General features: G+C 51.5%; 6 protein-coding genes, 1 long non-coding RNA gene and 1 other non-coding gene across 13 annotated transcripts in view; 6 read left to right on the top strand and 2 right to left on the bottom strand.

Moving 5' to 3' along the window:
* The first annotated feature begins 18,387 nt into the window (after nucleotides 1-18,387).
* Nucleotides 18,388-21,238, top strand: SLAMF9 (SLAM family member 9). The gene is made up of 4 exons (XM_012749182.3): nucleotides 18,388-18,545; nucleotides 18,983-19,324; nucleotides 20,096-20,368; nucleotides 20,874-21,238. Exons 1-4 carry the CDS (start codon nucleotides 18,500-18,502, stop codon nucleotides 21,077-21,079), a joined length of 867 nt encoding a protein of 288 aa, XP_012604636.2. The 5' UTR covers nucleotides 18,388-18,499; the 3' UTR covers nucleotides 21,080-21,238.
* Nucleotides 21,239-26,068: 4,830 nt separating this feature from the next.
* LOC105862692 (uncharacterized) lies at nucleotides 26,069-31,987 on the bottom strand. The gene is made up of 3 exons (XR_002222959.2): nucleotides 31,904-31,987; nucleotides 31,410-31,510; nucleotides 26,069-26,990 (listed from the first exon to the last, which is right to left on the bottom strand). It is a non-coding gene; the product is annotated as an uncharacterized LOC105862692 (long non-coding RNA).
* IGSF9 (immunoglobulin superfamily member 9) lies at nucleotides 29,764-46,670 on the top strand. The gene is made up of 20 exons (XM_012749185.3): nucleotides 29,764-30,058; nucleotides 30,279-30,467; nucleotides 35,760-35,912; nucleotides 36,685-36,839; nucleotides 37,097-37,214; nucleotides 38,794-38,935; nucleotides 39,047-39,192; nucleotides 39,285-39,427; nucleotides 41,132-41,272; nucleotides 41,800-41,916; nucleotides 42,109-42,259; nucleotides 42,445-42,568; nucleotides 42,837-43,012; nucleotides 43,276-43,526; nucleotides 43,718-43,802; nucleotides 43,887-44,063; nucleotides 44,342-44,384; nucleotides 44,707-45,567; nucleotides 45,845-45,972; nucleotides 46,209-46,670. Exons 1-20 carry the CDS (start codon nucleotides 30,001-30,003, stop codon nucleotides 46,388-46,390), a joined length of 3,540 nt encoding a protein of 1,179 aa, XP_012604639.2. The 5' UTR covers nucleotides 29,764-30,000; the 3' UTR covers nucleotides 46,391-46,670.
* A 2,055-nt stretch (nucleotides 46,671-48,725) lies between these two features.
* On the top strand, nucleotides 48,726-56,721 carry TAGLN2 (transgelin 2). The gene is made up of 5 exons (XM_012749186.3): nucleotides 48,726-48,841; nucleotides 54,352-54,559; nucleotides 55,059-55,233; nucleotides 55,517-55,619; nucleotides 55,946-56,721. The coding sequence occupies exons 2-5, from the start codon at nucleotides 54,380-54,382 to the stop codon at nucleotides 56,085-56,087; spliced, it is 600 nt and encodes a 199-aa protein (XP_012604640.1). The 5' UTR covers nucleotides 48,726-48,841; nucleotides 54,352-54,379; the 3' UTR covers nucleotides 56,088-56,721.
* Nucleotides 56,722-70,412: 13,691 nt separating this feature from the next.
* On the top strand, nucleotides 70,413-97,511 carry CFAP45 (cilia and flagella associated protein 45). Of its 6 annotated transcripts, none has more exons than XM_076000275.1 (12): nucleotides 70,413-70,522; nucleotides 76,457-76,532; nucleotides 78,924-79,066; nucleotides 81,177-81,321; nucleotides 81,684-81,854; nucleotides 83,653-83,831; nucleotides 85,636-85,765; nucleotides 89,509-89,655; nucleotides 92,383-92,496; nucleotides 93,093-93,286; nucleotides 96,772-96,996; nucleotides 97,308-97,511. In XM_076000275.1, exons 1-12 carry the CDS (start codon nucleotides 70,431-70,433, stop codon nucleotides 97,384-97,386), a joined length of 1,695 nt encoding a protein of 564 aa, XP_075856390.1. In that variant the 5' UTR covers nucleotides 70,413-70,430; the 3' UTR covers nucleotides 97,387-97,511. The 6 variants fall into 6 exon arrangements, with proteins under 6 accessions (XP_075856390.1, XP_012604641.1, XP_075856393.1 ...); XM_012749187.3 differs by having other exon boundaries at nucleotides 70,437-70,522; nucleotides 76,407-76,532; XM_076000277.1 differs by lacking the exon at nucleotides 70,413-70,522 and adding an exon at nucleotides 70,635-70,906.
* A 10,973-nt stretch (nucleotides 97,512-108,484) lies between these two features.
* VSIG8 (V-set and immunoglobulin domain containing 8) lies at nucleotides 108,485-116,027 on the top strand. Its single transcript, XM_012749189.2, has 7 exons — nucleotides 108,485-108,689; nucleotides 111,844-112,019; nucleotides 112,463-112,664; nucleotides 112,789-113,010; nucleotides 113,768-113,887; nucleotides 114,201-114,402; nucleotides 115,310-116,027. Exons 1-7 carry the CDS (start codon nucleotides 108,641-108,643, stop codon nucleotides 115,584-115,586), a joined length of 1,248 nt encoding a protein of 415 aa, XP_012604643.2. The 5' UTR covers nucleotides 108,485-108,640; the 3' UTR covers nucleotides 115,587-116,027.
* A 2,814-nt stretch (nucleotides 116,028-118,841) lies between these two features.
* LOC142869873 (small nucleolar RNA SNORD64) lies at nucleotides 118,842-118,908 on the top strand. The gene has a single exon (XR_012918422.1). It is a non-coding gene; the product is annotated as a small nucleolar RNA SNORD64 (small nucleolar RNA).
* A 15,605-nt stretch (nucleotides 118,909-134,513) lies between these two features.
* Nucleotides 134,514-137,936, bottom strand: part of SLAMF8 (SLAM family member 8) — a 9,513-nt gene continuing 6,090 nt past the window's right edge. The window contains exon 5 of the mRNA XM_012749190.2: nucleotides 134,514-136,295. Coding sequence (XP_012604644.1) covers nucleotides 136,234-136,295 — 62 coding nt within the window. The 3' untranslated portion in view covers nucleotides 134,514-136,233. The remainder of the gene's footprint in view (nucleotides 136,296-137,936) is intronic.

Genomic DNA, 137,936 nt, shown 5'->3' with positions numbered 1-137,936 from the left:
AATTTTGTATATATATATATATGCAAGCACACACATGTGTGTGAATATATGTGTATTTCTTTTTCTATGCAAATGGAGGTGCACTATACACATGGTTTCACATGTTACTTTTAATTTTTTTCACTAATACTTTATTTTGGGTCTCATTCCATATAGCTATAGATGGATATAAGTCTTTCTCATGGCTACATCATATTTCTTTTCTTTTTTTTCTTTTTTTTTTTGAGACAGAGTCTTGCTTTGTTGCCCAGGCTAGAGTGAGTGCCGTGGCATCAGCCTAGCTCACAGCAACCCAAACTCATGGGCTCCAGCAATCCTGCTGCCTCAGCTTCCCGAGTAGCTGGGACTACAGGTATTTGCCACCATGCCCGGCTCATTTTTTCTCTATATATTAGTTGGCCAATTAATTTTCTTTCTATTTATAGTAGAGACGGGGTCTCGCTCTTGCTCAGGCTGGTTTCGAACTCCTGACCTCGAGCAATCTGCCCACCTCGGCCTCCCAGAGTGCTAGGATTACAGGCGTGAGCCACTGCGCCTGGCCTACATCATATTTCATTATATGGCTGGACCATAATTTATTTAACTAATCCTTTATTTGTAAACATTTTAGTTGTTTTTATACTTTTCTATTATAAACCATATATATTATATAAATATAGGGCTTCCCCCCCCCCCCACCAAGAGACAGGGTCTTGCTCTGCTGCCAGGCCGGAGTGCAGTGGCACAATCATAGCTCACTGTAACCTCCAACTCCCAGGCTCAAGAGATCCTCCTGCCTCAGCCTGCAAGGTAGCTGGGACTACAGGCATGCACCACCATGCCCAGCTAATTTTAAAATATTTTGTAGAGACTGTGTTATCCAGGCTGGTCTTGAACTCCTGGCCTCAAGTGATTCTCCTGCCTTGGCCTCCCAAAGTGCTGGAATTACAGGCATGAGCCACTGCGCCTGCCCAAATACTGTTTATCTAAAAAAAGCAAAAGAGTAAAAACAACTTATACATACACACACAGGGACACAACTACACTCCACACTCCCTCTTTGAGTGCCTAAGTGCTCCATCCACACTCACGGCTGGCTTCAAATACCACCAGATGTTAATGACTCCCAAGTCTCTATCTTCAGCCCAGAACAGACCCTTAAGTTACATTTAGACTCTAAGTTGATGGATATCTTCACCTGGCCATGCCGACAACACCTCATCTTAAGATGGGCACATTTGAACTTACATTTCCCCACAGATCAGCTTCTCCTCCTCCATTTCCTACAGCCTCAGTCCTCCTTCACCTCACTCCCAGCCCCATCAGCCCCATGAAACCTTCAGGTCTTTGTCGCCAAGTCTCATAGATTCTGCCTCCTTGGCGTCACTTACATCCACTCCCTCCTTTCCACCTTGCTGCCACTGACTTAGCTGACACCTCCTCTCGTGTCCAGGCAGTTGCAGTGGTCTCCCTGTTTTTTTTTTGTTTGCTTGTTTGTTTTTTTCTTATCCTCTTCTGACAATTCCTTACACTGCAGCCCCAGGATCTTGTGTGCAAGTGTGATTGTATTCCTCCCCATCTCAAACCCCTCCTGCCCTTCTCTGTTGCCCTAGCGTGGTTTGCATTCCTCTGATGACTGCCTCCGCAGACCGTCTTCTTAGCACCACCCTGCCCAGCCTTCCTCTCCAGCCACTCCACGTTCTCCCAGCGTCCAGACTTCTCCTGGCTGTGCCCTTCTGCATGTGGCTACGTCTTGAACTGGCCTCTCCCTATATCTCCCTTATACCCAATACTTACTTATCTTGCAAGATGAGGTCAAGACAACCTCATCTATTTGGACCTTCTCCCCAAGTAGAACTGACCACTTTCTCTTGTGTCCCTTCTGTGACACTTGTAATACTTGATCTCTTTTCTTGTGTTCTAGACTGTGAACTACCTGAGTGCCTGGCAGGTGGAAGGTGCTCAATAAATGTTGGATGAATGAATCAATGACTGGATAGTGAATAAATGCTGTTTCTCCACCTTGTGTTGAATCAGAACCTTTGTTTTTTTTTTTTTTTTTTTTTTTTTTGAGACAGAGTCTCGCTTTGTTGCCCAGGCTAGAGTGAGTGCCGTGGCATCAGCAACCTCAAACTCCTGGGCTCGAGCGATCCTTCTGCCTCAGCCTCCTGAGTAGCTGGGACTACAGGCATGCGCCACCATGCCTGGCTAATTTTTTTTTTTTCTATATATGTTAGTTGGCCAATTAATTTCTTTCTATTTATAGTAGAGATGGGGTCTCGCTCTTGCTCAGGCTGGTTTCGAACTCCTGACCTTGAGCGATCCGCCCGCCTCGGCCTCCCAGAGTGCTAGGATTACAGGCGTGAGCCACCACGCCTGGCCCAGAACCTTTGTTAAAGAGGTGAAACTGTGACATCCAGACTCCCAGGGAGTCATCTGTGTTACTGCTAGGGGAGGGAGTGCTGTGTGGTTAGTGCTGGCAGAGGGACCAGGTGTGAGAACCTGGGCCTGTGCCCAGTGACCCTCTGGGCCTCATAAGTTCCAGGGGTGATGGAAGAAGGTGCCCTGTGGTCCAGAGAGAGGCTGATTACATCTGTGTTCTTCTTGTTCATAATAGGGATGGGACGGGAACTCTATGAATCTCATTTCTACCATTCCTTGTCGTGATCCTCAGGCCTGACTCCTAGTCACAGGTTTTGGCTCTTGAGGCTACCTGAGACCTGTGAGGTTTGATTTGTAGGAGATTCAAAGCCAGGGGAGAGATACTTGTCCTGCCTGCCCCACCAGGGCATAGGATTCAGGTTCAAAATGAGAACAGACAGGACCAGGCCTCTGCATGGCTGGGGCAGAAACCAAAGCCCCTGCTGAGCTGGGTGCTGGCGTGAGGCCCTGGCGGAGTCCAGGCCTGGAAGAGCCGCTGGGGAGGAAGGTAGGAGGGAGCCAGGGCAGGCTCCCTCTGTCCCTGGATTCCAGCAGCATCTGGACCTGGAGCTGTCACTGGAGGTGGGGCCATTGGGTCAGCCTCAAATGGGGCAGATGTGAAATGAGTAAAAAGGGAATCTTGTCAGGAGGAATAAGATAGCTACGTGCCTGGGATGATTCCAGCTGGAACCCAGCATGCCAAGGAGGAAAACCTTCCTTCTCCTTACTCGGTTCTAAAGATGGATTTCACATGTTGCCTAGTGAAGAATCGACCTTCTCCAAAGGGGTCTGGCCTTTGCCCTCAGCTACTGGGTGGTGATCTCCAGGCTCTGAAATGCCATGTCTGGTAGGAGTGTCTTTGTCTAGGGGCCTTGAACTCAGACAGTCCAACAGAGTGATTTACAATGGGGGCTTTGGGCTAAATTCCCACCTGCACAGGGACTGATGTCTCAAGGTACGAGTCCAGCCTTTGGAAGCGCTGGTGACTGGAGGCCAGCACATGGGCAGTGTGTTTAGCTCCAGCAAAAACTCTGAGGCCTGGGTGAACTTTCTAGGTTGGAAATACTCTGTGTGTATTGTCATAAACCGATGCCAGGAGGGCGCACTGTCCCGACTCCGTGGCAGAGAACATACAGGGTACTTTTCTGAAACTCCTACGTGCTTCTTCCCTGGCTGATTTTAATCTGTGTCCTTTCCTGATAATAAGCGATAACCATGAGTAAAATAGCTTTCAGTGTGTTCTGTGAGTCCGTCCAGCACATTATGGAGCTAAGGGCAGTTTTTGGAACCCCCTGAACTTGCAACTGGTATCAGAGGTGAGGCAGCCCTGTGGGGACTGTGTTCTCTGTAACTGTACACTGGGCTAAACTCTTATAAAATGTAGACAACGTCGCAAGATGAAATATCAATCAGTTAGGAAAATGAAGTTAGAAGAAAGTAGTGTAGGAAAATAAGTTGCAGCAAGGAACAAGCTCAGTATCTAGGTGGCAGGCTTTAGTGTTCTATCTGTGGGTTTGGGGAGGCTCCAAATGGGGCTCTGTGCTTTCTAGCAACTTCAAGAGGGCAGTGAAGTCAGCTGTAAAATCACAGGGCTGCTCAGGGACTTGGCCCTGCTGTTCCTGCCACTGGGGAGCATCTTTTCTCCAGCGGACACTGTGTGATGGTAACGAACAGCATGTGCAGCCTCATCTTTTCCAGGGCCCCTTGAATATTCCTGCTTTATAACACCCTTCCACACAGGCCATGGGCATTGCAGCAAAGCATTTCAGCGGGGCAGGTCTGCATGGTCCCTGTGTGATGTGCCTTAGGTGTCATCTCTCTGATCATCCCGCTAAACCCAGGTTAGTGATTCCTCATGGGGATCCCTACCCCAACTTTGAGGACCTCTGCCAGAGTGAGACATGATTATGTATAAGAGAATGTGGCATTCTTTTGTGGTTCTTGGGCTATAAAAAGGGTGATAAACACTATTTTAGGCTGGGCGAGGTGGCTTACGCCTGTAATCTTAGCACTCTGAGAGGCTGAGGCGGGTGGATTGCTCAAGGTCAGGAGTTCGAAACCAGCCTGAGCAAGAGCGAGACCCTGTCTCTACTATAAATAGAAAGAAATTAATTGGCCAACTAATATATATAGAAAAAATTAGCTGGGCATGGTGGCACATGCCTGTAGTCCCAGCTACTTGGGAGGCTGAGGCAGCAGGATTGCTTGAGCCCAGAGTTTGAGGTTGCTGTGAGCTAGGCTGATGCCATGGCGCTCAGTCTAGCCTGGGCAACAAAGTGAGACTGTGTCTCAAAACAAACAAACAAACAAAACACACGATTTTAAAGGATTTTTGAGTAGAGTGGGAGAGGGGTTTTTTAGGGGAAGTTTTTTTCCCCCACAGGAAACCTTTTCATAAGCCCACTGTGAAATTCTAGCCATTCTACATGGAAGGGAGGTAGAAGCTCAGGAATTCCACAAGCCAGTGCTGCCCCATTTCTTTGCCCATCTGCAACCTCTGGGCACAGGGGCTCCCTAGAGCCCTTAGGGCCCTAAGCAGTTGCCTTGGGGTTCAAGCAAAGGTGTGGAGATGGGCTATACCCTCTAACTTCTACCAAAACAGCCCGATTTTTATTGCATTGGATTTTGGGGTAATATTTTCATTGAGGAAAGGTTGCACAGATATTTTTAAAGTTCAGCAACCACTGTTCTGAAAGAAGGTCTGGGCTGCATAGCTTTTAGGTAACACCTCATTAGGTGACCTTTGGAAAAGCAGAGAGTTAGGTACCATACCTGTGTCCCCTTCTCGCTCCCTCAGTGCCGCTATCCACAGTCAACCAAGCTGGCCATTCCTACTGCCAGGAGTTGCCAATCCTAGGAAAATTCTTCACTCTACCTCTTCTTCCTCCACCACAGAGGAGTTATAGTGGCTGCCCCTAAATCTTTCACTTCTGCTTCTGTCCCTCCATTTCCTCTTCTAGTAGTTTCAGGGGGAATCCCCAAGGGCTTCCTCACTTCCTTCTCTTTTTTTGAGACAGGGTCTCGCTTTGTTGTCCAGGCTAGAGTGAGTGCCATGACATCAGCCTAGCTCACAGCAACCTCAATCTCCTGGGCTCAAGCAATCCTACTGCCTCAGCCTCCCGAGTAGCTGGGACTACAGGCATGTGCCACCACACCCAGCTAATTTTTGGTGTATATATTTTTAGTTGGTCAATTAATTTCTTTCTATTTTTGGTAGCGATGGGGTCTCGATGAGGCTGATTTCGAACTCCTGACCTTGAGCAATCTGCCCACCTCGGCCTCCCAGAGTGCTAGGATTACAGGCGTGAGCCACCATGCCTGGCCATTCCCCACTTCTTAACCACCTGGGAAGAGGCTCCTCTCAGACCCAGGAAATCCAGTCTCACAATCCAATGGCCCAAACTCCAAGCCACCTTCAGTGATCCAAGGTCAGAATTCTGGCAATGCCCTGGCGCATAGAAAGCCCTTGCTACATGTTATTGTTACTGTCAGTGTCATTAGCAATTTGTATTTGTATTCATTTGTTATTATGAATTTATATTTGAGACTGATGCATACAAAGAAAGCACAAAGGAACCCCAGGGGCGTGGCCTGAGGAAAGCCAGCTGGCCACCCAGGTAGGTGTGCATGTGGTGGCGTTTTTTCGTGGTTAATTCAGCACTGTCCAGGCTCTGGCTCTCCACAGCACAGGCTCAACCCTCCCCTGGGTAGAAGCATTTGATGCAGAGAGCAGAGTGCCATGGGTGACATGCAACTTGTATTACTAAGTGACAAACTCTTTGGGGAACTTGACAGGGAAGAGAAAGCATTTTGTATGTAATAATGGAAGAGCTGCAGCCTTTATCACGAAAAATATTTAGGGCTGGGCATGGTGACTCACGCCTGTAATCCTAGCACTCGGGGAGGCTGAGGTGGGAGGATTGCTCGAGGTCAGGAGTTCGAAACCAGCCTGAGCAAGAGCAAGACCCCGTCTCTACTATAAATAGAAAGAAATTAATTGGCCAACTAATATGTATAGAAAAAAATTAGCCGGGCATGGTGGCACATGCCTGTAGTCCCAGCTACTTGGGAGGCTGAGGCAGGAGGATTGCTTGAGTCCAGGAGTTTGAGGTTGCTGTGAGCTAGGCTGATGCCACAGCACTCACTCTAGCCTGGGCAACAAAGCGAGACTCTGTCTCAAAAAAAAAAAAAAAAATATATATATATATAGAAAACATTAGCCGGGCATGGTGGCGCATGCCTGTAGTCCCAGCTACTCGGGAGACTGAGGCAGGAGGATCACTTGAGCCCAGGAGTTTGAGGTTGCTGTGAGCTAGGCTGACGCCACGGCACCCTAGCCTGGGCAACACAGTGAGACTCTGTCTCCAAAAAAAAATAAAAAATAAACACCCACCACCAACAACTAAAAAAGAATATTTAGTAGTCTTTCAGTGCTAAAAAAAAAAAAATTAGTGGAGGGGAGGATAGTAAGTAGCCCTCGAAAATAAGAAAAGGAGATTGCCAGATTGCCTTCTGAGTCCCCAAGTATTGAGTCAATACTTAGTAGATCAGAGGTAAGATATGCAAATTGTCCCTGAAGCAACAAAGGAGCAAACGAAGGCTTGTACCTTATTAGAAAAATGAGATGGCATGGCATGGACCTGTTGCAAAAGGAGAGTCACAGAAATATACCCCGACAGGGCCCACCCAAGTCCTGGGATGACTCTGTCACAGAAGGAGTCACACTGCAGGTAGACACAAAGCTGCTGACTTGTAGCTCATCTCCGTTCCTGCAGCACCGCGCTCCGGGGTAGCTTTGCGTGCACAGCGCCAGGTACAGCCTGTGTGCAGGGAGGAAGCGTCAGGGCGGTGTAGCTGCAACTGGCCTGTTTGATCTGAACACCCTACCGGAAGACTTCTTGCCCCCTCCTTCTGTATTCCTTTATCCCGCTTTGTTTTTCCTCACAGTATTTATTACTCGATGTTATGATTTGTCTGTTTGTTGCATGTTGCTTATCTCCCCCAGCCTCTACCCCAGCGATAATGTAAGCTCCATGTTTCGTCGCTGCGTTGGAGCTGAGCCTGTGCTGTGGAGAGCCAGAGCCTGGACACTGCTGAATTAACCACGAAAACACCACCGCGTGCACACCTACCTGGGTGGCCAGCTGGCTTTCCTCGGGCCACACCCTGGGGTTCCTTTGTGCTTTCTTTGTGTGCATCAGTCTCAAATACAAATTCATAATAACAAATGCATAACAAAAATGAATAACAAATTCATAATAGCAAATACAAATTGCTAATGACACCAACCATAAGAATAACATGTACCAAGGGTTTTCTGTGTGCCAGGACATTGCCAGATATAGTTCTGTTACATCTCAAATTTGTTTGGTCAAGTAAAATCCTACCAGCAAGACACCAGGAGACCTGCGTTGTGGCCCAAGCTTTGTTATTAAACTGCGGGACCTTGAAGAAGTCCCTCCACCACCTGGATCTCTGGATTTTGGGTTTTGTTTATTTTTTTTTGTTTGTTTATTTAATTATATTTTTTTGAGACAGAGTCTCACTCTGTTGCCTGGACTAGAGTGCCGTGGCATCAGCCTAGCTCACAGCAACCTCCAACTCCTGGGCTCAAGCAATCCTTCTGCCTCAGCCTCCCAAGTAGCTGGGACTACAGGCATGCGCCACCATGCCCGCCTAATTTTTTCTGTATATTTTTAGTTGGCCAATTAATTTCTTTCTATTTTTTTTTTTAGTAGAGACAGTGTCTCACTCTTGCTCAGGCTCGTTTCAAACTCCTGACCTTGAGCAATCCGCCTGCCTCGGCCTCCCAGAGTGCTAGGATTACAGGCGTGAGCCACCGTGCCCGGCCTGTTTTATTTGTTTTTTAGTTTATAATTTATAAAATAAGGAATTGGACAAGATAAGTAGATTATAAACTTTTTTTTTTCTTTTAGATCTGCACCCTGTTTTCAAACAAGTTCTGTGAAAGCAGCCCCGTGTGTGAAAAGGTGCAAGCAGAGTGTCCCAGCGTGCAGCTCGCTGGCCTTGCCCCTGCTTCCCTGTGGCAGTCGGCGAGGTGGCTCTTCAGAAAGCTGAGGGGAACAGCTTGAAAGCTCCAGGAGCCTCTCTCATGTTCTCCCACGCCCAGACGGAGAATGGAGCGGAGAGTGTCATGTCATGGCTTTACTCGGAGGGAAAGAAACCTTTTGTGATTGGAGACAAAGATATCACTGGCTGGGGAACTTCCTCTCTGCTCCAACAGAACAGAAGAGCAGGTGAAGCCCAGTGATTCCCAGACTTCAGCGTCCTGGGGAGTCACCTGTGGACCTTGATAAGCAGGTGAACTCACAGGCTACGCCCCCACCCCCATCCTGACTCAGTGGGCCAACGAAATCAGCGTTTTAACCAGCCCTCCATGGGATCACGATGCATGAGGTACAAAACTTGCATTTGGAGAGCAGTGAGCATTGGGGAATCAGAGGTCGTGCATCTGAGAGGAACACAGGGCCAGTCCATTATGGGAAAGAATCGCAGACAGATTGTACTTAAGAGGTGAGCTGAGGGAAGGGTGAGTGTGTGTGTGTGAACCACTTGGGCGTCAGGGAGGCCTGAGACCCAAGGAGGGAGTTGTTCAGGCAGTGTAATTAAACGGGATCAGCCCAGCGTGTTGCATCTCCGCATGTGTAATGGGCTGATCTGGTGAACAGGCTGTTGGCACGAGAAACGCCAAGCTGGGCTGTGCGTCCCCGTTCTCTCCTCAGATCAGGGGCTCATTGGTGCTGCCAGACAGTGTTCTTGAATAAACCTATTCACGTGCCTTATGTTAGAGACTTCCTGTGCTTTTGCTTCAATAACCACAGGCCCTGGCCTATGACCAAGAGGCCCCAGGTCTTCATAATGCCGGGGCCCACCATCTTTATGCTCAGCCAACCTTCAGTAATAGCCACCGCTGCTTCACTGAGCCCTCACCGTGTGCCAAGCTCCGTGCCGAGTGCTTTCTAGGCGGTCTCTGATTTTCACATCCGCCCTACATGCAACGTGGGTATTGTGAGTATACCATTCTGCAGATGAAGAAACCCAAGCAGTTTGGCCCCTGGTGCATGCTCTTAGCCACTGCCCGCCCCGCTGCCTCCTTCCAGATCCCCAGGGCAACTTGTTGACCAGAAAAGGTAATGGCAGCCTTGAACTCTCAAAGTTTAGCTATCTCACTGTGATTCTTTTTTTTTTTTTTCTTTTTTTTTTGTTTACTTTTTTTTTTCTTTCACTGTGATTCTTTTAATAAGACTTCACCCCTGTTCTAGGGTAAATGCATAATTTATCCTCCAAACAAGCTCTCCTTCCTCCTTCCCTCCCTCCCTTACTTCCTTCTTTCCTCCCTCCCCCCTCCCTTTCTTCCTTCTTCTTCTTTCTCTCTTTCTCTCTCTCTTTCTCCTCTCTTTGCCTCTCTTCTCCTTTCTTCCTCTCTTTCTCTCCCTTCCTTTCCTTTCCTCCCTCCCTCTCTCCCTCCCTCTCTCTCTCTCTCTTTCTTTCTTTTTTTTTTCCATCTAAAACCAGGACACTTTTCTGAAAATGAAAGGGGGCACTATCGACAATTAGACTAGGACAACAGGCTTAAACTGCCACTGTCCCAAGAAACCTTGACACACAGTCGCCTCACATCTGTTTCAAACTGTGTCCATTCTCCTGAAATTAAATGCCTTTCCCTCCAACCTTCAGTTTCTGTATATGACTTTGCCTCCACTTGACAGAGAAAACTGAAACCATTAGGTGGGACTCCCCTTAACTTCTTGCCACATACAAACGTGTCTGCATCTCTGCCCATGTTTTCTTTCCTGTTTTTAACAGGCACCAAGAGCTTTATTATTAACAGTAACTACAATGAGAACACTGTAAATAATTAAGAATAAATAGCTTTCTTTACCAGATTTTTATATACATTTTTTAATGTCAAAAACAAGCTTTCTAGAACTTATCGAATTAGGCAAAGAAAAAAAAAAGAAAAAAACCCCAAGCTGTTCCACATTTTAATTTAAACATACAAATTAATATAATTAAACAATATAGAATTTTAAAACAATTCTAGATATAAGCTTTATTTAGGAATCACTTCAGGCTGGATGCAGTGGCTCACGCCTGTAATCCTAGCACTCTGGGAGGCCAGGGTGGGCGGATCCTTTGAGCTCAGGAGTTCGAAACCAGCCTGAGCAAGAGTGAGATCCCATCTCTACTAAAAATAGAAAGAAATTAATTGGTCAACTAAAAATATATAGAAAAAAATTAGCTGGGCATGGTGGAGCATGCCTGTAATCCTAGCTACTCGGGAGGTTGAGGCAGAAGGATTGCTTGAGCCCAGGAGTTTGAGGTTGCTGTGAGTGAGGCTGACCACAGCATTCTAGCCAGGGCAACAGAGTGAGACTCTGTCTCAAAAAAAAAAAAAAAAAAAAAAAAAAAAAGGAATCACTTCAACATTCAATTAATCTATTTATTTATTTTTATTTTTTTGAAACAGAGTCTCACTCTGTTGCCCAGGCTAGAGTGCCGTGGCATCAGCCTAGCTCACAGCAACCTCCAACTCCTGGGCTCAAGCAATCCTACTGCCTCAGCCTCCCAAGTAGCTGGGACTACAGGCATGAGCCACCATGCCTGGCTAATTTTTTTCTATATATTTTTAGTTGGCCAATTAATTTCGTTCTACTTTTAGTAGAGATGGGGTCTTGCTCAGGCTGGTTTCAAACTCTTGACCTTGAGTGATCCTCCCGCCTCGGCCTCCCAGAGTGCTAGGATTATAGGCGTGATCTCTCCACTCTTAAAAAAAATCAGCAATAAAACTTTCCCTCTACCCTATGTTTTCCCTTTGCCTCCCATCCTATACTTCCCCTCCCTGTCAAAGGTAACCTTGAGTGCGTATAACTTATAAACTCTTCGGCAGGTCTATAAGCCCTGGTGAGCTGCCTCCAGTCCATCTTTCTAGACTCTTCTCCACCTTGCTCTCTCCACTCCATCTGCTGGAGATCCTGTCTGTGCCCCCACACACTGCTCTCTTCCACCTCAAGGATCTTGTACAGGTCGGTCCTTCTGTAAGGAACACTCTTTCCTCCTGCATTTATTTCATAATGACTCCTTTGGGTGCACTTCAACAATTTGCAAACTCTTTCAGTTCTCTCCAGCCACCTTCATGGTTCAATTGAATAATCAACCCTTTATCATAACACTTAGAAAAAGAAAAGGAAAGAAAAACGGAAACCATATATCAAGTGCATAGGCTGGCCCCAGAATAGAAGTTACATGTAGGTCTCTACATGCTTTGCTTTGGGAGGGAGGTGATTTATTTGGAACTTACTTGTTAATGGCTCCTTCAGGGCCAAGGCTCTGCTATGTGGGTCCCCATTTTCCCCATCAGAAGTGACGCTGAGGAGTTTGAGCAAAGGTTTGACTCTTCATTGCCCTCATTTCATCATCACCAGGAGAGAAAGGCCAGCTTTTCTCTGTTCCCTCTTTCCCAAGACTGTTGGATCAGAATAGGGGTAGGGGGTCTTATTTCTTATTGGCTTATATGCTCCTAAGGACCTAGGCAGAAGAGAGAGAAGAACTAAATTTTACTGGTGCAATTACTTTCTCATATATAATAATGTCTTAGTTTGGTCTCTCTCCAAAGCACACCCTCCGATAAGAACGTGGGTGGAGGAAGTCTTTCTGGGATATGATTCAACAAGAAAGAATGAGGAAAATGAAACAGGAAAAGGGAGAAAAGCCAAAGAAAAGGGTGTGTTAGTAGCTGATTACAGGTGTGTACAACTGGGGCCCAATCCCTCTAGGAACCACAGAGAACATGCCTCAGAATTGTGCCATGGAACAGGGCAGGGGGCTGGGATATTTATCTATCTACCACCTCGGCACTCCATTGGCTGGTGCATGCACACCCCTGCCCATACTTCCCAGCTGCACCTGCGCTCGGGTAGAGTGGGCTTGCACTATTGCAGAGACAGCCTGGAAGCAGAAAAGCAGAGACTGCCCAGGGTGCAAATTTCAGGGGGGACCCTGTCGTGAAACTGCCCATGACAGCAGTGTAGAAGTCAGGTGGGTGAACAGGCTGTGCTACCGGGAGCCCTAAGTGTCTGCGGCAGCAAGATGTCAGAATGGATCTCCTCCTGCCTCAGTTACACTGAGCTGACGGTGTGACGGGTTTCAGGAGATCGAGGGCAGTGTGAGGGCGAGCTCCCCTTGTGGAATTTACAGTGGGAATTAAGGAGCGCCTGTGCTGCTGCTGCTCTTGGACCCCCCCCCCCATCCATGGATGGAGGGTTGAGAAAGGGAGATCGGGAAAGAGACTTCTCTGGAAATACCTGTTACTTTACTGTGAGTCCCCACCTCTTTCCCAAAGGATAGGTGATGTTACTTCTGACCACAAGCCAGGTGAGGGAGACCTCACGGAGAGGACTTGGGGAGCTTTGGAATGTGTGTCCTGCAGATAGATGAGAGTCAGAGGGGACAGGAGCCTACGACAGATCTGGGAAAGTGAAAATGCATTATAGGCTCCCGTTAGGAGGACAGGAGCATACTGCCGTGTTGCAGATCCTGGAATCTGCCGGGGCAAGGAATGTCCACGGTGGGCAGTGAGGGCTACTCACAAGACAGCCTGCTTGGTGGTCTCGGGTGCTGTACAACAACAGGGGCATTCGGGAGGGTGAGGGGGGGCATTGAGATGTGTGAGTGTGGCCAGATGTCCAGTGGTGGATGAAGGAGTTGCAAAGGACCACCCAGAATAGAGATGCATCCACCCCAGGTCAAGGGTAGGAAGGAGGGAATGAGAGAAAACTTCTTTTTTTTTTTTTTTTTGAGACAGAGTCTCACTTTGTTGTCCAGACTAGAGTGAGTGCCGTGGCGTCAGCCTAGCTCACAGCAACCTCAAACTCCTGGGCTCAAGCAATCCTGCCGCCTCAGCCTCTCGAGTAGCTGGGACTACAGGCACGCGCCACCATGCCCGGCTAATTTTTTCTATATATATTAGTTGGCCAATTAATTTCTTTCTATTTATAGTAGAGACAGGGTCTCGCTCTTGCTCAGGCTGGTTTCGAACTCCTGACCTTGAGAAATCCACCTGCCTCGACCTCCCAGAATGCTAGGATTACAGGCGTGAGCCACCCCGCTCAGCCAAGAGAAAACTCTTAGACAGCAAAACTGCCACTTAACAGAAAATAGTTCAGCTTAACTGCCTGCCAGGCACACAGAGTGCAAAGCCACTCAGCCAGGTAAGAACAGTTTTGTCACCTCCCCACCCTTCCCATCCTTCTGGAGAGGGGAAACAGGAGTGGGGGAAGCGCGCTGAGGGGAGCACTGCTGAGCGGAGCAGGGAGTGAGAGGTAAACTGAGTATGTGCAGAGAGCAGAGAGCCCTTCCCTCCCCCGCTGCGGGCTTCCTGCCTGGAACAGAGCCAGAAGGGGAGATTATTTGATCAAAAAGTAGTACTGGGCCAGGCGTGGTGGCTCACGCCTGTAATCCTAGCACTCTGGGAGGCTGAGGCGGGCAGATTGCTGTAGGTCAGGAGTTCGAAACCAGCCTGAGCAAGAGCCAGACCCATCTCTACTATAAATAGAAAGAAATTAATTGGCCAACTAATATATATAGAAAAAATTAGCCGGGCATGGTGGCACATGCCTGTAGTCCCAGCTACTCGGGAGGCTGAGGCAGGAGGATTGCTTAAGCTCGGGAGTCTGAGGTTGCTGTGAGCTAGGCTGATGCCACTCACTCTAGCCTGGGCAACAAAGTGAAACTCTGTCTCAAAAAAAAAAAAAAAAAAAAAAAAAAAAAAAAAGGGCCGGGCGCTGTGGCTCACGCCTGTAATCCTAGCTCTTGGGAGGCCGAGGCGGGCGGATTGCTCAAGGTCAGGAGTTCAAAACCAGCCTGAGCAAGAGCGAGACCCCGTCTCTACTATAAATAGAAAGAAATTAATTGGCCAACTGATATATATAGAAAAAATTAGCCGGGCATGGTGGCGCATGCCTGTAGTCCCAGCTACTCGGGAGGCTGAGGCAGAAGGATCACTCAAGCCCAGGAGTTTGAGGTTGCTGTGAGCTAGGCTGACACCACGGCACTCACTCTAGCCTGGACAACAAAGTGAGACTCTGTCTCAAAAAAAAAAAAAAAGTAGTAATGGAATATTGTATATTACATAGGATGGGAAGTACTCATTTGTGAACTGAAACAAGACACCAGGGCCAGAGTTCTCATCTGGGGCAGGGAAGATTACGCCATTGAGTAAGCTTAGAGGGGTAGTGAGAGCCGGGAATGAAGTTGCATTTGAATCACAGTCCATGAGCAAGGATGAAAATTAGACTTGAAGATCATGCTCTGAGAACCTACTTTCTCCACACTGGACTGAGAGAGCTTAGTGAGGGCTGGGGGTGGAAATTATTGCCCTCTCTTCAATTGGCATAAGTGGGCTGTTTATGCCTATTTATGGAGGCAGGTTTAATACATCCGAATGCAGTTACCTTCTGGCCATCAGCAAACTCACTGTAGCATTCATGAAGGTGCCCCTCGGTTCTCCCTTCAAGAGAACACTCATCTTTGCCTGCGAGGAGTGCAGTCACCTGACAGCTCCAGCCGCAGCACCTTCTGAATCCACACTCTTCCTGGGCAGCCCCAGCCCAGGCTGTGCAGAGTCTGGGTACTGGCATCTGGAAATTCTAGCACAGACAGGGTCCTGGTGCCTGGACATGCCTGTCCAACACGGGCCTCTTTGAATGGGCACCAGACGTCCCTGCTGAGTCAGTGGAGAGTGTGATATTTACATTGCCAACTGAGGTTCTTCTGTCTCAATTGTGCCTCCTTCTTTTGTCTTTCACAGGCATTACCCCTCTATTAAACCTCTTTTACCCCTAACTCCAGCATCTGCTGCTCAGGGGACCTAATTGATATACTTACCCTTTAAATTCTGAACGTTATGCAGGTGACCTTGTTTTATTTTTTTCCCTTGTTTTTATTCTATCATTTATTATTATTATTATTTGAGACAGGGTCCTGGGCTAGAGTCTCTGTCTCCCAGGCTAGAGTGTAGTGACATCATCATAGCTCACTGCAACCTCAAACTCCTGGGCTTGAGCGATCCTCCTGCCTCAGCCACCCAAGTTGCTGGGACTACAGGTATACAACACCACACCTGGCTAATTTTTCTATTTTTTGTAGACATGGGGTCTCGCTCTTGCTCAAGCTGGTCTCAAACTCCTGGCTTCAAGCGATCCTCCTGCCTTAGCCTCCCAAAGTGCTGGAATCATCACAGGTGTGAGCTGCCATGCCTATTTTTATTTTTGAATTCACAAAAAGTGTATATATTAATGATGTACAGTATGATGTTTTTAAAAATGTATAGATTGTAAAATGGCTAAATTGAACTATTTAACACATGTATTACCTCATATACTTATCATTTTTTGTGGCGAGACCCCTTAAAACCTACTCATAGCAATTTTCAAGAATATAATACATAGTTATTAACTATAATCACTATGTTGTATAATAGATCTCTTGAAATTGTTCCTCCTATCTAACTGAAAAAAATTTTTTTTTTTTTGAGACAGAGTCTCACTCTGTTACCCGGGCTAGAGTGCCGTGGCGTCAGCCTAGCTCACAGCAACCTCCAACTCCTGGGCTCAAGCAATCCTCCTGCCTCAGTCTCCCAAGTACCTGGGACTACAGGCATGCACCACCATGCCCAGCTAATTTTTTCTATATATTTTTAGTTGTCTGGCTAATTTCTATTTTTAATAGAGACAGGGTCTCACTCTTGCTTAGGCTGGTCTCAAACACCTGAGCTCAAATGATCCACCTGTCTCGGCATCTCAGAGTGCTAGGATTACAGGCGTTGAGCCACTGCACCCGGCCTGAAATTTTTAATTTTTTGACCCAAATCTCCCCAGTCCAGCCCCTGGTAACCACCATTCTACTCTGTCCTTCTGAGTTTTATTTTTTAAATTGCATGTATATAATAAGTGAGATCATGCAGGATTTGTCTTTCTGTGCCTGGCTTATTTAACTTCATATGTCCTCCTGGCTCATCCATGTCATCACAAATGGCAGGACTTCCTTCTTTTTTGCTGCTGAATAGTATTCCATCGTGTGTATATGTGCCACATTTTCTCTATCCATTCATCCGTTGATGGATGTGTAGGTCGATTCCCTGTCTTATACAGAGCAAATGAGGCTGTGGTGACCATAGCAATGCAGATACCTCTTAACTTACTGATTTCATTTCCTTTGGATGGATAACCAGTAGTGGGGTTGCTGGATCTAATTTTATTTGTTTAAATAAATTTTTCAAATAAAAATGTTTTCTACTACTCAGACTGAAACCTGATCTACCTTTAAAAAAAAAAACCCAATCCCTGTGTCTTTATAGTCATAAATTGAACTTTAAGAACGATTCATTTCACCTTAAATACCATCTCTCCCTGATGGCTTTTCCCCAACCCCCCTAACTCCAACTTTGTCAGATCTCCTTGTTATATAGGTGCCCTCAATTTTTCCTTTGGTAAGACTCATTAAACTTGTAGTTACTTGTCCAATGTCCATTCTTAGCCTCTGAGCTCCATGAAGTCACTATCTAAAATTCCTGGTCATTGCTAGTTTCGTAGCACTAGGGACAGCTTGTGAGCTATAGAAGCTTCTCCATAGACATTTAATCAAGTGCTAAATTCACTAACAAAAGATCTGAAATGTTGGCATGAGAATGAAGCGGAATGTCCACCTCCACTGTGCCCTGGTCTTGAGACACCACTCTTACTTCCTCATCATGGCACAGACTCATAGAAATGATTATTAGAAGAAACTTAAAGATTTTCCAGTCTGAAAATCTATATGATGCCAGAGATTTTCCAAGCTAAAGACTGGACTATCCAAGCAAGTGATTGTCCAGTCTTAGCTTGAATCCCAAGGTACAGACAGAAACTACCTCCCAAGGCAACCCATAACATCCTGGACAGCTCTGACTATCAGAAAGTTTTTCTAACCCTCATCCTATCCTCTGCAGTCTCATCCTGAATCTGACTTCCTATTGCTTTGATCAACATCATATTCTTATGGAATGATTTAAGGTCTTTTCATAATATCAACAACCTAGATCAACTTTCCTGTCCGAACTGCTTTTTTTTTTTTTTTTTTTTTTTTTGAGACAGAGTCTCACTTTGGTGCCCGGGCTAGAGTGAGTGCCGTGGCATCAGCCTAGCTCACAGCAAGCTCAAACTCCTGGACTCAAGCAATCCTTCTGCCTCAGCCTCCCAAGTAACTGGGACTACAGGCATGCACCACCATGCCCGGCTAATTTTTTCTATATATATTAGTTAGCCACTTAATTTCTTTCTATTTATAGTAGAGACGGGGTCTTGCTCTTGCTCAGGCTGGTTTCGAACTCCTGACTTCGAGCAATCCTCCCACCTCAGCCTCCCAGAGTGCTAGGATTACAGGCTTGAGCCACCGAGCCCAGCCAGAACTGCTTTTTTTAACGAGGATAAAAAATTTCCCCCTTCTGAATATTTTCTCAAATGGGAACATAGCTAGCCTTAAACAGAAAGACTTCATTCATTCACCCATTCTGAAGACGTCAACTGAGTGCTGACGTCAACTGAGTGTTTAGCATGGGGGCGGCAACGGCGGGACATGCAGAGGAAATGGAAGGTGGCGTCTATCTGGGGATGATAAGATGTTTGTAAGATCAAGTGATCACAGCAACATAGGAACTGCCGAGAGGGAGCTGGGGCAGACTATGCTGGGAGCCAAATGACAGGATAGGGAGTGTTCTAAGAGTACGGGGCATGTGGTATGGACGGGGGTCTGGGAATCCAGAAGGTGGGGGTGGGGGCTGGGAAAGCTTCATTTAGGAAGTGGGATTTTTGCTGAGTTTGGTGGGGCAACATGAGTCAGTGGCTGAGAGAGAACTCTATCATGGACAGGGAGGGGCTTGGTGAGGATGGAGGAAGTTAGAGGGCCGCTGGTTAGGGGAAGAATCATTTCCCTCTCCTTAGCCCTGCCGGACAGGAACTGTCTCTAGGAGTCTCCAAACACGGTCTTCTTCACAGCCCTGGTGGCCGAGCGAGTCACCTCTCCCGGGGCCAGGGCTGTTGACATGGGGGCTCTTCCTTGCCTGTTCCTTTTCCTGCTGCTCGGGGAGGGTGAGTGAGACCGCCAGCCCCCGGGCAGGACTGCCATCTTCCTCTTCGGTTCTCCTGCTCCGCTGCGCAGGGCTAGCGAGACCCTTCCTTTGGTACTGGACGTGTCAGCTCTCCTGGAGTAACAAGGACTGGGATGTGGCTTTAGGGCAGGACCAAGAGACGAGGACACCTGGGATAAGGAAGGGAAGCAGCCGTAGGATGACAAAGGAGAAGATAAAATTTGGAGGGTGAAGGGACAGACGGGAGCCAACTCCTCGTAGGTGCTCATCTCGGGTGCAGCAGAATTCCAGAGCCCGAAGAGGCAGCTGGAGGACAGGATTTAGTGCGTGGGCCACACCAGCTGCTCGGGCAAGATTGAGCTACAGCCTCCCTGCCGGGCTTAGCAGCCCAGAGACACCAGCTGGGCTGTTCCATCTCTTTTCTTCCTATATCTGCAGCCAAAGGGGACTCTGGAGATGATGTGGATCCTGAGGAAGTGGTCGCCGTCCTTCATGAATCCATCTACCTCCCCCTGGAAATACCATCCGATGAAGAGGTCGAGGACATCATCTGGTACTCCCACAAGAGGCTTGCAATTGTGGTGCCAGAGAAAGAGGGGCGTCCTGCTAACATCACAGTGACCGACCCACATTACCGGGGTCGAGTGAGCTTCCTGGAGCCCAGCTACTCTCTGCACATCAGCAATCTGAGCTGGGAGGACGCAGGGCTTTACCAAGCTCGAGTCAACTTGGGGACATCCCAGATCTTTGCCACAAGGGACTACGATCTACGTGTCTACCGTGAGTTTGGGCTGGGAACCACAAAGCTGCTTTTCCGTGCTCTCCTGAGCCTCCCACATTATGGAGTAGGGGTCTCAGGACTTGGGCTCATGGTTTGAGGGGCTGGGACTAGAAGGCAGACTGTCTCCAGGGCACCCAGCCCCAGCTTCTGAGCTGCAGCAGCAGGTGGAGGCACCTGGAGCAAGGAGGCACTGGGCACTGGGCTGTTCCCAGGGCTGGCTTTGTGTAAAGACCCTCTAGGGGACCCTTTTCTCCAAGTGAGACTATGCATTCTGGGATGGACACCAGCTCCATTCTTGAGCTTCCTTTCCTATCCTGCATGATTTGAGGGCTACTAACCAGTATCTTCTCTCTACTTGAACCCCAATTTCTTCTTAGTGCCTCTCACATTGACTGTACCTTGAATCTTGAAGAGACACTGATTAAAATACAAATGCCCCTGGGAGGGTTGATAATATTTTGGGGGATAATATTATTTGGGACAAGGAGGCAGAATAGAGTTTGGAGAAAGGTAGGGTACAAAAGAGAGAGGGAAGAAAGCATAAAGGGTAGGCAGAAAACGGCAAAGGCAGCTCTGCCTACCTTGGCAATTGCCCTGGGGACCCCACAACCACAGGTTTTATGACGGCTGGTTTTGTGTGTTTTTGTGTGTTTGTCATTTAGGTGAAGGGGTTGTCAGAGGGCGACACCAGCACCCCAGGGTTGAGGGGCTTAGGAAAGCAGATCCAATTCCTGATGGTTTAGCATGTTTTTGTGTTTCCTCTCCTCTAGAAAGGCTGTCAGAACTCCAAATCACTGTGAACTTCGAGATCTCTGGGGAACGCACCTGTAATATGTCCCTGACATGCTCCGTGGAGAAGGCAGGCATGGACGTGACCTACAGCTGGCTCTCTTGGGGGGACAACACTGATACAGTCCACGAAGGCCCTGTCCTCAGTGCATCCTGGAGGCCTGGGGACAGCGCCCCCTCCTACACCTGCAGGGCCAGCAACCCTGTCAGCAATGCCAGTTCTCATCCTATCCCTGCTGGCTCCTTCTGTGCAGGTACCAGAACCCTGGAGAAAGCCCCTGATATCACGTGAGATCCGTGCCTCAAGGGTCTCGTGACTTGTGACCCCCTACATGGGAGAATTTTCTTTCTTTCTTTTTTTTTTTTGAGACAGAGTCTCACTTTGTTGCCCAGGCTAGAGTGAGTGTCGTGGCGTCAGCCTAGCTCACAGCAACCTCAAACTCCTGGGCTCAAGCAATCCTTCTGCCTCAGCCTCCCGAGTAGCTGGGACTACAGGCATGTGCCACCATGCCCGGCTCATTTTTTTCTATATATATTAGTTGACCAATTAATTTCTTTCTATTTATAGTAGAGACGGTCTTGCTCTTGCTCAGGCTGGTTTCGAACTCCTGACCTCGAGCAATCCTCCTGCCTCGGCCTCCCAGAGTGCTAGGATTTCAAGCGTGAGCCACCGCACCTGCCTACATGGGAGAATTTCAAGCACTTAGATGTCATGCCTTCCTCTGCTGAGTCTCCCTTTCCTCCCTTCTTTTGTCCCAGATCCCGGATATCCTTCTGAGAAACCCTCAACAGCCTTCTGCCTCCTGGCCAAGGGGTTGCTCTTCCTATTCCTCTTGGTAATCCTGGCTGTGGGGCTCTGGGTCATCCGAGTCTGGAAAAGAGACAAAATGCCAAGGATGAAGAAACTCAGGAGAAACAGAATGAAACTGAAGAAGAGGAGGACGCCTGGCCCCAGCCCTGTCTGACTGCTCCGTGGGGACCCCAGTCCTGAGCTTTGATTCTTCCAGGCCCCAGTGACTCCATCCTCAGCTCCAGGGTGGGGGGAGCAGGGCTCAGGGGTGGGTATCCAAAGGGCATCCTGAGGAAAGAGTATCTGGAAATAAAGTCAGGTTAAGTGACCACTACACTGGAGGAGATGTGTTTGGTCCTTCTGTCCTCACTGAGTGGCTCTGGCAAACTCACTTCCCTGTCTTTTCCTTCCATTCTGGGTGCCTCTCCCAAGCCCACATGCTTTTTCAAGCCCACCTTTGGGGAGTAAAGTAGGTCTAAAAGACCTTCACCATGAAGTGTTGGTATGCTGTCACTTGCTCTGTCCCGTTCCCCATCAATACACTTGCTATTTACGCTTTAAATGAGAAAAGTGATAGATTCCTTTTAACCCAGCTGAACTTGTGACTCCTAAATGGGAGAATCTCAAGCACTTAATAGTCTGTATGAAAGTGGTCTTATTTCTGTTGCGATTCCTCCACTCTGTCACCATCACTCTCATCCTGGCCCATACATTTACTTCACCAACCCGCCCACCAGGCTGTCTTGGACCCAGCTCTGTTCTACTCTGGGTCTGAGTCGAGCCCAGGGACTTCTCAGTCATCTCCCTGATGACAGTTGCTCTGGGCCTCCAGTGCCTACCCCATAGGGACGACAGCTCAGCCAGATCAATAGCTGATACCTAGAATTCTTCATTTCTGCTTGTGGTTGGCATTACTGTCCTGTCTGTCCCTTCCCTATAGATTTCCATGTCTTAGGCCTTCTGTCTGGCATCTTGTCTTGGGTTAATGCTCACACCCCCTTGCAAAGGCCCTCAAGTTGATGTTCTTGCTCTTTCCTAGCCCAGGGATCAGCTTGACTTCCCCCCTAGGCCAGATGTGCCACTGCCCAAGTCTCCATAATTCTCCCTAAATCAAATCTTGTAGATGTTACTTACACAGATGCCATGGTGGGGAAGGGGGACTGGAGAGGGAATTAGAAGCCACCCAAGTGACAGGACAGGTGTAGGCGGGAATGAATTGGAGGAAATGATATAGGCTTATGGTGGGAAGAGGCCTGGGTCACATCACCAGAGACCACTTGCCTCTGGCCTGGGACTGTGTGTTCAGCAAACTTCCACTGAGCCACAGTCCCTTTTCCCAAGGAGCGTACACGGGGAAGGAGAGGCAGGCAGATGGGCAGCTGCTTGGAGCTCTTATGGAAACACAGCTAAGCAAGCTCCCAGAGGCAGGATGGGCTCAGGACCATGGGGGGTTTCAGAAGAGGGTCCAGTGGGTCAGCAGGGGGCCACATAGCAGGAGGCATGCCTGACATTACTCTGTATCTCCCCTTCCCCTCTGTCTTTGTGGGGAAGGATGGTGATCTCCAAAGTGTCCTTCAAAAAAAAAAGGAACATGAGACTGTGAAGGGGGCAGTAGAATGCATTGGTGCACCAGGAAGACCAAGGGCACCTTGCTTTTAGCAAAGTAGGGCATGTGAGCTGGCACAGGCCACCCAGGAAGAAGGCCCTGAGAGCAGCATGGGGCAGGGCCAGAAGCCAGGAGTCAGGGTTTCCCTAGGTTTTTTTTTTGCAGGAGATGGGGCCCCTTGGAGCTTGGAAAAATGGTAGTAAGGTTGGGAAACCAGTCCTCAGGAGCTCCTGGGACTGGCAAACTGATCCCTTCTACTCTCTGAGGGCCTGGGCCCTTGTCCCTCTGGAAGGCAGTCCCTGGCCTGAGGTTGGTTCTCTGTGCTTCTCTTAGTCCTGGAGCAGTCCTGCCTCCAAAAATCCTGCAGCCCCAAATTCCTCCACCTCCTTTCATACCTTTCCTAGAAGGCACCATTGCAGGGCGGGGGACTGGAAAAGACCGCCTGGAGTCTGTCTTGCATATCCAGAGGCAGCTCATTTCTCATGTATTTCAGAGATTGGTACACAGAAAGTGAATAAAGGAATGAATGTATGGCTGGCCCAGGAATCTGCCTGAGAGTTGGTAAAGTCCCTTCTTCTCACACCCAATTTTTGAACAGAAAAGGGCTGAGGCCTCAGAACAGCTCAGATTACCTGGAAGAGGAAGGGTAAGACCCTAAAGAAAGTTGAGTATAAGCTCAGAGAGGCCCAGGCCTCTTCCTGCACAAGAAGCCAGGAAAATAATCACTTGATAGCACTTTATAGTTTGCAAAGTTTCCTTCCACTTAAAATAGGTGAGAATGAATTTGGGGAAGAGGGGAATATTTAAGCACATACTAAGTGTGAGGAATTCGGCCAGCACTAAAGAGGCAGAAAAGACATCTCTGCCCTCAAGGAACTCTTTGTGGAGTGCGTAAAGATACAATTACAGGCCTGGCACAGTGGCTCACGCCTGTTATCCTAGCACTCTGGGAGGCTGAGGTGGGTGGATTGCTTGAGGTAAGGAGTTCGAAACCAGCCTAAGCAAGAGCGAGACCCCGTCTCTACTATAAATAGAAAGAAATTAATTGGCCAACTAATATATATAGAAAAAATTAGCCAGGCATGGTGGCGCATGCCTGTAGTCCCAGCTACTCGGGAGGCTGAGGCAATAGGATTGCTTGAGCCCAGGTGATTGAGGTTGCTGTGAGCTAGGCTGATGCCAGGGCACTCACTCTAGCCTGGGCAACAAAGTGAGACTCTGTCTCAAAAAAAAAAAAAAAAAAAAAAGGTACAATTACAAAGTGTGACAACAAGTACTAGGGTGAAAATGAGGGCATGGTGGGAGGAATCAGGGAAGGAGTCTTGTAGGGAATGAGTTAACAGAAATTAGATCTGTGATCGGCAATGAATCTAGGGAAGGAGAAAGGGGCATTCTGGCCAGACAGAAGCTAAGTGCTAAGGCAGTGATATGTGCAAGGACCCAGTAAATTCTAGAAACAGCAAAGCCCCGCCCACTCTGACAAAGAGGTAGGTGAGGAACTAGGCTGGAGAGACAGGCAGGGGCTCTTCCAATGGGGGAATTCAATGAACAAGACAAGTTCCACCCCCTGGGGGTGCTTAGTGTCTTGTTGGGACAGAAGAAAGGCACACAAAAAGTTAAATGGTAATATGTGAGAAACCATAGTTTTCTGATCTGGTGATGGGACCAATGCTCACAGGCATGTGGTCAACAGAGTCCCTGGAATGGACATTTTCTTTCTTTCTTTTTTAAACTCAGATATAAGTTATTTAAGCTAACATAATCCTGATTAAGAGCACTCATACATTATACTATGGGAAAATCCATATTATTGATTATTAAAACCACCCTCACTTTCCATTCTAGAATATGGGATAGTTGTGTGGGGTTTAATTGGTACAAGCAGTTTTAACACATCAAATATGGTCACTATTAACATTTTATGTGTTTAAACTTCCAGGGCTCATTTGATGTCAAGAAATTATCTGCTTATTTATGGACAATGAGTAATTTTGCTGATTGGGAAGACCTGTGCCTAACCATGCCAAGGATACCTCTTCTCTGAGATGACACCATACCCATGTGCAATGTTATGGGGCAGCTCTGATCCTTCCTTCACAAGGCCTGCCGAAATATCAGGGGTGCTAGTCAGGGGGCTCCGGAGGGAGAGAACCAATAGGATAGATATGGATGTAGAGAGATACAGATGTGGACATAAGGGGATTCATTAGGATTCATTAGGGGAGTTGGCTTCATGATTATGGATGCTAAGTCCTAACTCAGGTTTTCTGCAAGTCGGAGACCCTGGGATGCCAGGAGCATTGCTCAGTCCAAGTCCAAAGGCCTCCCAACCAGAAAGGCGATGGTATAATTCTCAGTCCCAAGGCCAGAGAGTCTCAAGTTTCAATGTTCAAGAGCAAGTGGAAGAGAGTGTCCCAGCTCCAGGAAAGAGAGAGAGAGAACATTTTCTTTCTTTCTTTTTTTTTTTTTGAGACAAGAGTCTCGCTCTGTTGCCCGGGCTAGAGTGCCATGGCATCAGCCTACCTCACAGCAACCTCAAACTCCTGGGCTCAAGCAATCCTTCTGCCTCAGCCTCCTGAGTAGCTGGGACTACAGGCATGCGCCACCATGCCAGACTAATTTTTTCTATATATTTTTAGTTGGCCAATTAATTTCTTTCTATTTTTAGTAGAGACAGGGTCTCACTCTTGCTCAGGCTAGTTTCGAATTCCTGACTTTGAGTGATCTGCCTGCCTTGGTCTCCCAGAGTGCTAGGATTACAGGCATGAGCCACCTCACCTGGCTGAACATTTTCTTATATCCATGTCAGTAAGACGAAAATATGTGGACTGGCTGATACTTAGGTTGGGTTGAATCCCAGCTGGTTGAAGAAGCTTTCCCAGAGGGTAACGACTAGGAATCAAGGATAACCTAGAGGAAAGTTTTTAGTTTTAAACCTCAGGGACTATTTTTGTCAACTTTCACTTCTGGCACAGTGAGGGAACAAGTTATAGGGTTAGGTTCCTTTCCTTACCCCAAAACCTATGCTATACTTCTGAATCAGATAAAGATGACAATAATAATAAAATTCACACAACAAGCTTACAGAAAACAATGGCCGTATCATAAGCTTTTAAAAATGGAAAACCATTTCAAATCTCACCTTACAAAGTTATTTTAGGCCGGGACCGGTGGCTCACGCCTGTAATCCTAGCACTTTGGGAGGCCGAGGCCCAGGCAGGCGGATTGCTCAAGGTCAGGAGTTCAAAACCAGTCTGAGCAAGATCGAGACCCCGTCTCTACTATAAATAGAAAGAAATTAATTGGCCAACTAATATATATATAGAAAAAATTAGCCAGGCATGGTGGTGCATGCCTGTAGTCCCAGCTACTTGGGAGGCTGAGGCAGAAGGATTGCTTGAGCCCAGGAGTTTAAGGTTGCTGTGAGCTAGGCTGACGCCACGGCACTCACTCTAGCCTGGGCAACAAAGTGAGACTCTGTCTCAAAAAAAAAAAAAAAAGAAAAAAAAGAAAAAAAAAGAAAAAAAGTTATTTTAATGTGCAAATGAGATTAGCTTATTCTCAAGAAACCTCTGGAGACAACAGAAATGAACCACGTGGACCAGAGGTGTGGCTGATCCAATGTGAGCAATCTTATCTTTCCTGCTGGCTGGCGAGGAGCCAAGAAGGCTTCGCTCTTTGATCATCTTTTCTAGCCTTGCTTCCAAGCTCTGTCCACTCACATGTTTTCACTGCAATTTTACCAACTGTTAGGTCAGTCTATTACATTGTAAAGGGATGTTGAAAGCTGCTACAATGGAAGTATTTGCTGGAGGGATGTCGGGAGAGACCAGCCCACTGCTCCTGCCTCTTCACTTTCTTCTCTGTCTGTGGCAAAAACACTCAGATGTTTACACAGGGAAGAACTTTCCGTCTGTCAGAGCTTACTAAAGATGAGTGGTACCACAGGAGCACTGATGCAGGTGTGATCAGATAGGGACTGGATGACCCTCCCCTGGAGGGATGATGAGCCAGGGATTCTGGTGCCAAGGAGAGCTCAGATCCATCCGGAAGCTCTCGCCTGAAGCTGCAGTGGAGATTCCGTAAACTCCGTATCTGGTACACTTAGTTGGATCTTAGTAGCTCAGACTGGGGTGGGAGCAGACTGAATGGGAAGGACCTGGACAGGTAATGATCACTTAAGAAGACCCTGCATCCCTGCGGCATCGCCAAGCTAGGAAGTCGAAGTCTCTGAGGCGAAGATATACAAGATATCTTTTTGCTTGTAGGTGAAGTCTCCAAGGGAGTGGGTTTGATGAAGTCAGGGTTGGGTCTGAATCCAGCTCTGCCATGTCCTAGACGGGAAAGCTTGGGCAAGTTACCGCATCTTGATGAGCCTCGGTTTTCTCCTTAATCAAATGGAGGTATATATATTTACTTTGCAGGGTTTCTGCGCAGGTGACATAGGAGTGATGAAGCATCTCGTTCAGGGCCTGGCACCCTGCAAGGGTTCAGGAAATGATCCTTTATGCCATGCCTCCCTGTCAATCTCCCGCGTGTCAGGATGTCTGTCGTTCCTCCGCTCTGGGCCGGTTTCTGCAAGTCGTAGGCGCTGGGAGCTGCCTCCGGAGCTGACTTGGCAAACCCGAGCTCAGAGCCCGGCCTTCCCCAGCTGCGCGCTGTGGGAGGCGCCTGGGCGAGATTTGGGAGCTCGCCAATGCAGACAGGTATTTCCAGTCCGGCGAGAGAAGAAATGGGTGGAGGTGGGATGGGGAGAGGGGAGGAGATCGGATGAGCCCGGGACGAGGGAGGATCCCCAGGGAGGAAGGCGGGGAGTCGGGCTCCACGTCTGGTGCTCCTGCCCCCCAGGCTCAGATTTCAACTCCAGTTGCCGCCTCCGCGGCTCGCCCGTTAGGAGAGTGGAGAGGGTCGCAGGTAGGTTACAAAGGAAGGAGGGCGTGCGCGGAGGCCGCTGCAGGGCCAGCTCCGGCGGCCCTGGAACACCCGCCTGACTCCGGGGCCCCTCTTGCCCGGCGGCGGGAAGCTGCCTTTCCGCCCCTGGTCGTGCAGAGCTCCGCGAGGGGGCGACCTGAGCCCACGTGCCGCCGAGCCCTTCTGTCCCGAAACTACAACTCCCAGGCCGCTCAGGGGTCCCGCCCGCCTCGCCTCGCCTCGGGTCGGCTCCCATTGGCCGGCCCGGGAGGGGATTGGCGGTCTCCAGGGCGACGGGAGGCGCTCGGGGCATCCGAGGCGGGGAGGCGGGCCCGCCCCCTATTGTGTGGCCGCGAGAGTGGAGCCGAGCGGAGCGGAGCAGGTGAGGGGGGGCGTCCTGGGGGGATGGAAGTGGGGTGCTGGCGGGGGCCGGAGAGCAGTGCGGAGTTGTGGGGGACAGGAGCACGCGGGGGAGTTCCGGAGAGAAGTGGAATTCTTTGGGGGACCAGAACTGGGGGAGTTCTGGGGAGCGAAGTGGAATTCTTGGTTGGTTGGTGGGTCGGTGGGGGTTCCGGAGAACTGCAGGAGTTCTGAAGGTAATGTGGGGGAGTTCTTGGTGGGTTCCAATAGATAGGAGGAGTTCCAGGGGACCGGAGAATGCGAGGGAAGAGAGAATTGTCGGGGGTAGGGTATGAGGCTTGTATTGTGGGCTGAGGCAGGAGAATTCCAGGGAGGGGAATTCCCGGGGTAGGTGGGGGGAGAGGATGGGAACAAGGGGGGATGGAGGTTCTGCAGGAGACAGGAAGGGAATTCTTGGTAGCATAGACGACCTGCTGCAGGGGGACATCAGGTGTGAGGAACTGGAATTTTGGAGGGTCCTGTGTAGTAGGGGTAACTGGGAAGGGAAGGCAGGGAGAATGAGGGAGTGCTGGGTGCCAGGTCTAGAAAGGTGAGGAAGTGGGGAGAGCCAGGGGAGTTGGGAAGATCCTGGGAGGTGGGGAGGAATTCTGGGATGCCTGGGTTACTAAGGATCTCAGAAAACTGAGCCAGGAGAGAGCTAGGGGTTCCTGTATACTTGGAAAATGGTTTTTCGGGGAAGTATGGGTGAGCTGGCTGGGGCAGTGGGAAGCATGGGAACGTTGCCGGTGAATTGCCAGCAGTTAGACATGGAGGGGCATTAAACAGAGGCAGGGGTCAGACTGCCATGTGGAGGACGTTTTATAGCCAGTCCTGAACTGTGAGGCCAGGAGTGGGGTGGAGGCCTCGAGCAGAGTCCACTTGGGTTCACCAGGCCCAGGCAGGGCCCTCTGGCTCACAGTGACTGCCCCAGGACCTGTGGGGCTGGGACTATCAAGAATTCCCAACCTCCTTGTTTCAGGGCTCATTCTGTACACCTTAGGGATTCACAGGCTCTTTTTTGGCTTCTTGCAGACCATGCCCCTAGGGTTGGGGAAAAGAGGGCCTGGCAAAGCTTGGCACCCTGAGGATGGTAGAAGGGAGTGAGTGGGAGGGATTGGAGTGAGGTTCTTGGGTGGTGGTGCCTGGCAGATGGAGCGCTGCCTGGCAGCATCCTGAAGAGGAAGTGGTACCAGCCGCCAGCCCCAGGACCTGCCCAGACCTGGAGGATGCTGCCTGGGCCCCCCGTGCCAGCAGGTGTGGGAGGCAGCTCCTCCTCTCCCAAGTGTCTGACTCATTCACTGCCAAAGCAGTGTTGGGAGGCTGCTGGAGAAAGGCCACAGAGCGCCCAGCTTCCAGGGCTCTTCACAGAGGCTGGGGAAATGGGCAAGGGACTGTGCGTGTGTGTTGGGGGTGCCCTGGGACCACTTTCTGGTGGTTAAGGGGACTGGATTTGAATCCAGGATTTGCCTTTGACTGGCTCTCTGCCTCTGAGCAGAGATCCTTGGGGTCCTTATTTGTCACAGTGCGGTGGAAGCACTAATACTGATTCCATCTCGCTCTCTGCCACCTTGTTGCAAAGAAAGAAGTGAGAGGAGGTTGGCCATGAGCGTTGTGATCGTCCATACTTCCCTGAAAAGTCTTTTTCCAAGTGTATAAGGAACTCCCAGTTCTCTCCTGGCTTAGTTTTCCAAGACCCTTAGTAACCCAAGCATCCCCAGAATTCCTCTGTTTCCTGAGATCTTCCCAACTCTGCTGGCCCCCACCGTTTCTGCACCTTTCTAGCCTCCTCACCCGGCATTCCTCATTCCTGCAGTACTTCCACCCCAGCTCTTACTCCCCAGGGCTTCAAGATCTCTGGCCTCTTTGTCCCCCCCCCCCATCTGCTCTCCTTCCTTTCTCTTCCTCGAGCCTTTCTCTAACTGGGGGCTTTCTTCTGGGCTCCAGCACTGGCCAACTCTGCATGCTGCCTTGCACTTTGCATTTAGATCCGGTGGTTCCCCAGAGAACAGCTTCCTCGGCTGTTACATGAGCCAAGCCCTGACTGTCCAGAAGAGTGAGAGCTGACACCTGAGGCCGATCAGCAGGATTGACCCCGGGCTTGCTGGGCTGTGGCCATCCCTCGGCCCCTCCATCTGGGCTCCCGTGGCTAGGAGGGGCCGGGCGAGCAGGCCAGCTGGGCTATGGTGTGGTGCCTTGGTCTGGCCGTCCTCAGCCTGGTCATCAGCCAGGGGGCTGACGGTGAGTTGGACTCCCGGGGCTCAGCCTTAGGGCGGGGGTGCTCCCCAAGGAGTTCTCTGTGAGCATGGGAGGGGTGGGAAGGGATAGGGCTTGTCCTGGAGACGATGGGGATTCCTCCCATCACCCAAAGTCCTAAGGAGCCTACAGAGATACTGAAGGAACCTCCCCTCCCAGCCCTGACTCTGGCCCCTGTTGTGTCCTCATGCCACCCACCATACAGGTCGAGGGAAGCCTGAGGTGGCGTCGGTGGTGGGCCGGGCTGGGGAGAGTGTGGTGCTGGGCTGTGACTTGCTGTCCCCGGCCGGCCGGCCCCCTCTTCATGTCATCGAGTGGCTTCGCTTTGGATTCCTGCTTCCCATCTTCATCCAGTTCGGCCTCTACTCTCCCCGAATTGACCCCGATTACGTGGGTAAGAGTTATCCTCAGTGGGAGGTAGGGGGTGTCCACAACCAAGGTGGCTGGGTAGGGCAGAGGGCAGGCATGACCTCTTATTGACTGCTCTGTCCCTGTCCCAGTCTCATCGCCAGCTCCACTGCCTTAACTCTGCTTACAGGCATGGCCCTGCTCTCAAGCAATGTTCATTCATTGAAGGATTCATTCATTTACAAACACACACACACACACACACACACACACACACACACACACACTATAGCTGTGCTATTTAGAACTCCACGTGGTCTGTTCCAAAGGAGATCCTGCAGCCCTATTCCAAGTATCCATCCTAATTCTGTAATTGCGTTTCCAGATCTCATCATGAATCCCTCTAGACTCATCCTGATCTTCTGTAATCCCCACACTTGGTCCTATCCTGGTCCTGGCTCTACTATCTGCCCGCTCCCCTGCCCTCCCCTCCCTCACGGTCTTAAGTGCTAGTTTGGGGGTTCTAGGCTCCTAGGGAGTGGCCCTATGGAGGAGCAGGGTGGGGGGGCCATGACCTCCCCCTGCTTCCCCAGTGGGGGCTCAGCCTGCTCCTGAGTACAGAAAAGCTTGTGCACAGAGAGGGTGGGCTGGGGAGGGCCTGGGCGTCCCAAGGTCAGTGAATAAATGGGGTCGGTCTGGGTTGCTGCTTCAGGTGGCTCCTGTACAGTCTTAAAATAATGTATAGGCCTCCCTTGGGTGGGGGGCTCTGCTGCACCCCAGCTGGCTCCCTAGAGTGACTCAGCTTCCTCCTAATCCCACTGGAGCCTTAATCCGAGTGGCTTTGCCCCAGGTCTCAGAGGACAGTGTGGGGGTGGGGGCCTAAGGATGGGTCTGGGTGGCCGTGCAAGAGACAGTCCTGTTGCCCCCTCTTCAGAGGAGAAACCCAGGAAGGGCCACCTGGGAGTATATCGAAGGGGGGGACCCTTACCTTTTCCCTCTTTAGTTCGAATCCTGAGGAAAACTCTGGGATTGGCTGAGCTCTTGCCATGGGGTGGGCTGAGCAGAGAAGGGAGGAGGTGCAGGCAGGTGCTGCAGAAGGGGGGAGTTTATTTTCAAACTGGGGGCAGTTATTGGCAAACAGCCTGGTGGGAGTGTATGTGTCTACACAAGCCCATGGGAATGGATGAAAGCGGGCCCCAATTAGCACAAGTAGAGGAAAAAACGGCTGTGCCCGCCAGCCCTCCCTCCCTGCCTCTGCCTGCCCAGCCTGGGAGGGGTTTGGGGCTGCCGGCTGAGGCTGGGCGGATTCAGAATGTTGCCCGACAGAGAGCAAGTCACAGGGGAGAGGGAGGAGGGGTGGGAGAAGGGCTTTTCCTGGGACTCGGCTAGGGAGGTGTGAAGCTCTTCCTTCTCTCCAGCTTCTGGCCTGTCTTGAGGTCCCTCAGGCAGACAAGCCACTGGATGGTTAGCAGTTTCGCCTACCTGAGGGTTTTCCTTCCGTCTCTGTGTTGTTCCTTGACCTGCGAGGGCCGTGAGCAGTAACCTCTGGTGCTTTCTTCCTACCCCTACCTGTTGCTCCCACCCCTGCCCTGGCCTGGAGCTGCTGGTCAGGCCAGAGCTAGTTAAGGGAGTCGGGGACCCTGGAGGGAGGCCCCCCAAGCCCATTAACCCTTTTACTGACTCTCGGTGTGGAAGGGGCCTCTCAGCCTTTGTGTAGGGGACTCGGAACTGCAGTTGCTAAGCAACAGGAGGTAGAGGTTGCTAGGGACAATGCTGTTCTGTCATAAACCCTCTGGGCAGTGAAGGGGAGATGGGACTGTCATGAGGCTGGTGGCCTAAAATGCAAGGAACCCCAAGAGAGACTGTTGGAGCATTAGGGGCCACACAAAAGGGGAAGATTCCAATCTCTGAGGACTCCAGAAGCCATCTAGCAGAAGAGACTGGATTTATCAACTAGTGCGAAAGTAGTAAAAAGCAGTATAAAACAAGCTAGGACTACGCGGTAGGACCAAGTTAGTGTCTGTGTATAAGCACCAGCCCCATGCCCACACAGAGTGCCTGTGGGGTGTGAACCCGTGACCAGGCTTCCAGAGGGGAGGCAGGCTAGGTTTCATCTGTCCTGTGGGATCTTAGACCAACTAACTGTTCCAATGCATGGGGGAGGCTTTTTGGTCTTTGATTTTTGTGGTATGTTTTGGGGGAGTTTCAAGATGCGCCACACAGCGGAAGCGACCTGTGTTTTCTCTCTGTCCTGAGTTGTTTAATAAAAATTAGTTCTCTTGTTCTCCACTTAGAACTCTCCTGCTTGTTCTGGTCATCTCCCTTTACCACCTTTTATCCTTCAAAACCCTCTGCCTACTCACATCTTCTGGGAAGCCTTTCTTCCTCCTCTTGCTTCATAGCGCACAGTCTGGGCACAGTTAACACCATTTGGTGAGCTTCTGTGTGTATGTGTGGACGTGCACTTGCCTGTGTCCCTGAATGTGGGTTCCCTGCCTTCTGAGAGCTTGAGGGAGCAGAGACTGTCTCCTGACTCCTTCACGCACCCCTGGGTGGGGGAAGATCTGAAGTCCATCAGGCTTTGGCCCTGCAGGTGGAGGGAAGGCCTCAGAGAGATGGGCCCGGCACTCAGGAGCACTCAGGACTGCAGCCCTGGCAATCTTCCTGTTCATCTGTAACACTGCAGGTCTGGCAGATCTCACAGAAAAGTTATGACATGCAGTATGCTTCATTGGATATTCTGATTAACAAACATTTGCAACTGTTACCCGTTGGCCACCAACATGTCCCAAGTGAGAATACACCGTTTATGCTCAGTGACCTGAATGCCACTTGATCCCAACCGCAGTGTTCAGTTGAAAGTACACTGCATCGACCGGGCGTGGTGGCTCACGCCTGTAATCCTAGCACTCTGGGAGGCCGAGGTGGGTGGATTGCTCGAGGTCAGGAGTTCAAAACCAGCCTGAGCAAGAGCAAGACCCCGTCTCTGCTATAAAATAGAAAGAAATTAATTGGCCAACTAATATATATAGAAAAAAATTAGCCGGGCATGGTGGTGCATGCCTGTAGTCCCAGCTACTCGGGAGGCTAAGGCAGGAGAATCGCTTGAGCCCAAGAGTTTGAGGTTGCTGTGAGCTAGGCTGACGCCACGGCACTCATTGTAGCCTGGGCAACAAAGCGAGACTCTGTCTCAAAAAAAAAAAAGAAAAAGAAAGTAGACTGCATCTAGAGAGAGAAGGCCTGGCTTTTTCACTTAGGCGCCACGTGATTTTTGGAATAGAAACTTAACAAACATCAGTTCTTTCACCTATAATGAAATTCTTGGGAGGACTAAATATGGTGACGATGCCTAATGTTTTACATGGCTCATATTCAACACTCAGTCTCCCTTCCCTCTTCTTCCTCCTTTGTAGAGCTAGAAGATCACCACAGTGAAATGTTGCCATCATGTGGGACGTAGAAGAGGCTGTAGTCAGGGGCCTGCAGGGCTCGGTGGCCAGGCAGATTAGGGTTCTTGAGGAATCCTGCTGGTAGGTGGAAAAAGATGATTATGTTAAATATTTACCCAATAGGCCTACTCTTATCTCCTGGGTGGAGATTGAATACACCTAGCCCTTTAAGCAGGTCCACCCATTCTAGAGGATCCACACCCCTAGAACTCATTCTTAGTAGAAAGAAGACCCTTGCCTAAGATCACAAAGCCAGCCTCAACTTGCTCCTTCCTCTCTTTGTCCCAGACGGCATTAGGGGCACAGTAGGCTTAGATTCTGTTTCAGAAAGATCACTGTAGAGGTAGAATGGAAGCATATTGCAGGGGCTTCAGAATTTCTAGTATTAGGAAGGGCTGGGGTGGGCACAGTGCTGGTTGGTTGCATTGGGCATAAAGCTAAGGGACTTGTCTTGGAGCTGCCTTTGCATATCCCATAAGATTTAGAAAATGCCATGTGTCCATGTCAGAGGTCAAGGTGGGGGTGAGCATGTGGTGACTGGAGGCAGGAGCACTGCAGATAGGCTACTGGAGAAACCCAGAGAGACATACTACAGGTCTAAAGGTGAGGGTGACAGAGAAGGAAAAACATATTTAACAGGTAACATCTGAAAGGTTCAATGAACACATGGACGGACATGTGGGGTAACAGGAGTCTAAGTGATAGCAGGTTTCTGGTAGGGTGACTTGGTACATGGTGATGCTGTCCACTGAGATAGGGAGAGAAAAGGGAAAGGATGTGTGATCAGGTTAGGGCCAGGGCCAGGGCTCAAGTGCAGGTTTCTGATTCCAAATCTGAACCTCATTTATTTGTTCAGCAACATTTATTTGAGCACCTGTCTATGCCAGGCACCATGCTGCAGGCCTCCACTACCTTATCTCTCTCTTCTTCCCCACCCCAATTTTTTTTTCTTTCTTTCATTTTTATAGATTAGGAAACTGAGAGAGAGAGGTTAAGTCACTTGCCCAAAGGAGTGCACAGCAGAGCTGGACTTGTGCCTAGGTCTAGCTGGTTGCCCAGTGTGTCTCACTGGGCTACACTGCCAGAGACCCACCGAACTGCCTGGGGTGTGGGGCTCCATCCCGGGAGGGTGCTGAGGGATTGGGAGGGCACCCTGGGTCTGAGCCTGGTGGTGTGGTGTGGGTGCTGACTAGGGGCAGGGTGGAGATGTATGCTGTGCTGTGGTTGTGTGGCTTTGTGGAGCTAGACGTGGTCAGTCAGCTGGGGCCTGAGTGCCCCGGGGCATGCAGGGGATGGGATGAGGCTGCTGACTTAGCTGCCTGGCAGGGCTGGACTCTGGCCACCCTAAGGCGCTTAGGCTGCTGATAATAGCCCTGGGGGATTAGGGGCTTTGGCAGGCAAGGTCTGGGTCCCTGCTAGGGCCTCAAACACTGCTGAGGTTTTCAGGGACAGAGTCCTCTGGCAGGAGGAGAGTACTTCCGGGAACCCATGCCTTGTCCCTACAAAAAGAGCCCGGGGTGGGGGTGGGGGCACAGATCCTGTAAGAATCCAGAGGAGACTAAGTGCCTGCTCTTCAACTTCCTTCCCCCAACAGTGCTGGGGGCCGGCTGCAGTCCAGTGGAAGCCTTCATCTACCTGCTGTCCCTCTGGGTTTCTCTTTGTGTAGACTGGGTCCCAGCTATTGAAGGTCAGGGGCAGTCAGAGGGGCTGAATGGAGGGACCTCCCCTGGGTGGCCCCCAACCCCATCTGTGCCTCTCTGGACCCCAATTTCTAGGGGTAACTGGGAGAGACTGTCTGCTGTTGACTGCTGAGAATGACCATTATGATCAGGGATTTGGGGCTCCTCTGGGGCCCCTTCAGTACCCCTGATTCAGGGCTCCTCCCCCAGGACGAGTCCGGCTGCAGAAGGGGGCGTCTCTCCAGATCGAGGGGCTCCGGGTGGAAGACCAGGGCTGGTACGAGTGCCGCGTGCTCTTCCTGGACCAGCACAGCCCTGAAGACGATTCCGCTAATGGCTCCTGGGTGCACCTGACAGTCAATTGTATGAAGCTGGGGAGCAGGTGGTGGAGAAGGGCAGAGAGGAGGACGGTGGGGACCTCTGGCTGGTGGGAGAAAGGGGAAGAGGGAGTTCTCTTTCCATCCCACAAGCAGTTGCAGTGCCCCACCCTTCCTGGCAGGCCTTGTTTGCACACTTAGTGGTTGCATCTCATCTCTCCCCTGGCTCCTGCCCTTTCAGTTCTTCAAATCTAAATCCAATCAGCCTCCTAGGCTCCATGTCAGGAACTTCCTCTCTCTGCCCTGCTGTCTCCCTGGCCAGAGTAATGGGTCATGGAGAGGGGGCTCTTGGGCCCTGAGAGAAACACAGCTCACATACATACGGCATGTTGTGTTTTCAAAACTGCTTTTTACCTGGCACCTCATTAATTCCCTCTCAACCCCTGAGGAGGAGGGAAGTCATAATGATTCTCATTTCATTGGTGAGACTGGGGCACAGAGATGCTGGGCCATGCCACTGGTTAGGGGCACAGTGGAGTGTAGGACCCAAGCCTCCTGACTCCCAGAACAGTGCTCTCTCCCTGGGGACACCCAGCCCAGGCTCAGCCCTTGGTTAGCATGTAGGGATGGGCTGGTGCAAGCCTCACTTGGCTCTTAGTGCAGCAGACAGGGTGGCCCTGGGCTGAGGATTCCCATGAAGCTGGGCGGGCTGGTGGGCAGAGGGTACAGCCCTGAGTGGCCCGTCTCCCTGGCCCTCAGATACTGCTCTTTGGGTTGATAGTGCGTCTGGCAGCCCCTGATGCCTCTCTCCCCTGCAGCGCCCCCCCAGTTCCAGGAGACGCCTCCCCCCGTGCTGGAAGTGCAGGAGCTTGAGGCTTTGACCCTGCGCTGTGTAGCCCGGGGCAGCCCCCAGCCTCACGTGACTTGGAAACTTCGAGGACAGGACCTTGGCCAGGGCCAGGGTCATGTGAAAGTGAGTCCTGGGGCTGGGTAGAGAGGGCCAGATAGAGTGTGAGGGGAAGGTGGGGGCCTGGGTACAGGGCTGGAGGACAGAAAGGGCAAAGGCCAGGTTGGCAGATGGGCCAGAGGAGGGGATTTGCATTGGCTTCCCTGAGCCTGGGGAACTGACTCCCTCTGCTGGTCAGCCTCAGAAGTGCAGGGTCTCGTCCGCCCGGGAGTCGAGGGTAGGGGGAAGGAGGGACCTTCCTCACCCACTCCTTCCTTCCCTAGGTGCAGAACGGAACACTGTGGATCCGGAGGGTGGAGCGAAGCAGCTCTGGGGTCTACATCTGCCAAGCCTCCAGCACCGAGGGCAGCGCCACCCACGCCACCCAGCTGCTGGTGCTAGGTGCTGTCTGTCGGGAGGGCTGGGGTCCGGGGACACTTATGTAAGAGGACTGACCTGTGGCTGGGGTGGGGCGCACAGCAGGGTGGGGAGGAGACTTGTGCCTGAATGCAGGGCCCCGTGTGTGTGTGTGTGTGTGTGGGGGGGTGGGCACTCTCAACAAAGGCTACTGCTTTAGAACCAGCATCTTAATTTGAAAAGGCTCAGGACATGCACAAATCGCTATGTAGTGCTCAGCTGTGTGCTACAGTGGAAAGAGTATGAGTGCTTGTGTTGGGCGTGAGCCATGTAACCCCTGACTCCAGTTCCCTCATCTTTTTATAAAGAGATTCGTATCTACCTCTCAGGACTGTTACAAGAATGTTGTTAGGTTCAGTTGAGCACAGTGAGTGGCACGTGGTAATTCCCGGCCAAGACGCTGCCTTCCGAAGGAAAGCTGGGAAGCGTGGGGGCTGGATTCTGCCTTCATAGAGCCTATTACCTATGTGGGGAGACGAGGCTAATTGGAGAAACAGCGAAGTGTTGTTCTGCATGGTACTGAAAGGCGGTGCCGGGCAGTGGCCTAGGGCGTGGTCTCTGGCATCAGGAAGGCCTAAACGTGAATCTTGCTTCCCTGGCTGTCCCTGGGCAAGTCACCCCACAGTCTCTCTGCCTCTGAGCCTTCAGTTCATCATGTATAAAATGGACATGATAGTTCCTACCACAGAGGTTCTTGTGAGGCTTCAGTAGGTACAGCAATGCAGGTCAAGTGCTTAGCACCTTGAGCCCGGCACGCTGTAGGTGCTCTATACAGGTCAGCTTGTGTCCTTCCCTCTCTTATTACTGACTACTCGTGCAGGAGGAGCCTGGGAGGGGAGAGCAGTAGAGCTGCAGTGGTCAGACGGTTTTGCAGGAGGCGTGTGGCCAGGCCAGGCCATCAGGAAGGGCATTCCAGACCAGGGCACAGAGAGCAGAGGCATGGAGATGGGGTGAGCCCGGCATGGGGGACAGCCAGCTGCCCATACTAGCTTGAGAAACTTCCTGAGGGTTGACATGGAAGGGTGGTTGGCCAGGTAGGGAGGGGTTGAATCATGGGGGCCCACAGGACTGTGTCAAGGAGTTTAAGGCGCTGCTGCAGGTTCTAGGGTAGAAGTGTTCTGTGGCCAAAGGGGCCATTTCTGCATGAGTGGCCACTAGAGTGGCAGTGATAGGGGAGCCTGGGGTCAGGAGGTGCTGCAGCATCTTGGGGTGAAACTGCCCTTGGGAGATACAGAGGTGATCTAAGATGTGCCAGGCAGGGATACGAAGGGTAAATGAGCACAGTTAAAACGGACTCTCCTCCACACGATTTGTAGGCAGGGGAACCGGGTGAATGAGATTGCCCCTGGTGGAGCAGGGAGAATTTGGGCAGGGGAGTGGGTCTTGGGGAGAGGATGAACTTTTGTCACATACAAGGGGAAGGTTCTGTTTCAGTTCCCCAGGACCCTGTAACAGCCAGCCCTGTATTCCAGAGGGCAGAGCCAGGAAGAATTGTAGAAGTGACCTCAGGGTTCTGGGAAGACTATGGGCTGAGGCCACCTCCCTCCCCTGGTGCTTCCCGCAGGACCCCCAGTCATCGTGGTGCCCCCCACAAACAGCACGGTCAATGCCTCTCAGGATGTCTGCTTGGCCTGCCAGGCTGAGGCATACCCTGCTAACCTCACCTACAGCTGGTTCCTGGACGGCGTCAATGTCTTCCACATTAGGTGGGCTCACCCACATTAGGGAGGCTGGGGGTGGGGAATTGTTGGACAGTCTCCGAGGAGCCCCTTGGTTGGGCAAGGCCTGGACCGCTCCTCACACGTGCCACATTGCAGCCGCCTGCAGTCCCGAGTGCGGATCCTGGTGGACGGGAGCCTGCGGCTGCAGGCTGCGCAACCCGATGACGCCGGCCGCTACACCTGTGTGCCCAGCAATGGCCTCCTGCGTCCACCCTCAGCCTCCGCCCACCTCACTGTGCTCTGTAAGCCTGACCCCAGCGTCTTCCCCAGCCCGCTCCCCTGCCCTGGGCCAGGCCAAGCCCCTCTCCCCCAACTTGCCACTGCTTTCCCCCAGACCCAGCCCAGGTGACAGCCATGCCTCCTGAGACACCCCTGCCCATAGGCATGCGGGGGGTGATCCGGTGCCCGGTTCGGGCCAACCCCCCGCTGCTCTTTGTCAGCTGGACCAAGGATGGGCAGGCCCTGCAGCTGGACAAGGTACGGGCTTGGGGCAGGGGCAGGAAGGTCTTAGCTTGGCAATGTCTTGATCAGAAGGATAGCTGGGTGGAGTTAGCACGGCTTAATCCAATTCAGCGACTAGGGAACATTCATTTTATTTTATTTTTTATTTTTTTTAGCAGAGGAGAAAGGGGGAAGGACTCTGGGATTACATACATTTAGTTTGTGCTGCCAGACATTTTGCATAGGAAACTTCGAAATCCCTGAGGAAAAATATCCATGGTTGAAAGTACAAGTGGTTGTGTTTCTTTTTTTTTTTTTTTTGAGACAGTCTCGCTTTGTTGCCCAGGCTAGAGTGAGTGCCGTGCCATGGCGTCAGCCTAGCTCACAGCAACCTCAAACTCCTGGGCTCAAGCGATCCTCCTGCCTCAGCCTCCCGAGTAGCTGGGACTACAGGCATGCACCACCATGTCTGGCTCATTATTTTTTTTTTCTATATATATTAGTTGGCCAATTAATTTCTTTCTATGTATAGTAGAGACAGGGTCTCACTCTCACTCTTGCTCAGGCTGGTTTCGAACTCCTGACCTGGAGCAATCAGCCCGCCTCGGCCTCCTAGAGTGGTAGGATTACAGGCGTGAGCCACCGCACCCAGCCTACAAGTGGTTGTGTTTCTTATTTAGGGAAAGGGTGAGAGATGATTTCTGGGTGAAATGATGGCAAAGAGCTGAGAAGCAGCACAGAAGGTTATTTTGTGTGAGGGAGAAGGTTATTCTGTGTGTCCTGGGAGAAAATACACTTCTTGCCAGGGGCTATGTGGAGACTGGGTGGGGGCAGGGGCGAGGACTGCCCTTTACAGAGGGCACTGGTGTGGGGGGGGACGACAGCAACATGGACACCCTGCTGCAAGGCTGAGGACGGACTAAGTGCCTTCCGCTTAGATCAGCAATAGATTCTGGGACTTTGGTGATGAGCCTTGAAGGGTAGACAGTCATCCCTCCTCCAAAACCAGGGCCCAGGTGCAGGAAATAGTATAGTGCATTTCCGGAATAATGAATTGCCCAGTTGGTTGAGGGAGCCGGAGTGCCTGTGGGGACACAGGAATAGTGCAGAGAAAACTGGAAAGACAGGTCGAGGCCAAAAGAAAGAACTGTGGATGCCAAGTTAATATTACCTCATTCCAAGGTGATTGGGATCTTTTGTCTACAGAGACTGTAAATTCCTTCAGGCCTAGTATTGCATCTTTTAATCACAGCATGTCTCCAGGGCTTCTACAATAGTAGGACTCAGTAAATTTTTGTTGAATATTTAAAAAAAAAAAAGTCTAAAGGCAGCTGGAGGCGGTGAAGTTTTTTCTGCAGTGGTGTGAGCGGTGAGCAGGAGTTGAGGATGTGAGAAGGAATGGAACGGAGAAAGTGGATGCGGGAAGAGAGGGTCCGGAGGCCATTGAAATGATCCAGGCGAGGGGTTATGAAGTTGGAGTTAGGATGACATGAAGATGGATGGGCCCTTTTGCCCAGGATGACAGGTTTGGTGAGGGTTTAGCTACAGGGGTAGTGAGGGAAAGGGGTCAACTTTAGCAAGGACAGTGGGGCGGTTTGTGGTGGAAGACGCTGAATGTCATTGTGGAGTGCTGGGACCTGGAATTCAGAGAGGTCAGGCCTAGATACAGATCTCGTGTTGCCATCCTGGTCTTGCCCCTGCTGAGTTTCTTTCTCCAGTGTCCTCTCCTCTTCCTTCCAGTTCCCTGGCTGGTCCCAGGGCACAGAAGGCTCACTCATCATTGCCCTGGGGAACGAGGACGCCCTGGGAGAATATTCCTGCACCCCCTATAACAGTCTTGGTACTGCTGGGCCCTCCCCGGTGACCCGTGTGCTGCTCAAGGTGAGGCCCAGGGTGGGCCAGCGCCTGCAGCAGTAGCTGGTCAGGTGGCTGAACATGTGGCCTGAGGCCAGGCTGATGGGTGGGGTGAGGCCACACACACGGGGAGAGGATTCCAAGTCAGTGTTTCCCATGGTGGCCGCAGCAGCAGTTGTGACAGGCCATTCCAGAGGCCTACGCAGAGATGGCACAGGGGATGTGGGACATCAGTCACACACACACCCGTTAAGTTAGATTGCCTAACTGTCCCAGCTCTCACTAACCCTGACCATACTGCCTCCTCTCTGGAGCCCTGGAGAGGTTGGTACACCTTGGTGGAGTCCAGCTCAATGCGCCAGTCCTTACTATCCCACCATTTCCCTCCAGCCCTGCCTGCTGGGGAACATAGAATTAGACAGAAGCTTAGAGGTGGAAGCTGAGACATGCAGTGTGGCAGGGAGCCCAGAGAAGGGGAGCCACCAACCTTAGACAGTGACGTAAGAGAGGCAGGCAGGAGAGAGGCCCCTCCCAATGCCAGATCTGGCTTGCAGGCTCCCCCAGCTTTTACAGAACGGCCCAAGGAGGAGTATTTCCAAGAAGTAGGCCGGGAACTACTCATCCCCTGCTCTGCCCGAGGAGACCCTCCTCCTGTCGTCTCCTGGGCCAAGGTAAGACCTGTACCTGTGCCCACTACTTCCCTGCCTCTCTCCGTCCCAGGCCATTCTGTGGGAAGGAGGACGTGGGGAAGAGAGGGCTGTCAGAGGCAGGGTGGGGAGGAAATGATCTGCCTGGAAAGATGAGGGGCGCCCTTGGTGAGGGGTGGCTGCGTGTGTCCCCAGGGCTGACCAGTGGTTCTGTAGGTGGGCTGGGGACTACGGGGCCAGGCCCAAGTGGACAGCAACAGCAGCCTCATCCTGCGACCGTTGACCAAGGAGGCTCATGGGCGCTGGGAATGCAGTGCCAGCAATGCTGTAGCCCGAGTGGCAATCTCCACAAATGTCTACGTACTGGGTTAGTGGCTGAAGAGTGGGCTGGGGGCTGAGGGAACCACGTGGGACGGGGCACCCAAATGAGAGATCGTGGGTGTGGGGGCCCAGGGATTATGGGTGGAGGTCAGAGGCCCTGGGGCCCCCTCCACTCTCCACCCTCCCTCAGGGCCTTGACCATCATCCCTCCCTCCATTTCCCCTTACCCAGGCACCAGTCCCCATGTTGTCACCAATGTGTCTGTGGTGCCTTTGCCCAAGGGTGCCAATGTCTCCTGGGAGCCTGGCTTTGATGGTGGCTATCTGCAGAGGTTCAGTGTCTGGTACACCCCACTGTGAGTGACCTGCCCCTGCCCTTCCTCTGCTCCAGCCTTGCCTCCTCTCTCCACCCAGAATCTCTCTGGCCTCTGCCCTTCCTCCCATCCCTCTATTCCTAGCCGGCGCTAGCTCTGCTGCCCTGTCTGCAGACTCTGAAATGTTGAGGGCCCAGGTCTTAAGATCTTGGATGGTTAAGCAGTGGGGGGTCTGGTCAGCTTTCTGGATCTCGAACCTTCCTGGTCTTCCTGGATCATGAGGTGCCCCCCATTTCGTTGTGTCCTCCAGGGCCAAGCGTCCTGACCGAGCCCATCATGACTGGGTGTCCTTGGCAGTGCCTGTGGGGGCTGCCCACCTCCTGGTGCTAGGGCTGCAGCCCCACACCCAGTACCAGTTCAGCGTGCTAGCTCAGAACAAGCTGGGCAGTGGGCCTTTCAGCGAGATCATCTTGTCTGCTCCTGAAGGTGAGGCCTCTCACCCGAGGGGAGCAGCAGAGACAAGGGTGGGGAAGGGCTGGCCAGGAAGCCAGGATATGGGAGGACCTGGGTGGGATGGTGCTGGGCTGCTAGGCAGCTTGGGGTCCAGAGGGGTGCATGGAAAATGATTTGAGCTTGTCTTTAGGGGCTCTGGGAGAATGGTTGGGCACTGTGGACTGTGGAAGGCCAGGGGCAGGATGGGGCAGGGCTGGGGAAATCCTCTCTCTGATCTGCCTATCGGTCCTATTCAGGGCTTCCTACCACACCAGCTGCCCCCACGCTTCCCCCGACAGAGATACCACCTTCTCTGTCCCCTCCGCGAGGTCTGGTGGCAGTGAGGACACCCCGGGGGGTACTCCTGCATTGGGATCCCCCAGAACTGGTCCCTAAGAGACTGGATGGCTACGTCTTGGAAGGACGGCAGAGCTCTCAGGGCTGGGAGGTGCTGGACCCGGCCGTGGCAGGCACGGAAATACAGCTGCTGGTGCCAGGCCTCATCAAGGTGTGTGCAGGAAGCGGGGCAGGCAGCGTCCTCCTCCCCTCCTCAGACCCCACCTTCCCATCCTGATTTGGCCGTCTTCACCTCCCACGTCCTACCTCACCATTTTGTCCCACCTGCAAAGTCCTCCCAAATGGGGCTGGGGGGGGCGGTGCGGGCCCTGACCTTCCTGCCACCCCATCCCCAACCTGCAGGATGTTCTCTACGAGTTCCGCCTTGTGGCCTTTGCCGGTAGCTATGTCAGCGACCCCAGCAACACGGCCAACGTCTCCACTTCCGGTGAGAACCTGGCGGGCGGTGAGAGCGCGGGGGATTGCGAGGGATCCCAGCCCACTGACCCTCCCGCGCACGGCCCTTGCCCAGGTCTGGAGGTCTACCCGTCGCGCACTCAGCTGCCCGGCCTGCTGCCCCAGCCCGTGCTGGCCGGCGTGGTGGGCGGGGTCTGCTTCCTGGGCGTGGCCGTCCTCGTGAGCATCCTGGCCGCCTGCCTCATGAACCGGCGCAGGGCTGCCCGCCGTCGACGCAAACGCCTGCGCCAAGGTAGTGCCTGCCGCCCTTGTCCTTTCTATCCTTTCTGTCCTTTCTATCTGAGCACTTGGGGCCCGGTCCCAAGTGCTGCTCGTCCCCATAACCCTCCCCACCCCCGCACCTGGAGGGAACATCTTTCCCACCCGTGTGGTCCAGGTGCATTCCCACAGCCCTGCATCAGGTCTTGCCTGAGCTTTCCCCAGCCTGGTGTTGGGTGAAGGGTCCGCGCTTCGGGCCCTGGAAGAGTTTGGGGTTCTCCTGTGTCACCTCCTGTTCTCATGTCCTTACAGATCCACCTCTTCTCTTTTCTCCACCCGGGAAGTCAGCTTCACAGTAAGCACCTCCCCCTCCTTGGCTTCTGCCTTTCCATTGTGCCTGTCAGTATCCTTTGCTTCCTTTTCTGCACCTCCAGGAGGGGTGGGAGGGGCAGGAACTGAAGTTGGAGTGCGGTAAGAAGGGGAGTGCAGACGCCCCAGCCTGGGGACTGGTCCAGTGTTGCCTGTACCTTCCCTCCACCCCTTCCACCACGTTGCTCCTTTGCTCGCTTGTTCTCCCTAGCCCTGCTCTGTTTTGCACCAAACTTCTTAGGCCTGATGCTGGCTCCTGGGAGGGAGACTGGCTCCCTGCCACAGACCCTGATCTCCTGTCCTTGCAGCTCTGCTCCCGGCTCAGACAGTCCTGACAGCGTGGCCAAGCTCAAGCTCCAGGGTTCCCCAGCCCCGAGCCTGCGCCAGAGTTTGCTCTGGGGGGAGACTGCTGGACCCCCCAGCCCTCATCCAGATCCTCCACCAGGCCGGGGACCTTTACCTCTGGAGACCATTTGTCGGGGCCCAGATGGGCGCTTTGTGATGGGACCCACGGTGGAGGTCCCTCAAGAAAGGGCAGCCCAAGAGCAGGCAGAACCTCGGACTCCAGCCCGGCGTCTGGCCCGGTCTTTTGACTGCAGCAGCAGCAGCCCCAGTGGGGCACCCCAGCCCCTCTGCATTGCAGACATCAGCCCTGTGGGGCCCCCTCCAGCAGCCCCGCCCAGTCCCCTGCCAGGTCCCGGACCCCTGCTCCAGTACCTGAGTCTGCCCTTCTTCCGGGAGATGAATGTGGATGGGGACTGGCCCCCTCTTGAGGAGCCTGGCCCTGCTGCACCCCTAGATTACATGGATACCCGGCCCTGCCCCACCTCATCTTTCCTTCGGCCCCCAGACTCGCCACCTGTGTCCACCAGGGCAGCGCTCCCTGGGGCCGTGGTAGGGGCCGGGGCTGCCCCAGAGCCCCCTTATACAGCCCTGGCTGACTGGACACTGAGGGAGCGGCTGCTGCCAGGCCTGCTTCCTGCCGCCCCTCGCGGCAGCCTTACAAGCCAGAGCAGTGGGCGGGGCAGCGCCTCGTTCCTCAGGCCCCCCTCCACAGCCCCCTCTGCAGGAGGCAGCTACCTCAGCCCTGTTCCAGGAGACACCAGCAGCTGGGCCAGTGGCCCTGAGAGGTGGCCCCGAAGGGAGCATGTGGTGACAGTCAGCAAGAGGTGAGGGCAGTCGCTGCCCATCCCTGCCCTGGCCCTGGCCCTGGTCCTGCCCTGTCATCCCAGATCATCTTCCTACCCCTGCCCCAATACCCTGCACCTTCTCCGCTCCACATGCACCCTGAGAACAGGAGACCTTGTCTCCTTTTAGAAGCTCTTGCTGAGGTCCAGGGATTCCCAAGGTAAACGCATGGCCCAACCTCAGTTTGGAGACCCCAGGTTCAGACTTTTCTGAACACACTCTTTCCTCTACCCACACCACGTTTGTCACTTTTAACAGGAGGAACACATCTGTGGATGAGAACTATGAATGGGACTCAGAATTCCCTGGGGACATGGAATTGCTGGAGACTTTGCACCTGGGCTTGGCCAGCTCCCGGCTGCGACCTGAAGCTGAGCCAGAGCTAGGTGTGTGAGCCCTCCAGAGAGACAGGCACTCCTGGCAGCAGCGCTGTCCTGCATCCCCACTGCCACCTGAGGACCTGTCTGTTCCCAGTCAGGCCCTTTGCCCCAAGCTCCTCCACTCTAGACTGAGTCTTACTCCCTTGGTCCCTGTCCTGAAGGCCCTAGGGTGCTTCACGTCTGAGCGTTTCACCCAGAGAACCTCAAGGCTTCTTCTCTCATTGTCCTGCCCTCCTCTCCAGGTGCGAAGACTCCAGAGGAGGGCTGTCTCCTGAACACTGCCCGCGCTACTGGCCCCGAGGCCCGTTGTGCTGCCCTTCGGGAGGAATTCCTGGCCTTCCGCCGCCGCAGAGATGCCACTAGGGCTCGGCCACCAGCCTATCGGCAGCCAGCCCCCCACCCTGAACAGGCCACTCTGCTGTGAACACCGCTAATGCGAGGCTGGGCAAAGGCATGTGGGCCTGCAGAGGAGGCCCCCAACAAGATCTAGCTCCAACCTAGGGCACTGCCCCTGCCCCTTTGGTGCCCAGGCACAAACCCTGATAGTGGGGCTTGTTGAGCTTGGTATGGGATGTATGTGCTGACCCCCCTAGGTGAGTCTGGGGATTGGAACAGGGATCTTAGGCCTGCCCCTTTGTGTGTGTGTGTGTGTATGTGTATGTATGTATGGGTGTGGGTGTGGTGTTTGTGGTGTGGGTGAAGTTTTTTACAGGTGAATAAAGAAAATCTGAAAATTTGCTTCTGTCTGTTATCTGGCTTTGACTCTAAGAGAGAGAGGTAGGAAAATCCTTTGGCCCTTAAAGAGGAGAGGGATCTTCCTGAATGTAAGGGGGCTCTTACTGAATGAGTAGGGGTGCATTCGACATCCATTCAAGAAGCCTTTATTAAGTGCCTACTGAGGTCAGCTACTAAAGACCAGCCATTGGGCTAGATGCTGAGAACAAAGTTTATTAAGACATGCCTTTGCCCTTGGGGAGTTATTTCTAGGCAGTGAGGCAGACAAGTAAAGAAATAGTTACAGTATGATGTGATAAGTCCTGTGATAAAGCCATGTGTTGATTATTGTGGTAGCACAAAGGAAAGAGTTCAGCTCAAGTCAACAAACGTTTAGAGAATGCTTACGGCGTGTGCTGGGACAAATGGTACATATGAGGGATCCTCAAAGAAGGTGGTAATAATAATAGCATTCACTGTGTGCCAGGCACTGCTCTAAGCTCTTAATGCATGTACTGTTTCATTCTCTACAGTTCTGTGAGTTAGGTAGTACTGTTAGTTCTGTTTTATAGATTAGGGAACTGAAGCATAGAGTGCTTTAGTAATCTGCCCCAAAGTCACAGTGGGTTAAGTCGGAGCAGGTGAGAAGCTGCTTAGGAAGGGAGGGCATCCCAGGCAGCAGAATAGCCTTGGTAAAGGCACAGGGGAGTGAAAATGCTTGACACTGGATAGGACTGGAATATAGGGCTGGGTAGGACTTGGGAAGGGGACAAAGTGAATGGAAAGATTGATTGTTGTTGTCCTTGAATATCAGACTCCGTGAGGGACTATTCTGGCGTCCTCAAACTACAGCCCTCGAGCCACATGCTGCCCGCCAAGGACATTTATCCAGCCCACCAAGTGTTTTTGCCATCCCTGCCTATCCTGCTTAGCAGCCGGCCGGCCCACGGTGCGCATGTGTGGAATGTGCACTGCACTCTCCAACGGTCTGAGGGACAGTGAACTGGCCCCCTGTTTAAAAAGTTTGAGGATCCCTGGACTCTATTATAAGTGAAGATGGTAAATGACGAGCTCCACTGATGGCTGTAGTCAGGACTCCACCCCAGGGAGACTCAGCTCAGCTCGAGCCTGAAAGGGTAGGAGGTGCTCCTTCAACCGCAAAACTATGCTGCCCTCCACCCGCAGAGACAGAAGAACCCCCACTAGCTTCCTCCTCCACTGAGACCTCCCCCTCTGATCCCTCTAGGATTTAAGAAAAGAGGCCAGGTCATAAATGAGATGAAAGGGAGAGAGAAGTCAGGTCTGAACCGGGAGTCCCAACGCTGACCACGCCCCTCAATGCCCTGGGCAAAGGGTGACCTCACTGTTAGTTCCTGCCTAGGCTTGCAGCAGGTGGGGAGCAAGACCACGTGGGGGTGCTGCCCCAGCCTGCAAGCCCCAGTCCTATCACACCCTAGTCAGTTGGGGTGGGAGGGTGTCTTCCTATGCCTTAGTTTACTTTGACAGCCCCCCCCCCTTTTTGAGACATTGTCTTGCTCTGTTGCCCTAGGTAGAGTGCAGTGGCATCATCATAGTTCACTGCAACCCTAAACTCCTGGGCTCAAGCCATCCTCCTGCCTCAGCCTCCCAAGTAGCTGGGACTACAGGCGTGCACCACCATGACAGGCTAATTTTTCCTAGTTTGCTCAGGATGGTCTCGAACTGCTGGCCAAAAGCAATCATCCCGCCTCGGCCTCCCAGAGTGCTAGGATTACAGGCATAAGCCACCGCACCTGGCCTGCCAGCCTTTTTAAACTAGGAGGCTTCTTCCCGCGTAAACACGCCCACAGTCTTGGGCTAACTTTCTAGGCAGAAAGTTTCCTACTGGGGCATGAGTCTATGGGCTCCTGGGTGGCGATTGGGGTTCTCATGGGTGGAGACCACTGCAGCTGTCTTTGTAGGCCCAGACTTCCAGATTCCTTAACCCTTCCTCTGGTCCACTGCCCCTCTCCTAAGCATTCCTATCTCCTTCTCCGCTGCGGCGCCTTTAAACCTTCTCTGCCCTTGCCCCGCCCCTGGTCCGCCCCGTCTGAGGCGGGACCCTCCTGAAAACCCCCGGCCCGGCCCGGGTGCACCACTCGCCGCCGCAGACCCAGCCTTGAGCGTGCAGCCCGCCCGAACGGTGAGCAGGATGCAGGGACCAAGGGGGGATGTGCATGGTCTGTAGAGACAGAGAAGCCAGCGCTTGGGACTTGCTCCAGCTAGCTTGGGGATCTAGGGCTGGCACCAGGCTAGGGTCCGATGACTGCTCTGCCCCGCCCCGTGCTGTCAGGTCCGGTGCCCAAGTCCTGACCGGGCATTGTTGGACGATGAGGTCAGGCGACGTTTGTCGGTGCATAGACGGGGCGTCCGTCTGGAGAGGGGACTCAGGGACTGAGCCCCACCCGCCGGCTCCAGCGACGAGTCCTCATTGGAGCGAGGGAAAAAAGAGTGTCGGACTTTAGCCTGCTGGCCCGAGTGACGGCGCGTACTGGGTCCTGGCGCCGGCTCTGGGCCGGCTCTGGGCCGGCTCCGCGCTCCTGGGGCTTCCCGCGCGACCCTTCACTTCCTGGTTCTGGGAGCACGTGTGGGCGCTGCATGACCTCTGCGTCCCCGGGGCCGCCCTGTCTGTCCCTTCTGCTGCCAGTTCGCTTTTCCGGAGACGCAGGGTCACGGGCTGCGGCTAGGGGACTCCGTGCGTCGGCCCTCCTGTGGCCTTCCGCGAAGCCCCAGTCGTCTCCAGGAGAGTCCCCCGACCTCAGGCACCTGGGGGCTGCAGCCTAGACTGTGCCCCGGGGTGCCCCGTCTGTGTGTTTGAGGGGGGTAGAAATTTGCTGCTTTCCATGCCCTCCTACTTCTGCCCGAGCCCCGCTGCCCCACCCCGTGCCCCCCGCTGCTGGGAAAGCCGGTGGTGGCCGCGGGCGGGCGGGCGGGCTGCCCAGACCACTGCGTCACCCCAGCGGCTGGCGGGCGGTGGGTGACTCATCCGCTGTAACGGCCAGGGTGTGGCCGTGGGGGTGGGGGCGGCGGCTGTGGAGGCTGGACCTGCGGGACCGGAAGTGGACTGCCGCCTTCCCCGGCTCCGCGTGTCTCTTGGGGCCTCCTGGAGCCCGTACTATGGAGGTTCTCAGGGCACCTGGTACCTGTGGGGTAGAAAGAAACGGGGTGGAAGTGGGGTTCTGGTGTTGGAGGAGACCTGTGGCTTGCATGCCCCCACTTTTCTGATTCCAAAGCGCCAGACAGGGACAGCTCCTGTCTCCAACCCCCTCCTAATTTCTCCTTCCTACCCCATGGGTCAGACCTAGAACTGCAGAGGCCATGGCAGGGCGGGGCCAGCAGGGTCCTATCCTTCCACATCCAACAAATAGTCTTTGTCCAACTGTAAATCCGCTCCCTCTCCCCTCAGCGTCTGCCCCCTGCGGAGTGGCCTCTAATCTTTTCTTCATTCTATCCCTTATCCCTCCAGAATTCTCAGGTGTGGATCCTCTAGCTCAAAACACACCTTCCCTTCCCAGGGCATTTTGTCTCCTGAACTACTGCTTCCTTGAGTCTGCTTCTCTACCCCCAAAGGGGTCCTTTCTCATCTCCTCCAAATGCTCTCCCTACCCCCTGTAGCCACCTCCTGGAGGAATCCCTTGCACCTGGCTATGCCCAAGAACTGCTGTGAGGATCCCACTGTTCCCCTGGGCTCAGAGCCTCCTCCCCACAACGTCCGTGTTGAGCGGGTGTTTCTGCCAGGTGCCCCCACCCTGCCTCCATGCCTGTGTTTGGTACACAGAAGCCATGGCAACGGTCCCCACCTCATCCCCTCCTCCTGCACAAGCCTTGTGGCTTCCTGTTTGTGCAGCCTCAGCTTTCTCTTCCCCTCACAATTCTTGGTGGATTCTTGGTGGTGAGGGGCTGCCCCAGGGGGGTTCCTTAACCGTGGATCCCCACCATCCTTGCTTCTGCCTGCTTCCTGTGGCACCTCCCTTTGTGGGCTGGTGTCTCCGCCTCGTCTCGCTCTTTCAGAATAGTCCCTGCCCCAAGTTTGAGCTGGGAAGTTCCCCTGTGTCCCATCTGCATGCACGGTGAATGGAAGACTTCCTTTGTCTTACCAATTAAACACACCAGCCAAGAACCCTCAAATCCCTCCACTCCACCCCATGTCCGCCTTTTCTTTGGCTTTGGTGTCCTGGGTGGGGTAAAGTAAGCTTCCAGCCTGGGGTCTGGGTGGGGCTGAGGGCTGGAGTGCCTGTGGAGGCCCGTGCCCCGTTCCTGACTATTGGAACCCGAGGATGGGGGTGAGGGTTGTTGGCACAGCTGTAGTCAGCTCCAGAGTTTAGGTTGCTCACTGCCAACCCATCCCCCAAGTTGTTCAGCTGTTGCCTTCTCTTGGGGTCCCCAGCTCTGGGGCATCTCCCACACCTGTCTTCCAGTCGGGCGTATCTCTTCTCCCCACCCTGGTAGGCGACTGGCTATTCTCTCTTTCTTTGAGGGAAGGCAGGGGTAGGTTCCTGGGTGTCGCTAGGGTGGGCCTCCACAGTTCCAGCAGCTGAAGCCTGTCAGCTCCGGCCTGGCCTCGGGGGTGGGGAGGAGAGACAGCTGTTGGCCAGGCTGGGCCTGGCTGGGCTTACCCCTCCCCCGAGCTCCGCCCTGTGGCTCTGGCACCTCAGGGTTCTAGGGCAATGGCCCCACAGCGGAGCAGATACACTGCAGCTGGAGGTCCAACCCTGCCAGCTGTGTCCAGGCTCCAGAGTGGGGGAGGGGCCCTCAGTAGCCACCTTCTGCCAGGAGATGGCCTGGGAGGCTAAGTTTGTCCTGCCCCTGGGGAGAAGGGAACACTGGAAGGCTCTGGCATCCGGCCCTTCCCTCCTCTTGGAACCCTGGTGTCTTAAGTTAATAATTCTCCTGCACTTTCTTTAGCTGTGCCATAGTGATCCCTGGGCCAAGTGTGTTTCTAGCCACTTGGTCCTTGGAAACAGTCCTGAAACCCAGGTGACCATAGTGAAGCCACTCCTAGAAGAGAGGTCTGGAAATCTCGCTGGGAAGAGGGGGCTTACTGGTGATGGTGGCCCTTTCTCTTCCTGCCACGTCTTCCAGCCGGTTCCCCTGTGCATCAGAGGTTATAGGTTCTATGAGTGGCTGCTGGGCGGCTGGGTGGGGTCGGGAGGCTGCTCTCTTTTTCTCCTCAGGCTACTCGACCCTGCCTGCCTTCCCCCAGCTGACTGTGTGTGGCTGGTGCTGTGGGGTCAGGGCCCAGACTGACACTGATCTGGCCGGGCTTTCGAGCTAGGGAAGTTGGGGGTGGGGCTGGGGGTTGGGGTGGGTTGCTCTTGATGAGGGTTAAAAATAACCCATTTGGGGGAGGATCTCTGCCGGAAATGTGCAGCTTGATAAGCCAGAGGAGAAAGGAGCAGCCATGTTGGAAGGGGTGGCGGGGGACTGGCCCGAGACATGCAGCCTCTGGGCCGAGAGGCACTGGGCGTTTGAGGCTGCCCAGCCCTTGTACTTAGGCAGAGCCCTGAGGCCCACTGAGAAGGTGGCGGGATTGTCGAACCTGGGGTGTGAGGGAGAAAGAGAGCCAGAGTGACTTCATCCCGTAAGTCTGACCTGGCCTGGAGCCAGGTGTGCAGAGGCGAGGTGGCTCAATTTCCTCTCCCTGAACGAACGCAGGTGTCCATCCGGGGGATCCATTTTTTGTGAGCAACCAGACAGTGGCTCTAATTCAGTGCAGAGAGAAGAGCTCATCCAGGGAGGGGATGGGGCAGGAAATGGGGGGCTGTGTCCCTTCTCTGTTCCTGGCTCCCCTTGGCATCAGCAGCATTCCCAGGACTTGCTCAGCAGGCCCCTGGGTGTGGGACCGAGGGGGAGGTGGTAGGTGGGGACAGCCTGACCACAGTGAGGTCTGCCAACTCAGGCCAGTGGTCAGGAAACCACCCAGCTCTTGCTAACCCAGGCCCTCAAACTAAGTTAAAGAAATTCTCCTGTGTACTTCCCCATCCTTCCCTCTCTTCCCAGGTGTCCCCCCAATACCACTCAAGGCTCCTGTATTAGTTTCCTATTTCTGCTGTTACAGAGTACTACAAACTTAGTGACTTAAGGCAACACAAGTATGGTGCCTTGCAGTTCTGGAGACCTCACTAAGGGCCCCCTGGCTAAAATCCAGGTGTTGGTGGGGCTGCCTTCCTTCCGAGTGGTTTAGGGGAGAAGCCATGTCCTTGCCTTTTGTGGCTTCTAAAGGCCACCTGCATTGCTTGGTTCATGGCCCTACATGACTCCAACCTCTGCTTCCTCCTCACTTCTCCCACTCTGACTCACCTGCCTCCTCCTTCTAGTTAGTAAAGACCCTTGCGGTGACTTTGGGTTCACCTGGATGGTCCAGGATCATCTCCCCATCTCACTATCTTAATCACATGCAAAGTCCCTTTTTGCTGTGTAAGGTAATGAAAGTATCCACAGCTTCTGGGAATTCGGACATGGACACCTTTGGGAGGCCATTACTCTGCCTACAATAGCTCTCAGAAGGGAAAGCAGAATTTGTTTTTATTGCCTGGTTTCGCATGGGAAATTCCTTTTGCTTGCTGAAAACTGTTGAGGGCCTACTCAGGCCCACCTCTTCCAGGAAGCCTTCCCAGGCTATTTCTGCTATTTCATCCTCTTTTACAGCATGTGAATCTGTACTGTGCAGCTTGGTACTCATTGTGTGCAATCCTTACCCATTCATACTACTCGCCTTGTCTCTCTGATGGCACCGTGGGCGCTTCAGGACCAAGGATTTGTATCTCTCCCATAATCCCTAGCACAAATAGTAGGTACTCAATGAAAACCCATTGATCGATTGAGGGTAGATCCAACCAGTCCTCTAGCTCCTGGCGTAGGTGTTCCAAGCTGCTCCATGTTCCTTCCCCTCCCCAAATCTTTCTCTTTCCCAGGGCCGTAAAGAGCAGGCTTGTGGTTAGAATGACCAGTTTGCCTTTGCTAAAGGAGGAGCTACACCCCCAATCTTGGCCTCATTTACCCCATATTCTATTCCAGTGGGATTTTATTTTTTGCTTCATTCTATTGGTAGCACCATTTGTTCATATAAAATCTAATGGGGAGGCCGGGCGCGGAGGCTCACGCCTGTAATCCTAACACTCTGGGAGGCCGAGGTGGGAGGATTGCTCCAGGTTGGGAGTTCGAAACCAGCCTGAGCAAGAGCGAGACCCCGTCTCTACTGTAAATAGAAAGAAATTAATTGGTCAACTAATATATATAGAAAAAATCAGCCAGGCACGGTGGTGCATGCCTGTAGTCCCAGCTACTCGGGAGGCTGAGGCAGGAGGATTGCTTGAGCCCAGGAGATTGAGGTTGCTGTGAGCTAGGCTGATGCCACGGCACTCACTCTAGCCTGGGCAACAAAGTGAGACTCTGTCTCAAAAAAAAGGAAAAAAGAAAAAAGAAAATCCAGAGACAGCCTGTGTGGCCCCATGCCACCTCCCAGAGTCCCAAGTAGTGTTATTCCAGCCATGTCCAGGGATCAAGGCAAGATTTCCCTCCTTTGGCAGCAATTCTGGTCTTCATCCTTAGGGCCCACCATGGGGGATTATGGTGTGGGTCCCCACAGGCAGAACTCCCCACCCCACAAGTTGCAGGGTGTTGACCAAAGGTTTGGGCTTGTCCTCTCCCCAGCTCCCCACAGCTACAACTACCCTTTGGAATGGCCAACAGGGGACCTTCTTATGGCCTGAGCCGGGAGGTGCAGCAGAAGATTGAGAAACAGTATGATGCAGACCTGGAGCAGGTCTTGATCCAGTGGATCACTGCTCAGTGCCGAAAAGATGTGGGCCGGCCCCAGCCTGGGCGTGAAAACTTCCAGAACTGGCTTAAGGATGGCACGGTGAGAGCTGGGCCCCCATTGGCTTCGGAGTACAAGGGGGTGGGGGGACTGGGGATTGTTTAACCCAAAGAAGGGAATACTGCAGGCACACCAGTCCCAACTTATTCCTAAGTCTGAATATCTTTACTGAGCCTAGCAGAGCACCCCAGCTTTCCTCCCTTCCCACTGAGTGACGGGTAAGGGTGAATGTGCCTCCCCTGCAGCAGAAGGCTAGGTGACACCAAGGACGGATATCTCTAAGGAAAGAACTGTGGGAGGGCTACTCTAGACAGCTATATTGGAATAGCAAGGAAAGACTAAACACTGGCCTTTCACTCTGGGCTCAGGGGCAGGGGGCTGTGCAAAGGATTCCCGAGGCTCACTCCAGGTGAAGGAGTCCCAGCTCTGTTCAGGCAGGAGAGGAACCTCCTTTGGTTCGTTGTCTCTGGTGCTGACAATGGTGCACGCTGACCTGCGCTACACACATCCTCACCTCTGCACACCTGCCGTCCTCACCCAGGTGCTGTGTGAGCTCATTAATGGACTGTACCCCGAGGGGCAGGCCCCAGTAAAGAAGATCCAGGCCTCCACCATGGCCTTCAAGCAGATGGAGCAGATCTCTCAATTCCTGCAAGCGGCTGAGCGCTACGGCATTAACACCACTGACATCTTCCAAACTGTGGACCTCTGGGAAGGTGGGCCAGGGCCAGGGTCTAGGGCCTGTCATCTGGGAGACCAGAGGTTGGGCTGGGCCATCTTGGCCATGGAGAACGGACCAGTTTCTAGCTCCTTGATGACGAGAGGGATGTGTGTGTTTCACAGATAATGGGCCATGTTAGGGGTTGGGATGAAGGGTATGGGGACCAAGAATAAAAGGAATTAGGAAACTGGGCATGCAGATGTAGTGATAGAAGTGGGACCCTGGCATCCAAGACCGCAGCCCTGCTGAGGCCCATACATTTCCATTCTCCTTCCCAGGAAAGAACATGGCCTGTGTACAGCGGACCCTGATGAACCTCGGTGGGCTGGCGGTAGCCCGGGACGATGGGCTCTTCTCTGGGGATCCCAATTGGTTCCCTAAGTAAGTATTGCTGGGGCAGCTGCAGGGCCCAGCACGCACACTGCTCCTGCCCATTCCCGTCCCCAGGAAATAACTAACATCATCTCGGTAGCAGCCAGCCCTTTACAAAGCACTTTCACTTTCCTTGTCCCACTTAATCCTCACAACTCTCCCTGGGGTGGCAAGTGACTGTCCCTTTGGACAGATGAGGAGGTGGCTTCAGGGAGCTCATGGGCAGAGCTGGCACCAGCCCTTGGGCCCACAGCAAAGTCTGTGCTCTGTCTGTGGACGGGATTTACTGGGGCAGCCTCTGACTTCCTCCTGATCAGCACTCCCTTCCCACCCAGGAAATCCAAGGAGAACCCGCGGAACTTTTCAGACAACCAGCTGCAAGAGGGCAAGAACGTGATTGGGTTACAGATGGGCACCAACCGCGGGGCGTCTCAGGCAGGCATGACCGGCTACGGGATGCCACGCCAGATCCTCTGATCCCATCCCTGCCCCTGCCTTCCCATGAATGGTTAATATATATGTGTATATATATTTTAGCAGTGACATTCCCTGAAAGCCCCTGAGCTCTCAAGCTCCCCTCTGCCAGGGTGAGGATGCAGCCTGTCCTGTCACTTCTGGGGTGCTCGATGGTGGCTTCTCCCCTGTGCTTACTAATACATTCCCTCCCCCACACCCATCGAAACTGGACCAGCTGGCCTCTTCTTTTTCCCTGGGACCAAAATTCGGGGACCTCTCCCCCTGCCCCCATGCCTGTCCTCTTTCCCTCTGGCCTCTCCTGCCCCTGAGCTCTGTGCCCTCAACCCATTCCTTGGCTGGGAGTCAGGGATGCTGCCTTCTACAGGTATGCCTCTCCCACAGCTGTGGCTGCAGGGACTTAATTTGTAGGGAGGAGCCTGTGGCAGCTGCCACCCCAGCCACAGCTGGACTGCACTCACCACACATCTGGGGCAGCCTTCTCTGGCAGAGGCCCTTGTGGCTTTTCATTTTCCATTCCCTTCACTGTGGCTAAGGGGTGTGGGGACAGAGAAGGGAGGGCTGCCCTCCATGGCCTGGGGCTTGAAGAATATGAGTTTGCTGATTTAATAAAGAATCCCAGTCTTTTCTGGATGGACTCTGGCTGTGTCTGGGGGGCTGTGCCCACTGCGGGGAAGGGAGGAATACCGGATCGGTGCAGGGAATGGAGCAGGGAAGGGGGCAGAGAGGGAAGGCTGCGGTGCTAACCCCCCTCTTCAGTTTCTTCCCCCATCCTTTCTCATTTAGTTCAGGGGAGGGTGGGTTGGGATTGAGAAGGGACAGGATCTCACAGCTGCCCTTGGGCAGGGAACCATAGTGCAGAATATGTGGGCAGTGTTCACAGGGAGGTGAGGCCCTCTGCACCCAATGAATCTGGCAGTTCTGCCTGGTACTCCTGGCTGGGCCTGCCCTTCCAGCTGGAACAGCTTCTCAGCCACTGCAGGGGCGTGGGGCTCACTTTTGGCACAGCCCAGAGTCCTGGCAAGTGCAGTGAGCGCAGGTAGGAGGCTCTTCAGGCAGGCGTGGGGCAAGGTGGCCTGTGTTAGAGTTGGCCACACACGAGTGGGGGCTGAGGGTGGGCGTTGCAGCGGAGAGGGGGACTGGAGAGCTGGGGAATGAGCAGGAGAGAGGTATGTTGCCTTAGACCAAGAAAATCAAATTTTTTTTTTTGAGACAGAGTCTCACTCTGTTGCCCATGCGAGAGTGCCATAGCATCAGCCTAGCTCACAGCAACCTCAAACTCCTGGGCTCAAGCGATCCTCCTGCCTTAGCCTCCCGAGTAGCTGGGACTACAGGCATGCGCCACCATGCCCGGCTAATATATATATATATATATATATTTTTTTTTTTTAGTTGGCCAATTAATTTCTAATTTTAGTAGAGATGGGGTCTCACTCTTGCTCAGGCTGGTCTCGAACTCCTGAGCTCAATCTGCCCACCTCGGCCTCCCAGAGTGCTAGGAGTACAGGTGTGAGCCACCACTCCGGCCAAGGTTGTCTCCAGTACCCAGGCATGAATGTGCCACCCATAGTTTGCAACCCCTCGGTGTCACCTTTACCCCAAGTCTTCCTGGCCAGACCCTGTGTCTTCCTAGGGAGAACTTGAGGGGCCAGGGGCCTGCCTGCCATTGTCCCTCTCTTCTTTCTACTTTAGGGCATCTCTCTCCTTAGGAGGAGAAAGCCACAACACTGTGCCTGGGGGTAGCAGACTATGCAGATTTGTACCAGAGAGTTTTCTTTCCGCACTGCTCCCCTGCCGCCCTGAGGCTCCCCATTCTGAGCAGGCCTTGGCCTTGTGGCAACCCACGAAGAGAGGGTATGTGCTTTGCTTGCTGCACTCCCACGGGCTGGGCATAGATAAGATAGGCTGCAGCCTGTCTGAAAATCCCTGGGGTGCCAGGCACTCCACCCCTATCTCCCGCTCAGGAAGGCTTGTTGGATGGCAGTGAGGGAGAGTGATGTCACCGAAGACAAAACACTGAATTCACTGATATTTACCCTAAAACAACAAACTCTTTGCCACCTTCCCTAATTTGTTTATAGCTACGAATTACTGGTCACAGGCCTGACAACTCCGAGAAATGCAGTGTGGACACCAAGAACCACTGCCTTCTAGAAGATTCTCCTGAAAGCCCGAGAGGTGTATATTACCATATTATTTCCCCTATTTTGTCCCCACATGAGGACACTGGGTCTCAGAAAGGGCAAGAAACTTGCCCAAGGCCACACAGCAGTTAAGTAGAGGAGCAGGGATTGGAGTCTGGAGGTCCTGGCTATGAGCCTGGCCGGGCTCATTGAACTGCCGAGGGACTGGGGGGCAGAAGGGTGGGGTGGGGGTGCTCCTCGTCGGTAAACTGAAGATGATAATTCTTTTCACGTGAGGTTGCTGTGAGGATTAGATGAGATGTACGTGGAAAGCACTTTGCGTAGTGAATAGAAGGTGGCATTCGTGTGCATGCTGGGCTGGGAGGGAGCCAGTGCTCAATGGTGCCACACCCTTTACCGCTGCCCTTCTGAACATGGGCTAAGATGCTTCGAGTGGCCCTACGCCCCCTCCCTGGGATAGCTTCTTTTCAAGGCAGACTTTGACTGGATTTGAGAGGTGCTCAGCCGTGGGGCTCGCCTCCCTTCTGGCTGTGCCTGTCACCTCACCCAGCAGCTTTTGAGGAATCCCAGTGATTCCCCTTAACCCATCTCACTGCAGGCTTGGCTCCTTCCTTCTCGAACTGGCCTTCACCTGCATCTCAACTTTTTTTGCTTTGTTTGCCGTTGGTTTGCTTTTTGTCTCACCTGAGGTCACAGTTTCATTCCTAATTCGGCCTCACTCATCTCTCCTGAGCCCCCTTGAGGCCCTGGAGCCCAGAGTGGGGCTAGGAGGAAAAGCAGCCTCTATACAGCACCCCCTTTTCTTGTCATCTCCTAGCACCCCGTTCTCCGTGGCTCTCTACGCTGGTGTTTTTTTTCTTTCTTTTTTTTTTTTTTTGAGACAGAGTCTCACTGTGTTGCCCATGCTAGAGTGCCATGGCATCAGCCTAGCTCACAGCAACCTCCAACTCCTGGGCTCAAGCGATCCTACTGCCTTAGTCTCCCAAATGGCTGGGACTACAGGCATGCGCCACCATGCCTGGCTAATTTTTTTCTATATATTTTTAGCTGTCCAAGTAATTTCTTTCTATTTTTAGTAGAGACTGGGGTCTCGCTCTTGCTCAGGCTGGTTTTGAACTCCTGAGCTCAAACGATCCATCTGCCTCAGCCTCCCAGAGTGCTAGGATTACAGGCGTGAGCCACCTTGCCCGGCCTACGTTGGTGCTTTGCGACACTCTGTACTTGCAGAACTGTTCCTGCTGCCTGGAACAATCTCCTTCCAGGTCTCACCTTTGTCTCCTTCAGGTCTTCATTCACTTGCCACCTTCCCTGACCACCATATTTAAAATTTCGCACTCCACCCTCCTTTCTTGCTTTCTCTTATCACCCAGTATATTTTATTTTCTGTCCTCACCCATAGAATGCACACTACACAAAGGCAGGCATTTGTTGGTTTTGTTCACGTAGAGTGGCAGTTGGCATGATGTAGGTGCTGGATAAATATTTGTTGAGTGAATGAATAAGCAGCACACCAGCCCCATGCAGCTCCTGGCCTGGCAACACCGCGCCTGGCCAGCCCAGGGGCCTTGCAACCCGGCCTGTCCTCGGATCTGAGATGGAACCCAGCCTCCAGTGCTTCCTGATTGTTCATTTCCGAAAGGGAAAAATCCAAGAAGCTGCACCCCGTCCAACCAGAGAAGTGGAGGCTGGGGATAGAGGGCGGTGTGCATGCTCTGGGCAAATGGGGGAAAAAAGAATGGGAGGAGGGCAAAAGGAAGAGGAAGAGCCAACTTTGATTCATTTATTCCTTGCCTTCAGCCTTGAAGTGGAAAATCACTGTGGAGGTGGAGGGAAAGTGGGCTTGGCCCGTGGTGGCCAATGGAGAGGAGAGTTGGGGAAGGGAGGCAGAGAGGAGGAGGAGGAGAGAGAGGGAAGACGGTTTCAGACGCTCCACCCAGTTGGGCTCACCTGTGGGTAAGAGGTAGCCCTGTGCGGCCTGTTCATATGCGTGTGAGTGTGCGTGCAGGTGTGTGAGAATTCACAGGATTCGGGCTCAGGGGGGTGCTGGTGGGAGGAGATAAATCCGTGGCTGTGTGGAGGCTGCCTGTGAGTGTGTGTTTACCAAGGCTCGGGGATAATGGGTACAGAGAGGTGTTGGTCCTGCGTGCGTAGGCATCTGTGTGTTTGTACGTGGCTCCGTGGAGAACAATGCGTCCCATTCCTGCCTCAGCCGCTGAAGGAGGCCTCTGAGAGCTTGGCAGAAGGCCCAAGGAGCAGTGGAACAGGGAAGGAGCTGGATGACAGGACCCCAGGGAGGGAGCAATAGAGGGCCTGGGATTAAATTTGTTGAAGAAAAGGCTAAAAGGGTGAATTAATAACTGTCTCCTTGCAAAGAAATGGGTTTTAGCCCCAGTGGCCAGGGAGGTGGATTAGAAGAAAATGCACTATAGTTGCATCTAGAGAAATGTAGGTTAGACAAGGAAAAATGATCCTCTTGACTCTGAAGGTTATTAGCCTCTGGAATCTCTTAGGGGTCGGGAGGAATGTCTTCAATAATAGGACAAATCTCATTTTCTTATGGGGGAAAATAGGCAGTTCTGCCTGGGAATGCTCATATATACACACACTCATTTTTTCATTCATTAATTTAAGGACTATTGAGGTTCTACATTACATCAGGCCTTATGGGGGAAATGGACTGTTAATATATGATCGCTTTGCTCAAAGAATGCATTGTTCCATAGGGGAGACGAAACACAGATAGGAGCCATGATAATTCAGGATGCCAGTGGCATGAGCCTTGGGAGAAGGACAGATGGGGCTCTGCGGGAGGACAGCTCACCAACCTCCCAGTGTTCTGGACGCATTCCTGGGTGGTGACTGCTGATGACGTCATGGGGAGCTGAGGCTACATATATTGGGGGACATCTGCCCTGATTAGCCCAGGGGAGTGGGCAGCCTGTTAGGGGGGCTCCTCTGGAGAAAGGAGCAGTCACTGGCTCTGTGGCCAGAGGTCACGTGGCCGGTGAGGGGGCTACTCCTTTCCTGCCTGGGGTGGGGGCGGGCAAAGAGGTCGCAGAGTCAGGCTGAGTCAGGGCGAGCACCAGGGATCAGGCAAGGACAGATCAGCATCACTGGGGTGGGAGGTAGGTAGGGTTGGGGGGTTATACAACAAGCATCTCTTCAGATACCGGGGCTGTCACATTGTTTCACTCCACTGTTGACAGGACCTGAATTTTGAACTGGGTTTCCATTAGAGAAATATGGCTCTCAATGTGGTACTGATCCATGATGAGGATGACAATGATGGTGGTATTCGCCACCATTTTTCTGCTAGTCACTGTGCTCTATTTGTTTTTTCATTATTTCAAAAAAAAGTTTCTTGAGCACCTATTCAGGGTGAGCCGTCTGCTGGGTGCTGGATGATAGAGAAGTTAACAAGACACGGTCTGTGTCGTCCTGGGAGGAGCTGGAAAAGCAAGGAGCCAGTTATAACACAGTGTGATATGCAGCATGATAAGGGCAGTCTGGGTGCCCTGAGAACACAGCCCTGTGGGGAGGGGCATCAGTGAAGTTTCTGGAAGACAGTAATGTCTGAACCGAGTGCTTAAGGATCACTAGAAGCATGAGTAGGAGGCCAGTGGTGGTGAGGAGGAGAGTGTCCTGGGAGGGGCGTGCCCTGTGCACGGGCTGCAAGTGAGAATATGCAGGACTGGATCGTGGAACGCTTGTGTTTAGAGGCATGAGGGCTGAGAAATGCAACTGAAAAGGGAAGTCTGGGCCAGAGCATCAGAGGAGCTTCAAGGTCAAGTTAACAATTTTGGACATCTCACTGAGGGTATGGGGAGCCATGGGAGGATTTTGAGCAGGGGAATGAAGAGCTGAGGGATGTGCTTTATTTAAAAAGTTCCATTAGGCTGCAGGGTGGAGAATGACCTAAGGTCAGGGACGTCTGAGACAGGCAGACTTAGGAGGTTATTACAGGAGCCCAGGCTGAAGTGAGAGTGGCCTGGGTGGGCTCAGGGAAGGGCAGTGGGGATGGAAAGAAGACAGTGGATTTCAAAATTGGTAAGTACTCTTTGATTCACTGTGGAGAGTGAAGGAGAGGGAGAAGGGTCAAGAAGGACATCCTTGGCCGGGCGCAGTGGCTCACGCCTGTAATTCTAGCACTCTGGGAGGCCGAGGTGGGAGGATTGCTGGAGGTCAGGAGTTCAAAACCAGCCTGAGCAAGAGCAAGACCCCGTCTCTACTATAAATAGAAAGAAATTAATTGGCCAACTAAAATATATAGAAAAAATTAGCCGGGCATGGTGGTGCATGCCTGTAGTCCCAGCTACTCGGGAGGCTGAGGCAGGAGGATCACTTGAGACCAGGAGTTTGAGGTTGCTGTGAGCTAGGCTGACAGGCTGACGCCACGGCACTCACTTTAGCCTGAACAATAAAGCGAGACTCTGTCTAAAAAAAAAGAAGAAGGACATCCTTCTGGCTTCAGCAACTAAGCAAATGGTGATATCTGTCACGAGGCTAGGAAATCCAGGAGAAGGAGCTCAACACGACCACAAAATATTATTCTCATTTCCCATTTTACAGATGAGGAAACTGAGCCTGAGAGAGTAAAAGTAACTTGCTGAACCCAGCTAAGGAACAAACTGAGATTTGAACTTATGACCACAGAAGTCCAAGCTATCACCTGCCCTGCTGTGGGGCTCCCCTGTGAGGTGGCTTTCCCTGGGGCCGGGTTCAGCCTGTAGCTGGTTTGAGCCGCATTCTTTCTGTAAGCAGAGCCCAGGGCCACAGCAGAGGAAGGAAGAGGTCAGGCTTGGGAAGAGGGGCAGGAAGTTCAGCTCAGCACTCTCCGAGGCAAACAAAGATCTGGATGCTTCAGATGGGAACTAATGGGGGGTAACCTGAGGTCCAGTTCCCAGATCCTGTTCCTTGGGGTTTCTATCCTCAAGGCTCAGAAAGCCCAACTTTTACCTTCGGCAATAAAAGCCACCGCTGACCACCAGGGCAATACCTGAGAGTTGCACTTTTAAGGCATTAGCGTATCTATTAATTCCAGAGAGGCTTGTCACCTCTAGGGAGGGCTTTAGTATTCTTGTACCTTTTGGAGAGAAGAGAAAAACTGGAGCCTGGAGACTGGGAGTGATTTGTCCAGGATCCCAGAGTTCTCGAGAGTAGAAAGCATGCCTTATCTATCTTCGTGAGGCCCACGGTTCTCAGAACAGATGGTGCCGGGCCAAGAACGAGCTCAGTTAAAGTTCATGGTTTTAAATTGGTTCTACACGTGCTAGAATCCATGTCTCTAGATTCCTAGTTACTCAGCTGATGTTGAAAGTACCCAAAGTCAAGCACCCCTGGAGATGGCATTGGCTGCAGGCTCCAGTGGACACAAGATGTTTGGGGTACCCTAGGCCCCAGCCTATATCTTCTCCTAATCCTGCCACAAGGAGTCCCAACTTCTTGAAACTTGTTCCATTCTCTAATTGAAGTCCTCAGACTGCTAGCACTGCAACCTCCTGGGATGCGGGTTAGAAATGCAGGTTCCATGACCATCTGGTCACAGGGACACGAGGCCCAGCAGTCACTGAGGGATGTGGCCTCAGCATGGGCAGGGCTGTGACCATCTTAATCCCCGTAGTACACTCCCCCTTTCCCTGCCATGCCTTCTCTACTATGCTGCCTGGTAAACTAGGCTTTGACCAAATAAATGTGTTCAATGGATTAAAAAAAATGGAATGCATATTCCAGTTAGACCTACGAGACCTACAGACCGAGGGTCTGTGGCAGAGCTCGTGGGGTGGTAGCCTGAATTTGCGTTTTAAACAGGCTTCTCCCATAATCCGTAGGCAGCACTATCCTAGGAGATTCGGAGAGAAGTTTTTCCAGTAAGAAAATTGAGGTCTGGTAGGCCCTGGCCCGAGGCCTTGAACAGGAGCTGGCCCTGCCCCCCACCCTGCAGTGTTTGGTGACTGTGGCTAGGTTGCCAAGGGAACCAGGCTGTGTAACTTCCTGGCTTTGGTGGTTTTCCCCCTCCTTGGCCTTATCTCAGCATCCGCCACCCAGTCCAGGGCCCGTGCTGGTCACGTAGGAGGGAAGCCGGTGCCAGGCATGCGGAGGCGTGTCCAGGACACCAGGGCAACTGCAGGCCCCAAGACCTGGGGTGGGCAGGAGGGTGGAGATGTGGTTTTTGAGAAGGCAGGGAGGCCGCAGATTCCTTAATGTCTTTCTCCTGGGTCTGGGAGATATCTGCCCAGTAGCAATGTAGGGAAAGGGTGTGGGGCTCTCTTTGTCATTAGTCTGGCATTTCATCCCTTATTCACGCCTGATCCCCCCTCCCTGGGGGTGCCCTTCTGGCCTGTGTGCTCTCCTTTCCTTCCTCCCTCCCTTCTCTAGACCCAGGGCCTCCAGCCACAAGCACCCCACAGTGGCCTGCACTTCCACTCCTACCCTAACACCCCTGCCCCAAGCTCCATCCCCCCTACTCATTCTCCTTGGTTCCACGTTTCTTCCTGCCCCAGGGCGGGTCTCGCAGACTGTAGCAGGAAGGCTTGACCTGGCTGTCTTCAGGAATAGGAAAAAGATGGAGAGTTTTGATGAAAGACGGACGCAGCAAATAGTTTGAATAAAATCAGTCATGCATTTAAGTATTTATTTATGTTTTAAGCCCAACTTTGATTGAGAAAGAATTTAAGGCAGTTTCGAGAGTTCAAGTACTCCAGGAAGAAGGGGACAGTGAAATAGCCTTTTTAGGCGTCTATGCAACTTGCAGGGTTTATGATCTGATTCCTGACGGTGTTTATATTACACTAAGGACAAAGAGCCCCCCTATTCCCATGCTCTAGGGGAAAGAAAAGGGAAGAGAACAGCCACACACTGTGCAAATTGAGTTTTGAGCCTGCTGTTATCCTCACACCACCTCTCTGTGGGGCCATTTCCCCATCTCACAGGAAAGGAAACAGGGCCCAGGTGGTTAAGCAAGTTACCCGAGGTCTCTCAGCTCTTTGTGGCTGAGCCGGGGTTCAAACCCTGAAGAAAAGTCATCACTTGCCTTCTTCACTGTGCTCCCCCAGGGAACACAAGTCACTGCAGCGCTTCTTCGAGGCTGTGTGAGATGACGTCATGGACTAGGACCCAGGCCTAGAGGAAACGATGCTTTACTGAGGACTAAATGGGCATAGCGGGATTCCTTTCACGGGGCAGGGGGCTGGGCACCCTTAAAACGGGAACAGGAGCTGTACAGAGGAACGAGGGCCACAGGAAGGTGGGGGACCCTTGTCCTGGAGAACTGCCAGGAGTTAGCAAAGGAGTTCAGAGAAAACACGAGAGAAACAGACCATCACTGACAAAGAGCTACATGCGCTCAACATAGACTCTTCTACAGGAATGTGGAAACCCCTTGTCTCACTCTAAACATGCGGTTCTGCTCCCCCCCATCCCACTTCCTTCCCCCACTTCTTTCACACCAGCTTAAGCTTCTCTGGCCCCTGTGCTGGGAAATGCAGGCTCCTAAACAAAATTTCAGAGGAGACAGGGGAGGAGGAAGGAGCAAGAAGCAGGGAACCAGTCTCCCTTCTCCCTGTTCTTAGACAGGAGACACGCTCAAGTGAGAGGCCAGACTTTTCATTTTAACCAAACAGTCCTGCTGGACCTTGTCTCCCAGCCTCCTCCCATTTGAAATGTGCTTATTCATCACAGAGTCAAAATTTCCTCAGCCAGTGCGGGGAGCATCTCAGGGGCCAGTGGAGTGACCAGGTGCCCAGAAGACTGCAACACCCGTGGGGGACGAGGAGGAGGTGCCAGGACCAAGTCCAGCCCAGGATTGCTGGGCTGAGCTCCTCTCTTGGCCCTGGGCTCCTGGCCTCTGGCGACAATCAGGCTTTATTCTGAGATTTCTCTGGGAGCAATTCCTCTGGGGCTTCTCTGGGAGTGGGAAAGGTCAGGCAGCTGGAGGTGCAGTCAGGGTTGGGTGGAGAATCTGGACCTGCCCTCTTCTTCCAGCATCTTTAACCTCTTAAACCTTCCCCATTGTTCTCAGCCCCAGTAGCTTGCTGGGCAGTGAGAGTGGGTAGAAAACGGAACAGAGCACAAGGAGGCAGGTGCAATGAGAGCTTGGGGATCAAGGTAGAAAGAAAAGGACTCCGAAGATGCATGAGTAGAAACGAGGGGAAGAAAAAGAAGGAAAAGATGAAAGAGAATGGTGAGGGAGGAGTGTGCAGAGCTTGGCTGAGGCTGGGAGGTGAAAGTAAGGGCACCCCCATCCCTGCCGGATATGGCTGCGCTTTTGAGCCAAGTTTTGCTGAGAAGGGAAAGGTTGCCTCCCTACTTATCAGGGGTGGAGCCTGGTTTTGTGAAGCCTGAAGCTTATGCAATTCTGAGAGCCCCATTTGAGAAAATAGAAATACAGAATTATTAATACAAAATTAATTACAGAGGTAAACATTTATTTGGAAAAATAAAATAAGCCATGACAAATAATAAATTTAAAAAACTGGCAAATACTATAAACATCATAATCTCTAGAAGAATAACATAAGATTAATATCAATTAACTTCCTGAAGCTTCTCTGAAATACAGTGTGACCTTTTTTGCCTGCATATGCTTTGATTGTCTTTTCATATGACAATGATTTTATGATATCATTTTCTATAGAGAGATAAATCAGTCTTTCCTCTGCATGGATTGATCAACTATTTATTATCGATAGATTAGAATGTTTCTTTCTTTTCAGTTTGTTGTTAAATCATGTTACTTTTTATGATTGCTATCCAATTGGGGAAAATCTGTATTAAATTTCTTACATGAATTTTACAGATAGTATTCAATAATCTTAAATATTCCTTGAATTGATGGCACTAATTAACCATTTTGTCATAGGTTCTCATTTTAATGTACTAATTATGAATTTTATGCAATCTCTACCAATGTCAATGTTTCATTGTCAAACCAACAAGAAATTTAATATTTTCCCAATGTGTTAATGGGATTTCCTTCCTGTTAATTGGATTACCAAACACAATCCAAAAGCCTGCTTCTTCTATTCAAAATTTGCCTATTTCTCTTATTAAATCACAGGCATAGCTCGTTTTATTGCAGTTTGCTTTATTGTCCTTTGAAGATATCACTTTTTTTTTTTACAAAATGAAGGTTTGTGGCACGCAAGTCTATTGGCATAATTTTTCCAACAGCATGTGCTCAATTCATGCCTCTGTGTTACATTTCGGTAATTCTCACAATATTTCAAACTGTTTCATTATTGTTATATCTGTTATGGTGATCTGTGATCACTGATCTTTGATGTTACTGTAAGCATTGTTTTGGGGCACTACAAATGGTGCTCATATAAAACGGTGAACTCAACTGATAAATGTTGCGTGTGTTCTGACCACTCCATGCACTTGCTGTTTCCCCATCTCTCTCTCTGTCTCTCCTTGGGCCTCCCTGTTCCCTGAGACACAGCAATATTAAAATTAGGCCAGTTAACAAACCTACAATGGCCTCTGTGTGTTCAAATGAAAGGAAGAATCACACATCTCTCACTTTAAATCAAAAGCTAACAAGTAAGCTTAGTGAGAAAGGCATGTCTAAAGGCAAGACAGGCTGAAAGCTAGGCCCCCAGCACCAAACAGTTATCAAGTTAAGTTGTGAATGCAAAGGAAAAGTTTTTGAAGGAAATTATCAAAAGTGCTATTCCAGCAAACACATGAATGTTAAGAAAGCAAAACAGCATATTGCTGATATGAAGAAACTTTTAGTGTTCTGGATAGAAGATCAAACTAACCATAGCATTCCCTTAAGACAAAGCCTAATTAATTCAGAGTAAGGTCCTAACTCTCTTCAATTCCACGAAGGCTAAAAGAGGTGAGGAAGCTGCAGAAGAGTTTGAAGCTAGCTGAATTTGGTTCAGGAGGTTGAAGGAAAGAAGCCATCCCCATAACATAAAAGTATAAGGTGAAGCAGAAAGTGCTGATGTCGAAGCTTCAGCAAGTTATCTAGATCTGGCTAAGATCATTGATGAAGGTGGCTACACTAGACCACAGATTTTCAATGTAAATGAAACAGCCTTCTATTGGAAGAAGATGCCATCTGGGACTTTCATAGCTAGAGAGGAGAAGTCAGTGCCTGGCTTAAAAGCTTCGAAGGACAGCCTGACACTCTTTTTGGGGCTAATGCAACTGGTAACTTTGAATTGAAGCCAATGCTCATTTATTATTTTGAAAATCCTAGAGCTTTTAAGAATTACGCTAAATCTACTCTATCTGTGCTCTAGAAATGGGACAACAAAGCCTGGATGTCAGCACATCTGTTTATAGCATGGTTTACTGTATTTTAAGTACACTGTTATGCCCTACACAGAAAAAAAAAGATTCTTCTCAAAATATTACTGCTCATTGATAATGCATCTGTTCATCCAAGAGCTCTGGTAGAGATGTACTAAGAGATTAATGTTTTCATGCCTGCTAACACAGCATCCATTCTGACGCCCATGGATCAACGAGTGATTTTTATTTTTAAGTCTCATTATTTAAGAAATACATTTTATAAGACGATAGCTATCATAGATTCCTCTGATGGCTCTGGGAAAAGTAAATCGAAACTTTCTAGAAAGGATTCGCTATTGTAGATGCCATTAAGAACATTTGTGATTCATGAGAGGAGATCAAAATATCAACATTAATAGCAGTTTAGAAACTCCTGCTAGTGTAGTGTAGTGTAGACACATTGCCAAGGGCCCTCCTACCAGCCTTGAGCGAGGCTCAGGAAAATGAGAGCCTTTGTTAGCATTGAGGAAAATTTAAACAAAACCCTGGGAGGCCATTGCGCTGCACTCTGTCATCCTTTCCTTCCTGCTTCAATTTAATTTTGAACCTTTTCTTCAGAGGGACTCTGGCTGAGAAAAGAACACAGACTTTGAGTTTGGACAGTTATCTCTGTTGGCCTCGGTTTCCTCTTTGGTTATGGGGGTACTAACTACCTCATAGAGACGTGGCTGTGAGAATTGGGTGAAAAACCTATGAGAAGCATCTTATCCATAGTGGGCTGGTGACTTCATCTTTCCTCTCTGGGCTGTGATGCCAAGGCTGAGTGAGGAAGGGTGCCAGATACAGGAGAGTCCCTTCACTCAGCCCCAAGCCACCCAGGGACTGTGCTCTTCTTTGGGCCTTCCCTTCTCCTCCCTCATCTTGGTCTCTTAAGGATCCCAAAGGGAGTAAGGGCTGGGAAATCTAGGGAAGGAATGTAAAGCCTGCTGTTGTGAGTCCTTCTAAGAGCAGCAGTAGGTGACCTTGTCTCCCTTTGTCCATTCCCCTGGGGCTTGTGAACAGCCCTCAATGCCCAAGTTGGAGCAAGCTTCAGAAAGATGGGCTGTGGGGGTTTGGAGACAGGTTTGGGAGTGGGAAAGTGGCTCACAAACTTGAAGAGTCACCACCAAGAGAGCTCAGCTGGTCTGCGCTCGCTCGCTGGAAGAAGAAAACTGTCCTTGGTTGGGTGGTAGGGCTTCGTGAGGCCTGGAACTTGCGGTCTATTGGGGTCAGTTCAATTCTGTCCCTGCAGGCTGGGAGGTATAGGTGCCAAGGCAAATTGGAAAAATCGTAAAACTGAACTTTATAGAACAGTACTACAAACTAGCATGTGTTAAAAGGCAGGTTCCCTAAAGCCAGTGCCCTAGATTTTTGACTTAGTTAACTGCAGGGTATTACATTTTTATTTTTAATAAGCTCTCCCAGGTGATTCTAAGCTGGAGATCTGAGACCCACATTTTAAGGAAGTGCTCCTGAGACTGCACGCACATCCTCAGGGCTGGAAGTTCTTTCTTTGGTCTAGTCCGACTCCCTCCTGTTGTAAAACCTGTTTTTGGTCTGATCCTGCTTTCTTCTCCGCAGATTAAACTCATTGGGTTTGGCTTGGCACCTCGTGGCCACTGGGGCAAAGGTAACCAGATGAGGTCTCAGGGGAAAACCCTGGGCCTGGCTCTCTTGGCGCTGAGGACAGAACCCCCTGGGCCACGGTAGGCCCTTTGCAGTTCGGGGCCTGATCCAAAATTTCAGCCAAACTGAACAGCAGGGCGTGCAGGGGCGGGTCAACCTAGAGTCACGGTTCCGGCCCCAGCTCCACGGGAATGGTTAGGGGGAGGAGTTCCGGCACTAGGCAACCGCCCTCCGGGCCTGGGAGGGGCGGGGCCGGGGCGGCGCCTGGACCGGAGAACGCGGGCTCTTGGTTGCTATGGTTACGCGTCAACACCCAGGGCCCGGGGTGGCGGTGCAGGCGGCCGAGGCGGCGGAGGTGCTGAGCCTCTCAGACGTGCGGCTGAGATGGTGAGGCCCTGGGTGGCGCAGGAGGAAACCTCGGTTGGGGACCCCATGTGTCCGGTCTTGGGTGGGTGTTCGGAGCGGGGAAAGTGGGAGCCTGGGGGAGGGCAGAAGTTGGGTCTCAGTCTAGGGGTCAGGAAGGCCTGGCAGTGAGGAGGACACTCCTAGAAGAAGCAAGGGAAGTCCTGAGGGGGTTCAAAAGAGGAATTAAGGGTGGCGTGGTACCGAGTGGGGGAGTTGGGGAGAAAGAGGTGTCCCAACCCTCACCCCACGCCATCAGGCTGGGGCCTCCCTGGGCTGGGGGATGCGGTGTGGAAACAGACACTGGGGAGGAGGCCACATAATCGGTCCTAGAACCTGTTCTGCCACCAACTAGCAGAGTGACTGTGGGTAAGTCACCTAATGTCCCCGAGCCTCAGTTTTCTCTTCTGTTAGCAGGGCTTGGGTCCCAGTAGTTATTCAATAAACTTTTGTCAATGAATGAAATGAATGAATGAGGAGGGTCTCAGGTTTGCAAGGCCTGGCAGAGAGATGGGGACAAGTCTGGCAAGTCTGGGGTTCCCTGGGCTGGGGAGGACTAGAAGAGCCATGAAGGTGGAGAAGGCCACCAAGGCCTAGGAGGAGCTGTGAGGGTGATACCTGGGCTTGAAGGGATGGGAGAGGGCAGAGGATAGGTGTTGGGGCCTTGGGTTGTGGGAACTAATGTTAGAATGTCTGGGGCACAACCAAGTGACAAGGCTGGTTACTTAGGCGCACTTGTGGACACATGTCAAGCTCAGAGGCTGCACTGCTTTTCCGGGGCTCTGTGGACTTTAGAAGTGCTTTGTTAATTATTAAGTAAACAAGACTCCAACAAAGAGCAGTTCCCAACTTTTGAGGACTCCCTGCAGTGTTGCAGTGGGGGTCCTCTTTTGCTTATGCATCTTATTTAATTGTGCCTCACCTCCCTGCAGCATTTGACAAGCACAGGAGTACACGTATGTACATGAGGGCATGGCATCATGCCTGGCGTCTGAGGGCATACAGGATATGTTAGTTCCCTTTCTCTCCTGCTTTAAAATTTTTCTATTTCCAAGCCCTCATTGATGAATGAGTTGTACCTGGGCTAGACTTGTGGGCTGCAGAGCACCCAGATCAGGGATTCTCCATGAAGGGCCACTCAGGGCAGGGATTTGGCCAGCTGACTGAACCCTTCTGAAATCGCTGGGACAGGAGGGGGCATATGGACACCTTTGAGAGCAGAGGGTCTAAGTTAGTGATCTCTGGCAGGCCAGGTGTGTGTGTGCGTGACCGTGTGTGCGTGTGGTGCTTGAGAGTGTTGGAGGGGGTGAGAAGAGGTGGTGTGGTGACAAGGCTCGCAGTTAGGCAGACTCCCAGAACTCTTGCAAAAATAACTCATAACATCCTCCAGAAGGAGGGAGGGGACCTCAGCACTGACTAGATCGTCATCTTCAGGTGGCATCCTGCAGATGGCCAACCTCGTCCCGTTTGAAGGGAGGGGATAACTGAGTGGGCCACTCAGAGTAAAAGGCAGGGGGCTTGGTGCATGGGAATCCCCATTTTGTTAGTAACCCAAGTGTATAGGCAGGGAAGTAGCACCAGGCCAAGAGTTTGAAGCCTGAGTTTGTCAGCCTGTGGTGACTTTATATGCAAAGCAGGAACCTGATCTCAGGGTGGAGAGGACCTCTAGGAAAGGACATGTCTTTGTTTTTGTTCAGTTGACAGGTGTTGCAGTTACGTCAGGGAAACAGCACTGACCTATTCCAGCTTCGTCTTGCTCGATTTGAGCTAAACCTTCTGGATCCCGGAACATAAAATGCTGTGGCTTTTTAAGGGCTGCACTCTCATGCCTTCAGAGTCAGGGCACCAGGCCTGCTGTTATGCTTTATTTTCAAATAAAAACACTTTTAGTATTTTTTTTTTCTGGTCATGAAAACAGTTACCTTACTCATTGCAGAAAATTATTCAACATGAGAAACATCACAGGCCTCACCTGAAATTACTGTTGAGCATTTTTGTGAACATTCTTTCAGTCATGCATTCTAGGTGCACACCCTCCATACAAACGTTTTTACAGGAATACTTATGTTTCTTAAAATGTGTTTTCTTTAAAAATTAATATGTTATGGAGATAGTTCTGTATTCATGACTATAACTCAAAATCATCATGTGTTTGATGAGCTAATTTTTCTACATCAGAGTCTCTCATACAGCCGGTAGTGGTGGCTGAGTTCTTGTGCTCCTGGGGCAGGAGGTTTATGAAGAGAGGGAGAGTCAGCTGGGTCACCAAGATGAAAATACGAAAGCAGGGCTGGCATCTTTATTTGTCCCCAGTCGTCAGCTTCCCCTGCCCCGCCTTTAGGAGCTGAGAAGAGCTGCCTCTCCCGGGCAGGACTAGGTGTGCTTCTCTCTGGGCACTGCTCAGCTTCTTGGCGATATTTATTTGGTCACTCAAGAAATAAAACCAGCTCTTTACCTCTTTTTTTTTTTTTTTTTTTTTTTTTTGAGACAGAGTCTCGCTTTGTTGGCCAGGCTAGAGTGAGTGCCGTGGCGTCAGCCTAGCTCACAGCAACCTCAAACTCCTGGGCTCGAGTGATCCTTCTGCCTCAGCCTCCCGAGTAGCTGGGACTACAGGCATGTGCCACTATGCCCGGCTAATTTTTTTTTTTTATATATATATCAGTTGGCCAATTAATTTCTTTCTATTTATAGTAGAGACGGGGTCTCGCTCTTGCTCAGGCTGGTTTTGAACTCCTGACCTTGAGCAATCCGCCCGCCTCGGCCTCCCAAGAGCTAGGATTACAGGCGTGAGCCACAGCGCCCGGCCAGCTCTTTACCTCTTAAAAGAACCTCTTGGCTACAGCTTCTGTCCCAGAGAGATCCAGCTGTCCCTTTATGCTTGGTTCTTCATTGTTTCTGGTCCTTTTACACAATGACCTCCCTAATCCTTCTTGTTGCTCTTGGCAAAACTGTTTATTCTAACCCTTGTGTAAGGCTTGTGGCTTCAAAGTCAGCATTTCCCAAATGAGGTTTTCTCAGCCACCCAACCCTAGAGCTCAGAGCTTCCCTCTGTCCTGCCCAGTGGCCGCTTTTCTGTGGTCATCTGTTTTCCTTCCTCTGTTCCGACCTCTAGGCTCAGGCAGTCGAGTATTCCTTGTGACTTCCCCTTGACCTGGGTACCGAGGGTGTAGGAAAGGGCAGATGCAGTCTCAGACCTGGAGGAACGACCTGCAGCCCGGCGGACACCTGAGCACAAGGGAGAACCTGCAGGGGCCATTGAAAAGAAACAGGAAAACAAGTGCAAAACAATAATTTCCATCTGCACTCCAAAGCCCTTTCACATATGTTATTATCCACAGTGCAGACCACATACATGATCTGGAAAATGTGGAATGGTGGAGGCATATTTCCAAAAGGCAACTGTCTCAATCTGGTCTGCAGTCCTCAACAGGTCATCTCGCTCAGTTTCATTCTTTTGTTCTTCATCAAACACATGTTGAGTTCCTACTAAGTGCCAGGCACTGCACCTTTTTCCTTAATTATGTGCAGAGCTCATGATCCAAAGCCTTCTACCTTTCCAGTTATTCCCAATGTTTAGCCTCAATCCCAACTACTACAGTTTCTATTCATTTCCTCTTATTCTATTTTTAGTGGAAAGGGGAGCAGTTGCTCACCACCCACCATATAATAACCCTTCCGAGGCTGTTATTAGGCATCCTCAGGGCTGCTTTATTTACCTTTTAATAAATCCAAGTTTTTTTCTGCTCTGCTATATTGGGGCTGACTGAGGACGTAGAAGGGGGACTCCCTCTGTGAGCCTTTTGCTGGCTGTGCCAGGGAAAGGCACACACAGCAGTGCTCACTGTACAGGACAGAGCCAGCTGGAGAATAATTGCCCAATTGAGTGTGAAAACCTGATACAGGTGGAGCAGGTGCTGGGGTGTTTTGTTGTTAATGGCAGATCAGAGAGAGCTTTCAAAACACTGTCCAGTGTTTAGTGACCTGGAATGCAAGGTCCATGTCCCTGCCTACCCTGCCCCCTTGACAGCTGCTGGTACCCAGGCCTGGGGAGACACAGCGTGTCTGGCCAGTGCCCCAGGGTAGCCTAGCTTACAGAGGTGTGGAGGGCAAGGGCTCCTCCAAGGTGAGATTTGAATCAGCCTTAGCGTAAGTCTGGAGTCGTCCAGCAGTCCTTACAGACGCTGCCTGCTAGAGATAGACATCTACTCTTGGGGCTGAGCTGAAGCTGGCCTGACCTTTGGGAATGGAGGTTGTATCAGTCAGAGTTCTTGGTTATAAGCAACAGAGCTAGGGCTCTAATTTCAGTAGAAGGGTGCGTATTTAGAGGACTTTGGAGTGCTCATAGATTTTACACCACGGCTGGGAAAATAGACTTGGAAACTAGGAACAATGAGAGGCTCTGCTGCCAGAACCAAGGCTAAAATGAAAACCTAGAACCGGTCTGGCAAGGGCCCCTGATGCCCTGCTGCACTCCAGCACTGCCAGCTCTGGATGTGGGTTGCTGCTGCTAGTGTCCCTTATCGGTGTCACCCCAGGCACTGGGTCTGGCTGCCACTGTTGCCTTGATCAGAAAGGTTTTCCTTGTTCTGCTTCTTGCATCACTAGTTCCCTGCCATTGTCAGGCTGGGGTGATCTCATTGGCTAAGCCCAGGTCCCTTGGCCAAGCTGGGAAGGCAAACATCTGGTGTATTCAGCTTCTGTAGTTGGAGAGGAGCCCCATCTCCCACAACTGCTTAGATGGGGAATTTGCAAAAATAGGAGGATAGTAGGGGGTAAAAAATGACTCATGAACACTAAGTGGTCCTGGGAGAGACAGAACCGGTTTTCCCGATTATAGCTGGTAATCATTCATCGTTCATCCACTGCCTAAAGTTTATTAGGCACTGGCCACATGCCAAGCAGCAGGTGAGGTGCTTTTCCGTCCTTTATATCCTCTGGTCCCTGCCATAACCTATGAGATTGCAGGGACTTGAAGGAGGTCAAACAGTAGTGTCGTTTGTGAAGAGTCTTGGAGCTCATGCTGAGAAGGTTGCAGGCAAAGAGGACACCGTGCATTTCTGGGGAGGCAAGCCCAGATGCTGCACAAGAGGTTGTCCTTGTGGGAAACCGGAACCAGATGAACAATGAGGAGAAACTGTGGCTCCTCTCCTCCTGCCATCCCTGCTTCCTTCATCCTTCCTTTCATACTGTATGACTGATTGCCTTCCTCAGCTTCAGGGACTACAGAAATGCTCCCCCTTTTAAAATGTTTTATTTTGTTGTTAATTGACACAAAACAATTGCACATATTTATGGGGTATAGTGTGATGTTTTAATATGTGTGTACATTGCATAATGATCAAATCAGGGTACTTAACACATCCATGATCTCAAACAGTTATCATTTCTTTGTGGTAAGAAAACTCAAAATCCTCTCTTTTAGCTATATTGAAATATACATTATTGTTACTTGTAGTCACCATACTGTGCAACAGAGTACCAGAACTTATGCCTCCTATCTGACTATAACTTTGTCCCCATTGCCAACTTCTACCCATCTCCCCACCCCTGCTACCCCCCAGCCTCTGGTAACCACCGATTCTACTGCCAACTTCCATGAGATCAACTTTTTTTTTGTTTATAGAAAAGCTCCTCTCTGCAGAGCTCTCTTTTTGCAGAGACCCCTCCTCCTTCTGTGGGGATGTCATCCACCTGTGGCTCTTTGCCCCTTATGTTTCAGGTGGGGCAAGTGCTTTTTCCACATGCCTCGCCTGCACCCTGCACCCCCCCACCCCCAGCCCTTGCCAGTGCAGGCTGGAGAAGTGTTTACTGCCCAGGGCCCGGATGCCGCTCAGTACTGATGACATACATTTTCTGCCTCTTCCTGCAGCCGCTAAGCACAACTGGCATCTTGAGCTCCTCCTCTTCCGCTTCCAACAGGTCAAGGACTAGGACTCGCTATCGGACCAAAGCCATAAGCTCTGAGGTAGATGAGAGCCTCTTTGGAGCCATGAAGGTAACCCTCAACAAGTTCCTCCAGGTGGCCCAGAATAGCAGTGCTCAGGACAAAGCCTGCACTGGGTCACCTGGCTGTCATAGGTAACTCTCTCAGACCGAAGACAAAGGGAAGTTCTGAGAACCGAGCCGCAGAACTTTGGCATCAAGTGGGGCTTATGTAAACAGGAGTGCCTGGCTGCTTCCACCCCTGAAATTCCTCATGCCTTCGCAGCATTTAAAATCTGTTGTAATGTCAAAAGAGAGGCTCTTCCGTAGAGAGTGCAATAGTTGCTCAGTGAGAGCTCCATGACGGAAACATTTGAAGGCCTGTGGGCTAAGTTTGCAGGCACACGCCGACATCCTTCCCCCTCCATCCAAGAATAATAGCATCAGAACACAACGCAAAACCATCCTCCTTTCCCAGCTGCCCAACTGAAACAATGACTTAGCTTTGGGAAATGAGTAGGTCTTTATCTGCAAGTGTCATCCAGGCTAGGAGGTTGGTAGCTCCTTTTGTCCAGAAAAGGAGAGCTAGAGAATTGCTTTGAATAGTTTTGATACACATGAAGTTTAGTAGGTGAGAAGGAAGAGAGGGAAGGAGAAAAAGAGAATGAGACATGGAGAGAATGGCTGTGGGAGATTAAGAGAAAAGGAAAAGAGAAAGAGGAGAAAGACACCCCTGGTGGCCTGAATCCCTCTGGCAGCAGGGCCGGTGGGTCGGGGAGAGGAGAGTGGATGTCTATCACTAACCTCTCCATCCTCAACATGAATCAAAGGGGAGCTTCCAGAGGGTTCAAGAGGGCCTCTTTCTCCATTCAGAAGACCCTCACCCTGCAGCAATTTTCCTATTAGTAAGAGAAAGAATCAAAGGGATGCAATTTCACTTACAGACATTTTTTGTTTGTTTGTTTGTTTTGGGAATGTGGAATTTTTGTCCATGTGGAATTTTCTCATGAAAGCAAAGAGAGATTCGGAAGTGGCGGAGCTCTCCAGGAGTAGTAGTCAATGCTGGATAGCGAAAAAGGGGGCGTTCAGAAAAATGCTTGTCCCTGGCCCAGTTTCCTCGGCCACGTCGGTGGGTGAGAATCTAGGAAGTCTCTCAACCGGCAGTAGGGGGCAGAAGTGGCCTGTAGGGGGCAGAAGTGGCCTGTGGCAGGACCGAGTCGTGCCCGCTGGGAAGCAGAGATGGGCAGCAGGTGGCAGCAGTGCTCAGCACTGTCCGTGCGGAGTGGCGGTCTGAGGACAGGCAAGGCCATCATGGCCCTGCCTCCGGTCAGGAGCACAGTTACTGCCTTAACGACAAATGAAATTCTCTCCTGTGTTTAGACATTTCCTGAAATAAGTGATTTCATTTTCTTGTTATCTAACTCCTTCAAGGTCAGAGAGTCTTGGAAAAAAAAAATCATACAGCTAATCTGTATTCTTCTTGCTGAATTCCAACTTAGTGACATCCTCATATTAAATTTATATGTTTTTTGAGACAGAGTCTTGCTTTGTTGCCCAGGCTAGAGTGAGTGCCATGGCGTCAGCCTAGCTCACAGCAACCTCAAACTCCTGGGCTCAAGCAATCCTTCTGCCTCAGCCTCCCAAGTAGCTGGGACTACAGGCATGTGCCACCATGCCTGGCTAATTTTTTCTATATATATTATTTTGCCAATTAATTTCTTTCTATTTTTTTAGTAGAGACGGGGTCTCGCTCTTGCTTAGGCTGGTTTTGAACTCCTGACCTTGAGCAATCCGCCCACCTCGCCCTCCCAGAGTGCTAGGATTATAGGCGTGAGCCACCAGCCCTCACATAAAATTTTAAGGATAGGTCTCTACCAGGCGCTTTAGCTATTTCTAACTCCCTCAGTATGACTTTTTTTTTGGGGGGGGGTGTTCAAAGCAAATTAATCATTAGAAAGGATTAAAAATTACTAATGTCATAGATTATATTCGTCTGTAACAAATTGTATGGCTTCAAACTCACTGTGTGGTCCCAGAGAGATTATTGTTAATATTTTCTCTTTCATAAAGGAGAATCTTTCATGAAGAGAGGAGAACCTAGAGACCAAAATTTTAATTTTCATTCTTGATGATTTTAAGCGGGACATAGGCACACGCTCGAGCTCCCCACCCCCCACTATCCCTCCCATCCCGAGAGGAGTGCCTGCACAAGCACAAGAGGCCTCGCTCTCAGAAGAGCCGGTCAGTAGAGAACACACCCCGCCAGGCTCAGAGAGAGGGCACCACGCTGCTTTCTCAGGGCCCTGGCTACTCCCAGTGGTCCTGCAGTCTGGGCCCCCGCCGGCCTCCCCTGCCCCTGGATGGGTCGGAAGCCCCAGGAGACCGGAGGGCTACACTTGAAGTTAGGGCTGACCAGCAGGAAGTGGGCTGCCCAGCTCCTAAGCTGGTTTTTCTGACCTCGCAGCCCCTGGGCCAGGGCCACAGCGACAGCCCCATCGTGCTGCTCCGGGACAAGCATACCATTGGGAAGACTCTCAGTGCCCTGGGCTTGGACCACAAGCCAGAGACCATCCAGCTTATCACCAGGGACATGGTCCGAGAGCTTATGTGAGTACCCGGGGCACAGCTCCGCCCTGCCTCCCTCAGCCTGCTCTTCTGGGAGGGATCTTTGCAGGGAGATGCGGAAGCGTGCCTGGTTTCCTTCTGTCACTCTAATCCCCACCTTCCTATTCATCCGTCCCTTTTTGTTTGATGGGTCTTTCTTTCTTCTCCATCTTGGCCTCTCTTGTTTCTTCCTTGTTCTTTCTATTATTGCCATTGGCCTCTATTCCCAGCTCCTTTCCCCTCCCTTTCTTCTGACTGGCTGTGGGCTCTAGGAGACTGGTAGAGGGGAGGTGCCTAGTGGGTCCCCTCTAAGTCCCCATTAGTGCACTTGGTAGGCAGAAGTCATCCAGATGAGTCACTTCCTTTCGGCTGCATTACGAATCTGAAGCAAAGGGAAACTGAACAGATGCCTAATCCGCCCCCCGGCTTCTTCCCAGCCTCTGATGCCATAAGAGGAAATTCACAGGGGCTCCTTGGGTTCCTCTGGGATTAGCCCAGGCTGCTTCCTGACTGCAGTTGCCCCCTGCTTGGGCCCCTCTTAGGGGGTCAGACCTAGCGCAGCAGTGCGCAAGTGCTGAGAGGTTTAGCTCTGGGGTTAGTGCTTCAGTCTCTACAACCGTTCTCCCTACTCTGGCTCCACCTGCTAAAAATTTGAATTCCCAGAACATACTGCTTGTGCCATGAGCTGGGAGGCACAGCTGGGACAGAGTCCCAAGCCGCACTTGACGGCAGCTCCTTATTGAGCGCTGTCTGGTCAGCTCTGGCAGTGAATGGCCAGACGTGGTCACCAGCTCTGCTGCCACTCCTGAGGCCTGAGGAAGGGCTCCTTCTTGGAGTGTCCTAGTCCTGGAAACATGGTGGAGGTTAAGTGGCTGGTTATTTTTCAGAGCTGCTGTCTTAGATTCAAGATCACTCCCTGGTCACGCCAGATCCCAGGGTGTTTGGGGCCACGTTGCTCAGTGAATGACAAGATCTTGGCCAGGGGTCCTCAAACTTTTTAAGCAGGGGGCCAGTTCTCTGTCCTTGAGACCGTTGGAGCGTGCGCACTGTGGGCCTGGGACGAGTCCACTGCTAAGCAGGACAGGCAGCGGAGGCAAAAAACACCCGGTGGGCCGGATAAATGTCCTCGGCGGGCTGCATGTGGCCCGAGGGCCATAGTTTAAGGACGCCTGATCTTGGCTAAGCCCAAATCCACTCATTCTGTCCACCTCCTGGATCCTCCCCCCCCATTAGTTTTATTAGATGAGGTTTCACTTCCTGTCTCAGACTGTCAGCGTCCTGTTGCCATGCACCTGTTAAATGGCCTCACCCCGAAGCAGCTTTGTTGCCACCCCCCACCTGCTGCCTCCCCCATCTTTAATGTATGTCATTTGCTTGTAATCATTATAATTAGCTATTGGTTTGTTGAATGGGTTGGGCAGCCAGAAAGGAGGGGTCTATAGACATGTCTCCAGCTATTGTTGATCAGAGATTTTAATTAATATTTAGGGTTCAAAGCTTCTCTCCAGGCTGGATGGACAGGGACGCTTAGGTTTCTCACTAGCATCCGTTTCAACCCGGTCTGGTGTTCCTTTGCCCCTTATTATGCTATCCTTGAGGGTTAATCTATTTTTAGAGTTCAATTTAACAGCTTTGAGCTCTCCCTCTGTGCCATGCACCGTGCCAGAAACGAGGCTGCCAGTGTGGTTAAGCCGGAGTTTGTGTCCTGAAGAGGCTCGCTCGTAAAGGAAACAGCCCCTGCACGGTTGGCCATGACGCAGGCAGTGTGAGCAGGGTGTGCGGGGGCTCAGAGCAGGAGGTGTGATCTATTCGGCCTCTGGGGGGCATTGGAGAACACAGGCGAGGGTGTCAGCTGCCACAGAGAAGGTAACATAGGAACTGGACCTTGTACAAAAGGGACTGATGTCTCTTTTTAACCTGCAATGCTACCCGACCCTCACTTGGAACCCCCTCTCCCCGGTGGACCCCATGGCACGGTTGCAGTCTCTCCCGCCTTTGGCCGAGTCCATGCCCGAGGGTTGGCATGATGCGGGGAGGGGAAGAGAGCAGGGAAGGCTTGAGGTGGTGCCGAGAGCTTGCCCCCTCCTCTCCCTAACTGTTCGCTCCTTGTCAGCGTTCCCAAGGAGGACCCCTCTGGGGAGTCCCTAATCATCAGCCCTGAGGAGTTTGAGCGGATCAAAGGGGCATCCCACGTCCTGACCAACGAAGAGCTCGAGGCCAGGGAGCAGGCCTTCAAGAAGGAGAAGGAAGCCATCGTGGTAGTCAACCTCCCCGAGCCTTCCCCTCTGTGGATGGGTGGCAGAGTAGAAATGTGCTGGGGGGAGGCCAGTTTCTCACGGCAGTGGGAACCCTAGTTAGGGGACCCTAACACGAGGGACGAATGTGTACTTAATGGAGAAATGTTGCAGAGGCAAGACCAGAGAGAAATACTTGAGATGGGATATAGAAGCAACTGGGGCCCCGGGCAGCGCCGAGAATGTGGCCAGGCAGTGAAGCTTCCTGTTCAGATGGCATGGTGGGCTGAGGCGGCACTGCATTGGGTCACCTGCAGGAGCCAGGCAAGTGCCAGGGCACAGAGCACGGGGAACAGTCCCCCCCAGTCCTGACTGGTCTCCCTTAGGATGCAGTGACGACACGCAAGAAGATCATGAAACAGAAGGAAATGGTGTGGAGGAAAAACAAGAAGCTCGACGACCTGGAGGAGGTGGCCAAGGAGCGGGCCCAGAGCCTCCTGCAGAGAGCCAACAATCTTCGGATGGAGCAGGAGGAGGAGCTCAAGCACATGAACAAGGTGGGTTTCTCCGTCTCCTCCTCCTCTGGGGCTCACTGCCACTCCCTCCTCCCTCCTCCTGTTCACACACTGGACAAGGAGAGGGACTGAGGGCAGGGACGGGGTTGGGGGAGAGCTGCACCTGCCACGGTAGTTGCTGTGATCAGAGGGAGGGCTGGCTTTGCTACTTGCTTGCTGGGTGACTTTGAGCAAGTCACTTGACCTCTCTGAGCCTCATTTTCATCATTTGTAAAATGAAGGTGGTAAAACTGCTTAGCAGAATTATTCGCAGGATTAAATAAGCTAATATACAGGAGAGCCTTTGTGGACTGTGGAATGATAAATAGATGTGAGGGTATTACTTTTATTTTTATCCTGCTTGTTCCATTCTGGCCACGTATGGTGTTCGAGGCAATTGGATGCTTTTTTTTTTTTTTTGAGACAGAGTCTCACTTTGTTGCCCAGGCTAGAGTGAGTGCCGTGGCGTCAGCCTGGCTCACAGCAACCTCAATCTCCGGGTCTCAGCGATCCTACTGCCTCAGCCTCCCGAGTAGCTGGGACTACAGGCATGCACCACCATGCCCGGCTAATTTTTTTTTTCTATATATTTTTAGTTGGTCAATTAATTTATTTCTATTTTTGGTAGAGACGGGGTCTCGCTCAGGCTGGTTTCGAACTCCTGACCTTGAGCAATCCGCCCGCCTCGGCCTCCTAAAGTGCTAGGATTACGGGCGTGAGCCACCACGCCCGGCCTAATTGGATGCTTTTTGAAGTACCCAAAGTGCTTCCTTTAGCTGAGCATGTAAAGATCAGAGGCTTATTTGAATTCTATTTTGTAACTCGTTTGCATGTGGTTCACTTCCTGACCAAATGAAAAATATTGACTCTCTAATCCCTCATCTCCGATTTCTGTCTCTCAGGTAAATTTCTCGACTTATGCCTCTTTTTATTTTCCAAAGCTTTTACTTTGTTTCTTATTGATGGAGCCATGATTTTTCATCCTCTTTTGTGTTATTTTGTGCTCATCCAGCTTAAAAATCTTTGAATCTTTGTGGCTTGGCCTCTGCAAGAGGCCTTAACTTCCCTGAGGAGTAGAACAAGGGGTCTTAACTTGGAATTCATGGGTCTCTAAGTGGAATCATGGACCCCTGAAGTTTTATGGAAATTATGTATAATTTTATGTAATTGAATTTTATGGAGGAGAGGGCCCCTAGCTTTCATCATATTTCCAAAGAGTGATCCATTACCCCACAAACACTAAGATTCAATACTCTGGCCAGGTGCGGTGGCTCATGCCTGTAGTCCTGGCACTCTGGGAGCCTGAGTTGGGAGGATTGCTTGAGTTTTCAGGAGTTTGAGACCAGCCTGGGCAAGAGTGAGACCCTGTCTCTACAAAAAATAGAAAAATTAGCTGGGCATCATGGCATGCACCTTGAAGTCCCAGTTACTTGGGAGGCTGAGGCTAGAGGATTGCTTGAGCCCAGGAGTTTGAGGTTGCAGTGAGATATGATGACGCCACTGCACTCTACCCAGGGCCACAGAGTGAGACTCAAAAAAAAAAAAAAAAATTCAATTCCCTGAAAGATGCTATTCCAGGCTTTTCCTTGCACAGACCTTGGACCCTAGTAGGAGCCCAGCAAATGTTTGAGCTGAGCCGTGCTGAGGGGTTAACAGAAGCACGCTCTTGCTTCTCCAGACTTGGGAGTAGCCATGTGCATCTCCTGCGCACTCGGCAGTGCAGTATTCTGCTTCCACTTCTCCCCCCCTTAAACTTCCCCACCCCTAAGCTTAGTGCCACAATTTTATGTCCACTTTCCAGGTCATCCTCAATGCCAAGTGCCACGCCATCCGGGACGCCCAAATCCTGGAGAAGCGGCAGATCCAAAAGGAATTGGATGCAGAGGAGAAGCGACTGGATCAGATGATGGAAGTGGAGCGGCAGAAATCCATTCAAAAGCAGGAGGAGCAGGACAAGAAGAGGAGGGAGGAAAGAATAAGGTAAAGATGTGGTTTTGGCATCCCCCTCTTTCAGCCACTTCCATGTGTCTTGAGGTCCATGTGTAGCCTAGCAGAGAGGGAGGAGATTAGAGATGGTCATTATCACCATCTATTATTATCTCAAAGCTTTCATAAAGCAATACATAGAATCGCAGGACTTTTTAAAGCTTATTTCTAAGACCCTAATAGATGCTTCACAATCTAGTCCTAATTCAGTCTCATTTCTCACCACTTCCTGCCATCCTCTCTACGCTTTCCCCCGTTTCCCCCAACGTACTAGACCTTGTCACAAGTTCATGGCTTTTGTTGTTCCCTTTTTTTTTTTTTTTTTTGAATCCCCTTCTCTTTCCTTTTCCCTCTGGAAAATGCTCTCTCCTTCCCTTATACGTAGCTTTGCTGTCACCTCCGCTCAGAAACTGCCCTCACTTCATCAGGTAGGTTAGGGGCTCCCTGCTCTGTGCCCTGTCACTCTCTGGCCCTTGCTAGGTGGTGCACTCATTGAAGACAGGGCCACTGCCTTATTATTATTTCTGTTGCTCCTGGGCCTAGCAGAGTATTTGGCCTGTAGGAGGTGTCTAATTCATGTTAGAATGAATAAATTCAGTCTCCCCTTCATTTTGCAGAAAAGGAAAAGTCCCAGAGGAAGTGAATCATAGGATCATACTGGCCTAGTATTAAAACCCCAACCATATGATCCATGAATTACCTCTAGAAATAGTCCTCATACTACATTGAATAGAACCTTTATCTCCCCAGCTGTATTCTATTCTCTTGAACCATTCATGGAGATGACTTATAGTAGGCTACTTCTGGGAGACAATACTAGGCTCCTAGTAAAAGCTCATTTAGTGGCCAAGTAGCTGTCCATCTTCAGCATAAATAGCTCCAGTGAAGGGGAAAAAAAAAATCTCTGCTTCATTAGGCAACTCCAAACCTGTTTCCGTGTAACTCTTTGATTCATTGCTCCTGTTTATTTCATCTGGAGTCATGCAGCTGTTCGAGTGCTCTGTCTGAATGTGAATCTCATGCTCCTTCCCCTTGATTTCTCACCTTGATCTGTGTCTTCTCCCATTCTTCCAGCCTTTGCTCCTTTGTCATGGGGGCTAGGTGCACCTGCTGATAGCCAGGGCTGAGTCTGAGGAAGTCTCTCCACTTATTAATGTCCTGGCAGCACTGCTTGTAGAACCCGGCTGCCTCGCTTTTTGCTGTTGAGCTGGGACATTGCTAAGTGGAGAGACTTTCTCAGACCCAGCCCTGTCTACCAGCAGCTGACAATGTTCAAATGTGAGATAGAATATAAAAAAAGGTGGTAACCAACCCAGGCATGGGAGGTGGGGTGGAAAGACAAGTTGAATTGAATGAGAGCAGAAACACTAGAGGAATTAAAAGTATTGGGATTTTTTTTTTTTAAACTCTGTGCAGCTCTGTGAGGCCAGCATAAGAAGCTAGCTTCCTGTGATTAGTTTGGGAAGACTTGGGAGGTGGTAGGATTTCAGAAACTCTACATACTGGAAGGGAGAAGATGTATTATGGTATGGAGTGAACTCCTGGGCAAACAAGTGAAGAAGGGGAATCTCAGGACAAGTGAGCCCCAGAACCAGGAGCTCAGAAGAAAGAGGCCGACCCTTCAGGACATGCTGGGGAAGGGCTTTGTTCTGGGTCCGTGAAGCATATCAGAGTTTAAGGGGCACTTGTCAAATTGTTCCTGAGATTCTTCCCATCTTGGGGGTTATTTGGGTGGAGGTTGGAGCAGATAGGCACGGACCCTTGGTTTTTAAGACATTGTGGCACTGTTCCCTCCCAGAGGAAGACGGGACATTGTGGAGCAGATGGAAAAGAACAAGGAGGAGCGATCACTGCTCGCTGAGCAGAGGGAGCAGGAGAAGGAGCAGATGCTGGAGTATTTGGAACAGCTCCAAGAGGAGGACCTAAGGGTAACAGTCCGGACAGACAATGCCAACTGTCACCAGCAGCAGCAACAAAGCCCTCCGAGATTTTGGGATTTCAGGGTGTTGACTGGTTTTCTGTCAGGCGTATGCTCATTTCACAGTATCATCACTATCCACTTTTTATTGCCAAGTTAAACATCCATTTCGCCACAGTGTCATGCTGGGGGGTGAGCAGTGATTTGGATAGATATTGCCCCTGCCTCCCAGGGACTTGGGGGTCCAAGACAGACACATTGATGTAAAAGGACACATACAGGAAACATACGGCAGCATACTTTGCACAGGTAAACATAGGGATGTTTTATAGTCTTCCCTCAATTACCTAGGGATATTACACACCTTGCAGATGAACAGTAGCAATATCTTAGGTCCAGCCTCCCAGCTCTTACCTCATTCAAAGTACATAGCATTCCATTGTCATTAATTGTGTTGTGAAGCCAAACCTTTTCTTCCTGTTAGCCTAAATAAAATTAGTAGCCATATCTATTGCAAAAGGAATGATGACATACCTGCCTAAACTAAATAGACTTAAAAAATCCTCTTCTATTTACCTTTTCGGGTCTGTTGCAATGTACAAAAACTCTTAGCACAGTGAGGAGGAATGTGGCAGGTATTTGGAGCATTTATTTTTTATCTCAATTTTTTTATTTTGAAAATTTTTATACATCTAGAAAAGTTGAAAGAATTGTACCATGCTTATAAACTCTGCATCTAGATTTATGATTGTTGACAATTTGCCTTAGTTGCTTGCTTCTTTCTAGGGGTATATACATATGTTATCTATTCTTAAACTATTCGAAAGTAAGTTGCAAATACCTTGATACTTTGCCACTAAATGCTTCAGCCTGCATCCCTGAAGAACAGGGACACTCTTTCACATGTCAACAATGCCATTATCACATCCCACTTCAAAAACTCTAATCCATTGATTCTATAATATCATCTAATATTTAATCTACTTTGAAATCTTTCCAATTGTTCAAAAAATGTATTTACAGTTGTTTTCTTTTTCCCAAACCAGGCTCCAATCAAGTTTTGCACATTGCATTTGCTTAAGTCTCTTTAGTCTGTTTTGATTTAGAAGAGTTTCCTCATTCATTTATTCATTCATTTATTTATTCATTCATTTATTCATTCATTCATCTTTATAACACTGGCATTTTGAAGCATCCAGGCTAGTGGGCTTGAAGAACGCCCCGCATTCTGGATTTGTGGGATTGTTTCCTCATGGTGTCATTTAACGTGTGGAACACGTATTCTTTTATTTCCCCCTCCCCGTGTCAAGGGTGATGGAATTGTCATCAGCCAGTGCATTTGATGGTGGTGAACAGGGGAGGAGCCCTGGTCCCACAGGTGGGCAGACCTGTAATCAGGACATCTTCTCAGAGTGCCTGCAGTGTGCAGGTCTGCTCAAGGAGTGGGATGACGATCACCTGGCAGCCAGGGAAGATGAGGGGCATGTAGCCGTGTGAACTGCGTGAGAAGGGGACCAATGGGGGCCAAGACAACAGACAGAAGGACTTAGCTGCGTTCCCTCACTTCCTGGCTCTGGAGAAAGAGACTGGGAACGGGCCAGGAAGGAGAGGCATGGAGCAAATACGCAGGGTAGGGGCTGAGAAGTGAAGACTGGAGAATCCTACTAGATCGTGGGGAGTGGCAACTGGTGGGCTCATCAAGAGGCCCCAGGAGTCAGTGAGTCAACACCATGACATCGATGTTGTGTCACTGTCCTTTCGATGTCCTTCTAACAGGCACTCCCTGAGTCTCTAGGAAGTGTTATTGGGCAATTTTAGGGTAGGAACCTGTGCCTTCCCAGCTTTCAACCTGCCTTACCATCTCGGGGAGTGCAAAGGGCAAATTTTCCCTCTTGCTGGCAAGATGGAGAAGAGTAAAGGGAGTTTATCTGGGGTTGCTTTGGAAGGGCTTCAAAGATGAGAGACAGAGAAAGTTTTTTGGTTTCTTGAAAATGAAATGAACCAACAAAAACAAAAAAGCCAAAAAGGAAAGAAATAGGCAAAGAAGTAAGTAAATAAATGCATGTTTGTACATGGGCCATGGATCAGAGGTCAGCAGCTTGGTTAGCTTTGAGGGTCAGTGGGATTGAATGATGCCTAGGGTACCCGTGGCAGGCCTAAAACCAGAGTGAAGAAGTTTAGAAAGGAAAGGAAGAAAAGGCAGGGAGGCAGCGTGAGAGTCGGAGGGGCAGACAGGAAAAGTGGAGTGAGCAGAGAAGTAGGCACAGTGAGAGTGAGAGAATGCTGAGCCTGCAACTCACAGCACGCGGGCCTGGGAGGCGGGCAGTTGCTGTGCCGTCTGGTTCCGAGTCTTCCTGGAGGAAGGAGCCCTGAACTGGGCAGCGGGTCACGCTGGTGGAGAGCCAGCCCTGGAGGATGACACACAGGCAGAGTCACCTTGGCTGGATGGTCAGGGCAGAAGCCAGCTGAGGAGGAGCTGGAAGGCCAGGGAGGGATTTAGTCTTTGAAGAAATGGAAAGAGCTGGAAGCAGCGTGGGAGGTGGGGTGAGATGATGGGTTTTTGAAGCGAGGAGTCTAGGGTGGATGGGAGGTGACTGGGGGGCCAGCTGCACGAGAGTCTGCTGCCCCTCTGCATTGCGACCTGAGGATGTGCCTGGGCTTGGAAGGGGTCTGAACATTGCGAGCTTCTGAAGGCCAGGGCCTGGGAGAGGCAGGGACTCCTTCCTTAGAAAGATCTTGTTGCCTAGGGTCACACTGGTACTTTGATCCCCACCACTCACAGAGACACATGCTTCTCTGTGTCGAGCACCATTTCCCCTCTCTCTCTCATATGCCACTCACTTTGGACCCCCTGCCCTGCTTCATCTGGCAAAAGTTTGAGTATTTCCTATTTTCCTTGCATTGGGTTACAAGCTGCTGGGGAGGGGAGGAAGTGTGATCCAAGGTTCCTGCCCTCTCGTTGGGACCAAGTGAACACATAGGAAATCACTGGGGACCTACAAGGCCGTGTGTGGTCACCTCCCAAGAGTTATGGCACCACCGTAAGTGCAGAGGGAGTTCAGAAATGGAGGGAGAACTGAAAGCTGGGGCAACCAAGTAAGATTTCCAGGGCAGGCTGGAACTTTAGGCAGAACGAGGTTTCAAAATTCTGGCTCTGGAGTTTATTAGCTGCGTGGCTGTGGGCAAGTCACTTCCGTTTTGGACCTCTGTTTCTTCATCTGGACAAGAGAGATAACAAGGCCTAACTTTCAGGGTTTGGGGACATATTTGGGTATTAGGGGTAGGCCATGTAGAGTGCCCCCCCCCAAATTAGAAGGTACTCACTTAGGGCAGTATTTATTATTTCTATCATCACCACTGAATGGAGATGCGACGTGTGGGCTTAAACGGGAGGAGGAAATTGAAAGCCGAGGGAGGCGGTGGTGAGCAGAGCTACAGGGATAGGATTTAGCTTGACATGTGGGAGACGCTGTGCGGAACTGTCAGAGCCCCGTTTCCTGAAAGTATATAGAGACCAGCAGCATCAGGGGCTGCCCGGAGTCAAGTTGGAAGAAGGCTGTAGAGAGGCCATTTCGTAGACGAGGGCGTTTGCGCCCTTGGAAAGAACAGCTTTCCCGAAGGACAGTGACGGGAGCCACACGCCGGCCGCATGCATTCGTCTCCCTGCCTCCACCCGTGTCTGTCTATCCCTAGGTGACAGGAGCGTTTGTCTCGCCTCCTCCTAATCTGAGGATCTCTTTCTTTTGCTGGCAGGATATGGAACAAAGGCACCAGCAAAAACTGAAGATGCAAGCTGAGATTAAGCGCATCAATGACGAAAACCAGAAACAGAAAGCAGAGCTGCTGGCTCAGGAGAGGCTGGCGGACCAGATGGTGATGGAGTTCACGGAGAAGAAGATGGTAGGGACCTGGGTTCTGATGCCCGGGGCCTCTGGCCAGGAGTGGAGTGTCTGTCGCAGGGAGAGGGGCGTCTTCATTTCAAAGCGCACGTCCTTAGATCAAGGGCTGGCCTCTCTTTCTCTTCCTCTTGGCCAGCCCGCTTGTTTGTGAACAGAGAGCAGCCTAGAAAGAACACCCAAATCAGCGTGTTTTTATCCTCATTGACACCTTGGAGTGGATGTTGGGATGAGGGTCATATGCAGGCAGGGAAGACAAGTAAAGCTACTGGTGAAAGGGAGGTTTTTGTGGATTCCTCATGACTTGGATAATTACGCTCCCAGTAATGAGTCAGCTGCCCCATAAATTTCTCGTGGAAACTCCTACACTGGGCATCCTGTACTGTGTCCTGGACTCAGGAAGTAGAGTGTTCTCCCAGGCCCACTGCAGAACCTGTAGGGACGAGTGCAGAGAGCACCACCTGCATACGTCACAGATGGATGTACCCCACGAAAGTGTGGACCCAATCCAGAGTAAAATTAAGTAAGGAAATGATTGGGGTCTGTGGGGAGTGGAGGGCAAAAGAAGGCTTGTAAGCATGGTTTAGATAGTGTGAACATGGATTTATATAAAAAGAGGAGGAAGTACTCAAGGTGGCAGGAAAGTTATTAAACTCTTCGTGTGTTGGTCTTGTCTCCCCTGCTAGCTTTGAAGTTCTACAATGACAAAAACCACATCCTACTTCTCTATGCCCCTCCACAGTAGTTGTAATGAAGGGCGAGTGTGTGTGTGTGTGTGTGTGTGTATAATTTGAAAAGGCATCTTTATTTATTATACCTATTTATTCCTAATACAAACCAGCTCAGCAATGTTTGTGGGCTTTAGTATTCTCATTGGATGCTGGAGATATGCAGGCAATTGAACAAGAACACAGGATTGGGGACAGAGATGGTTCCTACATAATAACTATTGTTATATTGTAATATAACTATTGTTTATTGAGCAGTGTGTGCATAGGCTCTGTGCTAAGTGTTTTCCATGTGTTACTCAATCGTTATAATAATCCTGTGAAGTAGTCATTGATTGATTTAAAACACGTGGAATGCTTCAGTGTGCATCCACTGTCACTGCATTCCCCAGGCCCCTGGGCCTCGGACCAGTACTAGTCTGTGGCCTGTTAGGGACTGGGCCGCAAAGTTCCATGGCCCCATCCCTCCCCACATCTGTAGAAAAATTGTCTTCCGTGAAACTTAGGACCCAGGGAGCTGCACAGCAGGAGGTGAGCAGCAGGCGAGTAAGTGAAGCCTCATTTGTGCTTACGGCCACTCCCCGTCACTCCCATCACCGCCTTAGCTCTGCACCCACCAACCCACCCACCAGCCATCCATGGAAAAATTATCTTCCAAGAAACCTGTCCCTGGTGCCAAAAAGGTTGGCGACCGCTGCGCTATGATACTAGGCTGAGAGTACCTAGAATAATGGCACATACGTCACTGGAACTCAACCACTATTTCCCTGAAAGGGCGAAGGTGGTGCTAATGAGCTGACTATGTGTAGGAGTTAGTGAACAGATTTGCTGGCTGCAGCAGACAGTGTTGTGGTCATGGTAAGAAATGAGTGTAGTGAAGTGATGGAAAGCTGAGAGCAGTTGCTGGGGGTGTCCTGTATCTTGAGCAGAGCTGGAAGGGTGGAATGATGAGGAATTACCATGGACTTCTAAAGAGGAGAGGAATATGTCTTGTTTTCATGCAAGGACATTGCCAGGGTGGAGCTGGGAGAAGCTGGAGGCTGGCCAAGGGATACGGCACTTGGGTGTGTCCACAGTCCACTGGAAGTATCTAGGTATTCCACAAGCCCTTCTCCGGCCTCTTCGTGGTGTCTGTTCTTGCACTCTTCAGAGCTACAGGCAGAGATTGGTTGTAGAAGCATCCAGAGTTCCCTGCTGTGCCATCTAGGGCCAGGTGGACAGAGGAAGCAGCTTGACACGTAGCTGTGCACAACACACAAGCAGGCAATTCGCTGGGCTTCACAGAAGTCAGGGCAGGTAGAATGAGGGCCAAGGAAGGTTCTTTATGGAAAGATTACATTTCCAGCCAACCTGCATTATTAGTTTTATGATGGCTCAAGAATGACAATTGGGAAGTTGGGTTTGGGAAGCTTTTAGGGATATGGCTGCTCTTTCAGATAAGTGGAAATGGAGCTGATTTTGATGGTTCACTCTTTAGGCATCTGCTAGGCCCTGTGGGACTGCCCAAGGCAGGGTTGGCCATTTGCCCAGGGGCCAATGCGATAACCTCCACCTGCTGCATTTTACAAGACAGGCAGGGAGCCACCGTTATTACTTGGCCCAGTGGCCTTGCAACTTAACAATTGTCTGTGATGTAGTGGAAGGAGTATGAAAGCTGGGCTCAGGATACCTGTGTTCAAATCCTGTTAGTTTACTGGCTGGGGGATCTTGGGCAGGACCCTAGATCTCTGTGAACGTCAGTTTCCTCATGTATATTATCCGTCTCATGAGATGTTGTGAGGTCTCTCTGTAATAATACATGGGAAGGCATTTTGTTAACAACGAATCATTTTACAAATGCTAATTGTTTTTATGTTCCTGCATTGCTAAAGTCGTTTTGCCCTATTGCAAAAGGAGTCAGGAAGTAGGAGGGGAAATGTTGGAAAGTCTCTTGCAGGGGTTTTGTTTCTCCCTGCAAATCTGGAGCAATGTACACTATTCTACAAGGCCTTTACTTCCGGCAGGCTCGAGAAACAGACTTTGAGGCCGAGCAGGAGAGAATCCGGAAGGAGAAAGAGAAGGAGATCACCCGCCTGAGGGCTTTGCAGGAGAAAGCCCAGGACTACCAGGCGGAACAGGTACCTGCTTAGTTTGGGATTCCCTCTGCCTTTCCCATTCCCTTGACTCTTCCTTTGAAAGCCTGTAAAATGGCCTCAAGGGTGGAGATATAGTAGAGAGCAGGCAAGTTATCTAGACTTCAGTGGCTTGAGAAGGCAGGGGAGGGCCTGACCCCAGTTCCTGTGGCAGCAAGGATAGAGCAGTGCATTCTGTGCTTAAGGTTCAAGAGAAAGTTTCTGACTCCTAACTAAAGAAGAACTTTCAACCTTAACTAACCAATGAAATGTGTCACCAGAGGAAACTGTGGCATCTCCATCATTAGCAGTTTTTAAAATTAGAAGCAATTGCAGGACTGCCTGGAGGTGTTTGAGGTACAGGGAAAGAACCGGAATGAGTGGGCCGGAAAGACAAGATGACCCCTCAGGGTATCCTCTGACCCAAAAGTTCTATGACGGGATTCCATTAATTCGTTCCTAGAATAACTTGCTGCCAGAGAAACTCATGGTGCTTCTCGGAGCAGACCATGTCAGAGTCTGTAAGCAGGTGTCTTCCTGAAGGCACCTGGTCCACACCCGAGGTTATCTTGTACCCTCACTGGTCCATCCCGCTTTCCCAGGATGCCTTGCGGGCCAAGCGCAACCAGGAGGTTGCAGACAGAGAGTGGCGCAGAAAAGAAAAGGAAAATGCACAGAAGAAGATGGAAATAGAAGCCAAACTGCGGAAAAGTCGGCTGGAACAGGTGGCTTTCAAGGAGCACACCCTGGCTGTTCAGGTGCAACGTGACCGGGATGAGTTCGAGAGGATTCTCCGGTAGGACAGGCCTGGGAACCTTGGTTTCCTTTCCTTGTACTGTAGCAGGGATGGTCCATATTGGATAGAGAGAAGCTTCCTGGCATTCGAATGGAGTGATGCTCACCCATCTTGACTGGGTTGGTGGGATCATTCCAAATGGATGGTTGGTTAAAATATTTCAAAGCTGGCCGGGGCTGGTGGCTCACGCCTGTAATCCTAGCACTCTGGGAGGCCGAGGCGGGAGGATCACTCAAGGTCAGGAGTTTGAAACCAGGATGAGCAAGAGTGGGACCCCGTCTCTACTATAAATAGAAAGAAATTAATTGGCCAACTAAAAATATGTAGAAAAATTAGGCGGGCATGGTGGTGCATGCCTGTAGTCCTAGCTATTTCGGTGGCTGAGGCAGGAGGATTGCTTGAGCCCAGGAGTTTGAAGTTGCTGTGAGCTAGGCTGATGCCATGGCACTCTATCCCGGGCAACAGAGTGAGACTCTGTCTCAAAATATATATATTTCAAAGCCACTGAAACCATGAATTTTATGATTAGAGAATTGGAAAATAGCACCTAGAAGTATTTAAGGAATTGGAGATTATTGTGATTATTAACCCTACAGCAGTAAAGGTATAAATAAAGGTATAAATCTGGTTCCTTCTCCTCCCCATGTCCCATGTCCCTTTGCAAATTAGGGATGAAAGTGCAGCATCAGAGGTTTAAGAAAGTTAGAAAGAAGAACTTCAGACACTAAGGACTGTGAATCATTGGAGCAGGACTTTAAGGGAGCTCTTTGCCATTCATTTGAAAAATATGTATTAAGCACATAAATTCAGAGCTTTCTGTGCTAGATGCCATGGAGGAATTAGAAATTAATATAACTACTCTTGCCCATTCCAGAGGAAGCATGTTAGAAATTCACGTTTGGATGAACCTCACCTTTTTAATCCATCTTTCCTCCTTGGCAGCTTTTTACCCTTTTACTGTATAGTTCTCTCTGTTTGCTCGATGATAAGTCCAACATAAGTGGAAGCTAGGCATTCACATCTCTCACTGTTCTGCCCCCTTTGCCACTGGTTTCCCCCTCTGCTCTATGTTCTACCAGCCAGATCTGCTGCCACCAGACCCGGAGGTGTTTTCCTTGCCTAAGTGGGAACGAGTCCCTTTTTGCCTTGGTTCAGGTTCTATATAAGATCAAAATTTTCCAAAAGGAAACAAACCAAACAAAATTTGCATTGGTGGGAGGGGGACATAAAATTATAGAATTATGCTCAGATGGAGATTGAACAGTGCAGCCCAGCTTTCTTGGTCTATATGCTCCAGGTCTTTCTTCTTGGTAATGCCTCAGTTGGTTGCACGCCAGACAAGGCTACCCAGCTCCCAGCCAGAGGCAGAACAGATCTGCAGGAACTTTCATCCTCGCCAGAGCCACAGTTTTTACCTTTTGTTGGACTGTGGGCCTGAGCCTGTCCCCAATGGCTCTGTAGCTTTCCCTGCCCTCAGGGTGGTGCCATGGTCATCAGACACCTGGAGGAGAAGACAGCCTCCTAAATTCCCCCAAAGATCCTGCCCTTGGGCTCCATACTGCCTTCCAGATGTCTTCCTGCTGCTCCCCTGGCCTCCATGCCCTTGGACATCTGTTGTCTTTAACAGGCACCAATAGATATTAGTGGAATAAAATTAAAGTCCCACTTCTGCTATTGACTCATTTATCTCTCCTTTTTTCTGTTTTCCTGAAGCAGACACATTAGCCAGATATTAAAGCTAGATCAACCCCTTTGGAGAAGTTCAACTTCACCTGTTGTTCTAGGTTTGCATCTAGACCTAGTGTCTAGACCCTAGGGTCATGTGACCACCATGGTAAATGTCTTCACGCTGGGAGCTTCTCTGCCACAGCCAGCAATCCAACGCTTCCTACTTCAAAAGTATGGCGTCCTGTGTGGCTTCTATTGGACTTCCTGTTTCTGGACAGAGGGATGCTTATTGACTAAGCAGAGATAGTCGACCTATCCTACCCAGTGGTTCTTAGAAATGCCTGGGAACTTTCAGAAAACACTGATGCCCGGCCTCCAGCTCCACAACCGTGATTTAAATGACCTGGGGTGAGGCCTGGGCATTTGGGGGTCTTCCCCATCTGGAGTTTCACCTGCCTACTACCCCAGGGGCTCTCTAGTTGCTCACATAGAGCCCCCTTTTCCACACTTACCCCTCCACTCGGAAGAATGTGAAATAGAAATAGAATAGAATAGAAATAGAAATAGAAAACTGTGGTACACATAGGGAAACAATGGCAAGGTGAAGAGGAGAGTCTTCCTGCTCTCATAGATGTGTCTGGGCCATAGGGATTTGGTGTCTAAACACAGAGGGACAAGGAAGCCAGCAGTTTTCACATGATAAACTGGGCAGGCTCTGGAGCAGGTGTAGAATTTTAGGAGATGCTTGCATGGTGGAAAGAGTTGCTGAGAGTTGAGAGGATGCCCCATGTATGGTGGATCTTGGAAGAAGGCTGGAGGGAAATGAGGAAGTGAAGCAGTGTTTTTGGTACCTTTATTGAGGTATGAGTGACCCTAGGGTAGGAGAGCAGGTGAACGATTCCTGCCTCAGATGATTTTACATTTTGTTTTTGTTTGTGATCATGCTGAGAAAGAAATTAGATGCTAGCTCAAGATGGCCTATAACGGCATTTCCTCTGAGATGTGAATGCATTTCATTTGAGTTTTTTTCTGAGTCTGTCTAGTTGCCAGTAGCAATTTTCTCCCTGACGTCAGGGTCCATGAAGTATCTTTGTGGAAGAGGTTTCTAAGAGGAATTTGGAAAGATGGATCAATAAGAGAGACGAGAGGTATCAGGCTGAGCTCCTTCCTTCTTCCAGCAACCAAGGTAGAGCTAGCATTCCAGACTTGGCCATGTCCTTTAACTTTCCAGGTATCCCTTTGTTGGTTTTGTTATTGTTATCAATATGGTTGGTGGGAAAAGGAAGGAAGGAAGGAAGGAAGGAAGGAAGGAAGGAAGGAAGGAAGGAAGGAAGGAAGGAAGGAAAGAAGGAAGGAAAGAAGGAAGGAAGGGAGGTAGGGAAGGAGATATTTTAGAATAAGCTGGAGAGAAGTTATGCCTTGTTATGATGGAAGAGTAGGAACAACAGCTCCCAGGGGGTAAAACCCTGAGTGTAGGGCCAGCTACATCATTTGCAGGGCCCAATGAAAAATAAGAATGTGGAGGCTCTTGTTGAAAAATATTAAGAGTTTCAAAACAGTGACAGCAGAGCATGAAACCAAGCATGGGGCCCTTCTAAGCATGACGTACAGTTGCTTGTCCATGAGGCTGGCTGGATGGGAAGGTCCTGGCTGGGTGGGAAGGTCAGCCTTTGGGCCTGGCCTTCCAGCGGCAGAAGAGGGCCGGAGCCTGGGGGGCTGTGGTCTCTGAAGCGTGTCTGCGGGAGGGGCCCACCCAGGGGCCCACCCAAGGGGCTCCCCCAGCACCTTTCCTCGGCTGTGTCTCCCCCCCACCCCAGGGCTCAGAGAGAGCAGATTGAGAGGGAGCGGCTGGAGGAGGAGAAAAAGGCCACAGAGTACTTACAGCATGCCAACGAGCTCCGGCGCCAGGTGCGAGAGAACCAGCAGAAGCTGGTGCAGAACCGGATCACCACCTTCGAGGAGGGCCAGCGCCTCAAAGAGGAGGCCCAGAAGCGGCGTGAGCGCATTGATGACATCAAGAGGAAGAAGCTTGAAGAGCTGAGGTGCGCTGGAATCCCCCCCCCCCAAACCCTCCACCAACTCCTCTCCTCTTCCTCGAAGAGCCAGCATGGCAGGCTGGAAAGTGTGGGACTCGGGGCGGAGGTCCATGGCAGAGGCGCTCAGGGAGGGCCCTTCTCCCCACTCGGGTCTGTCCCTCTGCAGGAGGCCCCAGAGGAGGTTGTGGGCTGGGGTCTTCCTGGCTGTGTGGGAGCCCTGGCCTGAACGTGTTGGGGGTGCACTGTGGGAGCGGAGTCTGTAAACCCCACCCGGAGCCTGCTTCCTCCCCCGACACCTGCCCGGTGTTCCCCTGCAGAGCCACTGGCCTTCCTGAGAAGTACTGCATTGAAGCCGAGCGCAAAGCTAACCTCCTGCAGGCTGCCTCGGTGAAGTGAGTGGGGCCTCCGTGGTCCTTGGCATGCCTTCGGGGGACAAATTCTGCCCTGTCTCTGGGGGTCCATAATTGCTGCTAACCTAGACATGTCACAGTTACAGATTAAAATCTATTCTACTTCTCTAAGGAGCAGCTCAGCTTCCTTGTTGTGGGGATGTGGCTGCCACAGGGTATTGAAGGTGGAGCAAAACAGGTTGCGGGGGCATAGAGTGAGGGCGGCGTCGAGCCAGGACTGCCTGGTGCTCGGGTTTGGGGAATGGGAGGATGCTCTCCCATGAACATTGCTCCTTAAGCCAGGAGGTCCCTTTGTCCTGGTGTCCCTTGGCCTTTCTGTGACCCCCTGGGATGTCCACTTTCAGCACAGTCTTGTCTCTGTCCCACCCAACGCCTGGTCCAGCGGCATTTCAGGGCATTAAGGCAGCGCTAGAGATGCTGCTCTGTCACCGAGGGGCTGGGGCCCGGGCTGGGCGGGGTGGAGCTGAAGGAGGTGCTGGGCCAGCTGCGCTCACACCCATGACTCAGACCACATCTGTGGAGGGGGTGGCGTTTGAACCTGGAGCTCACTCTACCTGTCCCAGCCCTCTCCTGCCAGGGCCTTTCAACCCCAGGCAGTGCTGCCACAGGCACCGGCCCCATCCCCGATGAGGCACGCCCAGGGCCTGCACTCCACCCCCAAACACAGCTGTCCCCACCCCCACATGGCCGGGCTCTACTTGGTCCAACTCTCCTCCATAGGTGGGGCCCCCCAGTGCCATTTTTTTGTCTGTTTTAACTTTCCTCACTTTGCCCCACACTGCTCTCTATTCATTCATTCACTTATTCAAACATGGAGTGCCTACCACATGCCGGGTACCCCCTGGCACTCAGTGAACAGGCGGTGGACAGTCCTGGGTGCACCCTCACAGCAGCCTGTCACCTGTGCCAGACAGCTCCTGCTTTCTGTCCCCGCTGGTCCCCACCTCATCCCTTGTACCTTTTAGAAATGGCTCAGCCTTTCTGGAAGGACCCTGGTTATCAGGCTCCCATTTGGGACTGGAGCCACTTCCCAGTTTTTGTGTGGCTCGGGGGTGGGGGGAAGGGCTCCAATCCAGCTGCCATCACCACGGTGTCCCCCTGCCCACCCCACCCCAGGGGTTTGCTCCATTTCTCAAATCCAGAGCCCAGTCTTGTCTCCCTCAGTGGCTCCCCCACGAGAGGAGGCAGAGGACAGCTGCTGGGGCGTCCTGGGTGTTTACAACGCCAGGTTACAAGGGCCTCGGGCAAGAGTCCTCTTTTCATAAGGCCCAGGGAGAGTGGGCAAGCTGTTTCCTGTGCTTCCTCTCCCTCAGGACAGCCGCAGCTTCCCCAGGCGCTGGCTCCGCCTTCCCCACCTGGGAAACTATTGCCCCGCCCCCCTAGGTGGGCAGCCCTCCAGCTGGGTAGGGACAGGCTTTCTACCTTCCCTGCTCAGCACTCTGAACTACAATCCTCCTGTCTAGGGAAGCTGATACCTTCCTCCCTGGGGGTCGTGGGAAGATGTGGTCCCCCTCCTAGAAGAAGGCATGGCAGTGGACCGAGGATTCTGGCACCCTTCTGCGGCTGGCACACTGGCTTGGGTTCTCTCCTATTATCACCTGTCATTCAGTTGATACCTGTGGGGACCAAGGGACAAGTCTCTACCTATTTCGGGGGATTCTCTTTCCCAGGAAAGCCAGAAAGAGCCTGAGTACCTGGAGTTTGCCCAGCTCCACACCTGTGTCATCCATCTCAGGGCTGGAAAAAATGTGTCCCCTATGGGGAATGGGGTCAAGGGGGTTCCATACACATTGCACACTTCTGAGCCCAAGTAGAGAAAAATGGGCTAAGTTCAGAGGCTGAAGGCAAGGCTAGCATTTGGCCGGAGATGCTGCTGTGGAAAACGCAGGTCTGTGGGGCCTGGGTGATCTCACGGCCTTTAAAAGTGAGACTGTCTTGACAGGGCCTGGACACAGGGCAGTTTTGGTTGCAGAAATAAAGTTCTGGCTTCAGAGAAGGGAGAATATAGCCAATTCTGAGCAAGTGAAGGTGATTTGGGAGAGAATCTCAGAGAGTTCTGCCCCCAGGGTTGCCCCTTCCACCCTCCTCAGCCGGAATTCTCCATCTTGGAATTCGCCCATCAAGTGGAAGAGAGGTTCAATTTATTTTCTATGGATTTGTGAGAGGCCCTGCCTAGGCTTCCACACACTCTAGAACTAGCCTGGATCAGCGGAGACCTAGTTCCTAGAAGCAGGACGCTCTTGAGAGCCAGGAAGGCAGCTGGCATCTGCGGCCAGCTACCTACGTCTGGGCATCTTTTATTAGCTCTCTACCCCTCTCACTTGGAAGTGGCAGTGGGGATAGTCAGAGAGAAGTCCCCTGGCTTTAAGGGGGGTGGAACATGGGGTGAGGCTACATGATAGTGGTGGCAGAGCCATCGGGAGACTGTGTGAGCCCAGCTTGCAGAGAGGGAGTGGGGCCTGGAGACAAAGAAAAGAGAAAATGGGCATTCTTTAGAGGACTTTGTGGGCCCTCATGCTCAGTCTTGCTGCTAGAGGTTGGCCCTTCAGTGAGGGTGCTTTCTGCTAGAGAGGTTTCAGCTTTCCCCTCCTCATGCTCAGAGGTGGAAATGAGCTCTGTGCACCCCTCCAAGCCACTGAATCAGCCCGGGGGTGTCTGGGAGGCTGCAAAAGATAACTAGGAAGTGAAGTTTGGTGCATTATCTTTGTTGATCTAAGGGTTTGTTTTTTTTTAAGTGCCCAAGCTATTATTGACTTTGTTGCATAGGTATCTGATTCCTTTATGTAGGGGACTGACATATATTTTCCTAGTTTAAGAATTAAAGTTAGTGAGTAATGTACGTGTTCTGCCCAGAGAGTTTGAAAGTAATGTGTTCTGGACAGGCTCCCTGTGATAAACAAAGCTGATGCCTAGAGGCATAACAAAGGACCTGAGTTGCAAGTAAGCAAGAGCTGCTCCACCCCACAGCACTAGGGGTCTGGAGGCCACACGATAAACACCCCATAAGATGGCTGGTTAGTCAATGACGGGTAAGACCCCTTAAGGGAGGGGTGACCTAAGCCAGGCACAGCCACTAGGGTTCAGCCAAAGATCTTAGGGTGTCACCCTAAGAGAAGCTGGGGATGAGAAATGCCCCCTGTGGCTCACCTTGCCCATCCTTGCTAATCTCCGTCCATGATCTATGCCTGGCACCTAGAGCAACCACCTGGAAATTCTGAGTCAGGGGACATCTGCTTCCCTAAGGCTATTCTGGAATTTATGGTCATTGCTGCAATGCCTGGGTGGTTACATACAAGGAACTAACTTAAAATTTTTTAGAGTATAAAAATAAAACTGATCCAGTGTATTGTTACTTGAGTCAACCATCTGTATATGTGTCTGCCTTTTTCTTTGTGTTCTGCGTTTGTGTTTTGTGTTCTGTGTTTATCCTCCGTCCTGTAAAAAGGCCATGACACCTTTATACCATAATTTTACATTATTTTATGTACAAAAGTACATATTAGCTCCTGGAGTACTTCCCTGTCTTCTGCCCTTAGGGTCTTCTAGTCCTTGCAATGTCAGATTGGTCTGGTCCAGCCTGGAGAATCACATGGGTGGGCTCCACTTTGGAATACTGAGTTAGATCTGCAGGCACCTGCCTCCCAGGCACACGTCCCCTGGCTTTATGCTCTACCTGCCCACCTGTGCCTGCTCTATCTGTGCCTGTTGCCGACACCACACTCTGCTGTGGCTTGGAGGTGGCCTCAGAACCTTTGTGCCTGCTGCAGAAGCAGCTCCAGTTGGGCATGACTCAACAGCCTTTACTGGTGGCTGAGCCACGCTGTCCTTGACTCAGTGGGGTCCTGGGATGTTCTCCACTATCCCTGAAAGGCTTGGAATCTCCATCTGTGACTTGGGTCACAGCTGGGCATTACTCGGTCTCAGTAAAATCACTTTGATTAGGCTCGGATGAAAGGGGCTGAAAGAGTTCAAAGGCAGACAGGGCTTTGGGGTGAGGACGGGAGGCGGCTGTTTAGGTGACGGTGGAGCGGAGATGCTGGAGTCTCAGACGAGAATTCTGGGAGCGGTGGCCACAGGGGCTCAGAAACAGAGTTCCTCACTCTCTGTTTTCTCACTCTTGCCCCTCCTAACTACTCCTTTTGCAAAGAGTAGGAGCCTGGGGGAGAACTGTGGGAGAGGGGTCAGCTTGCTCCAGACCCGAGGTCTCTTCCCCATTCTAGGCTGCAGCCCACAGTGACCTGCCTCCCTTACCATACTCCAAGATCTGTCCAGGGAAATCATGTCAGGGTTACCTGGAAGGTCCTCGTTTCCAGCGTGGTTGAAGTATTCTTGATTTCACTTGCTTTAAATAGCTCTTCCCTCTGTCGTAGCTCCCATACCTCACACCCCTCCCAGCTGGGATATTCTCCCAGAGGTGCAAGCTCTGCTTTTCTTTTTGCATTCTCACTCATGTCCACTTGGAGAGGGGTGGCCATCGTCTCAATGACCTTTGATGACTTTGAGGCTGGACAGGAATGGGGTTAAGATGTTAGGTGGCTTTAAAGGGGGGGTGAGTGGGAGTGGGGAGCAGAGGGCCTGGAAGAAACTGCCCAGAGCTAATGAGCTCGTTTCTGCATGGCCCCTGGGGAAAGGCTGTGTGTCCCTGGGCTAGTGGGGATGACAGCCAAATCATGGAATCTCCAGGCTGGAAAGGACCTCAAAGACCCTTTGCTGCTTGAATCTCCTTTGTAAACTCGTCCAATGGTTGGACAGTCTGACCTTGCACACTCTGAGAGACAGGGTGCTCACTACCTCATACCAAACCATCTCAGGTGAGCCCTGATACTCAGATGTTTTTAAATATTGAGTCAATATAAGCATTCCTGTGTGTCCCATGTGTGGGCCTAGTCCAGGCTCTTTTTACATGACACCCCTTCCGATATCCCCTACAACGGCTGCTGCCGCAGCCTGACCCTGCGGGGAAGTGGCTGTCATTCTGGAAACACAGGGCTCTCCTGAACATTTCAGGGACGGGTTGTTGGAGGGAGGAAACCGGGAGAAGTGGGGAAGCTTTGGCTTTATTCCTTGGGCTGGGCCGGTTGCTGTCCTGCTGGTTAATACTTCCTCAGTCCCTGCCAGCCCTGGCAGACACAGCTGTGTCGCCTCTGAGCCCCACCCCCTCTGGCGCCACCCTCGCCTTGCTCCTTTCTCTATCCCGTGTCCAGGCAACAGGAAACAAACACGGAGGGCAGCTGAGGGCTGGTTGGGACGGGCTTAGCAGGGAGGGCTGTAACCAGACGCGCACCGGCTTCATTCTGATGCCTGTCAGCACCCACACAGCTTCCTGGGCAACAGCCAGGGGGGCAAAGCAGGCTGGGGCCCCCCCTAAGGGTCAAAGGAGACCGCAGTTCCCCTCTGTGGATAGGTGTCGCGGGAATCCAGATGGCAAAACCCAAAGGCAAATTTTATTTCTACAAATTCAAAGGCCAAAGTTCCACTGGACGTGGATTAATTCATCCACACGCTGGATGCACAGGAATACATATATTGACTCAATATTAAGAAACTTCTGAGCATCGGGGCTGACCTGAGAGATTAATTCATCTCTCCACACACAGACAGACACACAGTCCAGGATGATCAATCTCGGTTGCCTAATCCATCCCAAGGGCCTGGCTCTGAGCCCAGGAAGGTGCTCTGATGGTCTGGGTAGAAGGTCCCACGAGGTTCAGTTCTCACGTGTCTCCCCTCCTCAGTCCAAAAATAACCATCAGCTGTTACTCCTGGCTTCACTCTTCTCAGTCCACACCTGGCAAGGACCTGGCTTATTTCCCGAGCACTGAAATAGTCTCTGGCCACCTCTCTCTGCCCCTAGTCCTCCCTCTGGCACGTCACTAGTTGTCCTTCAGATCTCTGCTTAAGGGGCTTTGCGCATATGACAGTAGCTCATCACACCATGGGCGTGGGCTACCCCTTCCCCTTGCAGAGATGAGATGCTCTGCAGGGATGGAGCCTGAGTCTCCTTCATCGCTGTTTCTCCCGGGGCCTACACGAAGCCCAGCCATTTGTCGAATGAATGAAGGTTCTGCAGGCTGTGGTTGATCTTGGTGAGGCGAAGACAACAATTTATCTCTCTTCATTCCTCCTCAGGCCTGTCATCAGGAATTCACACACTCTTTACAAGCTATGTCTTCCTGTCTAACAGTTTCATTGACGATATTCAGTCAACTCCGTTTGCTCTTGTGTTTTGCATATATAGTGGCAGCTTGGGCCACTCCTTTTAGTGGTGGGGCGTATGTTTGTGCCACTTGCTCTTGTGAGTCTGGGTCAGCTTCAGCACCTTGCTCATGGGAGAGGTCTGGGCTTATCTAGGCTCCCTCCTGGGGTCTGCCTTCTTCTCAGGTGGCCCAGTAGGAGCCACTGAGGCTTGAGAAGCCTGAGCAGGAGCTCAGGGAGTAACTGGGTTGCTGTGTCCAAAGAACTTGCATGCCAGCCTCGATCTGAGCCTCAGTCTCTAACTCCAACCCACATCCTCAAATGTAACCTCATCTTTCTGTTACTGGCTCTGAACATTCCTTGTCAGAATGCTACATGCTCCCATCACACCACCTGTGCCACTCTGAGCCCCCGCCCTTCTCGTACAGCCACGGCCTCACCTGGGGCAGACTTCCAAGTCCAAATCTTCACTGAAAGCTCGGTGGGAAGATAGCAGTTGCACGGCTCCCTGGTCTCTCTGTGACTATCTGCCTCTCTAAGTCTTCTAGGATGTTGTCTCTCTGTAGGTGCTCATGGCTCCTGCTCCCACTCTTTCCTCAGGGGTCTCCTCTGCAGGGGGGGTTCTCCCTGAGTGTTGCAATGGGTGACCCAGGCTCTACATGGGTACCTGGGGGAGGAGGCTGAGGAGCTTGCTCGCTGTGTGTGGCACGTCCAGAAAGGGCCTAGGGAGGGGAACTGGGGAGCTTGCACCCCAGCCTAGGGAGCTCAGGTGAGGAGTTGGGCAGGCAGGTCCAGGCAGGGGAGGGCAGGACTGACAGAGGCTGTGTAGAGCTGCTGTGGAGGGGACTTTCAGGGTCCTGGGCTACACCCCATCCCAGAAGAAGTCTCTGGGGTTCTCTGGGTCCTTGGCCTGCTCTTCCTTCCTCCTTTGTCTCTGTTCACTCCTTTCTAGGCCTCTGTCTTTGATTTCCTCTTTTTATCTTAGAATAGAAGAAAATACCACCCAAACGGGGGCCATTCCTCCCTGGAGAGTCATGGATTTCTCAGGAAAAAGCAAGGGACCCCTTTGGAAATTTGTGTGTGGGGTCCCAGATCACGGCCTGGGCCCCCTGCCTCCTCTGTCTCTCTCTGGGCCTCTGGACAGGCCATTTGGATGCCAGGCGTGTTTCTGTCTCTGTCTCTGCCCCTTAACTGCTCACTCTCCCTCCCTTCTCTTTCCCTGGGAGCACAGAGGGAACCCCAGTAGTCTCCTGGATCTCTCCCGGCCTTTATGGGGCCTGAAAAGGAAGTGGGTAGGGAAACTGGATGTTTAGGGTGGAGACTGGGTGTGGAAAAAGGAGAGGAAGGAGTTGGGCTAGGGAGCTTCCCAGGAGGGGGATCCTCTTCCTCTGCTGAAGACGAGGGCCAGAGAGATGCACGGGCTGTGGGCTGGCCCCAGAGGGAGGGGGCTGTGGGCTGGCCCCAGAGGGAGGGGGCTGTGGGCTGGCCCCAGAGGGAGGGGGCTGTGGGCTGGCCCCAGAGGGAGGGGGCTGTGGGCTGGTCCTGAGCTGTGGGAACTAAGCTGATACCCCAGTGCCCTCCCCACAACCCCAAACAAAACACTCCTGCAGGGCTCTGGGCACAAGGCAGGATGGCTGACAGCTTATTTATAGGCCTCAAATTGCACAGAGGTGGCAATTAACCCTCAGTGGGTCAAGGGGCAGCAACATGGTGCCCTGCCCTTTCAGGCCTGGAGAGATCCCCCTCATGGTCCCCTTGGAAGTGGATGTTCTTCCAGGAGCATGTAGGCAGACCCTCAGTTTCTCCCAACTCCCGTCTCCTAGACTCCACAACCAGCCCCCCCAGCCCCCAGTAGACTCCCTCTGACGGACCCCCATCCTCTAGTGGAGGTTGGTGTTGGAGCCCCCACTCACTGCCAGTAGCTCCCTGCACCCCCTCCCCAAGTGCCTTTCCTGGAGCCTGAGCAGGTGGAGAGCTTTAGTAGTTGGAGCAGGACTTCACAAGGTCCATTTGTTATGGGATTGTGTTGCCTCAAACCCTTCCAACGGGTTCGTGCACATTTGGATCCCTCCCCAAAGTCCTGAGACCCCAATCGGCATGCGCCACTGGTATTCTCCCTGAGCTAAGCGTTGAAAATTCTAGCCAAACCTGCATTTAGCAGATGGAGGTAGGGTCTTTCTATATCAGAAATAAAACCTCATCTTTGATCCCTTTGGGTCCCCCTGCTCGTGTATCTTTAACCTTAGGCACAGCCTACTCTAACTTGATTTTTTTTTTTTTGAGACAGATTCTCACTTTGTTGTCTAGGCTAGAGTGAGTGCTGTGGCGTCAGCCTAGCTCACAGCAACCTCAAACTCCTGGGCTCAAGTGATCCTGCTACCTCAGCCTCCCGAGTAGCTGGGACTACAGGCATGCGACACCATGCCCGGCTAATTTTTTCTATATATATTAGTTGGCCAATTAATTTCTTTCTTTTTTTTTTGAGACAGAGTCTCAATTTGTTGTCTAGGCTAGAGTGAGTGCTGTGGCATCAACCTAGCTCACAGCAACCTCAATCTCCTGGGCTCAAGCGATCCTCCTGCCTCAGTCTCCTGAGTAGCTGGGACTACAGGCATGCGCCATCACGCCCAGCTAATTTTTTGTATACATATTTTTAGTTGGTCAATTAATTTCTTTCTATTTTTAGTAGAGAAGGGGTTTCACTCAGGCTGTTTTTGAACTCCTGACCTTGAGCAATCTGCCCGCCTTGGCCTCCCAGAGTGCTAGGATTACAGGCGTGAGCCATCGCACCCGGCCTCTAACTTGAATCTTAAATTCATCTCCAACCCAACCGTAACCCCACTGCTAAATCAATCTTAACTCAGCCCTTGATTTAGCCCCAGCTGTATTCCCAAGCACAGTTGTAAATGAAACCAAAACCTTATCACAGCACAAATCCCAGCCATAAACCCTAGCCTGAGTGTTAGCTGTAATTCCAACCCTAATCCCATCCTTAACCCTCATCTCAACCTCAAATCTGACCACAACCTCATTCATAATTTTGACCAACCCCAAGCTTCACTCCAGGTCCAGCCTTCACCCCGGCTCTAACATTAGGCCAACTGTAAAACCCAACTCACCCTCAAGCCTGCACTTTGGTGTAATGAAACCACAACCTCACTCCTTTCTTCTCAGTCTCACTCTTCCCAGCCCCACCTGTTCTCCCCTCCACCCACCACTGACCTTCCACACTCTCTTCTCATGAGTGGCTCTAGTAACCCAGGATCACTGAGCCCTTTCCTGGACCACTCTGGACTGGGAGCCAGGAGGCCTGGGTATCCCCCACTCAGCCCCAGCAGCATCCCCTGGGCTGACTCCCCATGTTTCTCCAGACCCCTGTTTCCCCATCTGTAAAATGGGGATAATGATCCCTGCTCTCCAGAGGGTGCAGGACAATCCCATAAACCTCAAAATAAATAAGGAAATAAAGATATTCATTGTGTATGTCTGGTTGGCCCCAAAGCAGCCTGCTATTGTTGGGAGTTCAGGTGGAGGGGTTTGGAATGCAGAGATGTGTGGACTCCTTGTGCTTCCTTATTGTTATGTCTTGTTTTTGCCAAAGGGGTGGGTCCTGGCAGCATCTCTGAGCCCGTAACTCCCCAAGACTCTTCCCCCTCTGGCTTTCCTGCGCCTAATGTCAGGGGTGGGGGATGGGCTCTGACTTTTTTGAGGAGGTCGGGCTATTGAACAGGGCCACTCATGAGCTCCACCACTGTGTCCCGGGGAGTCACAAGGCTGTTCTGTGCCCCTTGGGTTGACCAAAGGCTGGCCCTCTACCTTTCTCCTCCTGCCCACCAGGACCAGTCCGGCCTGCCCAGGACTGTGCTGTCTTAGTCACCCTGAGACCGGCCAGGTTATGAGGGTCCTGGGTCTCAGGGACCCAGTTCATTCAAGGCCTGGCCATTTTTCCTGTGCGTAGAAGCCAGGACACCAAGTGATCCCTCAAAGAAGTACACACAGAAGGCTGCCCTCCTCAAGAGAGACTCCCTGGCACGTGGACACCTGCCTCCCTGGCACACGCAGGCCCCTGTGAAGGGTGTGCACGCTCACACAGGTGCACCCCTTCCCCAGTCCTGGCAGTGTTCCACCCCGCACACTCAGCTCACTCCCACCACACACCCCGAGTCCGCCATGACACCCTGGCTCCCAGGGGTCCTTTATACTCGGGGGTGACCCGGAGTCACAGGGGAAATCTGGGGGAGACTGTCCCTGAACACACCCCTTCCCTCCTCTTGGAGCTCAGGAGGCCCGACTCCCTTTGAAAGGCCAGAGGCCTCAGGGGAAAGGCAGGCTGGTCATTCCTGGGTCCCCTTCATCTCCCTGGGCCTCCTCTCCGGCCCAGGTCCCAGCATGGGAGAAGTGTCCCCTTCCCTAATGCCCCTTCTCACAGATCCCCACCTGGGGCCCTGGAAGGTCGGGGATGCTTGCAGGGGTGGGTGGGGCTTGGATGGTGGAGCCTGCACTGGGGAGGGGGTGGCAGGCCCCTGTGGCCTGCGGTCAGTGTTAACTCCTCAAGGTGTGGCCACCATCCCTCTAGGAGCCTGGCCTTTCCTTCCTCTTCCTCACTTCCTCCAGGGAAGGAGGCAGCAAATGAGTGGTGAGGGGAGCTCATGGAAGCTGTAAATGGGGTGACTGTTGTCACCCCAAGGACGTGGTCAGGAGGAAGTGAAGTTTAACAGGTGCCTAATTACAAGTCCCGCTGGCTGCCCTGCGCCACTCTTGGGACAGGGAAGAGCTTGGGTAAGGGCTGGGTAATGCCTGGGTAGGCCACCCTGTCACCCCGCTAATTAGGGTTCCTGGGACTCCTCCCCAAGGCGGGGACCAGGCCCCCTCCCTTCCATAGAAATAACTCCGGCTGCTCCCCAGCCGGGCACTCATTGCACCTTCCTGCCACCCCGGGCAGTGTCTGGGCCCTCGGCTCCCCCTCCCTCCACCAGCCCCCTCACACCCACACCGCAGCCCACAGGATACCCAGCCCAGGTGGAGGAAACACCGAGCCTAGAGACATGGGAGTTCGAGGAGCGTTCCATCTTCTACTCGTGTGCCTGAGCCCAGGTACGGGGCAGTGGTCGGGACACCCAGCACGAGGCCAGATGGGTGGGGAGAGGGGTACCAAGGGCTCACAGGGGAGCCTCAAAGGCAGCCAGAGATGCCCCCCTCCCCGGCAGGGCGCTGCCCACCCTTGCCCTGCTGCCACCGGGTCTGGACGCTGCTGGGGGCCTCTCCGTGGGAGAGCCTATGCTGGGTCACGTGTGTGGTGTAGAGGTCTGTGAGGGGACCTCCATGTATCCACGTGCCCTGTGGGGCTCACACGCGTGTGCAGGTGCTCTGTGTGCTCACCTGGTCTGGATTTGGGGGGGGGAGGAGTGCGGGAAGGGGGAACATTTTTGGACTTTGTGTGAGCGTGGCCGTGTATGCGGGTGTGGGTTGTATGTGCATGAACCATGGCGTTTCTGGCAGAACAGCCGCACCTGCTCTCTGTCTGGTGCGAGCCGGCCCGGCAGAGCCCACTCGGCGAGCTCCGGCTGTGCTGTGGGGACCCGCCACCTCGGTGCGTGTGTGTTGTGTGTCCACGGGTGTGTGAGGACGGACTCAGCGCTGCGTGCTTTACGCACCAGTGCCCTTGTGGGAGCCGCCTTTTCTACCCCCTTCTCCCCCGGAGGGAGGCTCTGCAGTTCTAGAGGCAGCTTGAAAATTCGGAAAGGATTTACAAGCCGAGAGCAGACACTACTATTGGGGTGACACCTCGCAGAGGGCGTCCAGCCCTGGTGCTTTTGTGGGGTGACAATTAATCACCGCTGTCCTCTTCCTTCAAGAGCCTGTTGCGACTCGCCCAGTCCCCCCATCTCCCCAAGTCTCCCTGTCAGGTCTCTCTTCCACCCCGGCTGTCCTCCCTCTGCCCGGCCTCTCTCTTTCGCACGTTCCCTGGAAGTACTTCCTCAGTGCCAGGTGAGACGCCAGGGAAAAGCTCCCAAGGAGAGGGAGGGGTGCAGAGAGGCTGGAACTCTGGGAGGAGGTTGGGACAACATCTAAGGAAATGGAAAAGCTGGGTGAGGCTCCCTGGCCGGGACAGTTGAAGGAACTCTCAGCCTAGTGCAGAGTGGAGGCACGCTTCTTCCAGCCTGTCCCTCCTTCCCATCCCTCCGTCCCAAGCCCTCTCCCTGAATACTTACCCTCCTGCCTGGCTGGCTTCTGTGGCACGAGGAAAGAACCCTGCCTGTGTGGGCCGCTTCTAGTGGCTTCCCCAGGGTGGAGCCTCTGCTCCCAGCCGAGCTCTCACTCACCTCTCCCTGGCTGGCCTGTGCCGCCCCAGGATCTGGCACATGGCAGCAGGATCCTTATCTCAGGAATGAGCTGGTGTTCTCTTGGCCTGGGGCTGGAGGAGGCATCACTGGTCCCGTTAGAGCCCCAGCTGCCACCTGCATGCTCTGGGTCACCCTGGAGTCTAGCTGGGCTAGGCCATGGCTGACGGCCTAAGCAGGGTTCCCCTAGGAGCCCCTAAGTTCAGGGATCCCTGAGGTTTTGGTGTTAAAAAGGTCCTTGCTGGCCTCTCTGGAGCCAGGCTAAGCCTTCCAAGCAGGGCTTCTGCAGATATGTCTGGTCGTGAACGCACACACATAGGAACTATAGGAGCGTGCAGTGGGCGTGTCTTTGGGATTAAAATGTGGCTGTGTTTGTGTGCAGATGCGTGTCTGTGTTTGTATAGATCCGACAGTGTCTGCGTGTAGAGGAAGGTGGGGCCGCATGGGAATGTATCTGCATTTTGAAGGCTTGTAAGAGTGTGTGTGTGTGTGTGCCAATTTGTTTGCCGATGACAGTGTGTAATTGTGTGTGTGTGTGTGTGTGTGTGTGTGTGTGTGTGTGTGAAGGAGAGAGAGAGATGTTCTCTTAAGTGTGAACATGGTCCCGAGCCAGAGAAAGACAGAAGAGAATGATTGAGACCTGGGGCTGGGACTCAAAAAGGAAAGCAGATGCAAAGGGATTGAGACAGGCTGAGGGGCCGGGGAGGCAGAGGGCAGAGTGCCCAGGGTGGGGCCCTGGGCACAGCCCCCTTCTTATCCCTCTCTAGGTCCAACCGGTTGGGGCTAGGCTTGCCTGGGGCTTCAGGGTAGGGAGGGAGAGGAGCTCAGTCCTGAGCTCCCGGATCCTGGGATCCTGGCTCCTCCCCCAGGGCTGCGCTGACTCAGTGGCAGGAGGGGCCTCGCTGGGAGCAAGCGTGTGGGGGCGGCTGTACTGGGCCACGCAACCCCACGAGCGGAAGGACACATGGTCCACGATGCCACACATCATCACACAAGGCTCACATTGTCCTACAGATACCTGTGGCCATAGTCCCAGCCATGTACCGTCACTCACTGTCACACAAACACAGCCAGGCTCCCGGTCACAGTTGCCCACCACCACACACGGGCACACACTGCGACTTTGCACGCTTACACAAGCAGGCTCACATTGTCACACACCACTGCACAATACCACACTGAGGCATGCAGCCACGGACACACACTGTCGTACACAGCCACACGCAGCTCACTCGGTCTTCTGCTTCTCGGGCTGGAGAGGATCCCAGAAGCCACTGTACCCATCCTCCCGCCTCTGGACAGGGGCACGTCACGCAGCCCAGGCAGAGCCCAGACGGGCGGCATTTAACCAGGCAGTTTCTCCCACCAGAGCATTAACAACTCTGTGTGCTCCACATGCCTACACACACACACACACACACACACACACACACACACACACACGCTAGCACACCCATACTATCATGTAAGTATATAAGCAGACGCCCCACATGGTCATGTGCATAAACATCCTTAGAGTACATATAAGCAGCCACAAATGCTCATAAGCACACATGTACATGTGTACACACTCATACATGCATATGCACAATCATGTGTACATATAGGCGTACATAACAGCTATTCAGTATTCAGACGCAAACCTACACAATCATAGAATATATACATGTGTCTATAGCATGCAGCCACTGCCATATGAATAAACATGCAACACAAGTGCACACAGACATGCCTATGGCAATTCATACACACACACACACACACACACACACACACACAGAGCAGCCCCTCCTGCCAATGGAAGCCCCATTGAGCCCTGGGACGGGGAATGGTGGGAGGAGGGGCTGAAGCTGATTTCTCAGGCCCCGGCTCTGTCCCCACTCACCTGCTGCTCTGCCCGCCCCCAGCACTGCTGTCTGCTGTGCGGATCAACGGGGATGGCCAGGAGGTCCTGTACCTGGCGGAAGGTGACAATGTGAGGTTGGGCTGCCCCTATATCCTGGACCCTGAGGATTATGGTCCCAGTGGGCTGGACATCGAGTGGATGCAGGTCAACTCGGACCCTGCACCTCGGGAGAACGTAGTGAGTACTGGGCTCGGGGTTCCCTTACCCTACACTTCACGGAGTCTGCCTGTTGGGCAGCCAGCACCCTGAGGGGAGAAGGAGGGCAAATAATGAAACTAAGACCTTGGACTTACCCCCTAAAGCCTCTCACGAAGGGGGCAACAGGGAGGAGCAGTCTGTAATCGTGACTGAAGTCACTCAGTCAGTTCACCTCCTCCCACCCCATTCCAAAGGGAAGATGAGGTATGGCCCCTAAAGAAGTTCTCAGCCTAACCTTACACTTTCCAAAGAGCTGAGATCACCTGATTTCACCTATTATGTAAGAATGGGCATCATCATTCCTATTTTTCAGCTGAGAAAACTGAGTCTCAGAGATGTTCAGTGAATCTCTCAAGCACCAACCTGCATGGCCCTCCTTGGCTCTGTCTGTCTCACTACCTGTTTTTCTTTCTTCTTCACAGTTCCTAAGTTACCAGGACAAGAGGATCAATCACGGCAACCTCCCTCATTTGCAGCAGAGGGTCCGCTTTGCAGCCACGGACCCCAGCCAGTACGATGCCTCCATCAACCTCATGAACCTGCAGGTATCTGACACAGCCACCTATGAGTGCAGGGTGAAGAAGACCACCACGGCCACCCGGAAGGTCGTCGTTACTGTGCAAGGTATGGCCAGACTCCTCTGGGCTCCCCTTCCTCAGGCTTCAGAGCCAAAGGCAGCGTGGCCACTCTGAGCCCAGCTCTGCCTCTCGGCTGGGCCCTGGCTCACAGTTGCCTGTTCTCCTTGCAGCCCGCCCTGCGGTACCCATGTGCTGGACTGAGGGCCACATGACATATGGCAACGACCTGGTGCTGAAGTGCTTTGCCAACGGGGGCTCCCAGCCCCTCTCCTACAAGTGGGCCAAGATCAGTGGGCACACTTACCCCTACCGAGCCGGGTCCTACGCCTCCCAGCACAGCTTCCACTCTGAGCTCTCCTACCAGGAGTCCTTCCACAGCTCCATAACTCAAGGTGAGGGGAGCCCCAGCAAGGGCAGAGTGGAGACAAGCAGAAGATCGGAGTCTCCGGGACCTGCTGGGGCTTCCTTGGGTTATCAGTGGGATCAAGTCAAACCTGGAACCCCTGTGGGAGACTTCCCCTGCGGGCCTGTCCCAGCAGCTGCTATTGAGGGCAGAGGAGAAGCCAACAGTGGGAGTCAGTCAAAAGCAGCGTGGTTAATATGGAAGGAGCATGGCTTACCCTCCCTGTGCCTTGATTTCTTTGTATGTGAAAAGGGGATACTAATGTCTACCTTTCAGGGGCATGTGAGGATTAAGTAGGGCAAGGTGTGTAAGCTCCTAGCACATAGAAAAGCTGAATAATATTCAGTCAAACAAAGCATAACAGAGCTAGAAGGGACCTTAGAGTTCCTTTGGTCTAACCCTGTCCTCAAAGTACAAGGGAGGAGACCAAGACTCAGAGAGGGGACATATTTCTCTAAGGTCACAGAGAGAACTAATGGTGTCACTGTCTTGCTGCTGGGAGAGGGGTCCTTCCTTGCCTCCCACTTCTTTGCCTCTGTCTTGGCAGGGGGAGGGTGAATCACCCCGAGAGTGGAGAGGACCTGTGTGTGTGTGTGTGTGTGTGTGTGTCTGTGCGTGCACGTGGGTGTGCTCACATGCATGCATACACCTTCCTTCCTTCCAGAACCGGTGCCCCATCTCCCACCCCACAGGGGCTGAGGCTGGGGTGGGAGATCTGAGGCCAGGCCCCTCTGCTTCAATTTCAGGCCTGGGCAACGGTGACCTGGTCTTGAACGATGTCTCCAGAGCGGATGACGGGCTGTATCAGTGCACAGTGGCCAACCAAGTGGGCTACAGCGTTTGTGTGGTGGAGGTGAAGGTCTCAGGTGGGTGCAGCAGCCCCGAGGGTCTGGTGGCTGGGAGGGTTGGGGCGGGAGGTACCTGGGCTCTAGTTTGGAGCCTCAGCGGGCTCTGTCTTTCCACTGCCCAGAGCAGCTGAAAGCCCTGGGAAAAACATGCAGGCATAAGGGGTTAACTTGCATCTCTTTATATCCTCCTCTTTGGGTGTCCCAGGGCTTGGAGACCCACTCCCCCCGTCCCTTTCCCCTTTTCCCACAGACCCCTGCCCTGCCCCGTCCTGGCCAGTGAGGCCCCTGCCAGGCTGGGAGAAAACTGACTGGCCTCCCCTTCTCTCCGCAGACTCCCGGCGCGTGGGCATGATCATCGGCGCCGTGCTGGGCTCTCTGCTCGCGCTGGCCTGCCTGGCGGTGGGCATCTGGGGGCTCGTGTGCTGCTGCTGCGGGGGCGCCGGGGCTGGCGTCGCCCGCGGTGCCTTCGGCTACCGCAACGGCGGAGGGGCCTGCGGCGGAGGGGCCTGCGGCGACTTGGCTAATGAGATCAGGTAAAACCTGATGCATGCTGCATGCTGCTGTGCGGGCCGGGGAGCGGCGCCCTGCCCGTCTCACCCCTGCCTGCCACCGGCCGGCTGGGACCTCCACCCCACCCTGCTCGCCATCGCCACAGAGTGCTGGGACCGCAGCATGTCGACCTGCCACCCGCCGCATGGCTTTTCTGTCTCTCCCCTTCCCAGTCTTCACCGCTGCCCTCTTGCCCTCCGTTTCCCCCCTGCCTACGCGCCTCTCTGTCTTGTCTAGACTGTAAGCTCCAGGAGGGCAGGGCCTATGTTTTCTCCCGTTTCCCCTGTATTGTGCCGGTAAGAACAAGGTTATTTAAGAAGCTTATTTAGGAATAGCTAATAAGAATAGTGCTAATAACTTATATTAGAAGCAAACTAGAAATAAAGAATAGAACAGGACTAGCAGTGCTAATGATTGCAGTGCCTTGAGGATGGAGGGATAGATGGAGAAGGTCGAAGGGCAGGAGGTGAGAAGGGAAGGGCCGAGAGAGCGCGCACGAGCGGAAGCCCGCGCCAGGCTAGGGTCAGTCGGGGACAGAAGGGAAGGGAAAGCAGCTGTTCCGGATGCCCAAGGCTCCCTGCCTATTAGAGGCGGTGGTTCTGCGGAATGTCAGAAAGGGATCGGATTGCGCCTGGATGGGGCTGTCTGCCGTGGCTGTCCGGACACGTGTGGACCAGCCCAGTTAGGAGGATGGGCATGGTGGCCCGCGGGACAGCCGCGGGGGCGCCAGCCCAGGAAGGAGCAGAAAGGAGAATAGGTCGATGCTGAGGGCACGTGGAGGAGGGAGGCGCGGGAGACAAGAGGTTGCCAAGAGCCGCTGGCTCTGTCCAGGCCGTGCCACGCCGCGCCGCGGAGGAGCCCGCTCACTCGCCCGCCTGTTGTTTCCCACAGAGAGGACGCCGTGGCGCCCGGGTGCAAGGCCAGCGGGCGCGGCAGCAGCGTCACCCACCTCCTGGGGTACCCGACGCAGAACGTAAGCCGCTCCCTGCGCCGCAAGTACGCGCCTCCGCCCTGCAGTGGCCCCGAGGACGTGGCCCTGGCGCCCTGCACCGCCACCGCCGCCGCCTGCGAAGCGGGCCCCTCCCAGGTCTACGTCAAGGTCAAGAGCGTGGAGCCGGCCGACTGCGCCCAGGGCCCGCTGCCGTGCAAGGACGGTCTCTTGGTGTGAGCGCGCGCGCCGCGCCGCGCCGGGCTGCGCCCTGGCCGGGAGGAGGGTGCGGGGCTCTCTGCCCGCAGCTGGGGACACGTTTGGGCTGGTGCCGACCTCGCTCGCCCCCGGCCTTCCGGCGGCTGGGGGTTGAAGGCATTTCCCTCGGGAAATGCGTAGGGAGGCAAAGCCTCCTCCCCCGAAATGGGAGTGGATGGGCGAGGGCAGAGGAAGGCGGTCTGGAACCTTCTCCGCACCTCCGAAGCCCGGAGGCTCAGGGATGAGGGAGGGAGGAGGAAGCGGAGTCAGTGTCCAAGAGCGGTTGAGGCCAGAGGCCCGGTGTCCCTAGCCAAAGCAGAGGGCCTCGGGCCCGGTGGGTAGGGGTCTGGGACGAATGGTTCAGTGTAAGAGCGGGGCTCTGAGGCAGCAGTGTTAGCACAATAAAGAAACTTTAAGACTTGAGACCGAGGTGGCTGTCCGTGTCGCACGAGGTCGGGCGCGGGTTGGAGGGCCCTGCTCCATGGTGGGCGGGTTGAGGGGAGGGCATTGCCCCTGTTACCACAGTCCTGCACCGTCTCCAACCTTCCTCTTCTTCCATCCCTAGCGGTCAGAGCCGGCAGGGGCCTTCTAATCGGACTCCTTCACACAACCTAGGAAGTGTATAAAAAAAGAAAAAAAAAATTAGCTCAGAATGTCTGTGGAAATAACATAAGGATATTTGAGGAACTGGCAAAGTGCAATAATACACCTGCCATTTCTAAGTCTTCAAAGTTCTCGCGTCAAGCCAAGGGTTGTTCTTGGAAATAATGTGCTCTGAAACTCTAGCGAGGCGTTGTATGTTGTCGAAAGCTGAAAGGAAAACTTGTCCTTGAATCACAGCCGCATAGGCGCCTGGTGAGACAGAAACAAGGACATGGAAAAATAAGACTACCACCTCTTACATTAAAAAAGCACCAGAGTCCCAGGGTTCTAAGTGATGTCCAGGAAGGAGGGGGAGTAACACGCATGGAGCATGTACTGTGGAACACGGTTAGTATGGTAAGTCCCTTCACGTGCATTCAGTTGGTGTTTTAGGACAATTCATTTTATGGTGTTTTTTTTTTCCAAGTTGTCAAATTGATTGACTTGCACAGAGTCCATTACACGGTAGGTGTTTTTTTTTTTAAAAAAAAGACTAAATGAATGTGGCAGCACTACTACATTTTTTTTATGTTAGAAAACAAGTTTTTAGATATTTTACAGTTACTTCCTTATGATGGAATATCTGTGATTAAAATCTAGGCCTATCTGATATCTGACTCCATACTCTTACACTCTGAAATAGCCATTCTTAGATAGGGGTCTGTTGAGTAATTTAGTATCTGCCAGCACTTGTTTTGTTTACTACCCTGTCATGGTATTTACAATGTATTTTTGAGGATGTTTTAGTCATTTCTGGTAAAAAAAAGTAGAAATCAGTAAGCGCTATGAGTTCATAGGAGAAGTCTCTTGTAAGTGAGATGGGGAGTGCTTAATTAAAGAACAATATTTGAGCCGGGCACAGTGGCTCACGCCTGTAATCCTAGCACTCTGGGAGGCTGAGGCGGGCGGATTGCTCAAGGTCAGGAGTTCGAAACCACCCTGAGCAAGAGCGAGACCCCTTCTCTACTATAAATAGAAACAAATTAATTGGCCAACTAATATATATAGAAAAAATTAGCCGGGCATGGTGGTGCATGCCTGTAGTCCCAGCTACTCGGGAGGCTGAGGCAGGAGGATTGCTTGAGCCCAGGAGTTAGTTTGAGGTTGCTGTGAGCTAGGCTGACGCCACAGCACTCACTCTAGCCTGGGCAACAAAGCGAGACTCTGTCTCAAAAAAAAAAAAAAAAAAAAGAACAATATTTGAGATAAAGTTGCAAGGGATATATTTATTAAGCAAACAGAAATTAAAATGGGGAGTATTCTAGATGTTCATGTTGATAAAGGGATGCAGGGGTGGTACAGCAAGCTGAGGGGTGCAGACACGAAGAAACAGTTCTACTAGTCTTTCCATATCCAACATCCTCTGTTGGTCACTGGAATACACTTTGCTAATATGATGCCTCCTTGCCTATGATTTAAGAATTTCTGGCCGGGCGCGGTGGCTCACGCCTGTAATCCTAGCACTCTGGAAGGCTGAGGTGGGAGGATTGCTTGAGCTCAGGAGTTCGAGACCAGCCTGAGCAAGAGCGAGACCCCCGTCTCTAAAAAAAAAAGAAAAAAAAAGAAAAAAAAGAATTTCTAATGTGGAATAGAAACGGTTAGTAAAAGAAACTTGGCTGGATTAATTTCCTTTGCTGAGCAAGATTAAACTTAAAAAGTCAATGAGGTTCATACTAAGTGCTGAAAATTCAAGAAGGAGCCTCGTAGTTTGACTGAGTATTTGATGAATGTGAATGATTTGTATTTTAAGAGGTGATGAGGATAACACAGTGACCAACAGGGGTAGGTATGTTTACATCTGAGTTGTTTAGACTGTCTGTTTCCCATCTTATATATAAGATATATTTTATGTTAGCTCAATTGTGCTTTGGTAGCAAAAATAGAGTTGAAAAGATACAGTTCCTGGGATCAGGAATTTCATGTCTACTAGGAGACATGGATAAGGAAAAGAACTGTGGGTTTTCTTATTTCCATGATAAAATTTGGATTGTGTGCCCATTCCACTTTGGTTCCTTGAGCGAGGGATGTTAGAACTTAGCGTGGATCTCCTCCAGAATACTTTTGTTGGACTTGTGCTTCGTATGTTTGGCCTGCCTTGATTTTATTTGGCCTTCCTCCTTGATTCTTCCATACTATTTATTTACACTTAACTCTGGAATATTTTGGTGGATATGTTCAATGTACTCTAGGTCCTTCAGTTGGTTTAAATGTATTACTGGGGAGAATTGCAAGTTGATATTCTATCTGTCTGTGGTGACACTGGAATATTTCCATTTTAATTCACTGGAAAATTTGTGGCAATATAAGATATTATATTTAGTTCTATGAAACCCAAGATCTCAATATTATTCTTCTGGTACATTTCTGGGTGTGTGTATGTGTGTGTGTGTATGTGTCTTTGATTTTTTTTTTCTTCATATTTTCCTCTTAATTCTGTGTCAGTTGAATGATATTGTTGCTGTTTCACATTTATTGTCACATAAAGCTGATTCTTCATTCTCCCAGGCCAGGGGATTGCCCATGGGTAGAGGCATGGTGTCTGCAGGTGTTAATCCTTTTATATAGTTGTACTAGTTTCTAGGAAGGACCTTGGCTGGATTTATGGTGAGCTGTGTTTACTGAGCGTAATGAAGTGAAGCTCAAAATGATTAATCTGAAGTCCAGCTTAAAAAAAAATCTTACTCCTTCACTATACAGATGTGGAAATTGAGACCGCCCCTCACCAAGACTGGACTTTAAATCTCAAATCCTACTTTTCCTTTTTCATTGTAGAAGGTCGGAGGAGAGGAAACAGGGGGCTGTCAGGGTGACCTCTAAATGTTTCCCAATTTTCTCAGTATCCTTCTCTCATCTACCTAATCCTGACTTCTTTCTCTCTCCCAGATATATGCCTTCCTTCTCCACAGCAAAAGAGGTTTTCAGAGCCGTACTCCCAGGCAGTAAAAAGACCTTCAAGGCCATCTATCCCAGCCCACCCTTTTGCTGGCAAGGGGATTGGCATTTACTAAGCACTCACTAAGTGCCATATGCTTGTTGATATTTTGTCTTATTTATTCCCTACTTTAATCCTATGAGGTTGTGCATTATCCCCATTATACAGATGAAGAAACTGAGGCTCAGAGGGATTGGGCATTAGATATCTTAACTAAGACCACAAAGGTAATAATTAAAGATTCAATCTAGGCATGTTTGACTCCAGGACATCAGGCTCTTTCTCTGATATTTGTTTTTTTTTTTTTTTTTTCGAGACAGAGTCTCACTCTGATTCCTGGGCTAGCGTGCGGTGACATCAGCCTAGCTCACAGCAACCTCAAACTCCTGGACTCAAGCAATCCTTCTGCCTCAGCCTCCCAAGTAGCTGGGACTACAGGCATGTGCCACCATGCCTGGCTAATTTTGTCTATATATTTTTAGTTAGCCAATATTAGCCAATTAATTTCTTTCTATTTTCGGTAGAGACAGGATCTTGTTCTTGCTCAGGCTGGTTTCGAACTCCTGACCTTGAGCAGTCCACCCGCCTCAGCCTCCCAGAGTGCTAGGATTACAGGCGTGAGCCACCATGCCTGGACTCTTTCTCTGATATTTGAATTCCTTCTACAGTATTCCTGACAAAGGATATTCCAGTCTCTTTTTGAATACCTCCAGCGGCAGCTCACTACCCCCTAAATCAGGCCATCTGGCCTCTGATTGTCAATATTAAGTAGAATATTTCTTCTCTTGAACCCAGTTTTTGTTATCATATAACTTTTCCCCCCCTCTCATATAGCTTTTATCCCTTGGGTCAAGTTCTACTTTAGGGAGCCCAGAGCATCATATTTCCAATTCAGCTGCTTCTAGTGGGCCAAGTAGCTGTACTCCATACAGGATGGCTGCAACAGGCACACACTGAACACTTGTCCGGTCTAGAGGTGTGTGTGTGGGTCTTCAGAAGAGCATTGTGCTTCAAAGTCACAAGTTCTACCTGCGTCTCCCCAGCCACCTGCTTGTTGGGAGCCCAGACTCTTTCTTCTGTGTTTGTCTCTTTTCTCCTAAGGAGAAGCTCATCTTTCTAATTATTCCTGCTCCTACCCCAGGGCCTCCTGAAGTATGGGGTATGTGTGGGCTTCAGAGTATCTGGGTTTAGGAAGCCTTGAACCCTACTTGGTAACATATACCTAGGAGACTCTTGAGATGACTTGGGTATTTGCAAAGGGGTAATGGCATCGGCAGCTCTGCCTACACAGAGCTTGGGAGGAGAAATGGGAGATGATAATGAGACAAAGGGAAACAGAGACAAATAACTTGGGGACTGGGGAGGTGGAGGGGTTCTTGGAGATGGGCAGAGGTAGAAGGGAAAGGGGTTTAAGCAGGGAGGGCAGCATGATCTCCGGGACTCATCCCTCCCTTCGTTCACTTGGTGACATTAATGAGCACCTGTAAGATGACTTGTTCACAGATAGTTAGATCTTCAGCAGGGCATTGTGCCCAGCACACATGTGCCCAAAGGCAGGGAACTGAATAGGATGACTTGGGGAGGACGCTCCCAGTCTGAGGAGCCTCCAGCTCAGCCTCCTGCAAGGTGTGAGGGACAGAGGCAGCCAGTTGGCTGTGCAGGTTGTGTTGAATGATATCATCTTCCCTGTTCTAGGAACCAGGGAGCCATGCTGAGACAGCGCCTTTGGGAACACTGAGGCTCTAGCCAAAAAAAAAAAAAAAAAAGCTCATTAAAAAGCAGCAAGAGAGATTTCAGAGGGACTCTGAGAATAATTTCCTGTTAGGGTGAGTCAACAGGGAAGCCAGGGAAGTCCTAAATCCAAGGCTGAGATCACTGTCGTCACTGTACTTACCATCCCAGGGTGAGGAGGGAGGGAAGTTTCTGCTTCAGTGATTTTGCTTCAGGGACACCTTGGTCTTTTTCCTTCATTTCTCCTGCATGAACCTTGTTCCGTGCTGGAGGAGGACACTTAATGGTGATAAATGTTTGACAGCGGCTTTGGGAGTAGAGTGGGGGCAGACAAGCTTCAGTTGGTAGCATTTGCCAATTTCCACGATGTCAGTACTCTGGCTATGGCTGATTTCAGGCTACCAACACAATATCACGGGCACGAGTTGGGAGAACTGTTCTGCAGCATGCCATATATAGTGTTTCTACAACACAGACACAATAGAGGAAGTAAATAACCTTAAGTGCTTAGATGATAGTGAGCTGTAGTAAAATAATCAGGAAGTTGTGAGTTTTGAGTACCATCTTTTGTTTTAATATGATTTATTTAATTGCAAGTTTATATAATTTACTTTCTAACAGTGGCTGCATTTAACAACTGGCTTGCAACATTGGGTGGACCACGTCACCAGGCAAAGAGAAAGCTGGGCACACAAGTGCTGCCTCAAGGGTGGGAATCTCTAGTAGAATCCTGATTTTTCTCTGTTTTTCTAGAGAGACACAAATAGCACAGAGTCAGTTGTCTCCATTCTACTTCCTAGTTCCACCTTTTGCATTTCTCCCCAGCCTTGCAGGAGCTGAATTCTAGTTCCTTTGGTCACTGAAAATTATTTAGATAAGTTATATCTCCTTGATTCCAGGTCATTCATTTATTACCCATCAGAAACCTAAGTTGACAACTGTAGAATTTCTCAGAATATGTCTCCCAGTAATCCTAGCACTTTGGGAGGCCGAGGAGGGAGGATTGCTTGAGCTCAGGAGTTCGAGACCAACCTGAGCAAGAACGAGACCTGTCTCTACCATAAATAGAAAGAAATTAGCCAAACAACTAAAAATAGAAAAAATTAGCCAGGCATGGTGGCACATGCCTGTAGTCTCAGCTACTCAGGAGGCTGAGGCAGGAGGATCGCTTGAGTCCAGGAATTTGAGGTTGCTGTAAGCTAGGCTGATGCCACAGCACTCTAGCCCGGGCAACAGAGTGAGACTCTGTCTCAAAAAAAAAAATAAATAAATAAATAAATAAATAAATAAATAAAAAAATAAAAGAATATGTCTCCCAGAATATCCAACATGGGAAATCTGTTCCAGAGACTCCAGTGAGTCCTCCGTGCCTCAGTTCCTTCTCTGATTCTCCTCCCCAGGCTTTAGGAAGTCATCCTCTAGTCATCTTCTCTTAAGCCTCCAATTCTCAAGACTACAAGTCATGTGGAATCCAAGGGAATTTTCTTCCGTGTACTCCTCTTACAGTAACTATTGCATGCATGGTGCTCAATCACATTGTAGTCAGCCTGTGGTGACTCTGGGGAGGAATTAATTTATTTTTTCTGCTTCACTGGAAACAAGGGATTTTGGAGGCATGACCCAATCATTGTCTCTCCAGAGCTGTAAAGCTACTCGACTCCAGTGGGTTTGGTTGGGGCCCGCCTGGAGGCAGGGGGGCTGGATCAGAACTTTAGCCCTGTCCCGTAAGCTTCCTGGGGGTGCCTCCTCATGGCTTGTTCCCCTGATTTGGTGGGAACCTGGGAAACCCCTACTCTGGACTTTACGCTCTTCATCCAACTAGCCCATCTGGAGCGATTACTCCCGGTCTATGGAAACAAAGCTGGTTCCATGAGGTTCCTTGTGGTTGGATTAGGGAGCGAGTGCTGCAGGGAAGGAGCAGGGGAGACACGGGGCCACCAGGCAAGGCGGGGGTGGTGGCTAGGTTGGGAGATCTGGAGGCGCTTGGGTGTGGTCACTGTGCCTGCAATGTGGCGTGGACAGGATGGCCTTCTGTCACCCTCTGTGGCCACTGCCTTCTTGGGTGCATTTTAGAAGGATGGGCAGGATGGGGCACCGAGCACTCGGGAGAAGACTTGGGTCTTGACAAGGGCAGGAAATTGAGCAGAGGGGGATGGGGCGAAACTGCAGAGCTCCTGTCCATCAAGGCTGAGTTTGAGGTGATGGTGGACCCCCTGCATGGGTTTCTTGAGGGAGGAATGAAGAAAACTTATAATAAATACTTGTGAGTTAGCCGTGTTCACATATGCAAAGGAAAAAGTTCTCAGTTTTGGAGTCAGAGATACCTGGGTTTATAGTTATCCAATAAGCTCCCAAAGCTTCGGCTTCATCTGTAAAATGGACTAATAATAGGGCTATTTTGTGTGATGTGTATGTTACAGAGCCTGGTACGTAATAGGGGCTCAGCAAATGGTTGGTCCCCAGCCCTCCATGTCACTAATACACAATTTCGTGTCCCACAGGAGGGCAGGCCTGTAGGCATAGATCTAACCACACAGGGGTGCAGTGTGGGGGGATGAGGCAGCGGGAGATTCACCGGGTGGGAGAATGAAGCCTTGGGATTGAACTTGGAGGTAGCTGATCATCTGGGGGAGGGGGCAAGGAGGCCAGGAAGCAGCAATTAGAGAAAGAGGAGGAGAAGCAGGACTTGCCTGGGTCCTGGAATCCACGTGCAGGTGTTAATATTGACAACAATCCTCATTAGTAATAGCAATACTAATAATAACAGGAAGCACCTGAAACACAAGCTCAGCAGGGACCCAGAGTCAGTCCTGGGGACCAGCTGCCGGAATCCCCAGGGCGGCCTCCCTGGACCAGGGCGTGCCCTCCTGTGCCCTTCCCGTCTGCCCGCTCCCGGCTCCTGGTGCTCAGGCCCGTGTCGGCCGCCCTCTGTGGCACTGACTTTGACAGCCCCTCCCCAGGTGGACTGTCCCTCCAGAAGGGTCTCCACACAGCTCTCCCAAAGCTGAGGAGGGACCCTCCCAGAAGGGGGCACACAGATTTTTCCCCCAGCATTTTTGGGATCATCAACTCAGTCTTGGAACTGGGCTCCTCCAGCGCATTCCAGGCCCCACTTGCTGCCTGTCTCTGTCTGGCCTGGGGAGTCTCAGCCACGCCCTCGCCTGTCCCCACCCCCGTTCTCCTGCCTGGATGCCTTCTGCAGGCTTGTGGCTCTTCCCTGCCATGACTCATCTGAACTGGCCCCTGTGACTCTCCAAACGCTGGGTTCATGCTCCCGGTCCCTGCTCCAGTCCGGCCCCCACCTCCTTCAGCCCCTTGCCCAGGCTGCTGTCCCTGCCTGTAAAACTCCCCTCCCTCTCCCTTCTCGTCCTCCTTCGTGGCCTGTGCTGGTTTTGCAGAAAGTCCAACTGGCCTTATCCTGTTCTATCATCCCGGTCTCTCTCCCACTCCCAGACAAGAGGAAGTGGTGTTTATTATGCTTGCTGTGCTTGGGGGTGTCCTGTTTACCCCCCAACTCCATCAGACGTGGCTTCCCTGGAGGGCAGGGGTCATATCTCCTTCTCTCTCAGTCCCTGCTCCCTTGAGAGCTCAGAATGTCTCTCTGAGCCGACCTCCCCTAAAATTAGTGTGATGGATAAAGTTTGTACGAGGGAATCCTCCCCCAACACGGGGTGTTGACAATAGGCGATGCCTGCGGTAACTTCAGGGAGATGGGATGGAAAAACCACACACATGCCCCAGATCCTTCAAAAAGGTGCGTGTGAACGTGGTCCTCCCTGACTGCACCTTCGAGGATGCCCCTGCTCCTTTGATTGACAGACCGTCGGAAGCTCCTCCCTGCACAGCACACAGGCTCTTCATTCATAGTTCGTTAAGGACTTGGGGATGTGCCGTGTTTGTGATCACTGCCACTGAAAAATTGAGCAACAGGTCCATGGTCAGGAGTCTAGCCTGCTGTCACAACATTGTTCCTGTGGGGAAATCTGGTTCCTTCCTTTAATAAACATTAGCCTTTCCTGGAGTGCAGCACGTGGTCGGACAGAGTGAGGAGTGGAGATGGGAAGAATCGCCCGCCCAGCCCCCAGCTCTCTGTCCACCTGGAATCTGTGAGCCAGTGACACCCGCATTCCTGCCCCGGGCCAGACCGCCTCCTGCATTTCCCACTCACTGATATGCTTAGATGTCCAATAGGCATCCCGAGCTCAGCAAGCCCCAACACTGCCTCTGACCGTCCCTGAGTCTACCCTGCCTTCTCCGGTGATGGCCACTCTGTCCTTCTTTAACTCCTCTTTTTCTCTCGCCACTCCCCCACTGCATCCACTAGGGGCGGGGAGTCTGTCGCAGTTTCTTGCCTGGGTGACACAGAGCCTTAGTGTCCCTGCTGGTCTCCCTGCCACCTCCCTTCCACCTACGGTCTGTTCTCAGTACAGAAGCTGGAGAGGTAGTTAAGTCATTTCTGCTCAAGCCTCTGTAGTGGCTTCCCAAGGTCAAGATCCTTACACTGGTCCTCTGTGTGAGGCTGGCTGTGTCACCCCTTCTCCCCCAGCGCTCTCCCCTCAAGCCTCACTGGCCCCTGACTGTTTTGTGAGCACCTTGGGGTCTTTGCCTGGCTGTTCTCTTTGCCCTGAGCACGCTCCTCCTGATTTCCCAGTGGGAATCCTCACCCCTTCAAATCTCTGCTCAGTGAAGGGCAGCTGCCCTGGCTGAGTCTGCAGTGCTCTCCTGCCTGCGCCCCTCATCGCCCTCATCCCCACTTTCTCTAACCCACAGCACTTACCCACTTCCAGCAGGCTGTGTAGTCTGTTGTGAGTTTTGACTTACCCTGTTCCCCCACACTGTCAGCTCCAACAGGCAGTGATCTCTGTCTGTTTTACTCATGAATGTACTTAAGCTCCTAAAAAGTTCCAGGCATATAGGAGACGATAAATATTGTTTCAAGGAAAGAAAGAAGATGGGGGAGACGGACCAACTGTGGTAGGAGGAGGTACTTCCCAGCCCCAGAGCACGGGAAATGACTAAGGAGCAGCCCGTCTCCTTGTGGGGGCCAAGAGGTCCCTAAGAGACTTGGCAGGTTGTCTGATCTCAACTGATTATGCTGCCCGGAAGTGGGAGGTGCAGGCATGGAATCTCCCGACCTGGGAATTTTGGCTTCCTCGGTGGAGGAGATGCCTGAAGAAGGACCATTTACTGTGCACCTGCCCATCCCCCACCCTCCGCATTAACCACTAAGTTCACAAGTATGTTTTGGCGACACGCTTACGCTGTGTCAGTGGTGACACTGGGGTATGAAACCTGATCCTCCCAGGAGCTTCCCAAGGGAGGCCATTAATCCCCTTTGGAAAAATTAAAGAATGACACACACAATTGTTGATTCAGTTCCATACAAAGCTGGGAGCACTGATGCTATGAGATCACTTGGGGGAAGGATTCTGGGAGGAGGAGTGCCCGGGGCTGGGCCTGGAAGCATTTGGCTGGAGACTAAGGTGGATAAAGGATATGTCTCAGGCTGGGAGGTGGGGGAAAGAGCCTGGCTAAAGGGGCAGAGTGTGTGAGCATGTCAGGGTCAGGGGACGGACCAGAGGCAAGTCTGTCTGGAGTGGACAGTGTGAATTAGGGCTGCCAATGGCTGGGCCACCTCCATCATAAGGCCTTTGAGAGTTCAGTCTGGGAGAGAGGGAAGGAAGTTGTGTCTTTCAGCTGCTCTGCTCCCCAGCAGGTGGGCTGAAAGATAGTCATGATCTAACAAGCCAGCAAGTTTGGAGTGACTGATGCACTGCCCTTCTGTGTCAGACCCTTCCTACCTCACCAAGCCATTGTCCCTATTGCTTGGAAAGCCTCTTTCTGACAGCACGAGGGCTCAGTCTCGACAAGACTCTGAATGCTGCAGGAGAGGGCATGAGGGAGGCTGGACTCACAGGGGCTTGGGATTGAGGACAGTTCCTCCAAAGCAGTCTCAGCCCTTCCTGCCATTATGAACCTTGGGTCCTGAATGTTTCAGGACTTTCTGGAGCTGAGTAGGCAGGAGGCAGGCCAGGTGGCAGAGAAGCTGACCAGGACACTTGGGCCCAGACCACTTGGGGCTTAGCATGCTGTGGGAGGCCCTCTTTGCCCAAAGATGTCTTGTAGCCCCTCCAAGCCCAGGTTCATGGAGTAGGAACCCCCCCACCCCTGCCCAACACTTACCTGGTTACAGGCATGTCCCAGTTGTCCTGGGTGGAGTGGAGTCAGGGCAGAGGATGAAATGGCTTTTCTTCCTCAGGTCAATTTACATTTAAATTATTAGGTTGAATCATCCGAAATTACCTATATTTGGCTATTTTTAAACTTATAAAGATGACAGTTTTCATGTGATCCAACCCAATATATTATTCAGCCTCCAAATATTTCTTCCTTTTAAAACCACTGTTCCCTGATAATTAAGGACCAATTAACTATTGACTTACCCTAAAACTTGCTCTTCTTTCCGTATTTCCAGTTTCGGCAAATGGCACCTCCATCCGCCTGCTTACTCATGTCAGAGACCTCAGTGTCATACTCAGCATCTTCCTGTCCTCCACCCTGGATCCCAAGTCCTGTCTATTCTAGCTCCTAAATAGGTACCGAATCCACCACTCCTTTGCCCTCTCTCTCTCCGCCCTAATTCCTGGCTCTCGTAGTTTCTTGCCGGGATTCCTGCCCTAACTTCGCCTTCCGTCCATCCTCCCAGCAGCCGCCGGAGTGGTCTTTTAAAAACACACGTCTGATCATGTCCCTTCCCTTCTTAAAGCTCTTCAGTGGCCTCCTTTTTCATTTATAATTAACTTTAAAATTCTGCCATATCCTGCCTGATCTGAGCCCTGCTGTCCTCTCCTCCCAGAGTCCGTCTTGCTCATTGTTTTTTGGCCTTTTCACGTATGCCCCTTGCTTTGCTGACTCCTCCTCTCCCTCCCTGCTGGTCGCAGCTTGCACGTCCCTGCCGTGGGGAGGCCCTGTGTGTTGTCCACTCGCCAGCTGTGTTTGGCTTCCTTGTTGTTCTTGCTCACGGGTTTCAGTTATTTTTCTTCTGCAGAGCTCAGCACAACTTAGACGTCCGTGTTTATGTGTTCAGTGCCTGTCTCTCCCAACTGGATCGCAAGCTCCATGAGTGGGGAGACCCGTCTGTTGTGTTCCCAGATGTATTCCGGTGTCTCTGGCATGGTGCGGGGACTCGTTAAAGATGCAGTGAGAGGCCGGGCGCGGTGGCTCACGCCTGTAATGCTAGCACTCTGGGAGGCCGAGACGGGCAGATTGCTCGAGGTCAGGAGTTCGAAACCAGCCTGAGCAAGAGCGAGACCCCGTCTCTACTATAAATAGAAAGAAATTAATTGGTCAACAAATATATATAGAAAACCTTAGCCAGGCACTGTGGCGCATGCCTGTAGTCCCAACTACTCGGGAGGCTGAGGCAGAAGGGTTGCTTGAGCCCAGGAGTTTGAGATTACTGTGAGCTAGGCTGACGCCACAGCACTCACTCTAGCCTGGGCAACAAAGCGAGACTCTGTCTCAAAAAAAAAAAAAAAAAAAAAAAGATAGGGTGAGAGAATGAACCCTGGACACCGGCAGCCCAGTCCTCCAGGAGGTCAGGGAGGTGAGGTCCCAGACCCGCTGTGCCGTGCTACTGCTGAGCTGCAGTGAGGGCTGAGCGTGTGCTTTTAGTCACGGGGTGGAGGGGGGCAGGTTCAGGGGTGGGTAGGAATTATGATACAAAAAGTGCAGGCGGAGGGGTCCCCATAATCAGGCCTGCCCATAATGCTTATGATTGTAAATCAAGCTAACAAACTGTGACATAAAATATGTTCTATCTTCCTGGCTTGACAAATATGCCTTTGAAATGACCCTGGGAAGCCAGGTTTAGATTCAGAAATCTTGGGCTCTTTGGGGTTTCCTGCCAGAACTTACTAGCGCAGGAAGAACTGGCCCTGGGCCTGAGGCTGGAACCCCTCTCTCCTCACCTGCGGCTCCATCTGCACTGTGAAGGGCCTTGTGCCCACAGGTGTGCACACTTGGGATTCATCCACACGCCCTCTGCAGACTGCTCCTTACCTACCCTCAGACCCAGGGCTGCACATATAGGCAGTTTAGTCCATTTGTGGTGGGATGAATCCAGGAGGCGGGCCTCAGAATTCCCTTTAGGTCCCTGGAGCATGATCTAGAAAGGGGAGCGTGAGCTGCAGGTGGACGTCCCCTTCGCTCTTTGCCCACGGAGGAGCAGAACAGGCCTTCTGTAGCACAGGCCAGGGCAGCCTTGACATAAGGGTGATGCTGTTTGTGCTCCTGGTGTCCTGGGGGTTGCCTGGGCAGGGAATGGACACGGCCTCCAGAAGGACAGACCCTCTGTTAGCTGCTGCCTGGCGTTGCCCGAGGCTCTGGCTGCCAGCTCTGGCCTCTGGTGGAGAAGCCCCTCTCCGGTGAGTCATAGGTGAGAGCCCCACGTTCTCCTGAGAGCTCAGCACTCAGGACGCCATGAAAACTGGGAGCCCCAGTCCTTCCTGCAGTGGCCAGGCCTGCAGTCAGTCCGTCTGCCATGTGGCTCGCTTGAGTTCCCATGCTGAGACACCCCTGCACGTGGGGATTGGAGTTCAGTGCTCAGGAGGGATCCAAAGGCTGTGTGTGGGATTGCTAGGGATTTTCTGGGAAAATCCTGGCTGTAGGGTTGTTGTCATCAACGAGGGGCAGGAGGGATGTCAGTGTACTTCTGAGCAGGGCAAAGAGAAGGCCAGACTGCCAGCTGACTGTGGCCGCTTTGTAGGGGGTGGGATTGGAGGGTAATGCGTCCCTGACCTGGAGAGCAGGACCACAGCGAGTGTGCCAGACCCCCGAGCCCCCGCACTTATGCTGGCCGAAGGTAGGCGCATGGCAAGTGGGCAGGCAGGGAGCAGCAGGCAGACCTCGGACCTCATTTTCTCTCCGGCTAGGCTGAGATTGGATAATTTCATCCGACTTTGGATGACTCGCAAGGAGTCTGAGCATCCCCAGCCGGAGGGCGTAGGCTTGAAGGCCAACAGGGTGGGCTGGCAGGCGGAACTGAGTGCATCAGCAGCATCTCAGCCCAAGCAACCCCACCAGGATCCCTGCCCCGGGAGGGTGGCACCAGCCCCCAGCACTCGTGAGTGGGCTGCTTTCCCCTTTCTGCACCACCTGGAAGGGAAGTCGAAGACAACCCGCTGTCCTGGGTGTTGTGGTGTTCTGGGAACACGGTTAAACTAAAGCCCAGTGCTGCTGGGGGACCTGCCCTGGCACACTGTCTTCGATTCCCGCCAATGGAGGCTTCATTCCCAGGCAGAGCTTCTGTCCCTTTCAGTTTTCCCCTGGGGCCTTGATTGGCCCCCACTGGGGACAGAGGTCCCACAGGCCACGAGATGCCATTGAGCTCACGCTGGGGGCTGTAGCCCTGTTTATTCACTGCATCGTTTGTTGACACGTGGCTGCCCCACCCGACTGCGAGCTCTCCCAGAGCAGGGGTTGTGACGCCGCTTCTTAGCGACCTCTGCAATCCCGTCAGTGCTGACACCGTGCAGGTGCTCAGTAAACGCTTACGAATGAACAGACACACACGTGCTTCCTGTCCTACAGATTCCTGCTCAAACTTTGTTTTTTCCTTTATTTTGTTAAACCAACTACTGCTTCTGGCAAGAAGTCCTGTAACGCCTCGCTGCCCCCATCCCCCCCCCTCCCCAAGAGGAGCGTCCTTGACCTCAGCCAGGCTGGTCAAGTCCTGCTGGTGAGAAATTGATCTTCAGGGAGCAGCCGGGGAACAGAAAACAGAACAGAATTATTTTGCCGTGGCCCCAGAGGTCTGCATGCTCAAGGCCACCTGGCTTAGTCCCTTCTGAGGCTTGGTTGGTCAGCATTTTCTTTGGGTCTCTGAGTTACCACGACTTTCTAATAAATTCCTACTTTTGCTTTAGTTAAAACCAGAGTTGGTTTCTGTCTTTGCTTGCCTCCATAGAGCTCCGACTGATAACAAGTGTTTTCCCATTATTCATAAATACTCTAAAGACCATGAAATTTTTGATGGCTATGTGTATTACATTTGCTTATTTGACTGATTTATGGGTGGTTCTTTTGGTGTTTTCCTGATAATGATATTGCTATTTTCTATCAGTCTCTTTCCTGATCTGAGAATTTCCCAAGCAACATACTGAGATAAATGGCAGAAGAGGGAAAACTAGAATTAATCTTCTTTAGAGAAATCACAACTTGTTTCTAATACCTTAGTAGAAAGTAGAATCCTTTCACTGGCTTCTCTTGTCCTTCTTTTTTTTTTGAAACAGGGTCTCGCTTTGTTGTCCAGGTTAGAGTGAGTGCCGTGGCGTCAGCCTAGCTCACAGCAACCTCAAACTCCTGGGCTCCACCGATCCTTCTGCCTCAGCCTCCCGAGTAGCTGGGACTACAGGCATGTGCCACCATGCTAGGCTAATTTTTTCTATATATATTAGTTGACCAATTAATTTCTTTCTATTTATAGTAGAGATGGGTCTTGCTGTTGCTCAGGTTGGTTTCCAACTCCTGACCTCGAGCAATCCGCCCGCCTCGGCCTCCCAGAGTGCTAAGATTACAGGCGTGAGCCACTGCGCCCGGCCTTGTCCTTCTGTTTATTCATTCATTCTTTCTTTTATTTTTAAATTCTATTTATTTATTTATTTCAGAGTCAGAGTCTCACTATGTTGCCCAGGTTGGTCTCCAACTCTTGGGCTCAGGTGATCCTCCTGCCTCAGCCTCTTGAGTAGCTGGGACTATGGAAGCATGCTGCCTTGCATGGCCTGCATTGGCCTCCTTTTTCAAGTTTACGATTCATTTTTAATATTGGAAGGATCTCATGGATTGTCTAGGGTAGGCATGGGAAATTGGTTTCATCTTGGCTCCCACCTTCAGTTGATTGGTAGGGATAAATTGAGCGTTGTATCTGGACTCACTGGGAAAAGTGAGTCATAATTAATTAGCCACGTCTGACGTGGTCCCGGAAGACATATTTGTCATTCCTAAAGCGACTCCCTATCTATTGTGAAAAGTCTCTAAGTCTATACTGTCGCTCTGAGATGGTTTCTGCGTAAGCATGTTTGTCGAAACAGCTCGCTTTGTATTTGGATTTATCTCTCCATTTGTTAGAAAGTTCTTCCCTGGTGCAAAGAACGTCCTGAAGCCCACAGGGTTCCATGCCCTGTGGCCCCGGGCCGTCTCTCTGGACCCTTCCCCTTCCACTCCCCCTCCTTGGTGCAGTGTGAGGGGCTGGACTGGTTTAGGGACCCTAAAGCTCACTCTGACTCTGCCACTGACTAATTGTGCAATTCTAGGGGAGCAACAATCTCTTTGGGCCTTGGATTTCCACCTGAGAAATAAAAAAAAAAAAAAAACTCGAAGTGAGTAACCACAAATTTCCTTCTGGCTTTAAGGTCCTATTATTTGTATGAGTCACAGCTGCCTTTAGTGACAGGCTCCATCAGCCCGAGCTACACAGTCTGGGCGTAAGTGGGAACCTGTGCCCCTCCGAGCTTTTTGTTACAGGCTAAACGTGATCAGTTTCTGTAATCATTTCTCATAGGATAAGCTTTCTGGAATTTTCGCCATTCTGGTCTTTCTCTTGTGGACACACAAGTCTTCCAGGGTCTTCCGGAGAGTGTGGCTTCCAGAAGTGGACCCAGGCTAGTCGTGCTGTGGGAGAGTCCTCGCTGCTTCCGCATGTGGCCTGTCCTCCTGACAGACCACGGTGACAGGCACAGCCCGAAGGGAGGCAGCCATGAAAACATCCCTGGATCGGGGGACAGTTGTATTTTGTAGTTTTAGAGGCTCTTTTTTTTTTTTTTTTTTTGAGACAGAGTCTCGCTTTGTTGTCCAGGCTAGAGTGAGTGCCGTGGCGTCAGCCTCGCTCACAGCAACCTCAAACTCCTGGGCTCCACCGATCCTCCTGCCTCAGCCTCCTGAGTAGCTGGGACTACAGGCATGCGCCACCATGCCAGGCTAATTTTTTCTATATATATCAGTTGGCCAATTAATTTCTTTCTATTTATGGTAGAGACGGGTCTCGCTCTTGGTCAGGCTGGTTTCGAACTCCTGACCTCGAGCAATCCACCTGCCTCGGCCTCCCAGAGTGCTAGGATTACAGGCGTGAGCCACTGCGCCCGGCCTAGAGGCTCTTTCTTCAGGCTGCATGCAGAACAGATGCAGGGAGCCATGGAGTCAAATCTGGAAGGAAATGGTGCTTCCCTCGAAGATCAGTAAGAAACCAAGAGCTGATTAATTGAACAGGTGCTATTTCTTAATAAACATGGAAGAAAGGTTTGCCAGAGATGTCATTAATGTTTGCAGCCTTTTTTTTTAAATGAGGGTGTTTATATCTATGCTGATGAAAAGAATGTCCTTTCCAACCCTTCTTTCTTGCTGTGCTCCCACCATTCTCTCTGATACCGTGCACGTGACCCCTTTGCCCTAGCAGCTGTTGTATTTGTCCTTTGAACAGAAGGATGGGTGCAAAGCCAGGGGAAATTAAATGAAAACAAGAAAAAGCAAAAGCAGATTTGGAAAGGATTCTGGCCTGACCCTGAGCCTACAGGAAACAATGATGTAAAGATTGTGCTGGGAGGATTCCAACACCCAGACTGATGGGAGACTCTCCCTGCCATCCTACCTTTAAGGAAGTGGAGTTTTGAAGCCCACAGGTCCCATGTGATGTGGCCCTGGGCCACCTCTCTGGACCCTTCCCCTTCCTTCCACTCTCCCTCTCTTGCTTAGATCCAGCCACCCGGCCTCCACTTTGTTCTTTGTAAACACCAACCATTCAGAGTCTGCATTTTCTGGGGTCTCTGTCTGCATCACTCTTCTCCCCTGCTTGGCTTCCTCACTGGGCCTCTGTTCAAATGTCACCTCATCAGAAAGTGTTCTTAGATTCCTTTATCCAAGACAGACCCTTCTTCCCAACACATTGTTTGTAGCCCTTTAAAACTCCACCTTATCTTTCTTAACAGAACCTGTCAACATCAGACATATACTTATTTGTTTATTTGTATTATCTAGAACACAAACTCCACAGAGGCGAGGACTTCGCTTTGCTCACTACTGATTCTCCAGTGGCCTTGAAGTGTACCCAGCACACGCTGAGCCCTCAGTCAATATTTGTCGTGGTGTGACTTTTATAGCATCAATTTCAATACGTATGAGCACAAAACCTGGTCTCCCAGAAGTACTTTGTGTTTTCTGGTGGAGGGTTAATTAGTCCCCTAGTTGACAAGTGAGTCATTGAGGTTGGGAACCTTAGTTTATTTGAGCAGCGTGGATCTGTTCAGAAAGGCCCTGGCGCACCACACTACAAAACCACTGTCTTAACGAGGTGGCTAAGAGTCACCTTGTGAAGGGAGAACCATGAGTCCCACCCCATCCAGAGCTGCTCTGAGCCGAGGTGGGCCCTGGAGATACGAGGAAGAAAGGTGGGGAATGGCATGTGTGTTCTCCCCACAGAAACAGGCTCATTGCTACATCCCGGGCTTTCTTTCTTTCTTTCTTTCTTTCTTTCTTTCTTTCTTTCTTTCTTTCTTTCTTTCTTTCTTTCTTTCTTTCTTTCTTTCTTTCTTTCTTTTTTTTTTTTTATGTCATTTTTAGGGACTGAGGCCAGTTTTGCAGGATTCAATGACCAGGCATGAGCAATGCCTCTAGGTGGCAGGTGAGGATGGCACGAACTGCCAGGCCGGTGGCCACGTGCACTGTTCAGGTGGACTTGGGGGAAGGTGGTGGGAGAGAAGAGGGTACAGGAAAGGGAGAAAGGAGGACTAGGTGAAGCCAGGGCCATCGGGGCCTCTGAGCGGAGCCAGGCAGGGAGAGCCTGGGAGCAGTCGAGCGGAGGAGCAGTGGTGTGAATCTGGATGCCACTTGTGCTGACAATTTGCCCAAGGTGAAGTGACTGTTCAGGAACTGGGGAGACGAGAGAAGGTCCTTGGACAGGACTGACATCCTAGGCGGAGAGGTTGAAACTACCCTGGGAAAATAAAACCTACCCTTGTTTATTCAGTGCCTCCTTCCTCCCTATTAGCAAGACTTGAGTGGGGGCCCAGAAAAAAATCCACATACACCTGAATAAGAGTAACTATGAACCTTATCAATGACTGATCCCTGAGGATAAGTTTAGCTCATCAAGTTTTTGCCAGCGGCGATACCCCGGAGAGCTTTTCTAGACAGAATTACTCGGCGGCAGAATGTATTATATTTTCTAAAGATGGCCACGATAATAACTTCCATCCTGTATGTGAAAGTGACCTTCACAATCCTCCCATTGAGCAGCGGGGTCTTTGTCCCCTCCCCTTGAGCTTGGGTGGATCTTCTGCATTTGCGTGTGACAATGAGTGGAGATGAAGGTGCCAGAATACCCCAGCTCCCTTCCCTTCCATAATTTCCCTGCATAGCTTCTCCTAACTCTTTACCCTCCCAGTCTCAGGCAGAAAGACTCATCCCGAGCTGAGCTGCTCTTCTTGAAGTTGTGCTAGTGCAAACTGTTGGCTGGTGCAAATTCGAAATCTCTTTTCCTGGTTGCTGTGCTGAAGAGTGAGGAGAGAACCTCCTCCCCCAGCCCCAGATCCTGCGAGAGGCATGAGGCCCGTTGGAGATGGTGAGGATGTCTATTAGTAAGATGTTAACCTGCACAATGGCACCCATCTCAATCATGGGATGACAACTACCCTTGGTGTGTACGACTGCAATTTACCTGTGAGGGGCTGTGCACTCAGATGACCTGAAAGTCCTTCAGGCCAGAAAGAGAAGCCCTTGTCCCCTATTTCTTACCTTCCACCTGTTTCTAGACCTTTTCTTATGATAATACCTGGGTCAACAGGAAGGAAGCATCTGGATCTCACATTACAGGGGTTGGGGCTGGAGCTGGCAGTGGGCGATTCAGAGTTTCTCTGTTAGTTCAAATGTCTAATGTCTTGTAGAGCTCGGGACCCGGGCTGGAAGCTATCCTTTGGTGCCAGCTGGTTAATACTTCATGAACAGAGGTGGGGGAGTGAATGCCTTGGACAGTTAATGTGGGTCCTGGAGAACTTCCATTGTCCTTGAGGGAATATCCTGTTTGGCCCATCTTGTCCAGAGAAGAGCCAGGATATGCAAAGTGGGAGAGAGAAGGGGGAAGGTTGTGCCAGCCTTTCTGTCCTCCCAGTGTGACAGCTACCCAGGCTGCTCCTGGGAGGCAGGATGGAGTCCCGGGGAAGATTGAGGACAATGGTGGTTTCCAGGCACCAGCTCCATCCCAGAGCGTCATGCCCCTGGGCAGTGGGCGTTCCTGGTGATGCAGGCTTCCGCTTACGTTGTCCCTCGCGGCAGATCCTACACAAGGGGGTTCTCTGTCTCTGGAGCCACTCTGTCAGCACAGAGATCCTTCTTTTTCCCTGGTGAGGAGATCAGAAAAAAAGTTACCCTTCCGATGTTTGGACTCTTGGCATCCTTGACCTGGCCCCGGGCCTCTGAATCCTAAGTGTCCTAACCCAGGATCACCTTAAGGCAAAAGAACTTTCTCCTGGTCTTCCAAGAGCCTGGAAAAGGAGACTCTTCAAGAACAGGAAGTTCTTCCTGGTGTCTAAACTTGATCAGAAACTACGCCATACACTGAGCTGTGGAAGGTACAGGCAGTTAGGGCTGTGGTGGGGCCAGGCAAGTGACTGGCCAGAAGCCACATGGCAGAGCCAGGGCCACCAGCCTCAGGACTACTCGTGGGGAGGCTTTCCACTCTCAGGTGGTTTGATCCTCTCTTTTCCTTCTCAGTGGCCAAAGCTGCTATTTTCTGAGCCTAGAAAACACTGGAGTAAGCGAAAGAAGCCAGTCGCAAAGGACCATTTAGTGTGTAGTTCCATTTGTATGAAATGTCCGGAACAGACAAAAGTATAGAGACAGAAAGTGGGTGAGTGGTCGCCTAGGGCTGCGGGGGGAATGGGAGTTGGAGGGTGATGCCTAAGGGGATGTGGGTTTCTTTTGGGGCGGGGTAATGAAAATATTTTAAAATTGGTTGTGACAATAGATACAGAGCTCTGAATATGCTGAAAGCCATTACATTGTACACTTTAAATAGGTGAATTCTATGCATTTAAATTATATCTCAATAAAGCTATATATTTTAAAAAACTGCTCTTTTCCTGGCTTCCACTTTCTTAACACAAATCATGGGGACTCTGTGGGGGAAAAGGGCCAAGGCCAGACCCTCTCCATAGCAGGCAGGGCCTGCAGGGGGAAGGCAGCCTCAGCTGCTCCCTCCTCCCCACTGGAAAGAATACGCAGGAATTGGCCACCTGATTCTCCCATGCTTTGTGGCTGGGCCAAGACTCTGCCTTCTGGGACGCACTCGCCACGGTGAGGTCTCAGTGCCTCCCCTTTGCTGACCTGCCTGCTCTTTCTGCCCCGGGGCCTGCCAGCTCAGACAGCCGGGGATGGGAAGGGCCCCGAAGCCCAGCTCAATCGGGTAGTTCTTTCAGCGCCAGGACATCCTGGGGCAGAGGCAGGGGCTGTGAGGGGTAGAGAGCTTAGAACCTGGACTGATCTTGGGGTTTCCCCTCCCCCCTCTTTGCAGGGAGGTGGCCCTATCAGCCGCTGGTGGGAAGAGGCTTCTCCCCGGGAGCCTGGGAGAATGGTAGGCAAGAAGGGGTGGGATTCATGCACACTGGCACTCCACAAATGTTTATCGATAACAGTAGGAACCAAGGTGTTCTGGGGAGCACTGGGTATGCCCAGTGGCGACCCAACCTCTGCCTTTAAAGGGCTCAGAGTCCAGTAGGGGGGGAGGTGTAAGTGCACTTAGTTCTGTGATTGGACAAGGAATGGAGATTAAAGGAAGCACATTAACAAGCCTGAGAATGGGGGAGAAGGTCAGAAAAGGCTTCCTGGAGCAAGCACACCTTAAAGATTGAACGGGAGATACCCCAAAGAAGGAGGGAAGTTGGGTGCAGTCATGGAAAGTACGTTCCAGGCAGAGGGGATACAGTGTACGAAGGTCTGAAGATGTACGGGAGAGAGTGGTTGATCTGGAGAACTACAAAAGA

Source organism: Microcebus murinus, chromosome 2 (assembly GCF_040939455.1).
Source record: "Microcebus murinus isolate Inina chromosome 2, M.murinus_Inina_mat1.0, whole genome shotgun sequence".
NCBI lineage: Eukaryota > Metazoa > Chordata > Mammalia > Primates > Cheirogaleidae > Microcebus > Microcebus murinus.
Note: the sequence above shows the minus strand (reverse complement) of the source record. Positions and strands in the feature narration are given on the sequence as shown.

Coding starts and splice junctions, on each gene's coding strand:
- VSIG8 (XM_012749189.2), top strand. CDS start 108,641: ATGGGAGTTCGAGGAGCGTTCCATCTTCTACTCGTGTGCCTGAGCCCA. Junction 108,690..111,843: donor ACTCGTGTGCCTGAGCCCAG/GTACGGGGCAGT, acceptor GCCCGCCCCCAG/CACTGCTGTCTGCTGTGCGG. Junction 112,020..112,462: donor CTGCACCTCGGGAGAACGTA/GTGAGTACTGGG, acceptor TCTTCTTCACAG/TTCCTAAGTTACCAGGACAA.
- TAGLN2 (XM_012749186.3), top strand. CDS start 54,380: ATGGCCAACAGGGGACCTTCTTATGGCCTGAGCCGGGAGGTGCAGCAG. Junction 55,234..55,516: donor AACTGTGGACCTCTGGGAAG/GTGGGCCAGGGC, acceptor TCTCCTTCCCAG/GAAAGAACATGGCCTGTGTA. Junction 55,620..55,945: donor GATCCCAATTGGTTCCCTAA/GTAAGTATTGCT, acceptor CTTCCCACCCAG/GAAATCCAAGGAGAACCCGC.
- SLAMF9 (XM_012749182.3), top strand. CDS start 18,500: ATGGGGGCTCTTCCTTGCCTGTTCCTTTTCCTGCTGCTCGGGGAGG. Junction 18,546..18,982: donor TTTCCTGCTGCTCGGGGAGG/GTGAGTGAGACC, acceptor CTATATCTGCAG/CCAAAGGGGACTCTGGAGAT. Junction 20,369..20,873: donor TGCTGGCTCCTTCTGTGCAG/GTACCAGAACCC, acceptor CTTTTGTCCCAG/ATCCCGGATATCCTTCTGAG.
- IGSF9 (XM_012749185.3), top strand. CDS start 30,001: ATGGTGTGGTGCCTTGGTCTGGCCGTCCTCAGCCTGGTCATCAGCCAG. Junction 30,059..30,278: donor CATCAGCCAGGGGGCTGACG/GTGAGTTGGACT, acceptor CCCACCATACAG/GTCGAGGGAAGCCTGAGGTG. Junction 39,428..41,131: donor AGGCCCTGCAGCTGGACAAG/GTACGGGCTTGG, acceptor TCTTCCTTCCAG/TTCCCTGGCTGGTCCCAGGG.
- CFAP45 (XM_076000275.1), top strand. CDS start 70,431: ATGGTTACGCGTCAACACCCAGGGCCCGGGGTGGCGGTGCAGGCGGCC. Junction 81,855..83,652: donor AGCTCAAGCACATGAACAAG/GTGGGTTTCTCC, acceptor TCCACTTTCCAG/GTCATCCTCAATGCCAAGTG. Junction 96,997..97,307: donor AAGAAGCTTGAAGAGCTGAG/GTGCGCTGGAAT, acceptor GTTCCCCTGCAG/AGCCACTGGCCTTCCTGAGA.